General features: G+C 47.0%; 1 protein-coding gene across 1 annotated transcript; it reads right to left on the bottom strand.

Moving 5' to 3' along the window:
- Positions 1–240: 240 nt before the first annotated feature.
- ATP10A (ATPase phospholipid transporting 10A (putative)) lies at positions 241–88485 on the bottom strand. Its single transcript, XM_049783911.1, has 21 exons — positions 88061–88485; positions 49143–49347; positions 29636–29721; positions 27575–27681; positions 27071–27202; positions 25708–25838; positions 21470–21722; positions 20077–20282; positions 18829–19026; positions 16292–16853; positions 15235–15338; positions 14916–15042; positions 14493–14677; positions 7407–7737; positions 6529–6605; positions 4676–4801; positions 3192–3392; positions 2683–2763; positions 2500–2604; positions 1260–1447; positions 241–1165 (listed from the first exon to the last, which is right to left on the bottom strand). Exons 1-21 carry the CDS (start codon positions 88483–88485, stop codon positions 556–558), a joined length of 4440 nt encoding a protein of 1479 aa, XP_049639868.1. The 3' UTR covers positions 241–555.
- Between the last annotated feature and the right edge of the window lie 33411 nt (positions 88486–121896).

Raw genomic sequence — 121896 nt, 5'->3', positions numbered from 1 at the left:
AGGATGTGGCTGCAGGCATGGGATACCCCTTGACAGCTGGGGTGAAATGACATCATCCTTGGGACTGCATCAGTCCTGCTGTGAGATTAACCCACTTCTGTCTTTCCTGGTGGAGTAAACAAAAAAGGGAAGCAGTGGATGGGGATTTGAGGGTTCCCTGTGACCTCTCACTTGCACTTGGGGCATTCTTACTGCTCAGACATGCACATGTGAGAAAAGAAAAAGCCAGAGACCAAGAAAACCAGTCAGACTGTTTTTTAATAAAATGAGATGAAAAAATAAATGTAGACACACTTTGAGGGTTACTTTCCCTTCAAACTTTTTATACATTAAATCTGTCTTATTTTTCCCTTTTTTTCTTTTCTATAAACTCTAAGTAAAACTTTTCAAAAAATAAAATATATCTTTCTCTTTTGGTACCTTTCTCCACCCGAGCCTCAAGGATCAACAAATATACATCACTAGAAGAGAGATGCATAAATGATGCGGACGTAATAGGTATCTAGATGTGTCAAGTGGGATTTAAAAAAGCCAAACAACAAAAACAAGGTTATTTCAAATTCTGTCACTCTGGGCTGGCCTGGGAGAACTTTCTAGAAGGAGTAGGTGGTCTGACCCTACAGGGTCAGCAGGTCCTAATTCTGTAGCGCGGTGTTTGGGCTGGAATTCGCCCTCTTGCTTGTCCATTTGTGAAGGACTTTGGGGGATCTGGAGGGTATTGCCCAGCGAGAGCAAAGAAAGTAGGGAGGTGAGGCCAGGGAGCCTGAAGATGGAGAAGGCAGCAGCCGACCTGCAGAGTCTGGGCCTCTTGGCCTTGGCGAGCCCTGGATACTTGCTCTGGGTAGAGGCTCCCAGGACCTGGACCCCAAGTTCCTCTTGCAGAGGCTCATCCTGTGTGTCCTGGGTGCATGTGTCCTCGGCGCTGGGCTCCCCATTGGTCTTGGAGGACCAGGTGGGCAGATCAGGCTGAGCCTCGGGAGGCCTGGAATCCTGGGAGCCGGTTCCGGGAGCCCCCATGAGGCTCAATTCTGAGGGTTCAGTTCTTGATTCTTCTTCCAGGGGTGACTGGCCACTGGGGAGTTTCATGGGCAACTTCTTAGCTAGCTGTCGACCCCGCTGAAGTGGGGTAGGAGACAGAGTCCCCTGCAGGGCTTTGAAGAATAGTCTGGAAGGAACAGGTGGGAGGGAGATTGTGAGCGACGGGGGCGGGGTATTTAGATTTGGTTGGGGGACAAGGGGACAGAGTCTGCAGTACCTACCTGGGCAACAGCGCTGCGACTGGGGCGAGGAGGCAAGTCAGGTAGAAGAGCGGGGTTCCCATCAGCGTCTGGATGGTCCAGTGAGGGTTGGATGGCGGATAACAGGTGGGGCAGGACGAATTGTAGATAAAAGCCACCGAGAAGAACAGGGCCACGCTGAAGATGCATGTGACCCAGTTGAGCCAGGTCTGGGAGGGTGGGGGGGGGGGGAGAGAAGGACCTTCCTGAATTGTTATTTGAAATGGAATTACCATGAGATATGGAGTTCCAAGACTGGTCATGACTGAGTTTAGTCGGAATGTCCAACACCTGTCTCTGCATTGGGGCACATTTCTTGCCACCAATGGCCCCAGTTTTCTTCCCAATATCTCCTCCCTGCCTTTATGGCAGACACTTTTGTCCCCCCCCCCCCTCAGGGATTTTTATTTCCACTTGAAATCTGGTGAGAGAGTGCCTGGCTAAAGCACTGGTCTTGCACATGGCCAATCCCTGGCACTGCATTTGGGCTCTGAAAATCTCAGGTTGACCATGGAGACCTCTACTTGACTGAGCAGCTCAGGAACCCCTATATACAGCAGTGACCAAGTAGAGTCATATCCTTAGACCCTTGGTGCTGAACGAATGACTTGTTGGCAGCTAATCACTAGTGAGGTTCTTGGGTCTCCTAAGCACAGCTTAGGAAATAGAGGACCCCCCCCCCCCGTCCCAATACTGTTAAACAGAGGGCCAGAAAAATAGTGCAAGGGTTAGGTGCTTGCCAAGTATGATGGTGTCCAGGCTCAATCCCTAGCATTTCATAAGGTCTCCAGAGCACTGCCAGGAGTGATCCCTGAGCACAGAGCCAGTAGTCAGCCCTGAGCATTGCTGGATGTGGCCTTCAAATTCACCCCATCTCTCTCCCTCACAAAAAAGGTATAATAAACAGCACCCTTGGGTCACATTGGTTTATCCTAAGAGTCAAGGGGTCTTTGGCACAGCTAAGGTGGGCAAATGCACTGGGACAGGGTAGCCAGATGGAAAAGGTGGGTACAGGGGTGGGGAGAAGGAGGGTAAGAGTAGGACTACGTGAGGTCAGTGGTACTTACCCTAGGTACTTATACTAGGGTTGGGTACTTTTCCTAGGACTCCAGGGGCCCAGTCAGCCCTTAGCATCTTGTCTCCTAGTCAGGTTAATATTGCTAGACCAGCCCCTGCAATGAAGATTGCAGTCCTGCCAGCTCCACCCACGATGGGCCCTTACCCAGGTCTTGGTTTCGATGCCAAGGTGCAGGAGGAAGGTGAAGAGTGCGATGGCCGTGATGGGAGTTCCCCAGGCAAAGAGGTCTGTGTCTGAGTCATAGTAGGCCTGAAAGACAGCAGACTCCTGGGGTGGAGGCCCCTGCCAGGGGTGGATGGGGCAAGCTGGGCCAATGGCCAAACTTACCAGGTAAGGGATGAAAAAGCAAACCAGGCTTTGAAAGGCTGCGTCCAGCATGTTCAACCAGAAAGTACAAGGTCCATATTCCTGGGACACAAAACAGCCAGAAAGAATTATGGGACACAGTGGGTCCTTCCTCAGGGCCTTTGCAGTAAGGTTCTAGCATGTGAGAGTAGAGCTTGAGTTTGGGGCAAGGAATGTGCAACATGGGGGTTCTGGAGCAGCAGGTCCCAGGCTGGAGACCCAAAGACAGAAAAATAAAACTTGTGCACTTGTGTGTTGAGTAGGCTGCCTGATCCTCCTGCATTTGGTGCCTGCATCTCTGGGTGTGTGTGTGTGTGTGTGTGTGTGTGTGTGTGTGGGAACTGGGACACCAGTGACAGGCTTTGAGGCTTTGCAGATAGGTGCCATTCCTCTGCTCCTGCCAGGTCAGCATAGGAACACCTGTCCCTAGGACACATTTTCCCGAGGGGCGCATGTGGAGAGGGGGGAGGATGTGTGACAGAAGCCCACACCTCCGTGCCCTTCCTGCTCCGGTAGAGTTGAGGCTGAGCCAGCAGCACGTGGGCTGGCACATCCTTGTCCAGCACCCCTGTGACAAGCTGTGGCAGCGATGAGAAAAGCAGGTTGAAGAAGACCAAGTACCACTGGTCGATCATGGCAGATGCGGAGAAGCCACAGAAGAACTGGAACCAAAACAGGAGACACACGAACATCTGCCATGGGAAGGAGAGAGAGAGAGACCCTGGAGCTTTCTGGGCGCCACAACGAGGAGACACATGGACAATGAGGGGGCAGATTGACAACGAGGAGACACACGAAGATTGAGGAGACACCTGGGACAATGAGTTACACGGTGGGCCACATGGATAGCAAGGGGACACATTGAGGAGACACGTGGATAGTGAGGGAACACATGGACAATGAGGAGATTCATGGACATCTATAATGGGGAAAAGAGAAGAGGGTCTGATGCTTCCTGGGTGCTGCATTCATAGTGGCAAATAAGCCCTTCCCCACCTTCTTGCCACCCCTTCATGAGTTGCCAACTTAAGCACATTAAGTTCACAAAAGGCAGCAAAGTCATTTGAGGCTATAGAGCTAATGACTTGAAGGAAGGGACTGGAGGCCCCCTTTCCAGCTGGACTTACATCTCTCTGTACCCCACTGGAGGGGAGGCTCTAGGGGTATAGCCATGTACAAGGGTCCACACTAAAGTGGTGAGAGAAGGGGAGGACAGGAGGGGGCCAGGCGGCTCAGTCATTGGGATTCATGCTGGCACCTGGCTAGTCAGGCCTGAGTCTGTAAATTTGCTAGAAGACACCTGAAGAACAGGTGAGGAGGTGAGCTAGAACATGGACGAGAAGTGTATTTGTGGTTGTTCAGTGAAACTGATTTGTTATTTTTAAAAAATTAAAATCATCTTATGTATATTAAAATTTATATATATATACATAAAATATATGTCTATGTTTTAAGGGGGTGGCTTCCAAGTGAGCTCAAAAGACCCAGGGACTCTGCTTGTAGTTCTTCTTGTTTTATGTTTTGCTTTTGAACCGCACCTGGTAGAGCTCAGAATTTTCTCCTGGCTCTGTGCTCAGGAATCACTCATGGTGGCTCCGGAGACCATAAGGGATTGAGCCTGGCAAAGCCAAGCCTTACCTGCTGTGCTTTTTACTCTAGCCTCTCTGCTTACAATTCCTGGTCTAGTTTCATATTTCCTAAGGTGTGATATTTCTCTGGCTTTGTAATTCTGGCCATCTGGGACACCTTGGTGGTGCTGGGGACTGCCAGGATTATCCTTGAAAATGCTTAGGAGACCAGGTGGTTCTGGGAATTGAACTTGAGCCCATGGGTTGGACTTCTGGGACTAGAGCATTAGGAGCCTAATTCCCCCAAGGCCGGGAAGGGACAGTAGACTATGGGATAGTCAAGGGCAGGGGGTGGTTGCAGTGAATGTCCACCCTGGCCATTTGAGCTGGGGTTATCAGACACCTACTGTGTTTTTGTAGAAAAAGTACAGCACCATGTTAGCAAGGCGGGAGTAGCACCAGTGACCGTGAACAATGAGTAGTCTCTCAAGATACCGGAATCTTGGCAAAGCAAAATCACTGGCCATCACTGCCTTAGGAAGAAGAGGGGCTCAAGTTATTGGTGGTCCCAATGGACTGACCCATTATCCCCAAATACAGGGTGAAACTGGCAGCCCAATATCCAGCATAAGTAAGCAGGAATGAGAGGCCAGGTCTAAATTTCAACAGCTTCCAACATCACTGCCTTTGATAAATCCAAGCTCAGCACTCACATGGGTTGGGAAACACATTTCACTACTACTAGACCTTTTCATTCCCGATGAAGATGGAAATGGACTTCTGTGATAATTCCAAATAAACAATAATCAGGAACTGCCAATGATTGTTCAGCCTGAGCTACAAAATGTAACCACAGGTTGCATTTGGGGTGTTCTTGAGAAGGCTGTACCCTTGCTCTGGAACTGTAGAAAGTTCCCCAAATGTCCTGGGATATGGAGGGAAGGGCACTTGCCTTGCAGATAGCCAATCCTGATTCAATCACTGGAATTCCATATGTGCCCCCCAGAGCCTTTCTAGGAATGATCCCAGAGTGCAGTCATAAACAAAGCCCTAAAAAAAGCCATCTATGGCTCCCCAGACCAACCAAACAAAATATATTTGTGTCCTTGAGACCATCTTGATGTTATTTTACAAACATCATGTTCAGGAATTTTGAATTCATGTTTTCTTCAGGTGTACCCACTAGATACCCTATAAAACAATATATTTGACCTTGGCCCAGACTTTTGGACACTGAGTCTCCTGGTGGAATAAATCCAGGTTTTTCCAACTTTTGGCTTTTTGCTCACATCAGCATGAATTCCTTAATACTAACGCTTATTACAATTATGATTATTTATATAGGTTTAAAACATGTAACTATTCAGATTTTTGAGTCCATAAAAGGTAAGACTTCCCTTAATTTTCAGACTATGCTGAACCTCAGGTGGGCACTTTATAAAAAGGGTAGACCAGATGGCCCACAAAGGAGCTTCTTTGGGAACTCAGGATTTCCTGATTGCTAGCTCTGCACAATTAGCACATGTTTGTGCTCAATAAATAATTACCGGTGGAATGTGCCAATGACTGAATGATGGTCAACACCTCAGGTTTTCTTTTTTTGTGAAAAAAAAAATAAGAGAATGGCATAGATTATTTTATTAAGTTTCTAAGGTTAAAAAAGTCATTATTCCAAGTTCACCAAATGTTGGAAGCTGTTGCACCAATCTAAAGGAAATACTTTTTTTATTTTTTTTATTTTTTTTATTTTGGAGGACATATCTGGCAGTGTTCAGAGGGAGGAAGTTTGGGGGACCACGCAGCATTGGGATTAATCTTGGAGTCTCCCACTTGCGAAGCCTACATTTTAGTCCTCTGAGCCAGCTCTCTGGTCCAAGGAATATACTTTAGAGTTAGCAGTGTTTGGGTCCCAGACTGTGACTCACGAGAAGGGCAGAGATCAACTTGCCTGTGAGTCAAGAAGGCTGTCTTCTATTTCTACAGAGACTCTGGGTTTCCCAGCGCTGCAGTCAAGGCACTTTTCCAAATGGTATAAAAAATCATTCGGTAAATTCCAAAAATGCCCTCTAAGGAATCTGAGTCACAGCCAGAGATGGTAGCAATGGCCCTGGACTCACCATGGCGCCAGAAAAACTTAGAAGCAGATCCAGGCAAATGTTGCATCCAACCCTTTGCAAGTCAGACCCACAGGAAAGGATGATGGGAGGACTGAGAGTCATCTACACCCCCTCCCCACAGGATAGCCCTTTGGGTCTTTTACCTGCATGCCCTCCTGGCCTGAGATACCCACACCCACGTCTGCCATCTGGATCATGCTGACGTCATTGGCACCATCCCCTAGAAAGGAAGGAAAAAAGGACCCTGTGAATTGAGATGCACAGACTCACACCAGCTCCGGGAGCTTCATGGGATTCCTTATCCAGGGAGACAGAGTCTGAATAAGGGTCAAGAAAAATAATAATCTCTATCTTCCCCCTTTTCTGTCCTCCTCATAGTCCTGTCTCTGTTTTGGTTACACTTGGTGGCTTTCCACTCTTAACTTTAATTGTTTTTTTTTTTTGTTATTGTTTGTTTTGTTTTAAAAATTTTTTTTATTTTGGTTTGGGGGTCATATTCAGTGGTGCTTAGGAGTTACTTCTGGCTCTGAACTCAGAAATTACTCTTGACAGTGATTGGGGCACCATAAGGATGCTAGGGTCTATAAATGGCCTTCCCTCTCTGCTATCGCTCTAGTGCCCTTGACCTCACATTTCTTACTTCCCAATCAAAAACCAAAACAAATAAAACACTTCAGGAGATGCTGGAGACTGAATCTGGGTTGACTCAATGGCTGACTCTCTTAACTTTAATTGTTGTTTTGTGTTTCAGACCATCCCTGTGGTGCTCAAGAACTACTCCAAACTGTGCTCAGAGGTTAACACTGGTAACGCTTGAGGACCTTAATGAGAAATCAAGATGGACCCTGCCAAGTCTTAACTACTGCACTATCTTTCAGGCTTTCCAGCCTGCTGAAGCTTTATTTGGGCTTTGCCTATTTTCTGGTTCAGATAGATGAAGTCCTCAGAAGTGGGGCTGAAGAGGTAGAAAATAAAGGGTTTGTGCAGAGGAAGGGAGTGGGGGTGGGGTCTGAGCACTTGCCTATGGCCAAGGTCATGGCCTTGAGCTTGCTTCGGACCAGCTTTACCACCATGCTCTTCTGTAAGGGCGTGGAGCGGCAGCAGAGCACTGAGCGGCACTGCTTGGCTAGGAAGAGAAATTTATCCTCGAGGTTTTTCTCGAGAGCGAAGGCCAGACATTTTCCATCGATGACTAGGCAGGGCCCGTGGCTGAAGACAGGGGTGGCAGTAGTCAGCGGGTACTTGGAGGAGAAGGCCACGCTCAGGCTGCTAGGAGTCTTGCATGGGGAGACATTGGGAGCCCTGGACTCCATGTATTGTAAACACTGATTCAGCAGGGCTGAGCATGCCTCCTGGAATGAAGGGGGACAGCAGGTATACAGGAAGTTTAGGAGTTTTCATTGCACTTCCCATCCCTGCCAAAACTGGAGTCCTTAAAAGCTCCTCTAACTCTATAACTGCAGTAAGCATGGCGTGAGCCTGGGGGAAGATAAGCAAGAAAATCTTTAAAAGTATGGAGGAAGATGTCAAACTAGCAGGTGCTGGAGAAACCGTCCCAGGTGTCCAGTGCTGGCTTTTTGCACAGAGGCTCAGGCTGGATTCTTGGCACTGTGAGATGCCCTCAGACACTGCTGGAAGTGACTCTGAGTACTGAGCCAGGAGTAGCCACCCAGATGAGGCCCAAGTACCCCTCAAATAGCTAATTAGCAAACAATAGTACAGACAAAAGAACGAAGCCCTGCAGTTCAAATAACCTCAGTGAACAGAGTAACAAAAGGTATAATTACTACAAGAAGCTTCTGTCCTGCAGGAACAGATGGACTTCAATGAATCCACTTCCGGGAGTGGGCATTACATGCACCGGCATACGAAAAAATATGAAGAAATGAGACTACACAATGAATGTATGGGGAAACATGTTCTGGTATACATATTACAACTTTTTTTAAAATTTTTTTGCCTTTTTTTGGGCCACACCCGATGACGCTCAGGGATTACTCCTGGCTATGTGCTAGAAATTGCTCCAGGCTTGGGGGACCATATGGGATGCTGGGGATTGAACTGTAGTTGGTCCTGGGTCAGCCCCGTGCAAGGCACAAACCCTACCTCTGCGCCACCGCTCCAGCCCCAGCATGTTGCAATTTTTTTTTAAAATAATATTTTATTTAAAAAGACGTAGATTTTTTTTCCTTTGGCTTTGGATCACACCTGGCAGCGCTCAGGGGTTCCTCCTGGCTCTACACTCAGAAATCGCTCCTGCGGGCTGGCAAGGTGGTGCTAGAGGTAAGGTGTCTGCCTTGCAAGCGCTAGCCAAGGAAGGACCGCACTTCGATTCCCCGGCATCCCATATGGTCCCCACAAGCCAGGGGCAATTTCTGAGTGCTTAGCCAAGAGTAACCCCTGAGCATCAAACGTGTGTGGCCCAAACAAACAAACAAAAGAAAGAAATAGCTCCTGGCAGGCTCGGGGGACCATATGGGATGCCAGGATTTGAACCACCGTCCTTCTGCATGCAAGGTAAATGCGCTGCCTCCATGCTATCTCTCCAGCCCCAGCATGTTACAACTTTAATCTCCAAGCTAGGAATATTTAAGGGGTAAAAGGCCAGTCACACATATGAGAAGAATTCTTACATTTTGTTTCTTTGAGAAAGTACAGAAACTTATGAGTGTACATTGTTTGATGTTTAAAACAATACACAGTTTTTAATCTTAAAATAGAATATAGTTCAGTTAGGAGCCCAGAGGATAAAAGGAAGGTAAACTTTTACATTTCAAAATAGTTCCTCTCAGGCCTGGCCCTAGGTGTCATACTGATGTAAATTAAGGGATTAGCAAGAAGCCAGGTTTCCTATAACAAATTTCCTATACCCAAGGGAAGAGGTTTCTAACTTAGGGGCTAAAACCAACTTCCTAAGGTCTGGTTATGAAAGAAATAAAACTTATATGAAAGGAGTATACAATTTATACCTAGGTAAAATTCAATAACCCAATGCTATCCTGACCAAACCTTTTTGAAGTGTAGATTTATTAGCAGGTATTCAAAGTATTAGGGAAGTCCTTGAAGCGAAGTAATTCTTTCTGTTACAAACTGCTATGATGTTCAAAGACAAGAAGAGAAGAAATTGTTTTTTTGATGCTGAGTATTCCAGGTAAGATAAATTTAACCAGGGCTATATTGCCTTAAAAATCCTTATGTTAGGATGAGAAAGGTTTTACTATATACACAACAGAAGGGAGTGTATATATATATATATATATATATATATATATATATATATATATATATATATATATATATATATATATATATAAGTACACACACACATATATGTTTGTAGTAAAGGAAGCAGAATGTCAGTTTCATTAACAGAACATCTTATTTAATTATCCACACTGAGAAGGAAGACAGTGGGCCTATTGATGAGAGATCTCTCAGGAATCTTCCAGTCATCCACACCTGGGGGAAAAGACTTCTTAGTGGGCCTACTGGTAATATTTCCTCAGGAATTTTTGACCAGCTACTCATGCTAAGGGTATGAACATCTTAGAGGGTCTTCTGACTGACTTCCTCTAGAAATATTAAGATTCCCATTATGCTAATGCTTTTACATATAATAATTAAAAACATGAGGTTGGAGTGATAGCACAGTGAGTAGGGTATTTGCCAGGCATGTAGCCAACCTGGGTTTGATCCCCTTTATTCCATAGGGTCCCTAAGTCCTGCCCACTCAAGAGTGATTCCTGAGTGCAGAATGAGTGCAGGCGTGGTCCAAAAACCAGAAAGAAAAATATTAAAAATAGACCCCCAACACAGAAAGACAGACCTGAATCTAACCCTATCACTAATTACATGAAATATAAATGATCTGAATTTTCCAAAGAAAAGAGATATTCAGGAAGTTATTCGTTTTTCTGCCTTTCTCCTATCTCTATAAGAGAAACAACCTTCTTTTATTTTTTTCTGAAAATACTGCCTGTATGGATAAAATGTGGACTCTACAAAATAAACTAAATCCAGTTCACTCAAATGTGTGCTATAGATAGATTAAAAGGCAGGGAGTGGAAAAAATGTCAGGGTGAAATAAGTGGAAATACTTTGTTGGGCCAGAAAGAATATAATTCAGGCTTAGCCTGAAATTAACTCTCAACTTGCTATTGCCATTAAGTATCTAAAAAGAGCCAGAGATCAGTACATAAAGCAGGCTGTGTTTACATACAACTTGATTTACAGAAAAAGCTGATGGGATGGAAGTAGCTCTGGGCTAGTTTGTTGAGTCCTTTCATGCAAGACATGAACCAAAATGTCTATCATCCAATAGACCCACTGCTTAATATGGTGACTGAACTAATGTTCCTCTTATGTCTCTCTAAGCGATCGTCACAATAAATACTGCCCAGGCCTTTAGCATCTTGCTTTTGACATATTTATAGGAATGAAAATGCTAGAAGTGGTATGTCCCATGATCATAATGGAAAATAAAAGGAAAGAGAATAAAACACAAAAAGAAAGAGGAATGGAACATCTCTAAACACTTGGAAATGGAATCAATTTCAAGGCTTTAGAGGAAGCTCCGGTAGTCAAATGGTGGGGTCTGCATAAAGAAGGACAAGTAAGTCAAGAGAACTGAGAGACTCACATCAAGATCACCCTCCGATTTTCAGATGACATCTGGCACCTTCTGGGTGGTATGGTCGGAGACCCAAATGACTTTCAACAAAGGACTCCAGTGTTAGACTTTCAAGTGCTCAAATTGGCCTTGGAGGACTGTAGTACAAATTTTGCATGCTGGAGGCTTGGGTTCAACCACATGGTCCACCAAGCAATTCTGAGAGTTGCCTTTCAAATAGAACCAGGAGTAGCTTCCCATGAACTGTTGAGTGTGCTCCTCCCCCAAACTAAACTTGACAGAACCCTTATCCCTTATATACAATTCGACACAAAATGAATTGTGTCCAAATAGAAATAATGTGAGGGCAGAGAAGTGTGTTCCCCGATGTGTGTTCTATTGTGACAACGAGAGCTGGAAATGGTCACCCTGGATAAGAACTGAATTCTGGAAGGAGGGACAGTGATAGGCAGGATACCCCTTCAGTAACAGGATTACAAACCACAGTGTCTAACAGAAACAAAAAAAAAGAAAGAAAGGAAGAGGGGGAGTCAGGCTAGGGGAACAGAAAGATAATGAACGTGGTGAAAGAGTGGGTGTTGGACATTCTATGCCCCAAACTCAACTATTAACAACTATTTGGGGGGAATCACACTCAACTGTGCTCAGAGATTACTCCTGGCTCTGTGTTCGACTTGTGGGGACTCTACTGGATGCAGGGATTGAACTCTTATCAGCTATGTTCAAGGCCTCTCTGATGCCCCTTAGCAACTATTGAACTATCACACAGTGTTTTACTTAAAAAAAAAAAACAAGATTGATAGACCACTGGCAAAACTAACAAAGAAAGAGAGAGAGAGAAACTTGATAACTCGTATTAGGAATGAAAAAGGGGAGATCACTACTGATATGGTAGAGATCCAAAGGGTAATCAGAAACTACTTTGAGAAATTCTATGCCACTAAAAATGAAAACCTGGAAGAAATGGATAAATTTTTGGAATCTTATAATCTTCCACGGCTGAATGAAGAGGATGTAGCATATCTAAATACACCCACCACTATTGAGGAAATTAAGACAGTAATCAAATGTCTGCCCAAAAACAAAAGTCCAGGCCCAGATGGATTCACTAATGAATTCTTTCAAACCTTTCAAGAAGAACTTCTACCAATTCTGGCAAGACTCTTTCATGAAATTGAAAAAACAGGAACACTTCCAAATAGCTTTTATGAAGCCAACATAACCTTGATACCTAAACTAGACAGAGATGCTACCAAAAAAGAAAATTACAGACCAATGTCGCTGATAAATACAGATGCAAATATCCTCAACAAAATCCTGACAAATAGGATTCAATGCCTCATTAAGAAGATCATCCACTATGATCAAGTAGGCTTCATCCCAGGAATGCAAGGCTGTTTAACATCCGTAAATCTATCAACATAATACACAACATCAACAACAAGAAAAATAGAAATCACATGATCATATCAATAGACACAGAGAAAGCATTTGATAAGGTCCAACACCCATTCTTGATCAAAACTCTCAGCAAGATGGGAATGGAAGGAACCTTTCTCAATATAGTTAAGGCCATCTACCACAAGCCAGTAGCAAATATTATCCTCAATGGAAAAAAACTAAAAGCCTTCCCTCTAAATTCTGACACAAGATAAAGCTGTCCTTTCTCACCACTCCTATTCAACATAGCACTGGAAGTACTTGCTATAGCGATTAGGCAAGAAAAAGATATCAAGGGAATCCAGATAGGAAAGGAAGAAGTCAAGCTCTCATTGTTTGCAGATGACATGATACTCTACCTAGAAAACCCTAAAGTCTCTATGAAAAAGCTTCTAGAAACAATAGACTCATATAGCAAGGTGGCAGGCTACAAAATTAACACACAAAAATCAATGGCCTTTTTATACACTAATAATGATAGGGAAGAAATGGACATTAAGAGAACAATCCCATTTACATTAGTACCACACAAACTCAAATATCTTGGAATCAACTTGACTAAAAATGTGAAGGACCTATACAAAGAAAACTATAAAACTCTGCTCTAAGAAATAAGAGAGGACACGTGGAAATGGAAGCACATACCCTGCTCATGGATTGGCAGGATTAACATCATTAAAATGGCAATACTCCCCAAAGCATTGTATAAATTTAATGTGATCCCTCTAAAGATACCCATGACATTCTTCAAAAAAGTGGATCAGGCACTTTTGAAATTCATATGGAACAATGAACACCCTAGAATAGCTAAAGCAATCATTGGGAAAAAGAATATGGGAGGAATTACTTTCCCCAACTTTAAATTGTACTACAAAGCAATAGTTATCAAAACAGCATGGTATTGGAATAAAGGCAGGCCTTCAGATCAGTGGAATAGGCTTAAATACTCAGAGAATGTTCCCCCAGATATACGATCACCTAATTTTTGATAAAGGAGCAAGAAATCCAAAATGGAGTAAAGAAAGCCTCTTCAACAAGTGGTGTTGGCACAACTGGCTAGCCACTTGCAAAAATTGAACTTAGACCCCCAGCTAACATCATGTACGAAGGTTAAATTCAAATGGATGAAAGACCTCGATACCAGACCTGAAACCATAATATACATAGAACAGCACGTAGGTAAAACACTCCAGGACATTGAGACTAAAGGCATCTTCAAGGAGGAAACTGCACTCTCCAAGCAAGTGAAAGCAGAGATTAACAGATGGGAATATATTAAACTGAGAAGCTTCTGCACCTCAAAGGAAATAGCGCCCAGGATACAAGAGCCCCCCACTGAGTGGGAGAAACTATTCACCCAATACTGATCAGACAAGGGGCTAATCTCCAAAATATACAAGGCACTGACAGAAATTTACAAGAAAAAAACATCTAATCGCATCAAAAAATGGGGAGAAGAAATGGATAGACACTTTGACAAAGAAGAAATACAAATGCCAAAAGACACATGAAAAAATGCTCCACATCACTAATCATCAGGGAGATGCAAATTAAAGGAGAGATGTTAAACTCTTCACACCTTCAGGAGAAAATACAGCAGAACCTCTCTTCCTGGTTAGAGCCACACCTACATAAAGGGAATCAAGAAACTCAGATCCTCAGCGCCCAGCACACATACTGCTCAGTGGGCATCCTGGTCACTCCGGGCACCTGAATCGGATGCATCCAGGGGACTGGGGACAGTCAGGTCTGGGTGAGCCGGTTCATACCCTCAGTGCCCAAAGCTGCCTGTGATTGTCTCTCAGTGTGCCAGTGCCCTTGTGCAAAAGTCTCTGCTCCCGTTGACCCTGTGCTCTAAATTTAGGGACCCCACAAAGACACCCTCAATATCTTGCAAGCACGAAGTAGTGTTCTTGAAGATAATGGATTCAACCCCAAAAGGCAGAGGGTCCGCCCGGCACCCCAGGAGTGATCCCTGCGCAGGCCCTGAGCATCACTCTGGGGTACTTGGCAGTGCAGTGATGGGCTGGGTCGTACTTGGGACTGCGCGTCCAGAAGGAGAACCTCATCGTTGGGGCCCAGCAGCTGGCAGGCGTGGGCGATGTTCAGGGCTGTCTCCTGCTTGTCACCTGTCAGCACCCAGATCTGCAGGCCGGCCCCACGTAGCGCTGCGATGGTGTCGGGGACTCCGTCCTGCAGCCGGTCTTCGACTCCCGTGGCCCCTGGGCACATGGGCAAGAGGATGAGCATGGAGCCTCGACTGTGCCCCGAGCCACAGGGGTCCCCCATTTCTCTGGAATCTGGGGAAGGTCTGGGGGCAGCTGGGCCATAGGTCCCTTTTGTCTCAGGGTGCCCCAGACCTGTGCTCACCAACAGCTGGAAGCTGGGCCCATCCCCTCCATCCAGTCTCAGGATGCCCCCAGTCTCCCTCCATCCTGTCTGGGGGAGCCCTGCGCTCACCCAGCAGCTGCAGGCCTGTCTCCAGGCGCCCAGCAGACCTTGCCAACAGCTCCTCCCGATGGTCCACTGCCGCCTCCGCATCCAGATGCCCCTTCAGCCAGCGTGAGTACTCGGCCTTGCTGAGCACCTGCGGGGCACAGGGCCTGGAGGGCACCCCTGGGATGGGGGCCTGGGGATGGGGCGCTCTGGGGTTGGGGTGACTTGGGGTGTTCTGGGGTTAGGGTGACTTGGGAGTGCAGGTGTCCTGAGGTTGGGGGGTGTGTCCTGAGTGCTCTAGGGCTGACTTTGTGGTGCCCCTGTCTCAGAATGCCCGGCTCACCCTCTTGGCAATGCAGAGTGTGCGCAGCCCGTCTCTGGCATAATGTGTGAGGTGCGCCTGTGTCCTGCCACGGATCTTCTTCTGGTGCCGTGCTCTGGAGTCCTCTAGGTTGGGCGGACACAGGTCTCATGGGGAAGAGGCAGAGGCCAGCTGGATCTGCACCCACCTCCATCTCTCTCCTCTTCCTGCCCCTCCTCCCTTCGCTCCTCCCCCTTCTTTTCTGTCCCCATTTATTGCAATAAAACTGAGTGACCAAACATTTTTTGTTTTGGGTTGGGTAACACCAGGCTGTGTTCCAGGCTTACTCCCAGCTCTGTGCTCAGGGGTTATTGCTGTCAGGGCTCAGGGTCTCGATGCTGGAGATTGAACCTGACACAATAGCTCACCAAGCAAATCCCCTTCTCCTATCTCTCCGGCCTCCTGGACTCTTTTCTTTTTTTCTTTTGGGCCATACCCAGTGGTGCTAAGGTGCTACTCCTGACCCTGGGATCAGAAATCACTCCGGGCAGGCTGGGGGGACCATATAGGCTGCCGGGATTCCAACCACCATCCCTCTGCATGCAAGGCTAACGCCCTACCTCCATGCTATCTCTCCAGCACCCCCGAATCTATTTTTAAAGTGTGGACTTGAAATAGGAAATAAGATACACATGCTCTTGTAAATAAATAACAGAACTAAGTTCTGATCATCAAGTATTATTTTCAAAACTATCCATTATGCACATAGTTGCAGCTTACTAGAAACTAAGGAGAGTTAGAGAATAAGAAACGTTTGACATTTTCATGAACAACTATTTCACTCCCAGCGGGGAGAGCATCTGTCTTGCAAGTGGTGAACAGGATTGTGATTCCCAGCACCCCATTTGGTCTCCCAAGCACCTCTAGGAGTGATCCTTGAGCACAGAGCCAGGAGTAAGTCCTGAGCACCGTGGGGATAGACCCCCAAAGAAACGAACAAGGAATCCCAAATTGAAAATCTGAGACTGGGGGTGAAGGCACAGAATCTGCTCCTTGAATTGAGGGTGCTCTGAGAACCCAGGGGGAGGCGTTGGGGTACCTGTAGAGCAGGGCAGCAGGAGGTCCATGATCACCGAGTCGGCACCCTTGGTGTAGACATTGATCTCCTGGGTGAGCGGGTGTCGCACCACCACTGACATCCTCTTGCGGATGGAGTCGAAGTCGAGCGTGTGCAGGAGCTCGAAGGTGAGGCGGCCCAGCTGCGGTAGCTCCACAAACAGCTGGTCCTGGCGGCGGCCCACCAGCGTGCAGCGGTAGGCACGGGCGGCATAGACGAGCGCGGCCTCGTCAGGGCTCTCTGCCTCGTAGCGCAGCTGGTGCTCGCAAGTGGACTCGGTGTCCAGCACTTGTGGCGGCAGTTGCCAGTGCTCGGGCCCACTGCTACTGCTGGTGTAGCTGTCGATGGTGGTGGCACTGGGTGGGTCCAGCAGCTGCCCTTCATTGTGGAGGGAGCTCAGGAGGGTGGCCCCTGGCTTGTGGTCGGCCTTCTGGGTGTTCAGGCTGCAGGAGCTGGCACCCAGTGTGAGGCGGCTGGGAGACAGGCGGCGGAGGAAATCCTCCAGCATCTTCACCCGTGACCTCAGCTCAAATTTCACCCCCATCTGCAAGAGGAGTAGACAGAGACTGGTGAAGAAGACTGGAGGGACCGGGTGACCCCAAGTCTGCAAGGATGTGTTGACCCCATCAGCCAGTGAGGGTCAATGTCCCTCCTCCTGATGTGTGCAGGACCGAGGGCATTCCCCCAGCTGCTGACCAGGAAAGAACAGGTCCCAGGCTGATGGCCAGAGATACCGTATTCCAATCCTCTAGTGTTTGAAGAGAAGAGGAACTGGAATACATGCAGGATGGCAGGGCCAGGGATAGGAAAAATACAAAAGAAGGTCAGTCAGGGGGAAGTGAGGTGTCAGGGAGAAGTCAGATGAACATTGGGGCTTGGGGGTGTCTAGGGAGCAACACAATAGGTGACATGGCCTCAAGGTCAACAGGCATCTCAACTCCAGCTCTCTGGGACGGAGTCAAGCCTGAGAGTCACCACTGATCATGGGGGAGATGCTGCCTCTTTTAGTGCTGCCTTTCCCCATCGGTGGTGCGGTGGTGTGTATGACGCTTTCGCCTCAAGGAGAATCCCTGGAACACGGTACCATCTGCCAGGGGGTCTGGGAGCAGCATCGAAGTGAGTTCCAACACCCAGAATGCGATTCCCATTGCACACTTGGACATGGCTCCCCAGCAGGTGACAGAGCAGAGCTGAAAGTTTGTGGGATCCTGCCTGCCCCCATAGAGGTGTGAATCTTCTTGGCCATGCCACTTCATTTCTCCCATCAGTGGAACCTTCTAGAAGGTTGAGCCAGCAGACTGGGACAGGGCCTGGATGAGGGTGAGCTATGCAAGCAATAAGGACTATGACTCAAGGCCAGCCCAAGGTTACTCTGATTTTCCTTGGCTGTGTTGGACGCCCAGATTCGGCTGGCACCCCTCAACCCTGCCTGACCAGGTGGAGGATTTCTCAGGAGGATCTGGATCCTAGAGGATCCCTTTGTGCATCAACCCTGCTTTCTCCAGAGACCACCTATCATGCAAGTCCATGGGAAAATGATCCCTGGTATTGGGGAACTGTTGCTGAATCCCCCTCTAACACTGTTCCTGAACCTCCTGGCAGACAGAAACCTGTAGAGCAACTGTTCCAGGGGACTCCATAAAGCAACTCGTCTGGGGATTCTCCTTGAGGTGAAAGCTTTGGAGACACTGCTGCAGAGATGGGGAAGGACAGTGCAGAGTTGCCTGATTAATGGTTACTCTCAAGCTTGACTTGAGGCCATCCCTCCTCCCGCACAGAGAGCTCTGGTTAAGAGAGATCATCTATCAACCTTCCAAGCCACTTTTACTGCCCACTGTGTTGCTCCTGAGACATTCCTAAGCCCCAATATTTACGCTTATCTTCTCCCTGGCACCTCACTTCCAATGCTTCTGCTGTGTACCTGGCCCTATCCCCTGCACATATCTCAGTTCTTCTTTCCCTATATATAAGCAATGTTGGCATGGAATAAAGGGTCTCTGATCATTAGCCTGGGATTCATTCTTTCCTGATCATCATCTGGGGAGAATGTCCTCAGTCCTGAATGTACTGGGGGAATGAAAGTTGATGATCGTTGGCCAACTGGGTCAACAACTGTCACCCCATGGAGTCCCTCAGCTGGATTCTGTGTGAGACTGATGGTGCTTTAGATACTAGATACAGTTGCTGTATCCAACTCTCTGAGCCTGCAAGACCACCAGCATTGCCCTGCAGCATGGATAGGGTGCTGAGGCCGGGAAGGGGTGTGGCTGGTCTAAAGCTTTGGGGGACAGGAGGTCAGGAGGTCAGGAGTTTTGGGGAGGCTGGAGTCTCAGGGTCTATCTTGGTGGTTTAGGAGGTCCTGGTGGCTCTGCATCCCTGAAGCCCCAAGTTCAGTCACTGGACACTATGTCCTCCCACTGTGGCTCTTCAGGTCCCTGTGGGGTGGCAGCCCGGGAACATCAGACCCAAGGTTGGGGTATATTCATGGTGGTCTAAGGAGAGCTGTGGGGGCCACTTGCCTCCTTCTGTGGGGCCTGCTCTGGGGCTGTGACCATGACGGTGTTGCAGATGGTGAGTGCAATGAAGAAGTCAAAGATGTCCAACAGTTCAGGCGAGAGGTTGGCGAGTGGGTGATCGTGGTGGCGTGCCCTGGCCAGGCACCGGTCACACTCGCTCAGCTTCTCCAGAAGCTTGGGGTCAGGTGTGATGTCCTTCTCCTGGGAGGAGAGGGAGGCTCACCTCGGCCCGGGGCCTCACCGGTGGTCTCCTTGATGATTTAAGGCAAGGCTGGGTTCTGTTAGAAGCTGCAAACAGAACCTTTCCCTCACACGTCCACTAAGTCAGAATATGATGATAGATTTTATAGCTCTATCCATCCATCTACATATTTAATTATTCATCTATCTACATATATATCCATCTATCTATTCATCTGTCTTCTTATCATCTACCTATCCATCCACCTATATATTCATCTATCTACATATCTATCTATATATCTACACACCTATCTGCCTATCCATCCATTATCTACATATCTATCCTTCTATTTACTATCTATCATCCATCTATCTATCCACTGTCCATCCATCTACATACTTATCTATTATGTACCTACATATCTATCTACAAATCTAACTATCCATCCTTCTATCTACATATCTACCCATCTATTTTTCTACATGTCTATCTATAGATTGATACATGTCTATCTATTTATTGTCATATTTGTTTATATCCATCTATCTATTCAGAAATCACTCCCTGGGGAATCTTATGTGGTGCTGAGGATTGAGCCTTGGTCAGCTGGCTGCAATACAAGATTACTTTTTGAGAGGATTATTTTTATTATTTAACTAATAATTAGCTGTCTGGAACACTAGGACAGCAGGTAGGGTGCCTGCCTTGCATGTGGCCAACCTGGGTTCAATTCCTGACATTTCATATGTTCCCCAAGCACTGCCAGGAATGATTCCAAAGTGCAGAGCCAGAATTGATCCCTGAGCACTGCCAGCTGTGCCCCCCCCAAAATAGCAAAAAACCTCCCACTACAAAAACAAAATAATTAGGACCACACCCAGTAGTGCTCAGAGGTTACTCCTGGCTTGTTGCTCTGGGTCACTCCTGGGATTCCAAGCAGAGTGGATGATCAAAGAGCACTATGTGGGGTTGCTAGGAGCCAGCAGCCATCCCCAGCATGGAAGGCTTTGCATTCCAGAAAGTGGTTCTTCCCATAAGGAGAGGATGTTTGGCCGCTGGCCACTCACCATGGGGCTGCTGAAGGCTGTGTGCGACTGCACGCTGGCCCGGTGACCCTCAGCTCGAAAACCTGGGTGGCAGTGGGACCCGGTGCTGTGGCTGCGGTGCAGGGTCTGAGGGTTATCCAGGCTGCTGGGCTGTGGCAGGGAGCTGCCCCTGGGGAGAACATCCTCCTCCTCCAAGTCCATCTCCTGGTATCTGGCCAGGCGCTGGGCTGTAGGACAGGCACAGGCCATAAGGATGAGGATGCACAGCCCATCTACATCTGGGAAGGCCACACCCATGGAACAGAAAGGGGAAGCAGCAGCCAGATTCAAACCCCAGACTGGCCAGTCCCTACTAGCAGGGTCTGAGTGCCTTACATGCTGAGGGGCCCGGCAGTTGGAGCTGTTGGTTTTGTCTTTCCTCGGACACCGAGAGTGGCAGCAAGACCCAGAGAAATCTGCTTTGAGACTGCTCAGAGCCACAGGGGCTCCCAGTCTGGGTGAGGGATCCAGGGGGGTGTTGTAGGGCATCCCAGGAAGTAATGCTCCATCTTGGTCGTGGCTGGAGGGGGTGCTGCTGAGCTGGAGTGCTTACGGGGTCAGATGTGGCTTCTTCCCTGCAGCTTAGGCCAGTGTTCCTGGATCTGCCCAGCCAGCAGGTGGCCTGGGAATGACTAGCTCAGAACCTCTTCCGTGTAGACCCAGTTTGGAGGAATGTCAGTGTAGACTGGGGGAATGTTTGGGAGGTTCCACTTGCCTTGTCGACTAAGTGCTAGTGCGTGTGTTTGTGTGTGTATTTGCATGTGAGAGAAGGGGAGACCATGTGTGTCTAAGTGTTTGTGAGAGTGACAGTGTGTGTGAGAGTGTGAAAATGTGTACATGTGTGTGAGTCCAAGTCGGAGTGTAAATGGATTTATAAGTGTGTAGGTATGTGTCTGAGTCCATGACTATTTCTGAGTGTATGTATAAGCATGTGAGTTATTTGCAAATGTGTGAGTGTGTGCTTCTGAATATATTTAATTGTGTTTAATGTGCTCACTGATACACACTCAGAGGAGTGTGAGTGTGTGCATGTGTGAATGCTGAGTGCATGCACAAGTGTACGAGTGTGTGTTTGTAAGCGATTGTGTGTGAGTGTGTATGCACAAGTATTCTTTGAGTGTATCTCTGAGTGTGTATGTGTGAGCACATATACAAGTGTGCAAATGGGTGCATTTGTCAGTGTTGGCTGTATATGCACACGTGTGTCTCTGTGTGTCTGCAAACATGCACACAGAATGCAGTTTGGTTTATTCTAGGGCTTCAGCTGATCATTCTCGTTTTCTTTCCTGGCTCTGTGCTCTGGGTTTCCGGGGATGGAGCAGGGTTGGGCTGGTGCTGATCGACAACTGCCCCTGTAGCCCCACACGTGCCTCACCATTGGCATCATGAGAATATTCCACACCAGACACCGTACACCTGCGGAAGACCATCTTGTTCTCGGTCAAGGTGCCCGTTTTGTCTGAGAAGATATACTGGATCTGGCCCAAGTCCTCAGTGATGTTCAGCGCACGACACTGCAGCCGTGAGCTAGTCTCCTCATCATACAGTGCCAGGTCCTGGTTAAGGAAATACACCTGGCACACCTTGACAATCTCAATGGAGACGTACAAGGAGATGGGGATCAGAACCTGTAAGACATGAGGCACAAGGCATGAGTGCAGAGCACAGGCAGCTGGAGTCTCAAGCCATCCATGGAAGCGACCAAGGCCATGGGCAAGAATGGGGGACTATACTGTTTCTTGGAGGGTTAAAGAGCTGGGTTTACAGTCAGTATTGGAAAAGGACTAGGACACTGACAAAGAGTTTAAGTTAGGCCAGCCTACAGGATCCAGCAGAGCAGAAATCTGCTAGCAGTGCCTAGAAGTATGGTGACCTGGGGCTTGAGAGAAGCAAGTGCTTCCAGGTCACTAAGTTGGGCTTGAGAGAAGCTGGGAAAGGAAGCAGAGGAGAGAATAAGAAACACATGACAGTCAGTCTTGCAGACAAGTCACTCTGCACCTCAGGGTATCTAGAGTGGCAGAAGTTGCTGACCTACAGCGAGCTTCACCCTCTATCCCCCAAACTCCCACTACCACCCCTCTTTTCCCCAGCTGGAAGAGAATATTCACTGGGCTGATTTTATGTCAAAAGGCAGTGTCATGCTCTTGCTTGTACAGAGCAAAGGGGATAAGACTCAAAGGCTATTGACAGTTGGGATCGACCCCTGGAGTAGTGCTAGGGTCTATGCAATGGCTCCCACCTTCTTTTATCATGTTGTGCAAAGGGACTAAATGCCTTCGCAGGCTCCAAATGCCTTTTCCAAGTCTCCTCAGCATCACCCTCCCATGTCACTCGCATGGCAGGATCATGGGATGCGGGAACAGCTTTTGCATCAGGATTAAAGATTAACAAAATTAGTTCCCAACAGACAAATGTTGTATGATGCCTCTTGCATGTATAACTTTAGCAAAAATAATCATAGATTTGGAGAACAGACTAGGTTTTTGGTAGAGAGGAACAGGGATAAATGCTGAGCAAAAATGGAGGAAGGGGGTTAAAGCAATGCATTTGGGGTTCTAATTCACTGAAGATGTTACATCCAGCCTAGTGTTGACACTGAATGAGGTTCCTTTTTACATTTGGTAGATTGTGTTTGGAGCCACATCCAGCTTTTCTCAGGGCTTAATCCTGGCTTACTCCCTAGGGGCTTAGAGGACCAGATGGGATTCTGGGTATTACACCTGGGTTGGCAGTTTTCTGACCCCCGTTTTCTCTCTCCAGCTCTTAACTGTACATTTGAAACGTGAAGGGAGTAAAGTGGATATTATCTGGGAGAATTCAGTACTGTACACTTATTAGGTTATTTTTGTCCTGACACAAACATGCCATTGCCAATTGGATGGCCAAAAATTGGGTGGGAAAGATACCGAAATAAGAGTAACTGAGGAATTCCTCACAGTTTAGAACTGCTCGAGTCACAAGAAACTTCCATCAAATCTTAAATGAGCACAACAAAGAAAGAAATGAGGACATGGATGGATATGGAGTCAGTTTCACCAGGATGTGATTCAGAGATGAACGGGGTGATGCCACACACATGGCCAAGAGTGGCACCCTATGTAACACAAAGGTTTGATGGGCACACTTTCCTTTTTGGCACATCACCCACTATGGGTATATGAGGCAGCAGCAGAGATCCCCACAGAGCGAATGCTTCAACAATGCCCCAATGAGACCCAAAGATCAACTCCACATTCACAGTCCTCCAACCCTGGGCTCTGAGCTAGTGATGAGATACCATGGAGAAGAATGTGAATCTTCTGCTACACAGAGATGAGTTGGATGACCCATCACTACACATCAATGGCATCATCACCACCACCCTGTGACTACATACCCATGGCATCACTAATACTACTGCTACTTTGTCACTACACATCTATGGCCCAATGCTACTCCATCCCTGAAAAGCCATTGCATTCCTATTACAACCTCTACTCCATCCTTGCACATTCATGGGATTATGACCACCATCAGTACTTGTCCCTACGTTTCCTTCATATTATTAATACCACTGCTACTTTACATTACACATTCATGGCATTATTATTACCACTGCTACTCTATTCCTGCACATCTAGAGCATTATTACTACCACCACTACTCTTGTCACTGCCATTCATAGCATCACTATTACCACTGCTAGCTATTCTGTACCTGCATATCCATGGCATCACTACTACCACTGCTACTCCATCCCTACAGATTCATGGCATTACTACTAATACCTCTACTCTGTCACTACACACTCATGTCATTACTACTGTCATTGCTATTCTGTTTCTGCACATCCATGGCATTACTGCTACTCCCACTACTGTCCTGTCAATGCATTTCCATTGCAATTACTGTTAGTATTACCAGTACATTTTATTTTATTTTTTGTACCCCAATTCACAATACAGACCAGGCAAAGAGCCTGTGTTGAGGTGTATATGGGGTGCATTTACTGTACCAGTACATTTTTTCTTTTATTTTTTTTATAAATGTTTATTAGGTTTTTTTTGTTTTTGTTTTTGGCCCACACTCAGCGGTGCTCAGGGGATACTTCTGGCAGGCATGGGGGACCATATGGGACACCGGGACTCGAACCAACCACCTTTGGTCCTGGATCGGCTGCTTGCAAGGCAAATGCCGCTGTGCTATTTCTCTGGGCCCTGTACCAGTACATTTTAAATGCCATTACTACTAGTACCATATATCTTACTACTACTATGCTTCCATTATCAGTACTACCAGTATAATTTACTCCTATATTTGGCCATTACTGTTAGTATCACTGTTACCACCACCACCACTGCCATTACTACTAATTCTACTAGTACACGTTAACTGCCACTACAATTCGTGCTACCACTATACTTCCACTGCCATTACTACCAGTATCATTACCACTACCACCATTGATGGTGTATACCTATATGTCCACCACTATTACGACTACCACACTACCACTAGTACCACTGATACACTGCCACTATTACTTCCACCACCACCACTACAATTACCTCCTCTACCATGGCTATACGACTGCTGTTGCTGCTGCTGCTACTACTACCACCTCCTATGTTACTACTATCACCACCACTAAACAAATGATTTTATTTGAAACGTGATTTCCTGAATGGCATCTTGGAGCAGAAAACACTATACAGATTCTAGTGGGATCCAAATGAAGCTCATTTAGTTCCTGGCAAAGTGCTGAAGTTGGCTCTTAGTTCTGACATAAGCCTGGACCATGTCTGTAGTCAAGGAACATCTGAGGGGCACAAAGGAACACTGTACTATTTTCTAAAACTAATTTATCTGTAAATCCAAAATCATTTAGAAATGAAGCTTAATTTATTTGGGGCCTTTTTTTTTGGGGGGGGGGGATGTCCCCAGCAGTGTTCAGAGCTTACTCCTGGGTCTGCTCAAGAATCACTCCTGTGGAATTTGGGGGGACCATATGTGATGCTGCAGGCAAGGTTAGTACCTGACTTACTGTACTATCTCTCTGTCACCCCAATATAATTTTGTGAGAGCATAGAATAAGAAAATCAAGCAAAACAAAGCCACTAATTAAACCAACCAATAATATGCCTAACATATGTTACTGAGAGATAGTACAGATGTTAGGATTCATGCTAAGATTCATCCCTAGCTCCATGTGGTCCCTGAGCATTTTTCGATGTGGCCCTAGTGAGTCCTGGGCCCCCAATGTGTGATCCTGAAAACCCTGAACACTAGCGGGAGTCCTGGGTCATTCTTAGCACTGCAGAATCGAGTGGCACCACATCCTCGAACCCTTGCATGGAACCACGATTCTGGTTCATGGAGAATCACTAGGGAGGCCCTAGAACTCCTGTGGGCCACCTGGGAGGCCCATTTCTTCTTTCCCCCTAATCTTAAAATGAGCCAGAGCATTTTAACTTGACCATCATCCAAGAATACCCTTATACCTAACTTGAGCAGGACCCTGACATCAAGTCGCCTTTATGACATGGCAGAAGTGAGAGACAGTTTCGAGCAGGGGAGGTGGGCACCGTGAGGGTCTGTGCAGCAACAGGGCTGATGTGGCCCTGAACACAGTACCTGCAGAACAATGACCATAGTCAGAAACGAGTACACAGCAGCGGTGGCGGGGGACAGGTCACTGCCGTCTGACTTGGGGACATCAAATAAGGTTTTTTTTTCTTGATACTGTCGGATCCACAGCCAGTGCCCTGCAGTGATATTCAAAAGAGAAACAGTGATGTGAGAGAAGAGGAAGTCCAAGGTTCTTGCAAATGAACACAGAAATTTTGGGGGATGGGCTGAAGAGACACAATTGGGGTGATGAAGTGGCTTTGTCCCATCAAAACACTAGCAGGTTCCCAAAACACTAGAACCCAGACTCTCCCTGCCAGCTTCATCACGCTCAAAAGCATTGTACAATTGGAGAGTGCACCTACAAATTCAATGGGACTCAGAAAAAAAAAAAAAAAAGCTTCTATTGAAATTCTTATTGGAGCCAGGAAGACAGAACAAGAAGCTTCAAGGCCCCAAGTTTGATCCTACTACCACACAATCTTCCAACCAACATGTTCTGGTGGTCTCCATCTCTGCTGGGACCCAGTAGCTCCACAATTCCAGATCTGGGCATTCAAGAATAGGTGGGAATGGCCCCTGGGGGTCCCTGACCACCTCTGGGGAAGTCAGTCTTCCAGTTTTTTTTAAAGAGAATATTGCATTCCAATACTGGGGGTTCAGAGTTCCAACAGTATCAACCTGCTTCTGCAAGAATTACACCAAGTTCACTACAAACCCATGGGGAGAAATTTATATTTTGAAGAGTTTGGTTTTCTTTGGGGACCATCTTGAGCTGTGTGCAGGGAACCTAGAGAGCCAGGAACGGAGTCCAGACCTCCCCATGCAAAGCCTGCAATTCCGAACTTTCAGCAGTCTTGGGTTTGAGAAAGCAACTTCCTGTACAAGTCACACCAGAGAGGGTGTCTCTGCAGGCCCTGGCTGCTGACCGCTAGTCGGCCAACCAGGAGCCCTTTGAGACCTCAACACCTCATCTCACTGATGTTGGAGACTATGACAGCCTCAGCACAACTACCGCTGAGAGGGGGTCACATGGGAGCACTTCCCGGGGAACACATGCTCTCCTGGAGAGCAGCGGAGTCGAAGCACAGCCCCAGAGCTCTCCCCTTCTCAGGATTCAAATAATGCACCTCCACTTCGCCAGGGCCCCATGGGGAGTGCCCTGGCTTTTCCTGTGACTATTACAGCTCACAGCCAAATTCCTTAGGCTCATTCCAGGCACGTAGCCAATGCCACACCCCTACTGCCCAGTTCACAGGACTCCCCCAGTTTGGCCTGTGCACTCTTATGTGGGGTGCTACCCTCGGTCAAGTGGCCTCTTGACCCAGCTCAGTGGAGCTCAGTCAGAAGGCCTCAGCCCGAGACTTACCAACAGCCGAGACGAATGCCATGCAGACAAGGATGAGCACGCAGCAGAGCACATGGCGGTTCATCTGCCGCTCCAGCCGGCTGCGCTTGTAACGGGGCCCACTGCTGTTGAGCAGCGACTTGGTCTCGTGCCCTGAGGGAAGGACTGGGTCAGTGCGGCCCCATGAGGCCCCATGAGTAGCTGATTTGCTCCCGGGGCTTGGGGGGACTTCAAGGGAGAGGGCAGGGCAGCTCGAATGCAGAGGCAGAGCAAAGGCCCAAGGAGCCTTAGATAGACCATGCCCCACTGGGTTTACCTGGCTGCACCAGGCCCTGATGAGCCTACTTGTGTAGACCATGCCCACAGTACTCACCCGCATCAGAGACACCCTGATGACCCCACTGTGCAGAGCACATTGCCTGCTCTGCCCAACTGTGAAGACCATGAGGCTCACAGTGCCCACAAGTACAGACAATGATGCCCACACCGCCCATCTGCACAGACCACAATGCCCACAGTGCCCACCTGCATAGACCACGATTCCTGCGGCGCCCTCAGTATTGCGCATGGTGCAGCCTCTGAGCAGCAGGTTCTCCTTGTGCAGCGCCACCTTCTTCCCTCTGTCATCAATGCTGTGGGCAGGATGGGCTCAGTGGGTATGTGCTCAGCCTCCAGGTGAAGTGGGGCAAGGAAAGGGGGCTGTCTTCAAGAGGAAATGGCTTATCATTAGTGACTTTGCTTCTGGGTGTGGGAGAGCCTGGTGCTTTGTAGATGGGGAGGGGGAGGGGAAAACATCCCTCTCAGGAGTCTCCTTGTTCCAAGAGTGCTGGAGCCACTTCAGCTGGCAATGCCCACACTGGGGGTTTCACATTCCTGACATCCAGCCTTTGACCTTGGACCCCATCCCTCCTACATGACTTGGCTGACTCCTGCTCTCACACCCTCCTCATACTCTCTTCCGGCCCAACCTAGCCCTGAATCCACCAGGATTACCCTGACCACAGACTCGAGCTCCCAGGGGCTCCTGCTCCATCCCCTGAATTCCTGGCCAGGTTCCCCCCACCCCGGTGGCTATGTTTGTGGATGCATGTGGGGGATCTCTAGAAACAGTGCTCCTTCTTCTCTGGAACCCTGGGCCCCTTCCCAGCATCCTAGCCACCTTTCTAACTGTCAAGTAAGTCAGTGTGAAATTCTTCCTCTACTGCTCCATATATTGGTGCATCTCTATGATCCTAAAGCTGACATTAATCACTCAGTCACTCCTGCAATGAGCAACTACATGTATGGGCTGGTCTGTCAAGCACTCATCACTCCATAAAGTTTCAGGGTACTAAGTCCACTCAATTTTGCACCCATGTCAGGTAGGATGAGGGTTATCCGTAGCATACAGAGCAGTGAAGTTAGCTGTATGTGTACAGCTGATAGACCAAATGTCCAGACATGTGTGCTTTGCTTATTAAATTTGTTTAGGGGCCACAACTAGCTGTGCTCAGTGCTTATTCCTGCCTCTTCACTCAGGGCTTACTTCTAGTAGTGCTCAGATGCAGTGCCAGAGACCAAACCTGGTTGTGTGCCAAATGACTACTTTCTCCACTGTATTATCTTTTCCATTCCTGACGTTTCTTAAATTGTGGAGTCAGGGCACGAAAGAGTAACAATCATGAACAATGTGGCTGTGAAAAATATTTTAAAATTTTAAATTAATATTTATGAGCTGTGGGAGAGAGTAGGTATTAAGGCATTTGTCTCACATGCAGTAGACCCCAACTTGATCCCCAGCACTACATATGTTCCCCTAAGCACTGCCATGAGTGATATCTGAGCACAGATGGGTGGGAAGAAATCTAGCTGAGTGGATGGAAAAATGAAAGGACAGATGGCTAAAAATTATGGACAGATAAATGAATAGAGAGAAAGTTGGTGAAATGCTTTCTTTTTTTCTTTTTGGTTCTGGAGCCAAACCCAGAAGTACCCACTACTTACTCTTGGCTCTGCTCTTGCAAGGCTTGAGGAACCATATGTGGTACAGGGAAAAGAACCTGAGTCAACCATATGCAAGGCAAGAATCCTCCCTGCTGTACTATCCCTCCAACCCCCAGAGAGTTGGTGGATGGAAGGCAAAACAAATGAACAGATGGACTGAAGAATGGGTGAATGTATATATGGGTGGGTAAATATGGATAGATAGAATAGTAGACCATTGAAGTTGTATGGATGGATATCTAAAGATGGGTGAACAGTAGACATTTGAATACATGTATGAATAAAGATGAATAGATAGAATGGTAGACAGTTGAAGTTGGATAGAATGATAAAGGAGGATAGAATGGTAGACAATTTAAGTTGGTTATTAGTCCAAGAATGGTAGACAGTTGAATGAATGGATAATAAAGATGGATGATAGAATAGTTAACAGTTGAAATTGGATGGATGAATGGATGGATAAAATGGCCCATAATAAAATTGGATAAATGAAAGGGACATCTGGTAGGATGACAGACACATGCTCAAACATACACAACACAAAACACACACAGAGAATATGTCCCACACAAAGGCAAGGTCAGGTGAATGTCTGATACTCACATACACCCACGAAATCGAGTCAGGTCATTGTTTGGCTTCTCACACTCAATGACACTGGTGAATGTCAGAGGGTTGAATTTGGAGACCTGAAAATAACAGCATGTGTTCATTAGAAAAAGCAGGGGTGTGGCACCCTAAAAGACTTTTCCTGCTGCGGGCCTGATAGGGGAGTTCCATGCTCTCTGCTCAGTCACCTCTGCAGGATGCCAACCTAGCACAGTGCCAGCTGCTGCATTTACTTGCCCATGATGAATGCTGGCGACAACCACAGAAAGGAGGACAAAAGGAAGGTAACTGGTTGCTAAAATAAGAGACTAAGTGATAAAAGCAAAGAAAGCCATTCAAGATGGGAAACATTTCTTTCTTTTCTTTTTTTTTGGTTTTGGGTCACACCCAGCAGTGCTCAGGGGTTACTCCTGGCTACGTGCTCAGAAATCGCTCCTGGCAGGCTCAGGGGACCATATGGGATGCTGGGATTTGCATGCAAGGCAAATGCCTTACCTCCATGCTATCTCTCTGGCCCCAGGAAGAATTTCTTGACACAAAACAGAACCAGACAAATTTTCCCAATTGGAGAAGCCAAAATTCACTTGGATCACAGAAACTGAGGATGACTCACTTGCTTAATGGGTTTGACACATTCTTCCCAGACACCTAATAAAAAATTATTTGATTTAAGCCAGAGATACAGCATAGTGGGGGAGGACATTTGCCTAGCACATAGCTAACCCGGGTTCAATCCCCAGCATCCCATATGGTCCCCTGAAACCTTCGAGGAGCAATTTTGGAACACAGAACCAAGAGTAACTCCTGAGTGCTGTTGGGTATAGCCCAACCCTCACCCTTCCCAAAGTATTTGAACAATCTATGTAAACATAGGTTTTGAGGTATTTTTTGTTTTTTGTTTTCTTGGGGGTGCCACACCAGCAGCACTCAGGGGTTACTCCTGAATCTGCGCTCAGAAATCATTCCTGGCTCAGGGGACCATATGGGATGCCAGTGATCAAACCCGCATCTGTCCTGGGTCAGCCACGTGAAAGGCAAATGCCCTACCACTATGCTACCACTCCGGTCCCATTTTTTTAATTTCTTGACAGAATTGTTTAGGTGTGTAGAGAATCAGGAAATGGAGGAGGAGCAGGAATAAGCCTTGAGTGTGGTGAAGCCAGGAAGGGACCTTTGAGACACAAGCCTTCTACATTGGCTTTGCCCCTTCCTTTCCTCCAAGGAAAGGTCAAAACTGGAACTGTCTGGACTCAAACATTCAGGTCACCCCTAAAAAGGCACACAAGGATGAAACCTCACAGACATGTACCAGCACTACTCAATGCCACCTACAAGCCCACATATTTTCTGATCCAGAATATAGCTATAAAGGCCACAATGCCAAACCAGAGGTTGCTGTTTCCCCATGTGTTGTAGACACTAAAAGGAGAATTCACTAGCTCAGAGTTAACTCCATTCAATAAATGAAATTAAAATGCCATATAAAAGACCAAAGAGACAGTTAAAGTTCTGGATCCAATTTTCAAATTCTCGCCATTCCCCAGGCACCTTTGGGAATGATCCCGGAGCACTACTAAGTGTAGTTTCATAAACATTTTTTGGTTTGCTTTTCTTTTGGGACTGTGCTCAGGATTATTCTTGGAAGTGCTTAGGGAATCATATGAGGTGCCAGGGATTGAATCCAGGTTGGCTACGTGCAGGCCAAATGTTCTATCTGTTGTTTTATCATGTACTACCCCTCCCCAATGTTTATTTTTTTAAATAAGAGTTGGAGTGAAAGGACAGTGGGTAGGGTGCTTGTCTTGCATGGGTTCAATTCCATGACTTGGGTTTGATTCACTGACAAATCCGACTCCCTGACACCTCATATGATCCCCCAAGCTTACCAGGATTAATCCTTGAGCACAGAGCTAAGAGTAAATCCAAGGCAGAGTTGGATAAGACTCCCTCAAAACCCCAAAATGCAATAAAGATCTCATTTTAAATGGTTTTTGGAACAGGGAGGCGTGGCTCAGTGGTAGAGCATTTGCCTTGCAAGTGTGAGGCCCTAGGTTTGATTCTAAGCACTAAACAGTTCCCCAACCATTGATGAAAGTGACTCCCAAACACTTAGTTAAAAGTACCCCCTGAGCATGACTGAACACGGCCCCCAAACCAAATGTAACTAAACCACTGTGCATATAAAACAGCTCATCTTGCAACTAGAGTGATGGGCCAATGGAGAGGGTGCTTGCCTTGTATGCAGTTGACTCGGGATCCTTAGCATCCTCATATGGTCCCGTGAGCCCCTCACAGAGTGATGCATGAATGCATAGCAAGGAGTCAGTCTGGAGCACCACTGGCGGCCTAAGCAAACCCCCCGAAGTTCTTATTTATTTATTGGTTTTTGGGTCATACCAGAAGTACTCAGGAGTTAGTTCTGGCTCTGTGCTCAGAAATTACTCCTGGCCATACTTTGGAGACCATACAGGATGCTGGGGATTGAACACAGGTTGGCTGTGAGCAGTACAAATGCCCTCTCTGCTGTGCACTCCCTCCCCAACCCAGTTCATTTTTAAGTTGGGTGTCAGAAATCTTATCTGCCCTTGAACTTAAATGAGCATTTCTGAGCATCTGTAGCAAAGGGCTGGGGAATTATCTAGAAGCTTCCTGGCACTGACATGAACAGCTGGAGTTGTGGGGAAGGACACAGAAGGTCTGAGTCCCAGAACAACACAGCATTATTCTTGGCCAGCGAGGCAGGAGACTTTTAAAATACTTGGCCTCTGTTTATATTCTTTCTCTTTAAGGACAAAAAAAAAAATACCTCAACTTGCATGCCTCAGAGATGGAAACACATCTGTTTCCAGGGCTTGGGAGCTGCTTCCAGAATGTTCTATACTCATCTCGTATTTGGAGGGGCTAGGTCCTGGGTTTCGGCCTCTTCTATACCTGGGAGGAGCTGGGAAATATTTTCTTGACCTGGAGGGATTCAGCACTGTTGTCGGCCAGTGCTACCCACTATGGGCACTTCCTACCCACCACAGAACTCAAGGTTCATGTTATCAGATGTGGCCAGGGGAATATGGTTCCAGTTGCACTTGGTTCCCAGGTGATAGTGATATGTCAGTGAGATTGTTGAGATCATTCACTGCTCACAGGCCCTGGTTGTCAGAAAAGTAAGGACACAGGATGAGAAGAGCATGATGTCCACAAGCAAAGGTGAGGTCTTGAAGGAAAGCAGGCCTGTTTGTGCCTTGTTTGGACATGAGCAGATCACTGTCTAGTTGAAGGCCCTTCCAAGGCTGCCTCGTTCCATCACCCCAAGACCAGCAGTTGCCCGAGTTTCTCTTTTCAAAAGCATTTCACATCAGGAGCACACGTTTGGGATTTGTTTTTCTATTTTTTTTTTGGCCACACCCAGCAATGCTCAGAGGTTCCTCCTGACTGTGCCTAGGAATCACTCATGGCAGGCTCAGGGGACCCTATGGGATACGGAAGGTGGAACCCGAATAAGCCTCATGCAAGGCAAACATCCTACCCGCTGTGCTACTGCTCAGGCCCCCAGAACATACATTTGGGAAGAGAAGATTCTATTTCTGCTTGTTGCCTTTAACCAGCAACAGAATAAAGATCCACCCCAACACCATTCAAGAAATACATTCAGGGGTTGGAACGGTGGTGCAAGTCGGGAGAGCATCTGCCTTGCACATGCTAACCTAGGATGGGCCTCAGTTCAATCCCCTGGTGTCCCATATGGTTCTCCAAGCCAGGAGTGATTTCTGAGTGCATAGCTAGGAGTGACCCCTGAGCATCACTGGTGTGACCCAAAAATAAAAAAAATGCATTCATGTGGCCAGAGTGATGGCACAAGCAGTAGGGCATTTGCCTTGCATCCGGTTGACCCTGGGCAGACCACGGCTCTATCCCATATGGTCCCCCAAGCCAGGAGCGATTTCTGAGTGCATAGCCAGGAGTAACCCCTGAGCATTACCAGGTGCGGCCCAAAAAATCCACCAAAAAAAATAGAAAAAGAAATGCATTCATGACACCACCATCCATGCACCATCACCCACTGGATTCCCAGTGAGCTTCAAGGTCCTGCCCTGTTCTCTGCCACCCACCTGATGGCTGGGACCTCTGTTCTTGGGAAGTCAAGATCCTAGGCTGCATCTCTATTACTGCAAGTGGTTGACCAGGAGCCTAAGACAGTTCAGGCACTAGGCTGTGCCTGCATGCAGCCGACTTGGATTCAATCCCTGGCACTGAACACTGACCAGGAGCCATCCCTGAGCCAGGAGCTAATTTCCACTTTTCAGTTCAGTGCACAGTGCACTCCATCCCCATTTAGTTGGGCATGTCATACTCCTGGCCATGGCACTACAGTGCCCATATATGGCTCCTGTCCAGACAGAAGATGCAGATAGCGTATGTGTTATAGAGGTAGCACTGAGGATCCAACTTGGGGCCTCATGCTTGCAAGGCAGGTCTTTTGCTGCCATCCACCATCTTCTCTGGATTCTTGGCTCCTTCTTGCTCCCAAAGTCTCTGGTTGCTGGTCTGGGGTGGCCCTGGTTCGAGGGCAGGGTCTAGGCATGAATTCTCACAGCCAGCTGACCCCCTTCCCCTGAGTTTCACATTCATGAAAATACTCCATATCTCTATGCTTGCCATTTTCTGTATTCACACAAACAGCAGGAAAAAATAGCAACTACGTGAGTATCAATCTCAAAAGACCCAAAGAACCTTCACTCAAGTACACAACCCCTTCCATGCAGACCCTGTGAGTTGATGTGGAGTTTCTAGGGTGACCTGTACACCCTAGTAGTGTCCCTGGGGAGTGACCCTCTCTCGATGCCTTTTGCAGAGATGCTGGGGACTTGGCTACACAGAAGTGGGTTGTAATCCTAGGTTCCCAGAAGAGGCACCTAGAGACAGCTGTGTGAGGCTGACAGGAAAATGTAGACAGGTCAGCAAAGAAGCGGAAAAGCTTTTGTACTAAGCTGGGGGATGAGCTGGAAATGGAAACAGCATCAGAAACAGGAAATTCTTTCTTTCCAATACCTGCTATTTGTCTTTGAGGCAGGGACAGCTAGCCCAGCAGAAACTCAAGGGTTCTGGGGACAGGTGTCAAACTCGGTAATTCTTTTTTTTTAATATAATTTTTATTTTGATCATAGTGGCTTACATATTGTTGACAATAATATTTTAGGTACATATTTACATAAAATCAGGGGGGGTTCCCATCACCAATTTGTCCTCCCTACACCTCCGTTTTTGTCCTACCTCCTATATCCTCTTCCCTCACCCCCAGGGCTGCTAGAATATGTGGTCCCCTCTGTACCTAGCCTACTACTTAGTAGTCTTGCACCTGTTTGGTCTTGGTGCCTCCCTTATTTCCCCCTCTAACTGGGAGGCAGGGTTAGCTAGTTATGTGGTTTTGTTTGAAGAAGAGAAAAGTAATAAACTGGGGTAAAAGTCTAATACTTCGAAAATGGGCGGAATCCTTCTAGAGGCTCTCATTATCGATTTGAGAGACGAAGGAGAAAAAGAAGGTGAAACACTCCACCAGTACAAAAAGGAGTGTCAAATATCCAGTGAGGACTCCAACATTAACAATAAGCACCACAAAAAAATAAACAAATAAAAATAAAAAACCGCCATGGTCTTGAGATAAGAAACATGGCATAGCACAAAAATAAAGAGAAGAAAAGAAGAGAAAAAAATAAGTATAACTGGGGACAACAACTTCAATAACCACATCTGAACAAAGAAATCAACCAAAGATAGGTAGGTAAATAAAAAAATAATAATAATAAATGAAGATAAAAAATAACATATAAAAATAAACAATGTTTTGTGCTTTTTGCTTTTTTTTTCCCCTCCTGCCCTGGCACAATAAATATTGGGGTCATTCGAAAAGGAATTCACTTGGCCTAAGAGATATGGGGTTTCTCCATCCTTGGAGTATATTGTCATGGGATTAACTATAGACTCTGTTCAGGGTCATTTACTCTTCCGGTGGTGCTTTTGTGGTGTTTTGAAGACTTCTGGTCCATCCTGGGTGATACAATCAGACCTCTGTATCTAGAGATCTCGGTATCTGCACAGGTGCAGGGGTGAGTCTTATGATGAAGTCAGTCTTTGTGGTTCTAGAAGTTCTGTTCCCTCAGTGTCATTTTAATCCATCTTCTGTGGATGGTGGTCTTGGTCTTTGCACTGAACCTAGGATGGCACCTAGTATAACGTCTTTCTTTGTGTTTCCAGAAGCCCATTCCGTTACCATTGTCTCTGCTAGACCTTTGGAACTGGGTATCATGGTTATTGTGCAGGTTGTAGTTCAAACCCTAGACTAGGGCCTTTTTATTGGTCTCAAGATATATAGAGTCTGGTCATGGTTCTAGCAGCCAGTCATCTGTAAATCGCGATCTTGGCTTTTGGACCTACCAAAGGGTTACAAGTCTTCTGATTTTGTCTTATCGTTAGCTGGTAAGGTAGGATAACCTGCTCTTACGTCAAGTTGTTCCCATTTTCCTCGTTGTCAGGATATCATATTAGAGCTGGCCCTTGTTGGTGACCCAGCAGTATTAAGGCTGTCCCGGATGGGATTTGTTTCCTGCAGCTATTGTGAAGAACTGTGCTGTTTCTATGTCTGGGACCCAGGGTTCAAGGCTGGACGGATAGTATCTAATCACCTGAGGTCTAAGTTGATTCCACATGACATATTTTCAAGGTAGGAGATATCCCTGTATTGTAAACAACTATGAGTTCCTATCTCTAGTAGATAAGAGCTCTTTTTTTTTTAATATAATTTTTATTTTGATCATAGTGTCTTACATATTGTTGACAATAACATTTTAGGTACATATTTACATAAAATCAGGGGGGATTCCCATCCCCAAATTGTCCTCCCTACCCCTCCGTTGTTGTCCTACCTCCCATTTCCACTTCCCTCACCCCCCAGGGCGGCTAGAATATGTGGTCCCCTCTGTATCCAACCCACTACTTAGTAGTCTTGCACCTGTTTGGTCTTGATGCCTCCCTTATCTCCCCCTCTAACTGTAGGCAGGGCTAGCTAGTTCAAGTTGCGTGGTTTTGCCTGAGAAGGAGAAGATAAATAAACTGGGGTAAGAATCTAATACTCCCAAAATGGGTGGAATCCTTCTAGAGGCTCTCATCATCGATTTGGGAGATGAAGGAGAGAAAGAAGGTGAAACACTCCACCAGTACCAAAAAAAGTGTCAATTATCCAGTGAGGACTCCAGCTATATCGATAAGCACCACAAAAAAAAAAAAACAGCCGAAAAACAAAGCAAAACAGACAGACAAACAAACAAACAAAAAACAGAACAAAAACAAACAAACAAACCAAAAACACGCCATGGTCTTGAACTAAGAAACATGGCATAGCACATAACGAGGGAAAAGAAAAGAATAGAAAAAAATAAGTATAATTGGGGACGACGATTTCAATAATCACACCCAAACAGAGAAATCGACCAAAATAGATAGGTAAATAAAAATAATAATAACAATAATAAATGAAGGTAAAAGATATATATGTATATATATATACACACACACACACATATATATACATATATATAAAATACCAAGTTTTTGTGCTTTTTGTATTTTTGTTTTTTCCCCTCCTGCCCTGTCACAGTAAATATTGGGGTCATTCGAAAAGGAATTCACATGGGCTAAGAAATATGGGGTTTCTCCGTCCTTGGAGTATACTGTCATGGGATCAGCTCCAGACTTTGCTCAGGATCATTTATTCTCCTGGTGGTGTTTTTTGGTGTGTGGAAGACTTCTGTTCTGTCCAGGGTGATACACTCAGAGCTCTGTGTTTAGAGGTCTCAGTATCTGCACAGATCCTGAGGTAGGACTTATGGTGAAGTCAGTCTTTGTGGTTCTAGAGGTTCTGTTACCTCAGTGTCGTTTTAGTCCATCTTCTGTGGTTGGTGACCTTGGTCTTTGCACTGAACCTAGGATGGCACCTAGGTTAGCGTCTTTCTTTGTGCTTCCAGAAGGCCCATTCTGTTGCAGTTGTCTCTGTCAGACCTTTGGGACTGGGGATCATGCTTATTGTGCAAGTCATAGTTCAAACCCTAAACTAGGGCTTTTTTATTGGTCCCAAGATGTATACTGTCTGGTCGTGGTTCTAGTAGCCAGTCATCTGTAAGTCACGATCTTGGCTTTTGGACCTACCAAAGGGTGCCAAGTCTTCTGGTTTTGTCTTGTCGTTAGCTGGTAAGGTAGGCTAATCTGCTCTAAGGTCAAGTTGTTCACATTTTCCTCTTTGTCAGGATATCATGTTAGAGCTGGTCCTTGTTGTTGACCCCGCAAGAGCTCTTTTTTATATGTAAGATTTCCCCCCATTTTTTTTAGTGTGCCTTTGCAGGGAGAAATGGTGCTACATTATACTGTCTGTGCATTTGGGGGTGAACAGAGGGGAAAACAGAAACATGTCACATACCCAAAAAAAGATAATAAAAAATAGGAATAAAAATGTATGTGCCCACATATGTATATGTAGAACAGATATTTCAAAAAAAAATAAAAAATGAGTTAACAAAGTATTTAAAGGACCAAAGTGGTGCAAAAGACTACCTTACATTTGGGGAAAAGCAGGTAAAGAGGTGGTGTAATACAGGTCTTATGTTTATGTTGGAGGTACAGGTTTTCCCATTGTCTTTTGGGTTTTCCTTGTGGTGTATGGGTTCCCAGGCACCTTTCCATCACACCCCCTGACCTTCTTCAGATTGGCAAAAGATTTGCGGCAGGGAGGTCTTGGAAGAGTTCTTGCACTGGGGATACTTTTGGGACTAAGTCCAGTTTCAAGTAACAGTCCAGGTTAGGGGGAGTTGGTAGGGAGGGCCGCGCAGCATGAGTCTGCAGGGGAGTTGGCTGCCTTTTCTTGCAGGAGATGAGGTGTGGGTTTGACTGGGTGTCCCTTCGCTTGGGTGCTGGGTACTGGTTCGTTGGGGTAGGAGGTCAATCTTCATGCCTAATAGATTAAGGACTGAGGGTGAAGAGTTTTAATACGGTGGGAGGTCTGGATGGGATTGAGGGGTGAAGGGATAGCTGGATTTCCAAAGGGGGAAAAGGGGAAGGTATATGGAAGGGGTAGGAAGGGAGAAAAGAGAAAATACATTAGAAAGAAAGGGAGAAGAGAAAAGAAAAAAAGTAAAGAGAAGAATAGAAAAGAAAAAAATAAAAAAGAAAGTAGTGAGAGGAGAGAATAGCAAGGGAATGCTAGTTTGGTTGAATGTGTTCGATGAGTAGAGCCTTTAGTCAAACTCGGTAATTCTAAGCACCTGCTTGCTGCATAAAAACCCTTTGGGTCACTTTCCTGAACTTCAAAATTCCTAAACAGTTGTCTTGAGGCACCTAGAAATAGTCTTTCAGCTTGCCCTAGACCAGGGGTCCTTAAAGTATGGCCAGTGGGTTATGTGTGGCCCGCTGAGGACATTTTTCTGACTTTCAGGATGCTTTTGCCTTTGCTGCCTGTTCTGGTCTCATCATGGGCCCACAGTGCACAAGAGTAGAATGTGTCCGCACTCTCCGATTCCCCTCCTTCTGTCTCTGGACTTCTCCTCTCTCTGTCAGGCAGGGGGCCTCATACTACAGCCCCGTGGGCCACTATTGTTCATAGTTGTTTTTTTTTTTTAACTTCAGTCTGGCCCTCCAATGAGCTGAGGGTCAGTGAACTGGCCTGTTTAAAAAATTTGAGGACTCCTACCCTGCCTAGACCTTTCAAAGTCCTGCAGTTTATCAGGTGACCCGCAGGGGTCCAGGGTTTAGCTGCACCCTCCAGATTGTTAATTTTCAGTGTGTGTGAGTGTGTGTGTGTGTGTGTGTGTGTGTGTGTGTGTGGTGGTGGTGGTGGTGGTGGTGTGTGTGTGTGTGTGTGTGTGTGTGTGTGTATTCTCAAACAGTGCTGGGTGTTCAGAGGCCACCCTTCAGCCAACTTGATGTGGGGCTGTGGAGTTTTCGAGGACTGGGGGAGAAATGGATGCTGGGATGGAATTGGGCTGAATCCGTCTCTTTGGTCTCGGTTTCTGCATTGTTTCTGTTTTCCCTGTTTCAGCGGATCTGTCAGCATCTACCTGAGATGCAGAAGAGGGTGTCACAATGCCCCCTGACCATGTGGCCTGGTAAGGGCTCATGGGTAAAGGGGGCTTTACTGCACATGGGGAGGACAGGCAGGCAGTGGGATCCCAGGTCACCTTTCTCCCCGGGGGCTGGTGAGTTCTCATGATTTTCCCCAAGGGGTTCAGAGGCTCTGTTTAGTTCCCTTGTGTCTCCCTGGGTCCTAGGTCTAGGCTGTGCAGCTTTTGAATAGAGTGCAGGCTGCTACCCACAAAGGCTCTGTGCCCCACTGGTCCTGAAGAAAGATGCAGCTGGAAAGCAGATCTGGAACCAAGGTGCACAGCCTTGTCCTGGAGGCAGGGGGTACAGAGTCCGGAGGGAACCCACCCAGAGCCCCTGGAGTAGCCTGTGGGGCCTTAGGAGCTTTTCCATTCTTAGGGTCTCCCCATGTCTGTCCTTAGCAGCTTCCTGCCCCGGCCCAAGGTCCAAAACCTTCTCAAGGCCAGTTCACTCTGTCCCAAACAAGCACAAATCCAGCCCCTTTAAAGTGGAGGCTCAGTTGCGGGACTGTTTGGCAGAGCCATGTCCAACTGCTGATGCAGGTGGTCCTTCAGGCAGGGGTGCAGCGAATGGCTTCTTACTTTCTTTCCCCCCAAAGACACATCAATCCTGAAAGATGTGGCTTGGCTGATGTGGCAAGAGAAGACCATGGATGTCAGTTGTTCTGGTTTTTTTGTTGTTGTTGTTGGGAGGAGGAGGAGGAGGAGGAGGAGGAGGAGGAGGAGGAGACAAAGCTGGGCCATACCCCATGGTGCTCAGGGCTGACTCCTTGCTCTGTGCTGAAGGATCTCTCCTGAAGGGGATCCTATGGGGTGCTAGGTATTGGTCTGGGGTTAACAGTATGCAAGGCAATTGCCTCACTCTCTGTGCTATCTCTCTGGCTTCCGAAGAATGATTTTTAACACTTGGCCCAATTCAGAACTCCTAAGTCACATTCAAGTTGCTCTCAGAAACTTGTGGGGAGGCCAGAGGAGGTGGGTCCTCAAGGCAATCCCCGCTCTTTGAAAAAATATTTTTTCAAATATTTTGGGCCACACCTGGAGGTGTTCAGGGGTTACTCCTGGCTCTGTACTTAGGAATCACTTTTTGGGGGTCACATCTGGTGACACTAGGGATTACTCCTAGCTCTGCACTCAGAAATTGACCCTGGCAGGCTGGGGGACCATATGGGATGCCGGGATCAAACTTGGATCCGTCCTGGGTTGGCCGCATGCAAGGCAAATGTCCTACTACTATGCTATTACTCCGGCCCCAGGAATCACTACTGGTGGGCTCAGGGACCATATGGGATGTTGGGGTTGGCCTCCTAAAAGGCAAGTGCCCTACCCACTGTGCTATCACTCTGCCTCCCAACTCCCCTTTTAGAGTGGGGGGCATAAGACCCTCTAACAAGACTCAAAAGAGATTTACTGAAAACCCATGTACACATATTACAGGCATCCATACATATCCGGACACGTGTTCACAAATACAGGCTGAAAGGCAAGTACAGATATTGCTTCAAGGGCCCTGGAGAAAGCTCTGGGGTCCAGGACTTATCAGCACAGACATAAGGCTCCAAGTTTGATCCTTGGTATTCCCAGCTTCTTAGAACACTCCTGGGGTTGAAGATGATGACCCCAAGCACCACACGGTGTAAGTATCATTGCTATAGTCAACCTGAGCACTGAACTGTGCAGTCTGGTCTGTGGTTATTACCAGGAGCACTATGGGAGTCCTGAGCACTGTTGGGAAGAGTCCAACCCCCAAGTCAAGCAATAAAGGTATATTCTTTGGGGCTTGTTTCAAAAGTTAGGGACTCCCATCGGTGCTTCTTTAATGCTCTCCTGCCACAGAGATAACTTATTACTGGGTGATGAGCACAATCTGGACTGCTGTCATGATGGCTTCAGCTCAGTCGTTGGGGAGATACATTTCTGGGGTTCCCAGCAGTGGTAGCAGGGCCTGGAACTGGCAGCCGGGACCATGGTCAAGGGCAAAGGTGGTGGGTGAGCTGAGAGAGTTTCCAGAGCAGAGCATAAGCCCGGGAAACAGTGGGGAACTGGCAAAGGATGGTGGGTACAGGCGTCTTTCTGAAACAGTGTGTGTATTTCCAACAAAGCCCTGTCTGGGGAGGTCCAGCAAGCACACCTCATGGAGTCCCCACCCCACCCATTGTGCATGGGGGTCCAGAATAAAGGGGTCTGAGGGCTGATGGATGTGGCTACAGACACAAACATGAGCAGCAGGGAGGGGATTCCAGTTCCGGAGGGACCACTGTGGGGCTCCCAAGTGGAAGAGAACCCTAAGGCCATGGTGCTCTTGTCCTGCTGGGTGGGTGATCAGAGCACCCACCTCAGTCTCACATAGTTGCCAGAACCTTCCAGATTGTTCAAGAACTTGAGTTGATGATGAGTTCGTTTCAGAAAACTAGGTCTTAGGCTAAGGGAGCTGAGGTTTTCGCTCCCCCATGGGAAATCTGAAGACAAAGTGTAGGGGGCCTAGAAGCATTGTCTGGTTGTGCCCACACACACTGCAAGACGCACCTGTACCTATCCACCCACTCAGTTTACAGAAACACACACTGTTCATAGTTGCACACTTGTGCCAAGGAGCACCCTGGCTGACTGAGGTTGAAGCAGGAGGCATGGTGAAGAATTTAGAAAATGAGACAGAAGATAAAAGTTGCTTAGAGATATAGGAGAGCAGGGAGAGCATTTGCCATGCATGCAGCAGACCTGGATTGGAACCCTGGCATCCCACATGATCCCCCCAAGCACTACCAGGAGTGACTCCTGAGTGATCCCTATAGAGCTTGAGTGTAGATTCCTGAGTGTAGAGCCAGGAGTAAGCCCTGAGCACCACAAGGTGTGGCCCAAAATCAAACAAAACTAACAAATAAACAAGCAAAAATAAAAAAGAGAGAGAGAAAAAAGTTGGGCCAAGAAGCTCACAGCCTCATGGACTGAGTGCTCCAACTGTTCTTCACCTTTGATATTTATTGCTTGGAGCCAGAAATCAATTGTCTCTAGTCATCTATCGGCTAAACTGTTACATATCTAAGGGTTTCAGTCTATGGGGACAAACACCTTACTAATGGGCTTATCTCAAGGGCTATTTCTCTAGGGGGAGGAGCAAAGACAGCAGTTAGCAGACTCTTGCCTGTCATTTTCCACATGGGCCCAGGTTTTCCGTAGCAGTCTTCTGTTTTCTGGCTTTTACCCTTTCTCCTGATTCTATCTAAACCCACTGTTCCTAACACATTTGTGCAAACACTCAAAAAAACCTCTACTTATGCCCACTGGTATGTACGTCCACACACATGTAGTCACACAAACACTGATGCCACACAAAGAACATACACGCACATACGCCTCAGAAGAGCATCTGGCTGTCTAATAGACAGAAACCACACACTCCAACTTTTCCTACGGGCCCAGAAATTTCCTTCTGGTCCCACCACAGATCTTGGAGATCAGCCTCGCCACACAGTAGCCTCATGGACTGAGCCATCCTGGAGCTGCTGTTGTGGGAGCATGAACCACCTGCTGGCCACAGGACATGCCCAGCCCTCACAGGACGGATAGCCCAAGAAGAACAGGAGATTTGTTGGGAAAGCTGTGTAGAAAGAAGCTTTTTAACCTCCATTAGCAAAAACAAAAGCTCAGCTAGCACCTCACAGCTCAGTAGATCTTCACACAACAATTTCATAATTGCTGTTCTGAGATCTAATTATGTTGGAACAAACAATAATAGAAAATCATTATTTTGTACTCGATAAGGGAGAAGTGGGGGTAACTTAGGACATTGGCAAAGGGAAGTTCATACTGACAGTGGGATTCATGTTGGAACATGGAATGCCTGGAACAACTGTATTATGATTGACTTTGCCAATCGCAGTATTTAAATAAAGTTTCAGATGTGGGGGTTGTCCAAGGACAGAAGGATGGTTCAATGGGCTAAACACATACTTTGTATGTGGGAGATTCATGTTCAATCCTCAACACTGCATGATCCTTGGAGAGTGAAGCTGGGAAATGCCCCTGAACACATCAAGGTGTGGCAAAATCCAAAAGAAAAGAAAGAAATTCTTTTGTTGTTGTTGTTGTTGTTGTTGTTTTTTTGGGGGGCCACACCCAGCAACGCTCAGGGGTTACTCCTGGCTATGCGCTCAGAAGTTGCTCCTGGCTTGGGGGACCATATGGTACACGGGGGGATCGAACCGCGGTCCGTCCAAGGCTAGCGCAGGCAAGGCAGGCACCTTACCTTTAGCGCCACCGCCCGGCCCCAAGAAAGAAATTCTTAAAAAATCTTACCTAATAGAGATAGGAACACATACATTTTATATTGCGGTGGGGGCCTTAAAGCCTGAGCATTTGTCATGGTGACTTGACTTAGGCTTCAGATGATCAGACATGGGCCATTTATCCCTGAACCTAGGATCCCATTTATGGAACCAGCACAATGTTCTGCACTGGCATCAGAAATTAGACTTCTACCAGGGAAGGCCCTAATGCTGCCCTGGCACTAACTTGCTCCAGAATGGGTTCATCTGATATTGCGATGACTTAGAAACAGCAACAACTTGCTTTCAGGACAGAATTCCTTGCATTGCCCCCTAATGGTGAAATGAAACCAGGAGTTGCTCCGTGACACCCTGACTTTGACATAGGATCTGTGCAAAACCAGGATCTCTAACTACAGAACTCTGACTGCAACAACCATGATTGAGAACTTTTACTGGGACCACAAAAACTTTAGGATTAGACAACTTAATATGCCCAGAGCCTCTAGTTGGTCTTATTGCAGGATGCTTCATGGGTAGGGTCTTCCTGTTTACAGGCCAAAGGTTTTTCCTTTCTATTTTCCCCATCTTTTGCTGTGCCCACACCCCCCAATCCCTGCAAAAACAAAGAACAAAAAATACTCTCCCCACACACACCCTTTCCTTTTCTTTATAAAAAAGTTCTTATCTTTTAAATAGGGGCTCCTGCCTTTTTCATAGAACCTTGGGACACATTACTTTGTTTTACCACATATTCCCTCATTTTTCTATAAAACTAAGGAGAAAAGAAAGGTTGGGGCCAGGAGCCAAGTGGTCTTATATACATTAGTGGGGAAAAAATAAGGAGAGAACTAAATATTTAAGCTAAATCCAAAGACAATAGAATCAAGAAACCTAAACTTTAGCAATCTAAACTTGAATGGGTTTGTTATACTGGCAGGCCGGGGGCAAAGGGTAGTGGCATAGGATACACTCTGGGGCCATTGATGGAGGAAGGTTGACACTGGTAGTGGGAATGGTTCTGAGTCACTCACTGTATATCTGAAATTCAACTATGGAGGACTTTGTAGATCACTATGGTTTCAGTAAAATAAAATTAAAAAAAAGGAAAAACAGAAAAGAGAAATTCCTGTTCCAAAACAGTATGTGCATGACAGTCACAAACAACCTCGACCCTTTGCAATTGCTTATGTAATTCAACCACAAACAGACAGGAACCACATTTAGGAAGTCTGGAATTTGATTAAATTCACCCCCATTCTCCCCATTTTTTTTTGATTTTTGGGCCACACCCGTTTGACGCTCAGGGGTTACTCCTGGCTATGTGCTCAGAAATCGCCCCTGGCTTGGGGGGACCTTATGGGACGCCAGGGGATCGAACCGCGGTCCGTTCCTTGGCTAGCGCTTGTAAGGCAGACACCTTACCTCTAGCGCCACCTTCCCGGCCCCTCTCCCCATTTTTTAACAATAAAAATAAAAGTGAAAAAATGGCATGTCACGTGGTTTTATTATGATAGAGCAAAACAATCTCTTTTCATTCTATCTTTTCTAAAATAAAACACCACTATTCTCAACTGCACAAAAATGAAATAAACTGCACACAAAGAATTTTCAAGTTTCCTTGTAGATGACAAGGTCTCTTTCCTTTTTTTTTTTTTTGGTTTTTGGTTTTTGGGTCACACCCAGCAGCGCTCAGGGGTTACTCCTGGCTCTATGTTCAGAAATCACTCCTGGCAGGCTCAGGGGACCATATGGAATGCCAGAATTTGAACCACCGACCTTCTGCATGCAAGGCAAACACCTTACCTCCATGCTATCTCTCTGACCCCCAGGCAGCTGTCTTGTCTTGCCACCAAGATGACAACTCTTTCTTCCTCCTGCAATTTCACTGCAAAGGATGTAGCTAATTTAAATAAAGAATAACAACCCCAGGGGCCAGAGAGATAGCATGGAGGCAAGGCATTTGCCTTGTATGCAGAAGGTCATTGGTTCAAATCCTGGCATCCTATATGGTCCCCTGAGCCTGCCGAGGGCAATTTCTGAGTGTAGAGCTAGGAGAAACCCCTGAGCACTCTAGGGTGTGACCCAAAAACCAAACCAAACCAAAACAAAAAGAATAATAACCCCATCAAAAGGTTAAGGCAAAGGACTGAGTGATAGTACAGCAGGTATGGCGTTTGCCTTGCATGCACCTGACCCGGGTTCAATCCCAGGCATCCCATAATCCCATATGGTCCTCTAAGCCTGCCAGGAGTAATTTCTGAGTGCAGAGCCAGGAGTAGCCCCTGAACACTGCCAGGCATGTCTCCCCCGCAAAAACAAACAAGCAAACAAACAAACAAAAAAAGAAAAGTTAAAGCAAAAAAGTGCAGACTAGAAACTACCCTGCAAACCCCACTTATCTGTCTTTGTTTTTTTTTGGGGGGGGTTTTGGGCCACACTCATTTGATGCTCAGGGGTTACTCCTGGCTCTGTTCATAGAATTACTCCTGGAGGTACTTGGGGGGTCCCCTTGAGTTGCAAGGTACCAAACCTGAGCCAGCTGCATTCAAAGGGAATGCAATTTCCCATGTCACTGAACCTGATTTCTTTTGTTTGGTGTTTGGGAAACACATGGTAGTATTCTGGAACTACTCTTGGCTCTGTGCTCAGGGATCACTCCTAGGGGACCCAGGTAACCCTATTAGATGCCAGAGATTAAACCCAGGCCTGCCACATGCAAGGGAAGTGCCGTGGTCACCCTATAATCTCAGGGGCCATTGAAATCTTTATTGTAGGTAACACATGTCAACCTCTAAGCCATCTTCAGCCTTGGGTGGTTACTATAGTCTTAACCCTCTTAGCCCTCAGAATGCATGTCAACATGTCAACACCCCCCTTAGCCCTCAGAATTCATGTCAACCTCTCTTTCTGGAAGCTTCCAGTGGGTGCTTGGACGGTCACTTCCCAACCTCCATTGCCTGGCAGGATACCTGGGTCCTTCTCACAGATCAGTACCAGCAAGGATGAGAAGGGTGCTAATTCCTCTACCTGAAGCACGAGAGCTGCAGCGCAGATAGATGCACATGCGTCTATACACACGCGCACAGACATGCTAACACAGGCACAAGGCACATGCATGCACATGCCTGTATATTCACACACAGACATGCACCCAAATGCACACAGATGTACCAACATGCACACACAAACATTCGTGCACAGTACATTTGGAAATCACATACTTATAAAACACGTGCAGACGTGCAGACACTCATCTCTTTCACAAGAACACACAGACACACAGGTGACCTGGGTGCAGAGTAAGATCATTTAGTGTGCGCGGGGGCACCTGGCTGCTTGGGGGGGCATGGGTGCACCAGGAGATATTGGGTACAGGGTTACTTAGGGTGTGCACACACAATAAGATCTTTGACACAATATTCACACACGTGCAAACACGTGCGCACTCACACCCACATGCACACACTCCCACGAACACACACATACATATTTATGCACACGCATGCACACCACACCACACAGATAGACACACATGCACATAATAAAAAAGACAGAGACATGCAAACATCTACACAATGACACAAATGTGCACATGCATGTGCAAACATACATGTGCACGCATTCACCCCACATACGCACACCACATCCCTACAGACATATATACTTACACACGTGCATGCACACCCCATACACAGGCACACACACACGCTCACACACGCACACAGGCACACAAGCTCTGGCCTCCTCAGCATCCTGAGCCCACCAGGCCTTCCCCAGACCCTGGAGCCGCAGGCCTCCAACCTGAACACTAGAGGACGCAAAAGGGCCGTGCGGAGGGAGTTAGCCGCGGTTTGGGTTGGTACCAGCTTCAAGCTGGAGCGGGAAGGGGGCGGGGGTGTTGTCCCTGGTTCCGATGGGAGCTGGGATGGGTGCCTGATCCCGGGGCCCTTGTGCCATTGGTTAAAGCCTAGCAGAGCGGCTCAGGGAGCCCAAGCACAGAGTGGCTTCCCAAACCCTGACCTAGACCCAGCACCCATCTGGGCACTGCCTGGGCATTGAGGGGGGGTGCATCTCTGGACATCATCTGTGAACAAGACCAGATGTCCCAAGGGCTCACCCACTGGAGGGACACCAGTTAGAACTGTCCCTGATCCTCAAAGAAATCTCTCTTCTCCCCCTTCCTCTCCCCCTCCCTCTCACTTCCCTCTCCCTGTCTCCCTCTTACTTCTCCCCTTCCATCTCTCCATCTCTTCCCCTCTCCCTTCCTCTCTCTCGCAGCCTTTCCTCCAGCCCTCTCCCTCCTCCTCCCCCCTCTCCTATTCTCTCTCCCTTTCTAGGGACTTCAGGCCCCACAAGCCATGGCACAGTGGGAAGGTGCTGGCCTTGCTTGTAGCTGACCCAGTTCCAATCCTGGCACCTGACAGTAGGTGCCCAGAAGGACCTCTGAGCACAGAGCCAAGACAGAAGGTGAATGTGGCAGGGACGGGATTTCCACGGGGACCATCCCCAACCGGGAACTGCAAGCAGCATCTGTGGGGAACCCACTCAGACTCTCTCACACCAGGATCCAGCTCAGCCGAGGATGGAAAGCCAAGGCCAAGGCCGAGCCAGTGTCACCAGCCAGCGGGTGCTCAGGCCCTGCCAGGACTCTAGGATATGAGCAGGGAGGAGCTTCCTGTCCCCACAGTCTGGAGCCTGGGTGTGATCGCTGAGAGTCAGTCCTTTCGGCCCCACAGCTCAGGCCCATCCAGCTCCACAGGGAATTTGGGGCACAGAGCCTGGAGCTTGTCAGGGGACTTCCCCTGCAGGGGTACCTATGGTGTGCAAGGGGTCTGGGGCATGAGAATAGGGCCAGGGGAAGGATTTGGGGTTAGGGTTAGGTGACCTGAGTGCAGGGTAGGGTTATTTAGTGTGTGCAGGGGCACCTGGGTGCTTGGGGGGCCATGGGTGCACCGGAGACTATCGGGCACAGGGGCACTTAGGGTGTGCAGGGGAACCAGGAACTCGCATGTCCTTGAGACATGAAGAATATTGGGTGCTGGGCCCTTGGGGCATGCGGGGTTGGGGGGGGGCGTGCGGGGTCCTTGGGGCACTTACGGGCTGAGAGAAGCCTCGAACCACCCGGCGCCGCTTGAGGTTGCTCTCGCCGTCCAGATTGGCAGTCTCGATGTGGCACAGGCCACCCGGGTCGCTGGATGCCAGCAGCAGGATGTCGGCGGGGACCACGTCGTTGCACCGCAGGAACACAAAGTCACCCACGCAGATCTCCTTCCAGAACCGGGCCACGTAGCGCCGCTCCTCCCTGTGAGAGACCAGTCAGCCTGGGCTTTGATTTGAATTTGAATGTGGGAATCATGAAATTACTATTTGTTTCCGAGCCACACTACTCGGTGCTTAGGGTTACTCCTGGCTCTGCACTTAGCGATCACTCCTCACCCCTGGTGGGGTTCCGTGGAACCTATTGGATGAGACCTATTACTCCGGCCCCTTGATGTACCAAGTTGCTCTTAACAGCGTTCCAGTCAGTGCTCCAACATCAGCCTCATCACCAGTGTGACCTTCCCTCACCAAGGTTCCTAATTTCCTACCTACCAGTCTTTATTGCAAGGAACTTAGAAAGATGGGGGGGGGGTGGGGGAAAGTGTATGTTCAAGAGAGAACATGGGCTTCTCCAGAGACGAAAAAGTCTCAAGCAAAGAGGCAGTGACCAGTCAATGAGGCGAGGTTCAAGGGGACATAGGCTTGGAGAGCGAGTTCCCTGTCAGGCCTCTTCCCACTTTCAGGACACTAAAATATTTCATGAGCAAAAGCATATTCAGAAGGAGAGGAAGGCAGAGACATAGCCTAGGCCCTGACCCTGCATATAGTCCTGAGCCTGGAATGGCTCCTGAGCACTGCTGGGTGTGCATCCCCCAAGCCCCCTCAAAACTCAAACAAGCAAAACAGCTCAGAGAAATTCGCAAGATTTACACTATCTTTCTATCTTGCTGACTCAGTTTGAACCCAGAACATACAATCTATGAACACTACTAGGGGGTCACTCCCGAGCTCAGAGCAAGGAATAGCCCCTGAGCACAGCCAACTGGGGCCCTCCAAAACAAAATAGATACTGAGTGGAAACCTTGTTGGAGGGTTATTCTAGATCTTCTTTCTCTCATTCAAGACCAGGGTATAACATGGAATCAATATATTATATGAGTCAGTGTTTCCCAACAGGGGATGGGAAAACATCCTCAAGGCAACAGTAATGAGGTAAAATACAGTATTTTTTTCTTTGGAGGGGGGAATTGGGAATTGGGAATCTGTCCTCCACACTATGCAATGTTCTCAGCAATGTTATTTTTTTCCAGAACTACAGTAAGCTCAGGGCTTACTTCTGGCTCTTTACTCATGGATCACCTACATTTTGTTTTTGGGGGGGGGGCATACCTGGCTGTTTTGGGGGCTTATTCCTGGCTCTGCATTCAGGGGTGGAACTTGGGTCTGTTATGTGCAAGACAAGCACCTTACTCAATGGACTAGCTCTCTGGCCCCTCAAGAATCATTCTTTTAAGGTGGTTTTTTTTTTTTTGGTTTTTTTTTTTTTTTTTTTGGTTTTTCGGCCACACTCGTTTGATGCTCAGGGGTTACTCCTGGCTAAGCGCTCAGAAATTGCCCCTGGCTTGGGGGGACCATATGGGATGCTGGGGGATCGAACCGTGGTCCTTCCTTGGCTAGCGCTTGCAAGGCCACCTCACCGGACCCTTTTAAGTTTTTTTTTTAATTGTTTTTAACTTTACTAGAGCTCCATGACTTAAAAATTCTTAGCTGAGTTTTGGACATACAATGTTCCTAGATCAACCCTACCACACATATCAGCTTCCATCCAACCACCACCCAACCTCCCACCTTGAGAGGCACATTGGTTGAGGGTTGTTCTAGATGTTTCTTTCTTTCACTCAAGACCAGTAGACTCAAGTAATCCTAAAAGATGTTGATCTTTGGGGTTATTTGGCCCACACTCGGTAGTGGTCAGGGGTAACTCCTGGCTCTGTGCTCAGTAATTATTCTTGGCAGGTTGATGGAGCCTATGGAATGCTGAGAATCGAACCCGGGTCAGCCATATACAAGGCGAATGCCCTCCTCACTGTGCTATTGCTCCAGCCTCTGACAGGCACATTTTAAAACATGGTCCTTTGGGGGGGGATCTTGCCAATGTCTCCTAAACAGCTGCTGAAATGACTCTGAGGAAAACATTAGTGCTCAAAGGCAGGAGACACACCCTTCTCTTATTATCCTTGTGGCAGTCAAGCTTTATTCATCTACTGAACTGTGCTCCTCTAAGATGCAAAAAGCTCTCAGGGGTCACTCTTGACAGGACCTTGGTAAGTGCTAGGGATAGAACTTGGGTTGGCTGCATGCAAGACCAACATCCTCTCTGCTGAACTTGTTTCCAGTAATTTTACAAGGTGTTGCGGTTTGCTTGGTCATTTCCCCCATGGGCCCACACATTCCCAGATGCTCCCACTCCCCAAACCCTCTGCAGCTGCCATTCAGGCCTCCTGCATGAGGTCAAGGATTGGACGAGACTTTGAAGCAGGGAGGAGGAGGTGATCAGACATACAGGGATTGGGGACTGCATCTCTGTCCTGTCTGGGTACTGAATTCTCCCAAGTACCCACACAAGACTAGAGAGGAGCAGAGTTCTGAGTGGCCGCAGCCACCATTGTGTTCTAGGAGAGACCAGGGCATGCTAGAGGCTGCATTTCTGTGCAGGACCGGCTGGCAAGTGACAGAAGGGGAGACTCAGACTCAGCTTTCAGGATCTGTTTATAGGCTGTCAGCAACCCCATACTCATTGTTCTTCCAGGAAAAATACACTATACAGCATTTTATCACTAGTTGCACTGAGTGGAGCCTCTCTAAAATCCAAGATAACCATATTAGGGGCAACAAGAAGAAAGCAGGGGTGAGAGAGAGAAACAGAGAGAGTTAGAGAGAGAGTGAGAGTGTGAAAGACAGTGGGCAGGCACTTACTTGCCTTACACGTAGTAGATCCTGGTTCCATCTCTGCAATTGCAGAAGGTTCCCAGAGCACAGAGCCAGGAGTAAACTCTGAGCACTACTGAGTGTGATCCAAAATAGAGATAAATTAAAGCAAAAACACTTCAATCAGAGAACAAGCTGTGAGCCAGGGTTTCAAACCTCTGGAACATTCCTTCTTGGCCACAGGATGGGGTGGAGTTCAACTCCTGGTACCACCTCTGTTTGAAGGCTATTCTGGAAATATTTTCCTACAAGGAGATCACGGGCTTAAGAAATTCAAAGGAATTTCTTCAAAGGAGTTGAAAATCCGGTTTCTGCCCAGGGATCATGTTTTCCTGAGCTGCTGGAGCTCACAGTTCAGGGCTCAGAATTACTGGGTTCTACCCAACATATTGGGGGCCACACTAGTTGATGCTCAGGGATTAGTCCTGACTGTACTCAAGGATCATGCCTGGTGGAACTCCACGTACTAAAAATAGGGTTCCAGGGATCAAACCCTGGGTTAAGAAAAACTCTACCCACTCACTGCACTATGGCTGGGTTCTATCCAATATTTTGTTTTTGGAAGACCCCTAGTTCTCACCAGCATAGTACACCCCATCAAACTCCTGTGGGTGAACCTGTCTTAGTGTGAGCTGGTGTATGTACACACAGACTAACCTACAAACATGTTGGAAGCACTTATTTGAAATAGCTCTGATTTGGATGAGTAAAACCAGAAAGTCATGAGCAGCCAATCCTGGCTTCTTTGTGATTAGTCCTGGCTAGAGTGAAACCAAGAATTGACAGGGGTCTTTCCGGGCCGGAGTTGTGGATAAGACAGACTCTGCTGGGCCCCTTGAGCTCGGCAGACATTTTGGGGCTTCCCCCAGCTTGCTTCAACCTGGGAAATTTGATCTTCTCTGGCATTCATCCCCTGATGGCTTGCCGCAGCTGAGGTGAGTCTTTCCAGGCCGGAATTGTGGATAAAGCTGACTGCTGGACCCCTTAAGCTTGGCAAACATTTTGGGGCTTCCCCCAGCTTGCTTCAACCTGGGAACTTTGATCTTCTCTGGCATTCATCCCCTGACGGCTTGCCTCGGTTGAAGTGAGTCTTTCCGGGCTGGAGTTTTGGATAAAGTTGACTACTTCTCTGGCATTCATCCCCTGACGGCTTGCCTCAGCTGAGGTGAGTCTTTCTGGGCTGGATTTGTGGATAAAGCTGACTCTGCTGGCCCCCTTAAGACCACCTAAAAGGGGTCGAAGCAGAGGAGCACTCCATCTAGCCAATGAATACCGCCACAACACGTAGAAAAACCCACAGCATAAGCGTGACAATGGAGAAACTACGCAGACCAACATCAGCCATAGAGAATGAAGATGGGAACTCTGATGACCCAACAATGGCCAACCACCTAAGCAGTCTTTCAGAAATGGAGTTTAGAGAAGAAAAATGAAGGATGCTCACAGAACTCAAAGAAAGTATAGATCAGAACACTAATAAAAGTCAAGAGCATATGAAGATAGAAATCAGAAAACTCCAAACTGAAATATCAGGTCAAATAACAGGTCTGAAAAACTCAGTAGATGAATTGAAGAACATAATGGATGAGCTTTCCAACAGGTTAAAAGCAGCTGAGGATAGAATTAGTGCACTGGAAGATGTGATGCATAACAACTTTACACAGCAGAAGAGATTGGAAAAAAAGCCTTAAATCAAATGATCAGACAATGGAAAAATTACTCAAAGAATATGAGCAGATTAAAATAGAAGTCTTTGATAAGCTCAGCAGAAACAACTTTAGAATTATTGAAGTCCCAGAGACCCAAGAAGAAAATCTCCAGGAAGAATCAACAGCCAAGAACATCATCACAGAAAAACCACCCAGAGCTAAAGAAAACATGTGACCAAATCCTGCATGCCCGAAGAGTACCAGCTAAAAAAGACCTCAGAAGAAACACCCCAAGACACATCCTAGTCACAATGATGGATCCCACAGATAGAGATAGAATACTGCAAGCAGCAAGATCAAAAAGGAAAATTACATTCCAGGGAGCATCCTTGAAATTTACAGCAGACCTGTTACCAGAAACACTCAAGGCCAGAAGGCAGTGGTGGGATATAGTGACAAAACTCAATGAAATAAATGCTTTGCCAAGAATACTGCACCCAGCAAAACTCACTTTCAGGTTTGAAGGAAGTGTACATGGCTTCACAGATAAACAACAGCTCAAAAACTTTACAGACTCAAAACCAGCCTTAAAAGAAAAACTGAAAGATCTATTCTAAAGACAAGACAGAACAAAAACACACCAAACTTCTACACAAAGATGGCAATAAATCCCATGACAATTATTTCTCTCAATGTCAATGGACTAAATGCACCCATTAAGAGGCACAGAGTGGCGAAATGGATCAAAAAACTGAAGCCAACCTTCTGCTGCCTACAAGAAACACACCTGAATAGTCAGAATAAACACAGACTCAAAATCAAAGGCTGGAGGAAAATCATTCAAGCAAACAACACCCTTAAAAAAGCGGGGGTGGCCATACTAATATAAGATGACACAAACTTTATACTCAGAAAAGTTGTAAGGGACAAAGATGGATATTATGTACTAATCAAGGGATATGTACAGCAGGAAGAAATCACTCTCCTAAACATATATGCACTCAATGAGGGACCAGCATAGTATTTAATACAATTGTTGACAAATCTGAAAAAGAATATAATAATAACACAATAATTGTGGGAGACCTCAACACAGGGTTGTCAACACTTGATAGGTCAACCAAATTGAAACCCAACAAAAATATACTAGACCTGAAAAGAGAAATGGAAGAAAGAGGCCTAGTATATATATATATATATATATATATATATATATATATATATATATATATATATATATATATATATATAGGACACTCCATCCTCAGAAACCTGGATACACATTCTTTTTCAACATACACAGGTCATTCTCCAGGATAGACCACATGCTGGCACATAAAGCATACCTTCATAAAATCAAGAAGATAGAAATTTTGCAGGCTACCTTTGCTGACCACAAGGCTCTGAAGTTAGATGTGAACTACAAAGGGACACAGAAGAAAAATTTTAACACCTGGAAATTAAACAGTCTACTACTGAACAACCAGTGGGTTAGAGATGAAATCAAAGAAGAAATAAAAAATTTCCTGGAAACAAACGACAATGAAAACATAAACTATCAGAACCTATGGGATACAGCAAAAGCGGTACTGAGAGGAAAATTTATAGCTTTTCAAGCACACATCAGGAAGGAAGAAGAAGCATACATGAATAGCTTAATGATGCAGCTTATAGAATTAGGAAAAAATCAACAAAAGAAACCAAAAATAGGGAGACAGAAGGAAATAACAAAGCTGAGAGCAGAAATCAATAAAATGGAAACCCAAAAAACAAACCGAAAGATCAACGAAAGCAGAAGTTGGTTCTTTGAAAAAATAAACAAAATTGATAGACCATTGGCAAAACTCACAAAGCAAAAGAGAGAGAGAGAAACTTGATAACACGTATTAGAAATGAAAAGGGGGAGATCACTATAGATACTGCAGAGATTCAAAGGGTATTTAGAGAATACTTTGAGAAACTCTACACCACTAAATATGAGAACCTGGACGAAATGGATAAATTTCTGAACTCATATAACCTTCCACGGTTGAATAAAGAAGATGTAGCATATCTAAACACCCCCATCACTATTGAGGAAATTAAAACCGTAATAAAAAATTTGCCCAAAAACAAAAACCCAGGCCCTGATGGAGTCACGAATGAATTCTTTCAAACCTTTCAAGAGGAACTACTACCAATCCTGGCCAGGCTCTTTTATGATATCGAAAAAACAGGAACACTTCCAAATAGTTTTTATGAAGCCAACATCACCTTAATACCAAAACCAGATAGAGATGCTGCCAAAAAAGAAAATTACAGACCAATATCCCTGATGAACACAGATGCAAAGATCCTCAACAAAATCCTGGTGAACAGGATCCAGTGCCTCATTAAGAAGATCATTCACTTTGATCAATTAGGTTTCATCCCAGGAATGCAAGGCTGGTTTAACATCCGTAAATCTATCAACATAATACACAACATAAACAACAAGAAAAATAAAAATCACATGGTCATATCAATAGACACAGAGAAAGCATTTGATAAGGTTCAACACCCATTCTTGATCAAAACTCTCAGCAAGATAGGAATAAAAGGAACCTTTCTCAATATAGTTAAGGCCATCTACCACAAGCTAGTGGCAAATATTATCCTCAATGGAGAAAAACTAAAAGCCTTCTCTCTAAATTCTGGTATAAGACAAGGCTGTCCTCTATCACCACTCCTATTCAACATAGTACTGGAAGTACTTGCTATAGTGATTAGGCAAGAAAAAGATATCAAGGGAATCCAGATAGGAAAGGAAGAAGTCAAGTTCCCACTGTTTTCAGATGACATGATACTCTACTTAGAAAACCCTAAAGACTCTACCAAAAAGCTTCTAGAAATAATAGATTCATATAGCAAAGTGGCAGGCTACAAAATTAACACACAAAAATCAATGGCCTTTTTATACACTAATAATGATAGGGAAGAAATGGACATTAAGAGAACAATCCCATTTACATTAGTACCACACAAACTCAAATATCTTGGAGTCAACCTGACTAAAGATGTGAATGATCTATACAAAGAAAACCATAAAACACTGCTCCAAGAAATAAGAGAGGACACACGGAAATGGAAACACATACCCTGCTCATGGATTGGCAGGATCAACATCATTAAAATGGCAATACTTCCAAAAGCATTGTACAGATTTAACGTGATTCCTCTAAAGATACCCATGACATTCTTCAAAGAAGTGGCTCAAACACTTCTGAAATTCATTTGGAACAATAAACAGCCTCGAATAGCTAAAGCACTCCTTGGGAAAAGGAATATGGGAGGCATTACTTTCCCCAATTTTAAGCTGTATTACAAAGCAATAGCTGTAAAAACAGCATGGTATTGGAATAAAGACAGACCCTCAGATCAGTGGAATAGGCTTGAGTACTCAGAGAATGTTCCTCAGACATATAACCACCTAGTTTTTGATAAAGGAGCAAGAAATCCTAAATGGAGAAAGGAAAGCCTATTCAACAAGTGGTGTTGGCACAACTGGTTAGCCACTTGCAAAAAAGCGAACTCAGACCCCCAGCTAACACCATGTACAAAGGTAAAATCCAAATGGATTAAAGACCTTGATATCAGATCTGAAACTATAAGGTATATAGAACAATATGTAGGTGAAACACTCCAGGACATTGAGACTAAAGGCATCTTTAAGGAGGAGACAGAACTCTCCAAACCAGTGGAAGCAGAGATAAACAGATGGGACTATATTAAGCTGAGAAGCTTCTGCATCTCAAAGGAGATAGTGCCCAGAATACAAAGGCCACCCACTGAGTGGGAGAAATTATTCACCCAATACTCATCAGATAAAGGACTAATATCCAAAATTTACAAGGTACTGACAGAACTATACAAGAAAAAAACATCTAGCCCCATCAAAAAATGGGAAGAAGAAATGAACAGACACTGAAAAAGAAGAAAGGCAAAAGGCACATGAAAAGATGCTCAACATCACTAATCGTCAGGGAGATGCAAATCAAAACTACTATGAAGTACCACCTCACACCACTGAGATAGGCACACATCACAAAACAGGAAAACAAGCAGTGCTGGCAGGGATGTGGAGAGAAAGGAACTCTTTTTCACTGCTGGTGGGAATGCCGTCTAGTACACCTTTATGGAAAGTGATATGGAGATTCCTTCACAAACTGGAAATTGAGCTTCCATACGATCTAGCTATACCACTCCTAGGAATATACCCGAGAAACACAAAAATACAATACAAAAATCCCTTCCTTACACCTATATTTATTGCAGCGTTATTAACAATAGCCAGACTCTGGAAACAATCAAGATGCCCTTCAACAGATGAATGGCTAAAGAAACTGTGGTACATATACACAATGGAATACTATGCAGCCGTCAGGAGAGATGAAGTCATGAAATTTTCCTATACATGGATGTACATGGAATCTATTATGCTGAGTGAAGTAAGTCAGAGGGAGAGAGAAAGACGCAGAATGGTTTCACTCATTTATGGATTTTAAGAAAAATGAAAGACACTTTTAACAGTATCTCAGAGATAAGAGAGATGAGGGCTGGTAGGTGCAGCTCATGACATGAAGCTTATCACATAGAGTGATGAGTGCAATTGGAGAGATGACTACACTGAAAACTATCCTAACAATGTGAATGAAAGAGGGAAGTAGAAAGCCTGTCTCAAGTACAGGTGTGGGGGGGGGGGTGGAGGGAGATCTGGGAAACTGGTGGTGGGAATGTTGCACTGGTGAAGGGGGGTGTTCTTTACATGACTGTAATCATACAACTATTATCATATTTGCAATCATGGTGTTTAAATAAAGATAATTGTAAAAAAAAGAATTGACAGGGCCAGAGAGATAGCGCAGTGGTAGGGTGTTTGCCTTGCACGCTGTGGACCCAGGACAGACCTGGGTTCTATTCCCGGCACCCCATAGGGTCCCCCGAGCCAGGAGTGATTTCTGAGCACAGAACCAGAGCCCCTGAGCACTGCTGGGTTTGGCCCCCCAAAACAAAAAACGAACAGACAGAAACAAAAAGAGTTGCTGCCTCCTTCTGGGCCATGGATAATGGCGGAGCATCTGACGACTGGGTTAATGGAGTTCTGGGTTAATGGCAGTCACGTGGGAGACAGGACTTCTGGGATGTTCGTTCCCCTGATGCTGTCTGCTAAGCCCCTATGAGAAGTCAGCCCAAATACAGCATGCCAAGCGTCTGCTACAGCTAAAGCACCTCCTGGATAAGAGAGGAATGTTCTCATGAAAATTGTGTTTCTGTTACTAAGCCACAAACCCTGGCCAGAAATATTTGGATCTTTCTTGTCTTTGGAATGAGGATTTGCTCTTTCCCTCCAAGGTGGAAGGAGGTTCGAGTGCCAAGTATCTTGAAAGTGCCACAAAACACATTTAAAAAAGATTGCATGTAAAACACTTCCTTCCTGGGCCAGAATACAATTTAAAGGCAAGGGAGACACCTCTTCTTGGAGCATTAACCTGGAGCACTAACTTGGAACACTAATCTGGAGCACTAATCTGGTGCTCTGACCTAGTGCTCTAACCTGTTCTCTAACCCCATTCTCTAACCTGGTGCTCTCACCTGCACACAACCTCACTAACCCATATTTGCCAGAGTGGAGGACACTGTGGACTGATGGGGAAGTGGAGGGGGTGGTCCTCCAGAGTTACTGGGGACCCTTTCTCCTTGTGCACATAAAGATAGTAAGTTTTAGGGTAACAGCACAGCATGGGGTGTTTCTCTGAAAAGATTCCATTAAGCTTGGGGACATCTGAACCAGCCTCAGGTCTCTGAGTCAAACCCCAGAATGAAAGCTGCCTATAGAAGGACTGTCCCAGATTTAAGGGACCCACAAAAGGACCAAGAGAGAAATCAGGGCTGAATGTGGGGAGCTCCAATGTGGTAGGTCATGGCGAGAATCTGGAATCTTGGGGAGGCCTTGCTGGCCTTGGGGAGAAGAAACCCTTCTTGGAGTTTATTTTCCAAATAGAGGCTGTCAAGAGCGTGTGTGTAAGGGGCAGAGACAAGCAGAGAACTTCTCACCACTCATTAAAATATCCCCACCTACCCCCCTCCAAAAAAAAAGGAGCGTGGAGAGCATGGGGGTCCACTCACTGCACAGCCAGCCCCAGTTTGAACCTCCATAAGCACCAGTGGACCAGATGTGAATGGTGACCAGTGAGGTCCTGAGCAGGCCGCTGGCCCTGCATACCTGAGCCCAGAATCCACATTCTGGGGTCCCTGTAAGTGTCCCCATGGAGGTGCAGGCCGTGTACTGCCAGGAGGCCTCCCAAAGCACAGAGCCAGAAGTATCCCCCAAACTCTGTATGTTTAAAAACCTGAAAAGCTCTGGGACTGGAGCGAAAGCACAGCCGGGAGGGGCATTTGCCTTGCAAATGGCCAACCTGGTTTTTGATCCTCAGCACTCTATAGGGTTCCCTGATCCCTGCAAGGAGGAAGCCCTGAGCATTTCAGGGTGTGGCCTCCAAACCTAATCACCAAATAACTTGCAAGTTCTAAATATGCTATGATTAGAAGGAAATTTCTTTCCCATTCATCCATCCTGGGGCAGAGGAGACAATACAGTGGGGTGAGGTGCTTGCCGTGGGAGCTGGCCTTTGGCACCCCATGTGATCCTTCAAATCTCATCAGGAATGATCCTTAAGCAGAGTCAGGAGTGAACCCTGAGCGGGGAAACATGGTGACTACATGCCCTGTGCATGGAAGGAAGGGGGCTGCGTGAGGGGGTGATGCCAAGCCAGCCTGTGGGAGCATCTGTGTGGTAGAGTCAAATGTGGAGAGAGAGAGAGAGAGAGAGAGAGAGAGAGAGAGAGAGAGAGAGAGAGAGAGAGAGAGAGAGAGAGAGAGAGAGAGAGAGAGAGAGAATACCCCTGGGATTTCATTCTCTGCCCCTGCACTGGCCTTGCCTTTATAACAGACACATCTTCTTGCCCTTGACTCAGCAGGCCAAGGTCAGTCCCACTGCAGGCTTTGTCTCTGGGGCCTGCAGAGATCCTGGCACAGTGCCCAGCTCCTGGATGTTAAATGAGGAACAACAGGACAGAGTCAATGGAACTCAAGAACTCAGACGAACTCAGCGACGCCTGTCCTCTCCCGGACAGGAGGACAGCGTGTGAGAAGAGCAAGATCCCCAAGTCCCGTATCTGGGCGCCTGAAAGAGCCTCATGGGAGAAGGCGCTTGCCTTGCATCAGCCGACCCAGCTCGAGCCTCCAAACACTGGAGTGCAGCCCTCTGACTCCAAATCAAAGACAATTAGGATCAATTTAAGTTTAAAAAACAACAACAACAACACATATTTTTATGTCTACCTCTGCCTCCCTCCTGCTCCCTTCTGATATTTTGGCACCAATCCTGCCTGTTCATTCCTTGGGGGGACCATGGAGGGGGTGGGAAGTGGTCTTAGGATGGGGGTCCTGGGGAGGCGTCCGTAAGTGTTGACTCTGGAACAAGCTTTCCTGGGGGAGGTTGACGGAGCCAGGAGGAAGGGTAGTGCCAACGGAAGAGGATGGGAGAGGCCAGAGCAGGCCAGAGGCAGATCTGTGAGGAGAGGCATTCCAGCCATGGGGGTGGGGGGGCACTCGTGGGATTCCTCAGTGGCTTGAACTCTGAGTGCCCCCAGTGGCCATACGTGGAACTGCAGGACGCCAGTTGGGAGGGTCTAGCCCCAAATGGGCAGGGGAGGTTAGACACAGAACCAGGCTCTGTAACTCCAAGGGGGTGGGTAGAAAAGCTGACATTAGGAGCCAGAGCTGCAGCACTCTGGGCACTTGCACATGGCAGACCCGGGTACAACCCCCTATTGTCCCTCAAGCTGTGATCGCAGAGCCAGGATAAGTTCTGAGCACCAGTGCGTGTGCCTCCTCCCCTCAAAAGATGAGGCTTTAATTAGGGAAGACCCCCCCCCCCCCAATCTATGACCATGTTATGGAAGGCTCCAGTCTTCTCAGGACAATGTGTTTTCCTTTCAAGTTCTAGAGGGAAAAGAATCAAATGGAGTATCAGCCTTGAGTAAAAAAAAAAAAAATTCCTGTCCCTTTATCAAGAATTTGCATACATTTACTTTATACAAGAATGTTTTTCGGTGGGTTTGTTTCTTTGGGGGCACATCTGCCAGTGCTCTGGGTTGACTCCTGGCTCTGTGCTCAGGGGCCACTCCTGGTGGTGCTTAGGGAACCCCAGGGGTTCCTGAGGATTGAGCTCGGGTCAGCCACATGCAGGCCTTAACTGCTGTGCTCTCACTCCAGCCGATGTTGTGTTTTTCATGAAAATAACATTACATAGTCTAACTCACAGGCCGAAATCACCACCTGTGAGGCCAGAGAGATGCTGCCAAAGGCCACAGACGTGGGAAGTCAGAAGCTATACTAGTGTAAAGTGGCCACTGAGTTACTAGTCTGGCCAGCACAAAGCGATGTTGTGAGCAGTGCTGGGGAAGTCGCTCCCTCAAAGTGCCAGGTCAAACCATGGCATCAGTGCATTCAGCTCATCACTAGAGTCTAGAGATGCACTCCGAGCCAGGAGTAGCCCCCCAGAACTGCTGGGTATGCCTCCCTCAAACCTGAACTGCTGGGTATGCCTCCCTCAAACCCGAAAATACTCAGTGGCTAGAGAGACAGAGGAGAGGTCGAGAGGAAATGTGGACCTGTCTTTCACGACTTGACCTGTAGTGAAACCACATGGCTGTGAAAGTTAAAAATGCATGGGGAGGGCCCGGAGAGATAGCACAGCGGTGTTTGCCTTGCAAGCAGCCCGGTCCAGGACCAAAGGTGGTTGGTTCGAATCCCGGTGTCCCATATGGTCCCCCGTGCCTGCCAGGAGCAATTTCTGAGCAGACAGCCAGGAGTAACCCCTGAGCACCTCCGGGTGTGACCCAAAAACCAAAAAAAAAAAAAAATGCATGAGGAAAGCAGCCAATGCAAACAGTAAGGACAAGGCTCCCCCTCACACCTGTGACATGACCCACAGGACATGGCTGGAAGGATGTACTGGGACAGGCTGGGTGGGCTGGGGCTGAGCACTCCAGAGGTGCCCAGACTGCAGGGGTTCCTGGGATCAGGGGGAATGGAACAGCTGCAGCTGAGGCACCATCCAGCACATCTGCAGGTCCAGAAGGGTGCAACCATTAGCCGAGACAAGGGGATGAGGTTGCCCTGGGATCAGAGGGCACCGGCAGTCCTGGACTCCACTGTGTGCTTGGAGCTGCAGAAATCATGAACCCCCACACCTGAGTCCAATTCTTTACAATGCAGCCTCAGGCCACCCCAAAATGGGGCACAGGGAAGGGAGTCCTAGGGGGTCCAAGGGGCTAAAACCAGAGTCGGGAGGAATCAGGGTCAGGATGGTACGGGGCACCAGGAGGTGGAGATAAAGGATGGAGAGGGGCAGAAAGATGGGGGCCCCAGAGCAACACAATACTGCCTCATGGGTCTCCTGCCAACAGATGGGCTCTCAGAGCACTGAGAAAGATCTAGAAACAGTATGTGTGTGCTCATGTGTATTGTGTGCAAATATGTGTATGTGTGAATGATGTGAATGCCTATATGTGTTATCTGTATGTATAAATGTGCATGTATGTGTGTACATAAGCAGACACCCTGTGCATGTGAATTGTGTGTGTTTGTAGTGTATAGTATGTGCATATGTGTGTTGTGTGTGTTTCTGCATGTGTGGTGTGTGTATGCATGTGTGCTGTCTCCTTTTCGAGCTCAGCCAATGCAGCGAGGGAAAGGACTTGAGAAGGCTCTCGTGAGATCGAGGATGGAAAGACAAAGGGACCCGAGACACCCTACCATGGTTCCAACACACAGGGGTCTGATTAGCCCCACTCAGCACTGTGCATGAAGGGTCACGCTCTTATGACAGCTGGGGACACTGAGGCATGAAGCTGCCCTGGAACTTCTTGGTTCAGTATAGGTTTCTGGGAAGAGATGGAGCATGTGAAAGAGCAAAGACTCCAGCTGCCTGCACTGTGGGTCTATGGGCACCTCCGTTCTGCACACAGGAGGCTGTGGGGTGGGTCTCTCACAAAGACACACATTACACAAGCACACATACATACATACATGCAAACACAGAACTGGGGCTGGAGAGTAGGCTTTGAAGCAGACTCCTGCCTTCCTTCCCTGACACTTCATGGTCCCCCCAAGCACCAAAGCGAGTGAACTCTGAAACAAGAATGCATACCCCTCCTCCTCCTCCTCTACCAGGTGAGGCCCCCAAAATCAAAAATCAGAAACTCAAAAGAACAGAGATAACCACAGAGAGCTGCTCAGCATGTGGGTACTACAGACTCTAGGGCAAAAGAAACCTGAGCTGCACTTGCTTCTCTTTGCCAGGACTCTCTGTCTCCGATAGTTCCTTGGGGGTTACCAGGGCTCTCACCCTTGAAATCCCAGGCCAGAGCATATGGAACAGGCTCAGGTCTAGCTGTGTGAAGCCCAGACCTCGGCAATGGGGTGCTGTGCTAAGGACCCAGTACAAGGTCATGCTCATTTCTACTCTGGTGTGTGTACTGTGGTACGAATGACAATCACTCTGAGGAACACTGCTGTAAAAATAAATACATTTTTCTTTTGGTTCAAAGTGAGGGAAAATAACATGGACGCCCAGGCATGTTCACACGCCCTTCCAGAACATCCGCATTTGTTTCCAAGCTGTGGAGAATGCTTAGTGGGTGGTATCAAAGCCTTTCACTTATCTCCCAATGACCTGCTCCCAACACAGGGGAAATATACTCATTTTATCATACTTTATTGTTTATTTTTGGGCCACGCTGGCTTTACTTCTGGCTTTGTGCTCAGAAATAACTCCTGGCAGGCTTGGGGGACCCTGTAGATGCCGGGGATTGAACCTGGGTCGGTGTGTGCAAGGCCAATGCCTTCCCTGCTGTGCTCCAGTTCCTGCCTGTAAATCAAGTTTCTGTTGTTGCTGTTCCTGGATTTGCCTTTATTTTTCTCTGAACACAGAGAACCATGCTAGTCTCAAATTGGGGATAGTTAGATTTCCTTGTTGGGAGGAAAACCCAATTTGTGTGAGTTAGAGTTTTCATAAGATTCTAATCTAGTTCTTTCCCACAAGTGAGCCCCAAATTCTTCTTTAAAAATAGAAAGTACAGGATTCATCCTCAATAAGAAACTGGGTCAAAATGTTTTTTTTTGGGGGGGGCCACACCCGGTGACGCTCAGGGGTTACTCCTGGCTATGAGCTCAGAAGTCGCTCCTGGCTTGGGGGACCATATGGGACGCCGGGGGATCGAACCACGGTCCGTCCTAGGCTAGCACAGGCAAGGCAGGCACCTTACCTCTAGCGCCACCGCCCGGCCCCCAAAATGTATTTTTTAATTCATTTATTCATTAGGTTTGGTATCATACTTGGCTGTGTAAGGGACACTCTGGGGTGCTGGGGCTGGAACATGGTGGGTGAGACAAGTGCTGTTTCTAGAGCCCAATGGTTTGTTTTTTGTTTTTTGTTTTGATAAGTAGCAAGCATTATAGAGAGATGGGTGGGGTAATGAGGGTGGGGATGGAGACTTAAGAGGTGGGAGCTCTGAGGTCCTCAGGAGTGTCCTCAGGCCCCCGATTCAGGATGCACCTGACTCCACAACTCTCTGGGATGAGCCAGTTTTCGGCACCCCATTTTCAAGCTCACCCAGGAGAACCCCATGACTTGGACTAGTACATCTTGTAGCTCTTAAAGAACTTGAACCAACTCCATATCTTACTTATGCACTCCTGGTTCTATAGTTTGAACCAGATGGACATGGTGATTCGGCCAAAATGGACCCCAGTCACAGCAGCCTGGGGATTTCCTGAGGGTACCTGCAGGCCTTCTTAGAACCTGAGATTGGGGCCATCAGGATGGTGGATAGGCATGTCTACTATGAGGACAGAATGCAATGGATTCGATGGTTGACTTCACTGGCTACACTTTTATGTAATGGCTGTGCTATATCAGATGGCTGGGCCAGGACTACTTCCCCGGGCAGATGGGCACAGACTATCCTGTCTCTTTGTCTACAGAAAGGACAGGCATTGCCTCAAGTCTCTTTAAGCACAAGCACCCAAATAGAGGCAATAGGTGGGCTGTTGGGGGACTACCCAGGTGTGGGCTGAACATGGGATATTATTCCTGAACTTTCCTGCTGGTCCCTGGTCAGTGCATGCCTGGGAGGAGGCTCAGGCAAAAGCCAAGCTCCAAAGCAAAATAAGCATGGAGCTCAGGGAAGGTTCTGGACATACAGCATAGGGGGCTGGTGCCCGACTAGGTTCAGGCCCTTTCAAGCACTGCCAGGAGTGATTGCTGAGCACAGATGCAGAAGTAAGCCCTGAACACAGCTCTGTGTGCCCTAGCCCAAACCAAACCAAACAAAAGAACTCATAGGTGGGCACATGACTCAGGTGTCTGTGACTCCAACCTTAGTTATAAAGATCTCAGGGCTCACAGACCAACAAGGCAAATCCTCTCTTAAGTCAGGGAGAAACTCCACTACATTGGAGCTGACTCAGGGAATCCTGATTTCTAGAGCCTTTTTGGGATGGGGGTGGGCTGAGTCCCTGCCCTGCTGGAAGGCCTAGTGCTCCACTCACATCTGAGGCACCAAAGTGCCAAATCCTCCCAGTTCCATGGCACCTGGAGCACACGGCTACATCTCAACCACATAACACAGTACCAACATCTCAGTAGGAGCTCAGAAGATTAGAAGGGAATGTCACATAGAAGCCCACGAAGCTTAATGTGCAAAACCAGTAACAGAAACAGAAGGTTCAAACAGCACCAAACAGCTCAGAAACTCCTCAGACAATGACTTTAGTAACACCATCAGAAAATAGAGGCTGTAATAAGCAACATAAAATACATAATATTGTGCCTGTTACAGGTGGTGGAACTGGGAACACTGCTGGAGAGAAGGTCACTCTGATGTTGGAACACTGAATGCCAGAAACAACTGTATTATGAAAGAAATTGTAAAGCATGCCATTTCAATAGTTTCAAATACTAAAAAAATGAGAGAGAAAAATCTCTTAAGTCAAAGGGCAGTAACAACAATTCAATGGGCATTAGGGCAGATGGAGAAGTGAGCACAGGAGAAAAGCTGCTTCTCTTCTGGCCCTCTGGAAGCAAGGTCAGGCTCTAGCTTTTTCTGAGGATCTGGACAGCACTCAGGACAGGCCTTAAAGAATATTTCGATGAGCACAAAAATGTTGGCAGCTTGGAAGTGAAAATCCACAGTGCTGGATCTCTGCTAATCATCATCATCATCATCATCATCATCATCATAAAAATGCATGAGGGGAAGCAAGACAGTGGGAAACGATGCTGATAAGGACTAGAAAGAACACACGGTCACTTAGACAGGCTCAGAAGGTATGGTGGGAGGGAGGTGAGCATCGTGGGTGACACTGGTGAGTGTTCAAGGAGCCTGCGGAAAGCTGAATCATGGGGATGCTTTATTCACTCTTTTATTAGTTTTGGTTTGGGGGCCACTCTTGGAAGTGCTCAGGACTTACTCCTGGCTCAGTGCTCAAGGAGCACTACTGGCAGGGCTGAAAGAATCTATGAGCAGCTAGGAATGAAGCCCAGATAAGAGATGTGTTGTCATAGGTAAAACACTCCATGACATTGAGACTAAAGGCATCTTCAAGGAGGAAACTGCACTCTCCAAACAAGTGAAAGCATAGATTAACAGATGGAAACATATTAAGCTGAGAAGCTTCTGCACCTCGAAGGAAATAGTGCCCAGGACACAAGAGCCACCCACTGAGTGGGAGAAACTATTCACCCATACCTATCAGATAAGGGGCTAATCTCCAAAATATACAAGGCATTGACAGAACTTTACAAGGAAAAAACATCTAATCCCATCAAAAAATTGGGAGAAGAAATGGACAGAAACTTTGATAAAGAAGAAATACAAATGGCCAAAAGGCACGTGTAAAAATGCTCCACATCACTAATCATCCGGGAGATGCAAATCAAAACAACTATGAGGTACCATCTCACACCACAGAGATTGGCACACATCATAAAGAATGAGAACAAACAGTGTTGGTGGGGATGCGGAGAGAAAGGAATTCTTATCCACTGCTGGTGGGAATGCTGTCTAGTTCAACCTTTCTGGAAAGCAATATGGAGATACCTCCAAAAACTGGAAATTGAGCTCCCATAAATCCAGCTATATCGCTTCTAGGAATATACCTTAGGAACACAAAAATACAATACAAAAATCCCTTCCTTACTGTCACTACCCACAAAGGGAAACACACACCAGATGTGGCTTTTGGCTTTCCTGGTGCAGTGCCTAATTTTCCTCCCAAGAATTATCTGCCAGAAGGCCCGTTTAGAGAAGTCAATCATTGACCCTTTGCGTGGATTACTGGCTATAATTCTGACACGGCTGTGACGTTACATTTTCTCTTTTTCTTTTTTTTGATTTTTGTCTCCTTTTCTACTACAGAAATTCGGCCTTAGCTTTTCTACACTCACAAAGAAATTTTGGTACCAAAAAAGCCGGCCAAAAGCTCCCCTGCTGGCTAGTTTATTTGTGACTCTTATTTCAAGTATAACCTGGTGCCAGCAGCTTGTTTTTCTGAGTCTAGCTATATAGTAGTAAACAATTATTTCCATCCCCCCAAAAATCTATTTTCCGGCAACTACATAAACATCATAAACATCTCTCACAAAACCTGTCTCTCTCCTCCTGGTTTCTTGAAAAGCCTGTTTTCTGCTTACCCAAAAACACCTCTACTTCACTTTTTCGCCCAGCCCTCTAGCAGGGCTCTTTCTCACATACATCAGGTAGTTATTTGATGTGTTGCCCCATCTGGCTATCCTCTGCCCTTTGTTTTCCCTGAAGACACCTTGCATACCAGAGTTTGTGCTTAAAATGTCATCAACTGAACAGTAAAATTTGCCTTCCATCTCTTAGATGTGAGTCCCCATACAATGCATTTTGTGTGGTCTCATTTATTTCATATTTCATATTCATCCGCTTTGTGCTCCCACTTTCTCCCCATAAAGGTTCTTGGACCTTACGAAGGCTTTGCTTAGGGACGCAGCACGTCCGCAGCACCTTACACCTATATTCATTGCAGCACTGTTTACCATAGCAAGACTCTGGAAACAACCAAGATGCCCTTCAACAGATGAATGGCTAAAGAAACTGTGGTACATATACACAATGGAATATTATGCAGCCGTCAGGAGAGATGAAGTCATGAAATTTTCCTATACATGGATGTACATGAAATCTATTATGCTGAGTGAAATAAGTCAGAGAAAGCGAAAGACGCAGAATGGTCTCACTCATCTATGGGGTTTAAGAAAAATGAAAGACATTCTTGCAGTAATTTTCAGAGACAATTGAGAGATGATGCAGAGAAGTTACAGTCCACTTCATGAACCTCACCACAAAGAGTGATGAGTTTAGTTAGAGAAATAAGTATATTGTGAACAATCCTAACAATGAGAATGTATGAGAAAAATAGAAAGCCTGTCTAGAGTACAGGTGGGGATGGGGTGGTGAGGAGGGATATTTGGGACATTGGTGGTGGGAATGTTGCACTGGTGATGGGGGGGTGTCCTCTTATATGACTGAAACCCAACCACAATCATGTTTGTAACCAAGGTGTTTAAATAAGATATTATTTAAAATAAAAAAGAAAGAAAAAAAAGTCTTCAAATGAGGGGAAAAAAAGAGATGTATTGTATCAAAGAATGGACTGTGACTGGGAAGAATTTTGAGACATTTGAGACATTAATCAGCTAAACAAACAGCAAGAAGCTCCAGGGAGATAGTACAGTGGGGAGGGCACTTGCTTTACACACAGCTGACACGAATTTGATCTCTTGCATCCATATAGTCCCCTAAGTTCCACCAGGAGTGAGCCCTGAGTGCCGAGCCAGGAGTGAGCCCTGAGTATCATCAGGTGTGTCTCCCAAACAAAAAGCAATAAAGAAACATAGTCTGGTCGATTCCTCAAGAGTCAAAGAGAAACTGGGGATTGAGTTTGAAAAAAATTCCATAATGGAGGACTTAATGGTAATAAAAAAAATCTGGCACTAATAAAACATAATAACAACCAAAAAATCTCTGGCATATATATCATATACATTGGCCTGATTGGCCAAGAATCACCCAGATCCACTGAGCACCAGGTGGGAGAATCCCCTAACCCCAATGTGTGTGTGTGTGTGTGTGTGTGTGTGTGTGTGTGTGTGTGTGTGTGTGTGTAAATTACTCAGTGTAGTACAGGCATCCATTCCAGCAGGAGTGCTCTTTGTTGTAATTATGTATCACTGATGTCAAGTTTTTTTGTATTAGCATAAGTAACGGCTTCTTCCAGCTCAGTACTTGGGGCTCCTTTCCACAGTACTCGGGGAGGGGGAACAATACTGTGCCAGTAATTGAACCCAGAACTCAGGCATGCCCAGCCTTCTCCCCTGCCCTCACCAGCCCTAACCACGCCCCAGCACAGGGCACACACCACTGATCCTATGGGGAAATGAATGTGATCAGTGAAGTCCACCAAGTCCAATCCCAACTGTGTGTGTGGGGTGACAGTTTCTGGGATCACATTTGCTGCCCTGCCAGGATCTCATGTTCCTAGGGCAACTCTGATCCTGCTGATAAAGGTGGAGTGCAAACCCAGCATCTTGGCAGGCCAGACAAGGACTCTGGCATCTGACAGTTGGTGTCGTGGGGTCTCCAATGCTGTGTTGGGGTACTTGATGGGTGGGAGTCACCTCGTTTCTGAGCACCCAGAGATGAGAGCAATGTATATGTTCTAAAGTACTGGAGTGATTCTGGGGGAAAAAAGAAGTGGGAAGGAGCCCTCACTCTGACTGTCTTACGACTCCAGCACAGTCCAAAGCTGAGTCTTCACGGAGCCTGTGCCCTTCGATTGGCCTTTAGGGCTCAGATCCTGTGGACACATGAGGGTGCACAGATTCAGTTCCCATGAGCAAGACTAGTGGCCCCTGCTCAGGGCACGTGACTCAACTGGCAAGAACGGGGAGGAGGGGGACAGTCCACCTGAATGCCCAGCTCAATCTCGCAGCTGTGACAAGCAAGAGATGAGACAGAAACGATTGAGAAACAATTGAGATGATCCAGAGACAATCCAGAGACAATACAAAGATGGTCCAAGATAACCCAGAGACAATCAGAGATGACTCAGAGACAACCTAGAGATAATCCAGAGACAATTGAGAGAGATGCAGAGATGACCCAGAGACAATTGAGAGACAACCCAAAGAAGAGTCAGCACTGACCTGTTGATTCTTCAGGAGCAGAGGCAGAGCCCGGGACACCATTCGTATAGGCTGTCAAAGACAGTCCAGCCCAGCTCAGCCCTGCCTGTCTAGCCTTTCCCAGCCCAGCCCAGCCCTGACCAGTTCAGCCCAGTCCTACTCAGATCAGCCCAGCACAGCAAGCCAGATCCCAGATGCTCTCCAGAGCCAGCTGCATGCCCCCAGCAGTGAGAGCCTTGCATCTGCCTCACTGGCCTCAGCCGGGCCCTATGTCTCCTGCACTGTTTTCTCCAGCAGCTCCGGGCCTGAGCAGCCAGTGACAGATCAAACCATTTTCGGGGATGGGGGTAGGGGTGAATCTTTGACCTGACCCCAGGACACTCGGGCACTTTCCAAACCATTCTGCCAACCTGTGGCCGAGGACCTTGGCACCGTGGGGATATGCTCCGTGTGCGGCTCCAAGGACAGAACCAGAGTGTGCAATGACTCAGACTCTGATCTCTCTCCAGCCCCAATTTCTTGCTTTGATTTTGGGGAATTCCTCCAGCAATGCTCAGGGCTTACTCCTGGCTCAGTGCTCTGGGGCACTAGTGTGAGCAAAACCCAAATCTTTGGTTATATACAGTAACCCGATCCTGTGTAACCTTACCTACAAGACCTCCCATTTCTGGGAGGGATCTTTGGTAGATAACAAAAGGCTTTGGCCAGAAGGGAAAAGGAATTTGGATTGAGGAGGAATTAGGAGGAGGCTGGAAGAGAGAAACTGGAGGAGGAGAGATGGCTGAAAGAAGCTAAAACGCAGGTCAAGTTGAGGATAGCATGTGTAAATGGTTATGATATATGCCACACATGTTGGCCAGGGCCTGGAATAAAGATGTTATTGGGACCGGAGAGATAGCATGGAGGTAAAGCATTTGCCTTTCATGCAGAAGGTCATTGGTTCGAATCCTGGCATCCCATATGGTCCCCCAAGCCTGCCAGGAGTGATTTCTGAGCATAGAGCCAGGAGTAACCCCTGAGCACTGCCGGGTGTAACCCAAAAACCAAAACAAACAAGCAAAACAAAACAAAAGATGTTACACCCTGAAGCCTGCCTGTGAGTTTTCTTCCCACCCTACCTGAAATTGCAGACCTCTGGCTGTAGGGGGTTGGATACATGTGGTCCTGGGCTGGAGGAGAAAGGCCTCCATCACCATCCACCACCATTAAAGCCCATCCAAAGGGCTTTAATTCTACACGTACAAGGCAAGTCCTCACCCTTGGCACCACCTCTCTGCTCCTGATTTCCTGCATTTTTAAACTCACTCTCCAAAGGGTTTTTACATTTTTTTTTTACTGATTTTAAAAATCCCCCCCCCCAAATGAGGTAACATAAGCCAGAGTGATAGCACAGCTAGTAGGGCTTTTTTGCCTTGCACAAGGTCAACCTGGGTTCGGTCCCTGGCATCCCATGTGGTCCCCTGAGCCTACCGGGAGTGATTCCTTAGCACAGTGCCAGAGGTAAGCCCTGAGCACCACTGGGCATGGCCAAAAAGAAAAAAAAGGAAGAAAAATTAGGTCCCCCAAGTTTCTAACACTGATTTGGATCCAGAGGAAGTCCCTCATCTTGAGAACATCTGTGACCACAACTGTCACCAGCTGTCTGGCTACCACTGATGAGGAAAAATGTCTTTAATGTTTTTAGGTTATATATATATTTTAAACTTCTCTTTTTCAAAGACTGCCCCATTTTGGAATCCTAGCTTTCAAACAGAAACCCCTGCCAGAAGAGCAGGGAGCCTCAGAGACAAAAAAGCCTCAGGCAGCTAGCTCAAGTTAAGATAAAAGCAAGCTCTGCTCACATAGCTCCCAAGGACAGCAAGCCTGGGAGATAAAGACCAGCCTTGGGCATGTGAGATCAAGACCCGTTTATGCTTACTGTTATGTTATAGCTGCCACTTTAAGTAAGTTTTAAGTTTTATAGAATATATTCATATATGTCAATAAGTTAAGTTAGCCGTTAAGTATTCTTATATTATTGCTAATAATTATAAGCGCGGCCCGCGGGCCGTTTGCGGCCCTCCGTACAACATTTTGTGGCCCTGCCCTAGAGGAATCTTTTTTGTTTTGTTTTGTTTTAGTTGTTTGGGTCACACCCCCCAATGTTCAAGGCTTACTACTGACTTTGCACTCAAGGATCACCCCGACTTTGCCTCCTGAGGCCCCCAGGTAAAATTGAGTTTGAGACCCCTGGCCTAGAGTGATTTCAGCAGCACCAACCAGAGGAGGCTCTCGGTGCCAGAAAGCCCAACTCCCATGCTTCTGAGGCTGAGGTATGTGCCACTGTGTGCAAAGGAATCTAACAATTAGCTTCATCTGAACCTTGAGTTTTAGTGATTCCCCTTTCTTCTCTGTAACTAACAAGGCCAGGTTGTTCACTGTGACAAAGATAAGCTGACATCTGCAATATGTAACACTGGGGTTGATACGTTTTAATGACCATCTCTTTGTCCATTGAATATGTTTCTTTCTTCTGACTAAGTTATGATGTAAAAATGCATAAACTGCGCCTGCGCCTGTAAGAAATGATAACACTGTTCCTTTAAGGAATGATCTATATAAATCTTGCTCAGACAAAGCTTGAGGTCTCTGCTCTGAGATTTGTTTCAACAGAAGACCCTGACCGGTCAGAAATAAACTCACCTTTTGCTATATTGTATAGTCTCTAAGTCATTCCTCGGAACTCTCGGGACACCCTGAGGATGGGATTTTCCCCCAGACCCTAACACCACCTCTCAGCCAGGCGATGCCTTTGCTGTGGTGCTGGGAGTTAAGACTCTTTATTTTTAATTTGTGGCAGTGGGGGGCCCACCCCAGCAGTGCTCAGGGACCACCAGTGGTTTTCTTGCAGTGTCAGCCCTACGACCACCGCATCAATCACGCCACCCTGATGGTTTATTTAAGAGTGGCGCAACCTTTTGAAAGTCACATCACGCTCACACCCTCCAAGTTCTTGCTAAAAACAGGCACCTCCTGGTTTCTTCAGCCACCTGCAAGCAGCCCCAGATGGAGGGACCCAGCACCGGGGGTTGTTACACTGAGAGTCAACCTCACCTGCTTTAAATGTGAATGTGTGTGCGTGTGTCTCCCCACCAGTCTTCCACTCCTATAGTTGCTAGGAATCCTGCTGTCTTTGTGGTAACACACACACGCACACACATGCATGCATCCACACTCATAGTTCACAAAGTATTATGCATACACACGTGTGCACATGCGCACACACACCACCATACCTCTTGTCCCTGTACCCCTTAACCAACTCCTGTCTCCATCATTCTATTCCCCGAAGGCAGCAGACACTGAGTCACACACGTACGTCACCCTGACATTAGCTTGGTGCACTCCGTGGAATTTCCCAGCCAAGTGGCCACAGAGACGCAGCCTTTGGTGGCTGAGAGTGGGCCTCTCCTGAAACCCAGTTTTCCCTGTGGAAGCACCTTTGAGTGTGGGAGGTTGTTCTTCTCCCAGCTCCAGGCTATGCTGAACGGAACCTGAATGAAAGCTTCGGTGAGAAAGGAACCTTCTCCATGCTCCCGAAAAACCTGGCAAGGGGACCATGGGCATCACTGAGAAATTCTGGTTTTAGTTCAGAAAGGCCAAGTTCCCAGGGGTGGATTCCCCCACCTACATGTGAATGACCTGACCCATTTTGTCCTCACCCTTGGCAACCATCGATGCTCAAGCTATTTTTGACTTTCTCCCTCTGGGAGAAGGAAATGTGATTCCCAGTGGTTTTCATCTACGTTGCACTGGGCAGCCAGGGAAGGTCTGTGCATGCCTATCACCTGGGAAATGTCCCCCCACCATGCTGTCCCCAAAATACACTTGTAGTTCAGGGGCCAGAGACATAACACAGTGGGGAGGGCACTTGCCTTGAATGTGGCTGACTGGGTTCAGTTCCCAGCATCCCGAGCCCACAGGAGTGATCCCTCAGTGCCAGGAGTCATCTCTGAACACTGTGTGGCTCCAAGCCCCCACTCTCAAAAAACGTGATCGCTGAATACAGAGCTAAGAATAGGCCTTGAGCACTACCAGGTGTGATACCCCCCAATTTTTGTTGTTTGTTTTTGTTTGGGGACCACATCCAGTGATGGTCATGGCTGTGCACTCAAGAATTGTTCCAGGGGCTTTATGGGATGCCCAGGATCAAACTTAGGTGCCCTCCCCTCTGTACTATTGCTAGTTTCTCCTCATTTTTAAAAAGGATCAATTATCTATCTATCTTTCTCTCTTTCTCTCTTTCTTCCTTCCATCCTTTCTTTCTCTCTTTCTCTCTCTTTCTCTTCCTTCCTTCTTCCTTCCTTCCTCCTTCCTTCCTTCTTCCTTCTTTCCTTCTTTCCTTCTTTCCTTCTTTCCTTCTTTCCTTCTTTCCTTCTTTCCTTCTTTCCTTCCTTCCTTCCTTCCTTCCTTCCTTCCTTCCTTCCTTCCTTCCTTCCTTCCTTCCTTCCTTCCTTCCTTCCTTCCTTCTTTCCTCTTTCTCTCTCACTTCCTTCCTTTTCTCTCTCTTTTTCTTTCCTTTCTTTTTTTCTTTAGAGAAGGGGCCAACCCCGGCAGTGTCCAGGGCTGACTCTGAGCTCAGGAATCATTCCTGATGGTACCCAGGAACCATATGAGGTGCTAAGGACTGGATCTGGGTGGGTCACTTTTTGGCAAGTGCCTCTCCCCTGTACTATCTCTTCAGTCCTGGATCAGTACTCAGGGATCGCTCCTGGAGGTGTTTGGGGACCATATGTGATGCCAGGAACCAAACTAGGTAATTTGTTAATATTTGATTTTCAGAGTTTTTATGTCTTTTAGACACGGGGCCTGGTTGGAAATGTGATTAGCAAATATCCTCTCTTCTCCCCATATGTAAAAGCTTTATTTCTTGTCTCAGTAAGATGAAGCACACAAAAAAATGGTTCTAATTTTAATGCATTCCAATACATTCAGTTTTTGTTCTATGCATCGGGTCCAAGAACTTGTAATGTTCCAGAAATTTATTCATGTTTTCATCTAGTTTCACATTGAAATCTATGATTATTTCTCAGTGAAATTTGGGGTTTGGCTTGTTTTTGTTTGTTTGGGGCTTACACCTGGCAATGATCAGGCCTTAATCGTGGCTCCACACTCAGGGATCACTCATCACTCCTGGCAGTGCTCAAGGACCTTATGGGATGCCAGGGATTGAACCTAGGTTGGCAGAGTACAAGGCCAGCTTGGCAGTGAGCACAATTCCAAGGTCTGCCCAAACCTTTCATCCTGAGACTCGCTGCTTTCCTTTCCGAAAGGAACAAGATTCCCAAGTGGAAAATATGACAATGCAAGTCCCAGTGCCAGGAAAATGCCAGGCACGCACGAAATTAAGACAAAATTAAGACAAGGCCACTCTGGGATCAGAAGGCCAGACCAGAGAAGCAGTGAGAACAGTGACCACAGGGAAGTGCTGACCAATGGGCACAGTTGGGTGAACATGGCTCTTACGAGAAATGAGGCGATGTGGGGGCTGGACCAAAAGGACAGCGGGGAAGTGTCTGACCTTGCAGGAGGCTAATCCAGATTCCATCCCCAGCACTGTATAGAGTCCCCCCAAACCTCACCAGACTCCTGAACACCACCACCACTACTACTGCTGCTGCTGCTACAATGAAACAATGACGACACCCAGTACTTCTCTTCCTCCTCCTCCTCCTCCTCTTCTCTTTCTCTTCCTCCTCCTCCTCTTCTGCGTGATTATTATTAATTACTTATCTTTTGGCTCACAACCAGCAATGTTCAAGGTCATTCCAAAAAGTTCTGGGAACCATGAAGTCTCAGGAAAGGAACCCAGGCCCCCTTACAATGTTATACCTGGTCCCCAACTGGCTCGATGGTCCTGATTTTTTTGGTGGGGCTACGTCAGCAATGTTCAGGGTTCTCTTGGCTCTGTACTAGGGATTACTCCTGCTGGGCTCAGGGAACCCTATGGGGTTCCAGAGATTGAATCTGGGTTAGCTACATGCATGGCCAACACCCTCCCCACCATGCTCTGGCCCCAGCCTTGATCTTTCTATTCTTATTTTTGTAAGAGCTATTTGAGTAGGCAGGACTGAGTACAGAAGGGACCAGTGTCCTCCACGCCACATAGTTGAAAGGACTTGTAAATCCAGGGAATCCTCTGCTTCCTTATCCCAGCCCAGAACTTTTCAGGTGTCAGAACCATCCTGCAGAGAGCACCAGAGCTGGGGCCCAGGAGTTGCTCAGATATGCGTACAGGCCTTGCATACTCAGCTCTGCAGTCAATCCCCAATCCCAAGTCCCCTAGGTCAGTGCCACTGAGCTGCACAGTTCAGAGGCAATTTCACCTGAAGGTGCCCTGGGGCTTCTGAGCACTGCTGGGGAATCTCCTCTCTCAAAAAAGCAAAAAGCAATGGTGGGGGGAGGAGGAAAAAGTGGAAGGAAAGACTTGGCAAGGGGAATTCTCTGGGGCAGCTTTTAAATCAGCCCTGTCCAGGAGAATCTGTTCCCTAGGAAACAAGACTGAGGATGGAGAAAGCAGGCGTTAGGGCCTAGGTGGCCCTGGTTTGAGCCCTAATTCAGCATGGTCCCTTAAGCACCCTTGAGAAAGTTCCCTTGAGAGACTAAGGAGGGAATGGGAAAATTTTTCAGAGGAGGGGGAGGGGAAGGGGGAGAGAAGAGAAGGAGAGGGATGGGGAGGGGAAGGTCAGGGAGAGTAGAATTTGCTTTTTGAAGAAACACAAATAAGATGCTATTCTTTAGCCCTGCTCTCACATCACTCCCTGAAATTTTTCCTTTCCTGGCTCCCTCAGGCTGGCAAGTCTCTTTCCAGGAAGACTCAAGTGGAGCTGGGATACCCCTGGACTATCAGGGTCTATGAAAGAATGATGGGGATCCGTGCTAGCCCCCATTCTACCATCCGTGGCGACCGTGGTTGCTGCCTTGAACTATGACTGAGTCTGGGCACACATTTGGATGCGCTAACCTCCCAGCACAGTGCTCTGGGTGAGGGGGAGAGGGACTCACACTCTGTTGTTTTCATTTCCAAATACTGAGTTCCCAGATTAACTACATAACCAACATGCTTTGGTTGTTGTTGTTGTTGTTGTTGTTGTTATGGTTTTTGGGTCACACCTGGCGGCGCTCAAGGGTTACTCCTGGCTCTATGCTCAGAAATCGCTCCTGGCAGGCTTGGGGACCATATGGAAAGCCGGGATTCGAACCACTGACCTTCTGCATGCAAGGCAAACACTCTACCTCCACGCTATCTCTCCGGCCCCACATGCTCTGTTTTTAAGAAATAGAGCTGTGTCATTTGTTGGTTGATTGGTTGGTTGGTTTGTTGGTTGGTTGATTCACAACCACCAGCACTTTTGGGGCTCACTCCTGGCTCTGTGCTTAAAGGTCTCTTCTGGCAAGACTCGCTATACTCAGTGTGGTGCCAGGGATTATATCAGACACTCTCACACTCAAACACACTCACACACACTATTTAAGGAGGCACACAACCAGTGCAGGAGCCCAAAGAGACTTTAGAAAGTAGTAAGTACAAAAGTCTCTATTCCTGTGCCTTCCTTCCTGCCATGTGTTCTGTGCCTGAGCACACCCGCTCACCAGGGCAGGTCCCCAATATTCACAGAGCCCCTGGTCTGTCTTCTCAATCCCAGAAGGGCAGGAGCAAAGGCAGCTTTGTTTCCACAAGGGCTCGCAGCCCGGTTAAGGGAAGGTATTGGCCTCACATGTGGCTGCCCCTGGTTCCATCCCAGGCACCTTATGGTCTCTCAGAATCTGCTATGTGTAGCCCCTGAATTTTTAAATCAATCAATCAATAAATAAATAAATAAAAGAAACAGATATGGCCAAAGTGTTTTTTTTTTTATATGTGCTGGCTAAGCGCACTAGGGACAAGTTTTGAGGAGAGAGAATAGCCAGGCAGAACAAACTCCAAGAAGGGGTCAGGGCCACCCCATAGAGTCCTGTCCACTCCCAGGAGTGGACACATGGATTGGGTGACCAATGGTCACCAGAGGGGCTTGTTCAAACACAGATCCTCAACACCCTCAGAAGCAGCACCCTGGACTTTGTAGGAGCCTCAGGATTGATCCCTCACACCACAAGATCCCTGAGCAGAGGTGGGACCCCAAGCACCAAGCTGAAAGGAGGCCCCACCACCACTGGGCACCACTGTGAATGGCCATAATAAAGACCACTGGGCATGACCAAAATAAAGAGAGAAAAGGGACTTGCATGCTTTACAAGCAAAGGCCCCAATCTGACTCCCCAGAACCACTTGGGTATCCTAAGTGTAGAGCCCAGAGCAGACTCCAAGCACCCCAAAGGTATAAAATGAAGTAAAATGTAACCCCTTAATCCAAGTTAAAAATAAGTCTTTCCTCTCCCTCCCTTCCTTCCTTTCCTCCTCTTTCTTTCCTTCCTACCTCCCACCTTTCTTTTTCTTTCTTTTTTTCTTTCATTCTCTTTTTTTCTTTCTCTACTTCCTGCCTTCCTTCCTTTCTTTTCTTCCTTCCTTCCTTCCTCCCTTTCTTTCTTTCTTTCTCTTTTCTTCCTCTTCTTCCTTCCTCTTTCTTCCTCTTTTCTTCCTTCCTTCCTTTCTTTCCTTCTTCCTTTCTTCTCTTTTTTCTTTCTTCTTCCTTTCTTCCTCTTTCTTTCTTCTTCCTTCCTTCCTTTCTTCCTCTTCTTCCTTCCTCTTTCTTTCTCTTTTCTTCCTTCCTTCTTTCTTTTTTCTTTTCCTTTCTTTCTTTTCTTCCTGCCTTCCTTCTTTCTGCTTTCTTTCTTTCCTTCCTTCTTTCTTCCTTTCTCTTTCTTTCTCTTTTCTTTCTTCCTTCTTCCTTTCTTTCTCTTTCCTTCTTTCTTCCTCTTCTTCCTTCCTCTTTCCTTTCTTCCTTCCTTCTTCCTTCCTTTTTCTTTCTCTTTCTCTTTCCTTCCTTTGTTCTTTTTTATTCCTATTCTTTCTTCCTCTTTCTCTTTTCTTCCTTCCTTCTTCCTTTCTTTCTTTTTTCTTTCCTTTTTTCTTCTCTCTTTCTTTCTTTCCTTTTCTCTTCCTCCCTCAAACCTTCCTTTTCCCCTCCTTCCTCCTCTCTTGCTTCCTTCATTTTCCTTCATTTCCTTCTCTTCTCTTTCACTCCTCCTCTCCTTCCTCCCTCTTCCTTTACAATTTGTAAGTTACCCAGCAGTGCTCAGTGCTTACTCCTCTGCACGCAGGAATCACTCCAGAGGATGCCCCGTGGAGTCAAGAATTGAATACAGGTCAGCTGTGTGCAAGACAAGCACTCTCCCCAGTGACTAAAGTTCTCTGCTAAAGGCTCTGACCTCTTGTCCTGGAAGTCCAAGCTGGGGTGACGTTCTTAACCCCATCAACCCTCCCCTAAGCACACATACAATTCCTCAGACTGACTCATATTCGGATTACTGAGGCCACTTTCCTGTGAGAAACACAAATGTGTGAGGCTGACAACATTGCCCTGACCTCTCTAGGTTCAGCTCTGAGCACTGCATAGCAGCTGATGGTACTGCTAGTGATGGCCTCCTAGCACTCTCTGAATACCACAACAAGCCCACCAAATAATCAAAGAAACAGATAAATGCAGGTGAGGATCTAGGGGCAAGAGTTTCCGGGCCCCACTGGGGGGATATAGTTGGGGCTGCCAGCAGGGAACCAATCAGAAAGTTAAAAATAGATATGATATGCATATGATTCAGCAATTCTGCTTCTGGGAGTTGATCCAGAGGAGAGAAATAGGCGATGTCGAGAATTGAAGCCATGTGTGCTGAGCAGCCTCATGTTTAGTCAGTGTCGGTCAGGGGGGTCTGCAGTGCTCAGAAACAGAGATGCAGAGATGGAGACACAGAGGAGACCCCAGACCCTGCTGGAACCAGTATTTGCCACCCCGGACAGACAAGCATCCTGCGATTACCACCACCTGGAGGCAATGATGCCGAGGGAAAGAAGTCAGAGGGCAGAGACCCAGATGTAATGAACCAGAGAGATAGTTCAGAGGTTGATGTGTGCCTGGCACACAGCCAATATTGGCTGGATCCCTGAGACTGTATGCACAGGAGTGATCTCTGAGTGCAGAGTTAGGAGGAAGCCCTTAGCACAGCTGGGAGTTTGCCCCCACCCAGGAGAGAGACCCTTGCAAAGATACATCAAGATCTGGGAGAAAGGGCCAGATTCAGTGTTCACATCTCAACAATGACAAGAAGCTGAGATTTCCCAGGTGAGATGGTCCGGGCTGAAAATGCTGGGTCCCGGCAGGCAGATTCCCCCTTTCTGCCTGAAGGCACAGCAGTCCGAAGCTACACCCTCCACAACAGAAACCACTCTGCTCCATGACTCAGCCTCATGGTTTCAGCTCTACATAAGCAACTGCACAACACCTCCGAAATTCACAATATGGACAGTCCTATAGGGCCCAGAAAATGTGATGGGAAAGTTGTGTAGAAAGATGCCCACAACTATAACTTGTATTATTGTTTTCAGGAGTAAAAATCACAATAGAGAAGGCACCAAATGGCATCAACCAGTCCAGCAAATCCTCAAACAATGACTTCAGTAACACCTTGGGGAGATAGAACGACAATGATCATACATTTATTTTTATGGATATAATTTTTGATAATTCCAAATTATCGAAGTAAATTTGTGTGTGCCTGCTATGGGGGCAGACTTGGGGTGGGAGGATGGATGGGATAGTGGTGGAAAGAAGATCATATTAGTAGAGGGATTGGTGTTGGAACACGAGTGCCTGAAATGACTATGTTATAGGCAACTTGAAAAATCACAATATTGTAATTTTTAAAAGGATAAAAAGAAGACAGATCAGATGTGGCAGTGACAGGAAGTCAAGGCTACAGACTGGAGAGACATGAATGAAGAGGCCAAAATGTAGCAACCCGGAAGAGGGTCTCTTGGCAGTGAATCCACGAAGCTATGAAATCAAGAACTGTTTTGGGGTCAGGCAGACCGTGATCTCAGGCATATGATGCCACCTCAACACCACAGGTCAGATCCCCAGGACCCCGTGATGACTATGAAGGGGAATGGGCAGGGTCTAGTCTGTAGGGGAAGACCCCCAAATCATTGGGGGAGCCTTCTCTCCTACTTCCCTGGAGTGTTTCACAGGGGCCACACTGGCTTCACCTCTTGGAGAGGGAATATCTCTCCTTCACTTGAAGAAACTTGGTCTCACTCACTTCTCTCTGTGTCCTTAAAAAAAAACCTCTCTGTCATCTCCTTTGTCATCTCTTTCTGGGAGAAGAGACCCAGAATCTGGGATTCCCATGGAGGTGGAACTAACTTCCCTTTTCCAAGAAGAGACATCCCACCTGGGAACAGTGGTTCTCTGAAAATCTGTGGGTCAGAGGCCAGTCCCCACTCTGTGGAGGTGACATGGGGTAGAACATTAGGGTGCCATGTCCTTGGGAGGAAGCTCAACCCCCAGCTCAGAGCTACCTAAAGCACCAACAAAGGGGCCAGAGAGATATAGTACAGTGTGTAATGTGCTTCCTCTGCATACACAGACACAGGTTCAACACCTGGCACCCGATAAAGGTCCCCTGATCCCCACCAGGAATAAGGCCCCCAAGACAATGAATCCAAGTTTATTTTACTTTCTTGTCCCACCTGAATTTCTTTTTTGTTTTTGTTTTTTTGGGCCACACCCGGCGGTGCTCAGGGATTACTCCTGGCTATCTGCTCAGAAATCGCTCCTGGTAGGCACGGGGGACCATATGGGACGCCGGGATTCAAACCAACCACCTTAGGTCCTGGGTCGGCTGCTTGCAAGGGAAATGCTGCTGTGCTATCTCTTTGGACCCCCACATGAATTTCAAGACTGAACAGTAGGCCCGGAGAGATAGCACAGTGGCGTTTGCCTTGCAAGCAGCCGATCCAGGACCAAAGGTGGTTGGTTCGAATCCCGGTGTCCCATAGGGTCCCCCGTGCCTGCCAGGAGCTATTTCTGAGCAGACAGCCAGGAGTAACCCCTGAGCACGGCCAGGTGTGACCCAAAAGCAAGCAAACAAACAAACAAACAAAAAGACTGAACAGTAATGATAAATCCACAATGATGGACTTAAAATGGTGGAGAAAATGCAAAATGAGTCAGAGAATGAGAGAACCAAGAAGGAGAAAAGAATGAGATTTGAATGGGGCCAAGTTTCTATGTCCTAGGAAGTAAGTCTGTGCTCAACTGAACCTGATTTTTATTGGGGGGGGGGGCAGTCGAGGCAAATCCACCATTCTTGGGAGCTACTCCTAGTGGTGCTCAGAAGATCTCGTGGTACTGGGGGTCAAATCTGGGGATCTTCCATGCAAAAAGTGCTCTCAGTATGCTCAGCTAATAATAAGGCCCTGAATATTATTCATTTCAACTAGGATTCTATTTGAAATTTCCTGAAAAACACTAGAGAAAAAAACACAAAATAAATAACGGAAAAGAAACAATCAAGAATTAAAATTATCATTAGAGTATGTTTATTTAAAGGAAGCAGTAATAGGAGTATATGGGAACTGAATCCCATAAAAATGAATAGAAAACAAATAGCAAAGTGGCAGACATAAATGCTAGTTTCTCTGTTATTACATTAAATATCAATGAAATAAATACTGTTAAAAAAAGTCACACATTAGGGAATGCATTTTAAAAAACATATGAGTGACTCTGTGCTGCCCATGAGATACACACTTTAGATTTTAAAATACCAAGGAGGGAAGCAGAGCCATAGCACAGCAGGCTTGCCTGCACACGGTCTACTCAGGTTCAATCCCCAACATCCCATATGGTCCCTAGAGCCTGCCAAGAGTAATTTCTGAGCACAGAGCCAGGAGCAAGCCTTGAGTATCAATAGGTACCAAGAGGTACCAGAGAGATAGTTGAATGAACTGACCACTGGCCTTGTATTTAGGAGACATATTCAATCCCTTTCACCCTACATGGTCCTGAGGCCACCAGGAGTGATCCCTGAGCACAAAACCAAGAGTTATTTTTTAGCCCAGTGAGGTATGGCTTTAAAACAAAAAAGAAAAGAAAATATGCAGAAATGGCCTTTCTGAGACAGTTTTAAGAACATTGTAGAATAAATATTCTTATCTCAGTATGCAGCAGGCTTCTTTTCAGTTATTATACTTGTAGAGATTGACACAAAAATAGCAGGAGGAATATTATGCTGTGCGATTGAATAGGAGAGATTGGGGGACTCTGTTGAGTCTTTGAGTTGGACTCTTTGAGGGGTTCACCAGGGTGTTGAGAGCACAGACAAACAGGCTGTGGGCATGCTCGCAGATATGAACACATGAAATGAGGAAACCATCCAGAGTTTCTGAAAACAGTTAGCCACAGAATTCTACAAGACTCTAAAGAGACATTCAGAAAGAATTAGTGAATCAAAAGCAATCAAGCCAAGAGTTTTAAGCAGGCCAAGCCTCATTTTCCCCATCTGTGTAAAGGGGCTGTGCAGAGCCACAAGGTTGATTGGATGAGGACACAGACAGTGGAACAAACAGGCAAACCACCCTGTTAAAGAAGGTGGATCCCCAAATTCCATCCCTTGGTCCCCTGAGCTCTGCAGGAAGCTGGGGTAAGACCCCAAGCACCACTTAAGGTGGCCCCAGAACCAAATCAACAAACTGAAGGACCTGAACACCCCAATTCTCCTGTCTCTGAATCTGGAGTTGCTGCTACTGTTGCAGTAAATCTTTTTTTTTTTTTTTTTTTTTTGGTTTTTGGGTCACACCCAGCAGTGCTCAGGGGTTCCTCCTGGCTGTCTGCTCAGAAATAGCTCCTGGCAGGCACGGGGGACCATATGGGACACCGAGATTCGAACCAACCACCTTTGGTCCTGGATTGGCTGCTTGCAAGGCAAACACCGCCGTGCTATCTCTCCAGGCCCGTTGCAGTGAATCTTAAGGTCTTGGTGGTGGTGGGTTTATTGGGGGGGCTGACACCCAAGGGTGCTGGAGGCTAGTGTTTGACATTTGGAGGTTGCTCTAAGCTAGGCTTTTGGGGGTACTATGAGGCATCTCCCCTGCTTTTCTTGGTGCCCAGAAAAAGATGCTGCTGGCCAGGACAAGGTCAAGACCAGAAAGAGAGAGGAGTGAGATCAACACATGGTAAACAAAAGGGAAGCATTGTCTTCTCCCCAGAAAGACTGCTAATAAAACACAGCCCAAACCCCAGGGAAGGCAGAGGGCAGTCATAACCCCAGGGCAGCTGGGGAAAGGAGTTAAGACTCCTTTAAGTTAAGAGAGAACTCAGCTGGAAAGGCACACTAGGGTCCAAAAATACAGGTCCAAGAAGTCAGCAGAATCGCTCCTGTCTGCACCATCTAGAGCAGAGAGGAGTCACCCCAACAAGTATGCCACATCTGGACCTGCTGAAGGGGCCTCAAGATCCAGCAGCCTGGTGGGGTCTGAGCTCTACAACCCCCTACCCCAGCTCATGCTTGTAGAGGGCTGGGGAAGTGTCTTCCCAGGTCTGGGGGTTACTGTTTGGAGTTTGAAGTGATACTTAGGGACTGCTTCCATCTCAGAGTTCAGGGAAGGCTCCAAAGCAGTGCTCAAAGAACAGTGCATGACCCCTAGAATTTCACAGTCCAAGCTCAAAGATGACTTTGCAGCCAGCCAGGCCAAAGTGAGGCTCCCAGTGCTGAAAGAGGCATCTCAGAGCATGCCCCAGGACACCCTCTGGAGCCTGTGGGGAAGAGCACAAGCCAGACATGGGGAGGGAGGACTCCATCCTTGCAGCAATGTTTGGTGAGGCTCCTGGTGGCATCCAGGTCGGACCCTCCATCCTCTCTGTTCCTATCTCCAGCCTTATTCTGTCCCCCAGGGACCTTGGCATGCCCCAGCTGCCAGCCTTCCCAATGGAGATGAAGGCTGAGATCTACCCATTTGCCTCTTTCTGCTGCAGGAATGCACACACCGGTGGGCCATGCGACTTGGACAGACAGACAGCAAGTTCCAGATATTTGAAAGTCCCAGAGATGCTCAGGCCATGGCAAGTTGTGGCACTGATCCTCCTGCCCTCTCCCCTGCCTTCTTTCTCCCTCAACCCTGCAAACACCCTTCCTCTCAAACATTCTGGGCCTGAACACATGAATCTCTGATCCACCAGTTTGTGGGTCTGCCCAGATAAACAGCTCCCAGGCTCCCTGTTTTCCCTTCCCAGGAAAGCACTGGGGTTACAGGAGCTGGGAGTGTGAGGGACCCTCTCCTGAAGCATGAACCCTCACTCCCCACTCTTCCCTCTCCCCAGGGAGGGTCTCAGCTGCAGGATTCTGGGTTGAGCAGTGGACTCAGCTGAGGCTGGGTGGGGAGCAGGACTTTTCCCAGGCGGCTTGGTCAGCCCGGAGTGTGGCTCTGGGAACTCCGGGTTTCTCAGCTTGCCCCAGATAAGCTGCTGCCAGTTCTTAGATGCTCCATGTTGGGTTTTGGGTTTTGGAGGCCACCCCCGGAGGCGCTTAGGGATCACTCCTGGCTCTGTGCGCAGGACTCACTCCTGGCAGTGCTTGGGGTGGGGGCATGAGGGATGCCAGGACCCAACCACGTTTGGTTGCCGTCTCCTTCCCATCAGCTCTGCTTCCTGAGCCTGAAGAGAAGTTAGAGGTCACAGCCCCAGGAGCAAGGATCAGAGGGTGGATGTGTGCAGGAGGCAGGCAGGCACACAATGCACATTGCACACCACACCACACCACTGCACACTATACACTGCACATACCACACATTACACACCACACCACACACTGCACACCACACAACACAACACACAACACACTACATGTCCCGGACATCCATGTGATGACCCCTTCGAGCGCTGATGCTCAGAGCCAGTATAACTCCCCAGATCTCCAGGGGCGTCAGCCTGCAAAGCACCCTGAGTGCAGTTGGGAGAAGGACCCCAAAAGTGGGGTTTTGTCCTCAGCTCCTCCGGGCTGAGCCACCCACAGTGCCTATGCCTGAGAGGCAGGGGCGAGACCAGGACAAAGGATAGCGTTTTCGGTTACACTCTGGGGTGCTGAATAGAACACAGGCTCGCATAGGCAAGACACTTGCCTTGAGGCATCTTGCTGACAACTGTTCTTTTTCGTGGAAGGGAGCAGGGGCACATCCTGGGGTGCTCATAGTGCACCAAGACCCACATACAAAACATGTGCTTCAGCACCAACATCTCGCTCTCTCTCTTCCTTTCTCTCTCTCTCCCTTTCTGTCTCTCTCTCCCTTTCTGTCTCTTCCTTTCTGTCTCTCCCTTTCTCTCTCTTCCTTTCTCTCTCTCCCTCTCTCTCTCTACACACACTCATTTTTAAGAGACCTCTGAAGTGAATTTATAAAATTCGAGAACAAGCTCATGAATCCAGGAAACTCGGTCTCCGTCTGGGTCTAAACTAACCCTAAAAAGCAACAGCGAAAGAGAGCCGGACCTCTGCCCCTCAGGGCGTCAGGAACTTTCTACAAGTTGCCCCTCACTTGCTGGAGATTAGGCCAGGCTGCTGCGCCCAGCTTTGGCGCTCGAGCAAGATTCCAGCAGGGGGAGCAGGAGCCAAAGCCAGGCTGAGCTTTGGGTGGGGAATCTACAAGCGCCGGGAGAATATTCCAAAGGAGCCGCTGCTGCGCCAGGGAAGAGGGCGAGTGGGAGCGAGGAAAGGGGGGGGGGGGGGGGCACGCAAACTGGAGCCTCCAGACTAGGAAGGCTCCCTCGGCCGGCAGCGGGCAAACCGGGACTGACTGAGGTTCTGCCAGCGACTCCTGGAACTTGGTGCGCCGGCCCTGAGCGCGCCCTCCAGGGGCCAAGTTTTCAGGCACCTGGGTAGGGGCGCAGTGGCCGCCGGATTCCAGCCTTGGTTGGGTCACTCTGGTGCGGGCTCGGGTCTGGTAAATCCGAGCCAGGGGGAGCATCTACCGGACCCCGGCGGCCCCTCTCTCTGGACGCGCGGACGCAGTGGCTTTGGGGGACCAGCCCGGCCCGCGCACATCACGGTCCCCGCACACGGCGCGCGCGACTCACCTGCTGAAGACCAGGCAGCCCAGGTGGTTGATGTCCTGGTCGGAGCGGTGGCGGCTGTAGTCCTCCCACAGGTCCTTGATGGCCGTGGCCGCCAGGATGAAGAGCACCGGGGCCAGCGCCAGGCCCGGCTGGAAGGCGTTGACCGCGGGCACGAAGTTGAGCAGCGCGATGAAGACGAAGTAGACGTTGGCGAGGCGGTGGAACTGCTCGAAGAGGTTCTTGGGCAGGAAGGACAGGGCCGTGTATTTGGTGGTCTTGAGCCGGTTGTCGGCCAGGTACGCGCCGGGCCCGCCTCTCCGCGCGCCCCGTTCCGAGTCGTCCGGAGCGCCCGGGCGCGGCTGCAGGTTGGAGCGGACCGTGCGCGTCTGGGAGAGGCGCCGCCGCTGCATGGCCGGGGCTGGGGTCCGCGCAGGGCTACTCCACATGCCAGCCGCGGCCTTAGGTGATCATCGCGCGGTCTCCCCGCCTGCAGGGCAGCACGCACGGACGGGGCGGTCAGCTCCGGAGCGAGCGGACCGGCCCCCGCCCCGCGCCCTCCGGGGACCCAAGGAGCCGCCCTGGGCGTGGTCCTGGCGGGCACTGCGCGCTCTGGCCCGGGCAGGGCTCAGGGGAACCTTCCTGGGAGGAACTAGGGTCCATGTTCCCCAAATGCGCTGGAGATGGCGCTGGCGGCATTTGCGTCTTGGGGAACCACCAAGGGGCAAGGTGCAGTCCCGTCTCCTCTTGCTGGGGGGTACTTTCTTGTTCACCATTTTCTTTTCCTGTTTCCCAAAGTGGGGGTTTGGATTCTTGTCCGTGTGTTGGTTTTTTTAGAGGACCACACCCAGCACCTTCAGGGGCTGCTGCAAGTTCAGTTCTGGGGTGACCCGGACCATGGGGAAGGAAGGACCCTCGGAGGGGTTCTGCTCCCCAGAGTGGTTTGTTCCTGGAGCAGGGGTTTGCTTTTCCAGGCAGGTGTTCCTTTCTGTCTCTCTCTGCCTCCAAACCCCAAATAGCTTCAGTGCTGGGGCTTTTTAAGTATCTGGGTGGCCCAGAGAGTAGAGGGCAGTTGTGGAGGATACGGGGTGCTCCAGGGGGTTGTCTGGGAAAAGGGGGCACTCTAAGGGCTCCCCTCGTAGGTATAGGGGTGGAGAGAACAGAATAGATTGGAAACACCTGCTGGGAAGCCAAATTCCATCCTGATGCGCGCCCCCCAATATGGTCTCAACAAGGAAACAAAATAGCAGGGGCAAGGAACGCGAGAATAGGGGTCACCCTTTCCCCAGAAAGGCACCTCCATCTCTGATCAGGAAGCCGGTTTGTGAGGCTCTGGGATCTATGAAGATCCCACTCTGCCACCCCCAATAAAAAACTAATACACTCAGAACTGGAGAAGAGTTCAAGGGGCCAGAGCACACAGAGCGTCCTGAGCACTCTGAAGAGACTCTGAGCAGGCTGGGCTCTGTCCTCAAGTCTGGGAAGAGCCCACGCCTTCCGCAGGCCCTCTGCTGATCACAGTGGCCCTACAACAGGGAGGAGGACTTGCTAGCTAAGAGAGACCATGGTTGGGTGCTCGGGTGGCTCCTTCTGTTCTGGGCTCTGGGCTGAGTACAGAGCACTTGCTTTGCCTGTGTGAGTTCCAGGCCAGTGCTGGCACCACCTGGAAACAGTGATGACAAAGGTCTGGAAAGCGAGGGGCTCAAGTGCTTGCCTTGCTCACAGCTGATCTGGGTTTGATCCCCAGAACCACATATGGTCCTCCAAACCCCACCAGGAGTGATTCCTGAGCACCAAGCAGGAGTCAGTGCTGAGTATCGCTGGGTATGGTCCCCCAAACCAAATCCAGACTCACAAACACATATTGTTAAAGTCACTGGGCCACTAGCCTAACCCCATCCTGTTGCGGGGCTCCCTTCTCCCCCTTGATCCCTGCAAGTAAGTTTCTAATGCCTCCTGCTTGGTTTGAAGCACCTTCCCACTCCTGTTGGTCTGTTCCTCTCCTCCTGAATTCCAACTTACTCTGCACCCCATCTTCATAAAAAGCCAGGATGAGGTGCAGGGGACAGAACGGGTTGTAAGTAAACTCAGTGAGCAGAGCAACCCTAGAGCCCCCCAGCTGCTCCTCGGAGGCCCCATTGAGGCCAGCAGACCCCAGCAGTAGGGCATCTGGCCATTGCACTGCATTTTCAGGGGGACAAGCTGTCCCCTCATGGCTCTCAGGTCTTCCAATGCTGATGAACCCTTAGCCATGAGCAAATCTGTGGGTTCCCAAGTCCCTCCTGGGGTGGGTTTTGCCCAGCCCAGTCACCCACCCTCCTGCTTCCATACCCTGGAGCTGCTGGGCCTGCGGCCAACTCCTCCGCAGGGCACTGAGCTGAGCTGGTCCTCCCCTTCCTCCTCCTGTCTCAGAACACGCCAGCTCATCCCGCTCACATTCCATGCTGGGTTCCAAGATCTGCGAGTCACACAGCCCTGGAGCCCGGAATGTTCCCTGCTCCCCACTCCGCTCACCTCTAGAAGCCTCCTGGACACTGAGCCTCTGAGCTGTGAATGCATTTGGAGCAATTTCTAGGTTCAGCAGCTGTTTTGGGGGCTCACAGAGCAAAGCCTGGGTCATCGCTGGGCACTAAGGGGGTCAGCTTGGTTCTAGATTCTGAGGAGCAGCCAGAGAGGATAGAACCTTCCAGCTGGAGGAAACAGCATCATGTGATAAACCATCGTGCTTATACAACTGGTCTGTATATCATATATTGTACAATATACAGTTTGGCTCCAGGCTCCTGAGTAAGGGAGCAAGAATGTCTGAGACGCCACTGGTTCGCTCTCCATCAGCTGCGAAAATTAATGTGATAGGTGAGGGCTTCCTGCAGCACTTGGAGGGTGTGGTGTATGGTTTTCAGGAACCTGCTTGGCCTAGAGAACTAACTGCCTGGGAAGGATGAAATCATCACCACTGGGCCAGGCATGAGGCCTAGTACTGAAGCATGTGTCTGGCCTGTAGAGAGCACTTGAGGTTGCACCCCTGCACTTCCAAAGTTTTTTGAAAAAAACTTTCTGTTTTTGAAAAAAAGAAAATTGATTCTTCAGGCCTGAAGCATTTGTTCTCAGAGCTAAGCTCTTGCAGACTTTGCATTCAGGAAGGGGGTTTACCTCTGGGACACCATATTCCCCCCACACACACCCCCTCCCCAGTTCTCTGGCTTGGAAGTCAGTCTGTCCCCAGTAAATCAATCATGGCTTGTCATGTCAAGTGACTCAGGAGGAGATCTCAGAACAAAGAAATCATCTTATTTTGTTTGGTTTGGTTTGTTCTGATTTTGGGCCATACCTGGCAGTGCTTAGGCATTGCTCCTCTCTCTGCACTCAGGGATCACTACTGGTGGTGCTCAGGGGACCTTGTGGGATGCCAGGGATGGAATCTAGGTTGGTCCTGTGCAAGGCCAGCACCCCTCTCCACTGTGCTATCCCCTGGTATTTTCTCTTTCTTTCTTTCTTTCTTTCTTTCTTTCTTTCTTTCTTTCTTTCTTTCTTTCTTTCTTTCTTTCTTTCTTTCTTTCTTTCTTTCTTTCTTCCTTCTTTCTTTCCTTCTTTCTTTCTTTCTTCCTTCTTCTTTCCTTCTTTCTTTCTTTCTTTCTTTCTTTCTTTCTTTCTTTCTTTCTTTCTTTCTTTCTTTCTTTCTTTCTTTCTTTCTTTCTTTCTTTCTTCTTTCTTTCTTTCTTCTTCCTTCCTTCTTTCTTTCCTTCCTTCTTTCTTTCTTCCTTCCTTCTTTCTTTCTTTCTTTCTTTCTTTCTTTCTTTCTTTCTTCTTTCTTTCTTTCTTTCTTTCTTTCTTTCTTTCTTTCTTTCTTTCTTTCTTTCTTTCTTTCTTTCTTTCTTTCTTCCTTCCTTCCTTCCTTCCTTCCTTCCTTCCTTCCTTCCTTCCTTCCTTCCTTTCTTTCTTTCTTTCTTTCTTTCTTTCTTTCTTTCTTTCTTTCTTTCTTTCTTTCTTTCTTTCTTTCTTTCTTTCTTTCTTCCTCCCTCCCTCCCTCCCTTCTTTCTTTCTTCCTTCCTTCCTCCCGCCCTCCCTCCCTCCCTCCCTTCTTTCTTTCTTTCTTTCTTTCTTTCTTTCTTTCTTTTCTTTCTTTCCTTTCTTTCTTTCTTTCTTTCTTTCTTTCTTTCTTTCTTTCTTTCTTTCTTTCTTTCTTTCTTTCTCTCTCTCTCTCTTTCATTTTCACCAGGTGTCACACCTGGTGGCACTTAGGGCTTACTCCTGGCTTTGTGCTCAGAAATTGATCCTGGTACTGGGGACCATATGGGATGCCAGGATTCAAGCCACGGTTCTTTCTGGATCGGCTGCATGTCCTATCACTGTGCTTTCTCTCCAACCACTCCCCTGGCATTTTCTAAGAGAAGCCCTGGAAGTTCCCAGCAGGGTGGCCCAGGGCTGAACTCAGAGAAACCTGTCCCCCTTGATCCTTTTCTTGGTGCATGAACATCTGCAAAGGAGCAAGTTCAGGAACCTCAAACCCTGGCTGGGAAACTGGCACACAGAAGACACAGAGCCTCGGTCCTATTCCTGGTGCCACGTTGTCAGAATTTCTAGAATTTGTGGGAAATCACCCCAAGTTCTGCTGGTTGTGGTCCCAAAACCCAGACAGAGAGAAAAAATGAGTACCCAGTGGGGAGGGTCTGACGATCATGTCATTTGGAAAATGGGGACACTGGGTGCTGAGTACCATCTCAGGGACTGGGAAGGGAAAAGTGAGACCAGACCAACTGCTCAGAACCCTAGGATTAGGGTGAACTTCTGGGAAAAACAGAATTCAATGAGCTTTGGCTGATTCCATGGAAGGTCCTGTATGTACCCCCCAATATCCCAGCCTTTAGAAGAGACAGGCTTTAAGCTGGAGTGGTAGCACAGTGGGGAGGGTGCTGTCCTTGCACATAGCTGACCCAGGTTCGATCTCTGGCATCCCATATGATCCGCAAAACACCAGCAAGTGTGATCCCAACCACCCAATTTAATTAGTTCATTAGTAGAAAAAATAGAAACTCTAGGCATTGGATATACTCCAATATCAGCAAGCACAGTCCTGTATGATTCCAAATATATAATTCCAAATACATATTTTTACCTCTAAATAGATAGAAGTTGGGGAGAGAGAAAGGTAGAGGGAGAAAGGGAGAGAAATAGGGAAAGAGAGGGAAAGGAGAGGGAGATGGAGAGAGATAGAAGAGAGAGTAAGAGAAGAAAGGTGTCTGCTTTAGAGGCAGGCAGGGGGAAGGCAGAGGGAAATTGCAGACATTGGTGGTAGGAAATGATGTACCCTGGTAAAAAGGGTGGTTGACATGGGATGTCTGAGAAAACTATCATGGGCAACTTTGCAACTATGGTGTTTAAATAAAATAATTTAATTTTTAAAAATGACATTAAAAACAACCCAATAAACACAAGAGCTCTCAAGATTGACACATAGTTCGAGCTTGGTATTATACTGCTCCTAAGCACTGTTGGATGGGGCTCCAGGTCAATGATACAGAGAAAAGATCAGGCAGAGATGGGAAAGAAACTCACAGTGCAGAAGTACTCATTCTGCATGTATAAGGCCCGAATTTGCCCCTGACATTGCCAGATGTGTCCCCCTCCCCAAGAATTAAAAAACAGAAGATGAAGACTTCATTTATAAATAATGCTCATGTATGAAACATGCTTATTCAAGCCACTGGTACTGCTGCAGATGGGGCAGAGACATCTGGTCTCCCACTGAAAGGTCAACCATGCTGGGAACGAATGAATTCTGAGCTCAGACAAAGCTAATTTTGGCTGAATATGTTGGTCCTGAAGAACTAGATAAGGAACATGTTAGGGACTGTGAGCTTTGAGAGGTCACAGGTCAGTGGCTTTCCTCACCAAACGTGCTTATCACAAGAAAGCAATGCCCAGCAGGCTTTGAAATCGGATACAGTGCAAGTTATGCAAGAGGAAACATATGCTCTTGTCTGCGAGCAACTAGAAACAAAGCTTGTGCTTCCAGCAGGTGAACTGATCAAACACTGCAGGCATCTCCTTCCCATGGAATTCTCTTCTCCACAACAAAGGGAAATGAAACTCTTGATCCACACAACCCATGGTTTCCCCAGCCTTGCTGGCTGACAAGAGAATTGGGCTGAGTGGAAAAGCCAGTCTCTAAAGGTTACTGAGGATTCCATTACATTCTCAAAACATAAACTAACTGGTGGACCTTGAACGGGTCTAGTGGGTGCTGGTGGGAAGAGAAGGGAGTGGTGGTGGTGGTGGTGGGGAGGTCAGGCAGGGGGTTGGGCCAGAGATGGTTCTAAGGCTAATCATGTATTACACTGTCCTCCAAGCACTCGAGGAATGACCCTAGCCACTGCTGTTTGATGCAAAAGCCAAACAAAAGAGCTATTGTGAGTCTCAATGATGACAATCCCATAAAGCTACACAGGCAACTAAATTGCACAGATATAAGCACATACACACCCACAAAGGTTGGGGGAGAAGGAGTGATGGTGTGACCTGAATTAAAGGGGGTGAATTCTATTCATGTGAGTGACTGGTTGTGGTCTTTACTATACAGGCCATAACTTTGGAGGAAACTCAGTAGCTCTGCCTGCTTTCTTTTAGAGACATTTAAATCTAAAAACATCCTAAAATGGAAAGTTTGGAACCAGAAGCTGAGAACTCCAGGTTTGACTCCTGGCACCACTAGAAGTGAGCACGGGCCTATGAGTAGCATTGCTGGGTATGGCCCTTAAACACGAACACAACAGAAACAGATGGGAAGAGAAAGTGTGAAGGGTCAGTGTGCAGGGACGGAAAGGAGAGGAGGGAGTGAGCACAGTTGAGATTGGCTGGGCAGGAACCCTTTGTGGTCTGGATGGTGGGCTTGGGTATCTGAGGTTGGCCCCTCAGATCAGTTCCTGATCTTCCTGCTCTCCTGAATCCCTTCTTCCACTGGGCATGACAGTGGAAGTGACGGGGAAATGACATGTCACTCTAGTCCTGCTATTACACAGTGGTCACTGTTTCTCTTGTTTTGAGATCCTAGTGAGAACCCCTGGGTGGGATGCCAGGATCCCCTGCAATTAGCATTTCTGGTTGTTTCTTTGCTTGGGGGCCATGCCCAATGGCACTTCCAGAGAACTCTGGCTCTTAATGTTGCTTCAAGAATTGCTGTGTTGGGAATCAAACACAGAAGCATTTGGGCTTCAAACTTACAGGGCATCATGCCCCTACTCAGACAAAAAAAAAAAAAAGTCACTTGGCTCTAGTACCCCTAGAGTTCATAGAAAGTTGTTTGCCAATTGCAGCCCCAGCTCGTACTGTCCCCATCCCAGAACACCCCCTTCCTACCCTGTAGTGTTAAATAATTAATGATGGTGCTGGATAGAGGTGGATGGATGGATTTTTCTCTGCCATCCCAGGCCACGTGGCTCTGCAATCCCCATTCAGCTGGCGGGTCCCAGGTTTAGGTGAACGGCGGAAACAGACTCATCCAGAGACAGGCATCAGGAAGCATCAGCTTTATTCATACCCTATCCACCACATGTGTGGCCTCTATCATAACCTTTCAAGCATTCAGTTATTCTTAGCTAGCCCTGCATCTTAACTCCTTTCAGCCATCTTCCATTTGACCTCCATGCTGGCCAAAGACCAAAAGGCAAAGGGGCTAATCCCCTGGGTCAAAGGCCTTATCTACCTTTTTCAAGACCCCTCCCAGGAATGGGCAGGGTCTTGCAGATAAGGTCGTTACCTAGGGAGAAAGGGTGGGGGGTGAGGCTTCACTACCCCACTCCCCAAACCTACCACCTCACACAATGAGGCCAGAGCCTTCCCATGAAGCCATCACCCAGGTCTTGGCTAACACCTGGGTGCTCCAAGGAGAGAGAGTCACTGGATACCAGGCTGCTCCTGAGTCCTGTTCCACCAAAGGACTCAGACAATCATGACACCATGACAATCGGCTATGGGGCTTCTTAGCCTTCTAGAAGCTGATACTAGTAATTTTAGGAGTTGATTTAAGTCAGTATTTTACTTTAGTTTTCCATTTGGGGGCCCATCCTCAGGACCTCCTCCTGGCTCTGCACTCAAAAATCACTTCAGGTGGGTTCAGGGAACGTTATAGGATGAGGCAATCGAACCCAGGTTGGCCTTGTACAAGGCAAGTGCCCTCCGCACTGTGCTATGGCTCCGGCCCTCAAGCCAGTTCTTCACACTTCGAGGTCCACATTGAGCTCTGGATCCGCCTCCACATTTCAGGCTACTGGGCACCCCATACCCCTTCGCCTATATCTTGCAATATCTCCGAACTGCACTGGGAGCAGGATTCCTGGAAGTTCAGCTAAAGCGCCCAAGAGGAAGTCGCCCTGTTGCTCAACTTTCCATGTTTCTGTGGTGGATTTGACCTTTGAGTAGCTTCCTGCTGACGGTCCTCTCAAGAACAGAAGGTGAGATCTTTTGGTTGGAATCCGAGTTTGGACTTCAGGTGCACTTCAGGACAGATGCAATAGCTTGGGCTTTTTTTCATTTGCACTGCTCCCATTCTAAGCGATGCTGGTCACCAGTTCTCCCCATGACTATAGTAGAAATTTGCTGTCTGAGAGGCCCGGGAGAGCTCCTCTCTACAGGAGAGATGGGCCTTTCCTTGATTCTAAAGTTTGAATTTTTGTTTGTGAAGGAGTATCTTTTACTCCAGGTTATAAAGCCTCTTACTTTCATCCAGGTGTTGTTTCAAAGTTCTGTGTCTGAGTTGGATCTCTCTGGAAAGCAGAATCCAGCTAGATGCTCCCTAAATAGCTTTTGTTTTTTCTTTGAAAAGTTTCTTTGAAAACAGATTTCAGGGCTTCTCTTTATCAGACACTCTATTTTGATTTGTCTTTGCTTCTATTGCAGAACTTTGCATTGTGGTTTGCTGGCTTCCTGCCCTTTTACTTACTAATTCCCCACTATTTTTGTGCAAAGGAGATGATAACAAATTTAAATATCAAGTTTGGGGCCAGAGCAATAGCACAGCAGGGAAGGCTTTTGCTCTCCTGGTTTGATCTCCAGCATCCTATCCCTGAACCTGCCAGGAGTAATTTCTGAGCATTGCCAGATGTAGCCCTAAACAAAGAAACAAATCAAACTTTCCTGCCCTGCCTTTTCTTGTCCCATTTTTTGTTTTATTTTAGGGAGCTGGAGGGATAGTTTAGCAGATAGGGCGCTTGCCTTACTGGAGGGTGGCCTAAATTTGATTCATAGCACCCCACAAGAATCCCTGAACTCTGCCAGGAGTGGCCTCTAAGCGCTGTGTACCCCAAACCCTGTAGCACCCCTGAAAAGGGAAGCTTTCTCTTTCTGCAATGTCATCTACTTTACTTTCAGAACTTCAAGGATTTTTCCCACCCCTGCAAAGGGAATCTGCAATTTACTCCTCAAGCGTTAGAGGGAACATCCATAACCCTGCACTTGTCTAGGAGCAAACACTGTGCATCTATTGCACTTTATCCCCTTTCCTATTTTTGTCCTAAAATCCTAACAACAGACATTGTATTAAAGGCTGGGAACAAAGCCTTGCCCCCAGGGTTTGCTGTTCCAGGAACAGCTGTGATGGATGAGCTCAGGATCTTGGTTGTTTTTGCCGGCTTGTGCTTCATGAGAATGGGAGGGCGGTGCTGGGGGTGTCCCAGCCCTTCACTGCACCCTCTGGACACTGAACATGGATTGGTACATGGGGCAGACCAGGGAACTGCTGGAGAAAATGAAGACAACTGAAAAACGAAGAAAAGCCTAGCCATGGTCTGTATTTTTTTATTCCTTTGGGTCATCTCAAGCCGTTTCCGGAAACCTAAGGTACCCTCCAGGGTCTTCAGTCAACCAAGCTGCTGGTTCAATGTGAGGTCTTGAGTTTGACGGTGCTGAGCACTCACCAGTGACTTTGGGGTCCTCCTGGATCTCACCTGATGGTGCTCAAGGGGACCAGGTAGATCTAGAAACTAAACTGAGTCAGGTGCCAGTTAAGCCTTAGCCCAGAAAGTTCTACTATCTTCTGGCCCTGAAAGTTGCAATTTTAATTTACACACTAGCAAGGGTCAGGGAGATGAGGTGAGGAAATAAAGTGAATGTTGTGTATGAAGGAATTCTAGCCCCTGCCCTGCTAGCCTGGCAGAGATCATTCCCAGGCATGTCTATTCAGGGGCTGCTCCCAAACACTAAGTAGGAGTATCCCCTAAGCATCGCCAGGGATGAACCCAAAACATAACCAAAGTACTGCCAGGAATTCCATCTCACAGGAATTCAGATCAAAATCATAACAAAGGACTGGAGAGATAGCACAGAATGAAGCTGCTTGCCTAGCAACCACCAGCCCAGGTTCAAATACTGGCATCCCATGTGGTCCCCTGAACACTGCCAAGAGTGACTCCTGAGCACTGCTGGGCATGGCCCCAAAGCAAACCAACCAGCAAGCAAAATGATCACAATAATTTTAGGTCCCGCTTGTTCTTTAGTAGTACAGAAGCAAGAACTGCCTATTTGTGTGTTGACCTTATATTCTGCAACTTTGCTATAGTCTCTTAGTAGCTCTGGAGGGATCTAGTCTTATAAATTCTGTCGAAATTACTTGGGGTCGCTCCTGGCAGTACTTTGCTTTTATTTTGGGGTCATCCCTGGCGATGCTTAGGGGATACTCCTACTTAGAGTTTGGGAGTTACCCTTGGATGTGCGGATGCCTGGGAATGATCTCTGCCAGGCTAGCACGACAGGGGCTAGAATTCCTTCATACACAACATTCACTTTATTTCCTCACCTCATCTCACTCTTCCCTTTGTGAGCTTTTCCACATAATTAATCCTCTAGCAATCATGCCAGCTATAGACATAATTTTGTTCCTTTTTCCTATTTGCATATTGTTTTTTTAAAATGATTTTGGGGCCTCTACCTGGCTGCTAGGCACTTACTACTGGTTCTGTGTTTAGGGATCAATTCAAATGGAATTTTGGGGATCAAGCCTGGATCAGCTGCTTGCAAAGCAAGTGCCCTCCCTGCTGCCCTCTCTCTCCAGCCCTTGCATGCTAGCAGTGTACTTTCCTCATTATTATCACATTGTTGCAGCAGCTGGGACTCATGTGCTGTGGCAAAGTGTGGTGAGAGGGACCCCATGGCTGGATTCCTGGTCTGGTGGTGACAGCTTCTAGCTTCTAGCCCAGTGTTGGTGCTCACTGTTTCATGCCTTTCTTCATTAGCTGAGGCTGCTCTAGTTTAATGGCTATGGGATTTGTCCAGCACCCTTCTGCCCCTGTTGGTTTATACTTTTCTGTCTCATTAGCAGTGGAACATAGGAACTGATTTGAGCTCAGTTCTGAGATTTACTTTCTGCAGTGCTGGGAGACCATGCAATGCTCAGGCCCAAACCCATTCACCCCGTTGGCCCCAAGCTCAGTGTGACAGCGCAGCAGAGTTCTTCGGACCAAGAACAGAGAGAAACGCTGCAGTTATTTGGGCTGGGAAAACCTTCCTTGTTCAGACTGATGTTCCCCAGCAATGTCTGGGGGCATGGTACCCTTCCCCCAACTTCCTGCCTATCTCACCAGGAAAGGGAGACCCTCCCACAGCTGGGAGAGGTCTGTGGTTGGTAATTTAAGGGGTTGCCTGAAGGTAGGGGGAGACAGAAGCAGCAGGAAGGAAGACACAACAGGTAGAGAAGAGACACAGGTTGGATGCAGAGAGGCTGGTTAGCTTAGAAGCCATGTGAAATATGCACATGGCGGTTAGAGCCTTAATGAAGCTGGATATCTTCTAAAACTTCAACTGGCTGCCTGTGGGTCATTTCTTCACAGTCACCCTGATACCTACGGACCTGCCAGGCCGTAGAGGCAGCAGGAGCCAGGCTGGGCTGAGAAAGGCCTCACCATCCATCCTCCACCACGAGGACTTAATAATTAATACAACAGGGCTCATTTTTTTTTTTATTTTAGAGCTGGGGGCCAGGAAGACTACTGGGGAGAGTGGTTGGCCAAGGTGCACCTGCTGAAATGCCAGGACCCACCTCCTGAGGATTGGTTCCCTCCCCCTCACACCCTCCCCTAGTGGACCCTCCTTCTCTGCTGCTCAAAGGGCTTCATTTACTTGTGGGGGAAGGAATAGGATTGAAGAAGAGGAGCAAAATGACACCCAGTTTCTCCTGTGATTTCATGAAAATTGGGGTATGGTAGCAATAAATACATGCACCCTGGAGATAAACAGTTCTATTTTACTTCCCATATTTCAGTGAGCCTTGACTGCCACTGTTGTGCTCAAAGGAAGTCAGCCCTTTGATTCTCAGGGGCACCCTGGTGGCTGGAAACTCCTTTACCTGCTTTCCTCCTTTCTTGACCTGATAAGATCATGTATCTGGAGACTGGATTGAAGCTGACTCCAGTCTTTGACTTCCAAGGCCAAGTGGGGTGAGAGCAGAGGGAACCTCTGCCAAACCCTTGTGTCAAGGTTATCCTTTCCCTTTGAAGCTAAACATGATTCTGATCCCCACTTCAAGGATGCTCGTGCTAGATCAGAAAAGAAAATGTCTGACCTTCCACTTTCATGAGCTGATTTATCACCCACTCCAAGGCTGGCTCCAATACCCAAAGAGTGCAGAGTAATTCCCTGAGCTAACTAACCCATGAACAGTTCCATATACCACTGTGCATTCCCCCATTTCCCACCCTCCCCACAAAATTCTGAGCTCCATCCTGATTAAAATATCTCTCTGATAGTCCAGGCTGCCTTCCTCCATAAGATCTTCAAGGCGATTTGATTATAACCAAGTCCACTGCTGGTGGTCTGCGCTGCTCTGGGGAAGACCAGGGACCTGCGGACTGAGTGTGGGGAGACGTCCAGTCACAGGCTAACCCAGTGGTAGGTCAAAGGATCCAAGGAATGTGCACATCTCAGTGGAGAAAGGTAGGCAGGTTGTGGCCAAAATGTAATCACCAGTGATGATGGAACAAGGCACAGCCCCTGAACATGGCACAGCTGGGAATACCCAGCTATCATGCCTGCCCATCTTTACATTTTTAAAATGAAGGGTGGGAGCAGAGAGGTTGCTCACTTAGCTTGATCACATGCTTTGCATCAGGGAACTGCTCCCTGAAACCACAGGTCCTCCAAGCATCACCAAAATGCAAGTAAAAGTAGAATGTAGTGTTGATCTTGAGCCAGGGACAATCCCTGAGCACAGAGCCAGGAGGAAGCCCTGAACACTACTGGGTGTAGTTCTATAACAACAAAATCATAAATTAATAAAACTACATGGGGGCTAGAGAAATAGTAATGTGGAGAGAGCGCTGGCCTTGAACAAAGCTAACCTGTGCTCAATGCCCAGCATACCAACTGATCTCATATGATCACACCCTCCAGGAGTGATCCCTGAGCACTGAGCCAGGAGGAAGCCCTGAGGTATGGCCCCCAAACAAACCAAAAAGTGTCTGTGAAAACCTTTGACTGCTCCAAATTGTAAGTTTGAATTTTTCTTCTTTCTTTTTCTCTTCCTCATAAAATTCAATCTGAACAAAAGGTATTTCTTGTGTTATTGTCCTTTCTGGACAGGTTACTTTACTTCTATATTAAAGCATGTATATAAATTGATCAAAACGATAAAGGCATATGAAACTTTTATGACATAATGAGCATAATTGCATTGGAAAGAATCCTTTAATGAAATGAATGAGAATTGGTTTCTAGGTGGTTCATGCACCAATGGCTAAATATGTTTCAGCCCTGGAATGTAGCATTCAGCCCTGCATCTCTTTCCATTTCAGCTTCCATGGCTTTCTCACTGGAAGACTTGATAGAAATAGGCCATTTTTCATTTTGGCTGTGATATCCAATTCTTGACTCTCTTTGGAATTATGTGCTCTGAACTCCATCATAAACCCATCATCACAAATTATTTTAAACATTCCATTTGTTAAAAGAAAAAAAATGGGAAAATTCTCTAACTTAGGCTTTGGTACCTATTCAGCAAAGACACTTTTTTTTCTCAGTTTCTGGGAGCTCTACTAGCATAAAGCTATCTAAGGAGCATCCCTTTGAGAAGACAATTTCTCCCAGAAAGCAAGAAAAGTCTTGATCTCTCTCTGTTTATAGCCTGAATCTGTGGCCTGACTTTGAGCTCATTAGTGTGAGAGACTCCTTCTTTGGTTTCAAAGGAGAATTAGCCTTATTCTAATAGACAGAATACTGTGACATAGACCTGAATGTGGCAGTTATGTGGCCTGTTCCACGTAGGCCTGGAGGAAGCCAGTGAAACTCCTCAGGAGGAAAGGATTTGGCCTTGGGATTGGCAGTTCCTGGGTCGGAAGTCAGAGTCCATGGCTCAGCAATGAGCCTCCTTTACCTCCTGGAGGGCCCGTCCTTAATTCTTTTTTTTCTAGGGTTCAAGAAAGGTTAGGTCCTTGTAACTGTGGTGTTTAAATGAAATAATTAAATAAACAAAAAGACAAGAACAACCATTTCTGGCACAGATGTGGGGAGAAAGAGACTCGCATTCACTGCTGGTGGAAGAGTAGACTGCTCTGGCCTTTTGAAAGATGAAATGAATATTTCTCAAAAAACTAGAGATTGAGCTTCCATATGATCTAGCAATAACACTATTAGGAATATATCCCAGGAACACAAAAACACCATAAAGAAAAACTATCTGAATTCTTATGTCTATCACAGCACTAGTTACAATAGCCAGAATCTGGAAACACTCAACAGATAACAGATTAGTGGATAAAGAAATTATGGTACATGTAAACAATGAAATATTATGCATCCACTAGGAAAAATGAAATCATGAAATTTGCTTATATATGGTTGGAAATCAAGAGTATCATGCTGAGTAAAATGAGTCCAAAGGAGACAGATAAACAGAATGATCCTACTCATTTATGGGATATAAAAAATTATAAAATTGGTAATACTATTCAGAGATAATAGAGATGAGGACCAGAAGGACCAGTCCATGATAGAAAGCTTGTCACAGAAAGTTGGGGATACAGTTATGGCAGAAAAGGGAGCACTGTGACAATAAGAGTTGGAAATGCGGGGCCGGGCGGTGGCGCTGGAGGTAAGGTGCCTGCCTTACCTGCGCTAGCCTAGGAGACGGACCGCGGTTCGATCCCCCGGCGTCCCATATGGTCCCCCAAGCCAGGAGCGACTTCTGAGCGCATAGCCAGGAGTAACCCCTGAGCGTTACCGGGTGTGGCCCAAAAACCAAAAAAAAAAAAAAAAAAAGAGTTGGAAATGCTCACTCTGGATAAGAATTGGGTGCTGAAAGGAAATGAAGTGATATGCAGATACCCCTTCAGTGATTATAATAATATTGCAAACCACAGCACAGAGAGAGGGAGAAAGAGAGAGAGAAAGAGAGAGAGAAAGAGAGAGAGAGAAAGAGAGAGAGAAAGAGAGAGAGAGATCTTCCATAGAGGAAGCAGGGGAGAGTACAGGGGGAGGGAAACTGGGCGCTGGTGAAGAATATTGGAAACTGTATGACTGAAACTCAATCATGAACAACCTCATAACTGAAAAAAAAAACTGTATTACTAGCAACCTTGCAAACCAGTGTTTAAATAAAGTAATTAAAAGGATTTTTTTTTTTTAAAGAAAGGGTTTGGGGAGGTGGGTGGAGAGAGGAGAGGTAGCACAGCCAGTGAGGAGGGTGCTTGCCTTGATCACAGACAACTGGGCCCTATCTCTGGCATCCTTTAGGGTCCCCCAAGCCTGCCAGAAGTGAATACTGAATGCAGAATCAGGAGAAACCCCTGAGCACCGCAGGTGAACCCCTCCCAAATAACAAAAACCGAACAAACAAAGCTAAAGATGAAAAGCTTGTTTGATCCCAGAAGCCTAGTCTTTTAGGGGTGGTGCTGGCTGAGCCTCAGAGGCACAAGGACAATTTCTACCCTAAAGGGAGGGTTTCCTAGTAAGCTTGGACCCACTACCAGGAACCTGAGGAGCTTACCTTGGTCCTCTCACAAGGCTGCTCTGTGTTGGCTTGCAAACGCCCCTTTGGAATCATGAAGTGTGGACTCTGGGATCTGAGGATCTGAAGGATGGTAGACGGTGACTGGTAGACTATGCTTCTTTGAAAGTTCTCTAAGACTTACGTTCTCTGTGGTGTGTGTGTGTGTGTGTGTGTGTGTGTGTGTGTGTGTGTGTGTGTGTGTGTGTGTGTGTGTTGGTTCATGCAACAATTCTGTCTGCACCAATAATCTCATTGGCAGATCCTTCCAGACCAGCAAGAACTACATTTCCCAACGAGGAGCCAGGACCAGGGCTTTTGGGTCCCCGCGGGAAGTGCCCTGGTGCCTGGGGAGGACCAGCTGACTTCCAGGAGCAAAGTCCCCACTCTGGGCACAGAGCTCCTTTCGCCAAAGCCTCTGTGAATGCTAATGTTTGTCTTCAACCTCTCACTCTGAGCTGTGAACCTGTCCAAGAGAGCAAAGCAGGGTCCCAGGGCTGTGGGTCCCCAGGTCTCTGCCTCTCCCACAGCACCCCATCCTGCCCAGCAGCCCCCAGACCAGAAGGCAAAGCAAATGGGCTGAAGGCAGGGTGACCTCATAGCAGCCTTGAGACCTCCCTTCTTCCCTCCCTCCTTTCCTCCGTATCTCCCCAACCCCACCCCGTGCTGTCTGTCTGTCTGTCTGTCTCTTTCTGGGTGCCTGTGCACTGAGGGCTTCCAGGATGCTGGGGCGGGTCCCAGATGCAGGGCTGGGAGGGCATTTATCTCCTGGAGTCTAAGGAGGACTTTCCCGACACAACCTGGCTTATCCAGACAAGTGAGAAGGGCCGAGTTAGGATAGTGGTGCCATCTAGCGGCACAGCCAGGAGCAGCGGCCTCTGCACCAGATGGGCCTGGGAAACTGCCAAAAGGAGATGGGACAGCCCCTTCTCCCCTCTCTTCTCTCTCCTTCCCCTCTCATCTCTCCCCTTCCCTACACTTTCCTCCCCCTCTTCCTCTCCCCTCTCTTCCTATCTCTTTTCCCTCTTCCCTCCCCTCCCTTCCCTTTTCCCCCTCTTTACTCCCCTCCACTGCTCCCTCACTCCCCTCCCTTCTCCCCTCTACTCACCTCCACTGCTCTCCTCCCTCTCCTCACTTCCCCTCTATTACCACTCCTCTGCTTCCGTCTTTTCTCCTACAATCCCCTAACATCTACTCCACTCCCTTACCATCCTCTCCTCCCCTACCTCTTCTTTTCCTCATCGCCCTCTTCTCTCTTTCCCACTCCTCCCTTCTTCCCTTGTCCTTTCCACTCACCTCCTCTTCTCTTCTTTTGATAGAGGGCTTCACAACAGTCCTTAGGATGTTCCTGGGGTCCCACTGGTGATTTTTTAGCTCTCTGGATGATAGTTCATTGTAAGGAAAAAAGCATGTGGGGGTCCAGTGGTCACCACTGCTGTGCTGGGACACCTTAGCCTTGATGCTCTATGGACCACATGAAGCCTGCTTTGGATGCAGACTAATAAAAATGGGGGCTGGGCCAGAGAGATAGCACTGTAGTAAGGCGTTTGCCTTGCACGCGCAGGGCAGACGCATCCCATATGGTCCCCAGAGCCTGTCAGGAGTGATTTCTGAGCGCAGAGCCAGGAGTAACCCCTGCTGGGTGTGACCAAAAACCAAAAAAAATAAAATAAAATAAAATAAAAAATTCAAGAGGCATTCCTGTAATGTACATTTATCTGCAGATATGGCCCCCAAACAAACAAACAAATAAAATAAAATAAAAATGGGGGAGGAGTAAATGACATGGATATAAGATTAGCAAAATATTGATCCTTGTTGAAAGTAGAACATGTACACAGAAGAGAAATTTTAACAAAATTTTAACAAATGTTTTTTTTTAACAAATCCATCTTTTTAGGATTTTACAAAGTCACAGATGTACATTGAACAGAAAAATTGCAAGTGTAATCTGTCCTCTTGTCAGCCTTGTTGCTTTTCACTAGTCTTTATTATCACTGTAGATCATATCTGTGTAGTTGAGTTCCTATTGTCTTCCAGTAGAATCAGGTCAGAGCAAACTAGGGAGAAATTTAAGTGGAACGAAAGCTCTGGAAAGCCTGGGAGAGGGAGAGCCCAGAATGCAGGACCATCTCCATCTCAGATAAGGAAAATCTTCCTTCCTCCCATCCTAAGGTTCAGGTTCAGCAAGACACTGCTGGGTTCAATTCAATTCACAAATAAATACCAAGGCTTTAATTGCGAGGGCAGCCACAAGCAAATTCTAAACAGCTTATAGCCAAAGGGAAATCACATCCAGTTAAAGGGCCAGGAAAACACATTTGCTTAAATGGTGATGTAATTTGTAGTTGTATTTTAAGTACTGTACTGTGAAATTGAAATTAGGAGTTAAGTGCTGTGCAACCTCCCGTGGGGGACCCCCGACCCGCGGGGGTGTGGAAATGAAGGTTGCTAGTTATTCGCGGGTTTGCCCGAGCAGAACCGACCTGTAAAGAAGAACTTGAGAAGTTAGTAAGAGAAGCCCTCAAGACAACGCATGCTGTTCAAAAGGGATTTATTGTCGGGGGGAATCAGCTTTTAAGGGCTGAAATACGTCAGAGGGTGCTACAGGTTTTTCCACCAATTACAGTTACAAGCATTCATTAGCATAAGCTGGGGCAGGTAATAGGGAGGGGCAAAGAGGTAGACCTGAGCACATGTTTATACTAAAAGAGTTTATATAGAAAACACAAGATCCAAACAGAGTCCCACAAATTCCACTCAGCAAGCACAAATAAAACATCAGCTGTAATCCTAATAACCTATTGCTAACACAAAGGCATGTTGCTCTCTATATTTTTCTTTCTGGCTGGATGTATTGGGCTGCTTTGAATTACTTTAGTATTTGTCTATTTCCTTTGTTCTCAAGGCATGGGTGCCTTTGGTCACGTGGGTGACCAGATTAGGAATTACTGAGGTGTCCTATGTTCTAGGTTTCATCAACTAGGCTCCCCACAGTTCCCCATTTACTGTAATAATAAAAGAAGAGCAAAATGGGTGGAGTTGCCTGTCTTAGGTTACTTGGTGGGCTTCCAGTTCTGGACATGGCAACAAGAGACCAAATTAAAAGTTTTTGCGCGCAAAATATTAGGAATGCCATGTTTGCACCCAGACACTGGCACCAAGCTATCCCCGTCATGAGCATCTCCACAGCCAGGAGCAGAGCAAGCAGGGGCGTTTAGCCAGATACTCAAAACTCCTTAAAGCTCGGAGGTTTATCCATGGCTTCAAGTCCTTCGGGGTGCATTTAAGAGAGCCACTGATATTGGACCTATACTGAACATTAGGGCAATCTCAGTAACCGGATTCTTAACAAACTTCTGAGGTGACAGAATGCCTAGGGGCCAAAGGAAAAAGTAGCAAAAAGCCAATGAAAGGACTGAATTAGGCAGCAGCTTAGACAGCCAGGATGAGGTAGAGGACCAATTTTATATCAGGACTCATCTTAATCACACTGTCTATATCTAACTAAGCCAAGTTTATTTTTTTAAAAAGTAACATTCTGCTATAAGGATGACACAAATTTCCCCCTCCCTCAAAAAAAAATGTCAAATTTAAACCATGGCAGTTTTTCTGCACTATTACTGTTAGGGATTCAACGGTTAAGTAGTGTAAACTTCTTTTAAGTTTGTAAACATTTCTATCAACAGTTATAAGGCATTAACATATTCTAGAGTATGAACCAATGAATAAATTTCTGTGCTCACACCAATAACACCCAGGCCTCTCAATAAGGCTGGGGTGAAGGCAGTGTCTGATTTTATACTGCAGCGGGAGAGAGACACAAGGTTATATTTAAGAGGTAATAAGGCAATTTTTGATCTAACAGTCAATTTAAGCATTAAAACAACCAAAACACAGTAGTCCTAGGACTAAAGAAACAAATGTAAAACAATGGGGGAGATAAACCAGTGAAACAGGCAAAAAACGTTAAATTGGGGGCAATCATGAACTGAAAGGAGAAATCAACGACAAGAATTTGATTATAATTTTCAATAGGGGGAATCATATTGGGTACCAAAGGGCAAGGTTCAGGTCCCACCACTAGTTTTAAAGTTATGCCATGTCGTTGAGGCTTCATACCGCATCGCAGAAGGTTGGTATCGTTGGTGAAGTGAGGCAGTTCAAGGCAGTAATTTAGGACGGTGAGATGGGTGAGTAGTAGGTACCGGAGGGCATCTGGACGGAGGCGTTGACCATGACAAGGATGATCTGAGAAGAGGAGGGGGGTCCGGAGGACAGCATGGGCTGGAAGGGTGAGGAAGCAGGCAGAGTCCTGAAGAGCTCGGGGCGTGGGAGAGGTTGAGCTGACATTCACAGATGCCAGGAAGATCGCCGGATGCCCAAGGTTCTTTGTAGGTTCCAATTTTATGAGACACTGTAATCCAATTCGTGTTGGCGGTGGTTGCATAACTCCAAGATTTTTAAACAAAAAATACTTGAGTGATTGCCGCACTTGGAATGAAGTGAGAGATCACGGTGGTGTCCGGGACAAGCATAAAAGGGACAGTGAAAAAAAAAATTCTCTAAAGGTAGGCAGATCACAGCGGGGGACGCTGGCTCTCTCGTCAAGGTGGTTATCGCCAGTGTGTCCTGGGGAATGGGTGAACGGGCCAGGTTGTGGCAAAAATTGATTGGGGGTGGCTCACTCTTCCTCAGCACCCATGGCGAGGGCACAAAGGGCTACTTAAGGATGGGTCAGGGGGTGAAGTGGTGTGGGATGGGTGGGAGGGGAGTTGGCTATGTCTCCGGCACCATTGTAGAACTAAAAGTCAAAAGGGGAGGGGAAGGAACCAGGGGTGTTGTCATCGTCTTGCAAGGGAGAGTAAAGAGGAGCGAGGAGAGGGAGAGTTTTTGAGGTGCTGCGGCAAGGATTGTCAGCCAGTGGTGTCCTTGGGGGAGTGTTGTCCGAAGCGGCACCTGAAAGGGAAACAGGAGAATCCTCAGGGGCGTTACCCCTGGGAGGGTTATGGAGTTTGACCAGCCTATCTGGAAGCCAGCGCGTTTCAGAGGTGGTTGGGTTATGAACACAGACATGACCTTTGCCCCATATGAGAACAGGGTGTGGGCCAAGACATTGTCCTATATGGACATCTTTCCAAAGCACTTGCTGAAAATTCTCACGAGTGGAGGGGTGCCAGAGTCGATCAGCCGCTGAACGGCCGCTGGAATCCAAGGAGAGAAAATTGAGCACGAAGAGTGCATGATTCAAAAGCAGGTGGTGTTTGCCTTTGCGAGAGTACAAATTCTCGCTTTCTGAAGTGAGTTTAAAAAGTGTAGTTTTAAAAGTTTGATTAGCTCTTTCAACAATGCCTTGGCCTTGAGGGTTTAGGGGAATTCCTGTTTTAAGGGTGATACCAAATTTTGTACAAAAATCCTTGAATTTAGAACTAATATACCCTGGACCATTATCAGTCTTAATGACCGTAGGGACAGGAACAATAGTAAAGCAATGTAAAAGATGAGCAATGACATCCTTGGTGGCTTCTCCTGTTTGGAGAGAGGCACAAATAAAACCACTATACGTATCTACTGTAACATGAATATACTTAAGATTGCCAAAGGCAGAATAATGAGTAACATCCATTTGCCAGAGTTCTCCAGGTGTAAGGCCACGAGGATTAACTCCAGTGTGAGGTTCAGGCAAGAGGGAAAGGCAAGCTTTGCATGACTTAACAATTTCTCGAGCCTGTTCACGAATGACAGAATATTTTAACCTAAGCATTTGCGCATTAAGGTGGTGTAGCTTATGGGCTTGTTGCGCCAACTGTAAAGAGTCAGGCTGATTAAAGACAGGTACAAGATGGGTAGCCTGGTCAACTGAGTCATTGCCCTCAGCCAAAGGGCCAGGGAGGCCAGTGTGAGCTCTAATGTGGGCAACAAAAAATGGATTGGTGCTCAGCAAAAGGAGTTCTTGAATTCTAGAAAAAAGAACAGTTGCAGGGGTGGAAGGCTTTATATAAGGAACTGTTTCCAACAGGGGAAGGGAAGCTGCAATATAGCAGCTATCAGTGTACAAGTTAAAGGGCTCTGGGACAAGCTGAAAAACCCTGAGGACAGCAGCAAGCTCTACAAGCTGGGCCGAAGTATACTGGGTGGGGACCTGGTGAACAATGCCATTGACCTTGAATGCGGCCATGCTGTTAGAGCTGCCGTCTGTGAAAACTAGTGAGGCATTAGAAATAGGTTGAAATTTAGTAAGTTTAGGAAAAACTACTGGGTGAAGGCGCAAAAATTGAAGCAATTTATTAGGTGGATAATGATTATCTAGAGTTCCTGAAAAACCTGTTACAAAAATAACCCAATCTTGTTGATTTTCCATAAGCCATTGCAATTCAGGTTTCGTACAGGGAATAATCGCCTTGGTGAGTTGGCGGCCAAAAAGTTTCAGAGAGGCTGTGCAGCCTTGCATCAAAAGCCGCACCACTAGGTGGGGGTAGGTGGCTAAAACTTTATCGGGGGAGGAAGGCAAATGGATCCAGTAAAGTGGGGCGAACTGCCACAAAACAGCTGTGGGTGCAATGGCAGTAGGGCAAATAATGAGGAATGGGGGTGAGAGGGCTCATAATAAGTAATAAACTGATTTTGAATGGCGGTGTTAACAATAAGAGCTTTGGAAGCCTCAGGGGTAAGTTGGCGCGAGCTGGTGGGATTAGAATCGCCCTGAAGGATGTCAAAAAGTGACTTCAGGTCACCCGTGGAGACCTGTAGGTAAGGTCTCAGCCATGTGATGTCACCCAAGAGGCGTTGGAAATCATTAAGGGTTTTTAGGTGGTGGGTGCGAAGTTGTACTTTCTGGGTGTGAACCTGATTGGGAAGCAGTTCAAATCCAAGAAAAAGTTGGGGGGGGGTGAATTTGGACCTTGTCCTCAGAAATTTTAAATCCGCGATGTTGCAGAGCAAAAACGAGTTCTTTTGCAGTGTGTAGGACAAGTGAATCATCAGCACAAGCTAACAGAATATCATCCATAAAATGAATGATATAAACTGAGGGGTAAAGGATTCGAAACGGATCTATAATGGATGCTACATATTTTTGACAGAGCGTGGGGCTGTTAGCCATACCTTGGGGGAGGACCTTCCACTGGTATCTAGGGTTGGGGCCCACGCAATTAGTTAGAGGTACCGAAAGGGCAAAACGCTTACAGTCTTCGGGGTGCAGGGGGATGGAAAAAAAACAATCTTTAAGATCCAAAACAATTTTATAGCTTCCTTTGGGTACAGCTGAGGGGCAAGGAAGCCCAGGCTGAGTAGCCCCCATAGGCACCATGGTTTTATTAATTTCTCTAAGATCATGTAAAAGTCTCCATTTGCCTGATTTTTTTCTAATAACAAAGATAGGGGTGTTCCACGGGGAGGTGGAAGATTCTATGTGGCCAGCATTAAGTTGCTCCTGCACAAGTTGCTGAGCCGCAGCCAATTTTTCTTTGGTTAGGGGCCACTGCCCAACCCAGACAGGTTTATCATCAAGCCAAGTTATTTTATCTGCCGGGGATGCAGGAGAGGCAGTGACCTCTACTGAAAATTTTGAGCAGGGGGTGAAAAACCTAATCCAGCCCTATCTAATTTTTGCGAAGGGGTAATGGGTTGAGTGATACCTTGTAAATGTTTGCCCAGGCCTTTGGAGGGTGTGTAGCCCTGTTGTAGCATTTGCTGCAATGCAACAGGATTTTTACACTTTATAACATAAACACCCATTTGTTCCATAATGTCCCAACCCCAAAGATTAATGGGTAAGTCGGGAATAATGTAAGGACGGACAAGACCTGTGTCACCATCCTCATCCTGCCAAACTAGTTTGTTGGCACTGACAAGAACTCTTTTGACGGAGCCAGCTATACCTGAAACATTGTCAAAGGTGGAAGCAGTGGGCCAGTCAGGAGGCCAATCTAGGGGAGAAAAGAAAGTGGTGTCTGCGCCAGTGTCTAGGAGGCCTGTGAATTATTTACCTGAGATGGTAAGGGTTAAAGGCAGGCGAATGCGGCACATGGCGCGCACCCAAAAAATGTCAGAGGAGCTGGGGGAGGTAGACCCGCGACTGTGGGAGAGGGCGGGAAACTGCACATTCATAGGGAGAGGTAAGGCCTGAGCAATGCGCTGGCCAGGAACAATTTGAACTGGGTGGTAGGGGGCGACAGCCAATAGCATAATCTCTCCAGTGTAGTCATTGTCCACCAGAGAGGGTTGTACTATGAGGCCTTTCACTGTGGCAGAGGCTCTACCAATAATCATAAAAAAGGTGTTTGGAGGTGGGGGTCCAAAAATACCTGTTGGAATAATCTGAACACCGTCCTCAGGGGTTAATAACTTTGGGGCTGCCGCACTGAGGTCCAGGCTGGCACTCCCTGGGGAGGCCCTGACAAGGGAGGTTGCTGGGGGGGCAACATACCGTTTGGCACAAGCGGTTGAACCTCGGGAGCTGAAGTCTGAGAAAGTGCCGCAAACTGGGGCTGCTGTGAGAAGGCTGGCTGCAGTGGATTGTGCCGGCTGGTCCCCATGGCCGGCTGGAAGGCAATGTGTTTCGGGGCCCGAGGCCGGCCCCGAGGCCCGTTTCCCTGCACCGGTGGTAGTGGTGGTAGTGTGTTCCCTTCTAAATCAATCACTGAGCGGCAGGTTGAAACCCGATGCCTGCCGCGGTGGCAGCAGGGACAAAGAGAAGGGCGGGGATTAGTGTTACCTGCTTCTAACACCAGTGTCTGCCGCTGTGGACAGCGGGAGGCGAAATGGCCGGGAGCACCACATTGAAAGCAGGTTTTTCCTTTGTTCTGGCCTTGAAAGGCAACAAGGGCTTTGGCGATCTTATGAACAAAGGGGTCTGCCTCGCGGCAGAGGTTTATCATATCATGCAAGGATTTTCCTTTCAGGTTGTTCCTAAGTATACTTTTACAGGTATCATTAGCATTCTCAAAGGCTAGTTGTCTTACCAGAGTACTATCAGCGTCTGTGGTGGTGACGCCCAGGACACACTCTACAGCCTCTGAAAGGCGGGCAATAAAAGAATTGTATGGTTCATCTGGGCCCTGCACTATCTGAGAGAGCAGGGCAGTAGAGGTACCAGCCCAGGGAAGGGACTTCCAAGCTCGTAGGGCAGCGAGAGCCGTGTTTGCAAGCAAGCTTCTAGGGAGTTTACACTGTTCTTTGAGGATGTGATATGGGGGTATTCCTGATATGCGGGCATAAAGGTCATCATTTCCTGCAGCAATACCCTGACATCTTAATAGGAAATCAGCTTCCCATGAAACATAAACATCATTTTTCAAAGCAGTTCTAACAATATCTCACCACTTGGCTGGCAGAACAGCGCTGCCGCCACCGATGGATTCAAGGCAAGACAAGGTATATGGAGCATGCAGGCCATAGGAGGTGACTGCCGTAAAAAGTTCTTTGAGGTTGGGGCCGGGCGGTGGCGCTAGAGGTAAGGTGCCTGCCTTGCCTGCGCTAGCCTTGGACGGACCGAGGTTCGATCCCCGGCATCCCATATGGTCCCCCAAGCCAGGAGCAACTTCTGAGTGCATAGCCAGGAGTAACCCCTGAGCGTTACCGGGTGTGGCCAAAAAAAAAAAAAAAAAGTTCTTTGAGGTCTTTTCTGTCGAGGGCCTTGTATTGCCGCAGTTGCCGGCAAATAGGGACTTCAGGGATGTCAGGGGGTTCTTCTTGATCGGGACTATGGTCCAGGGAGCCATTGTCGGGCTGGGCTGGGTGTTGGGGGGCTCTGGCAGCTGGAATTGGAGCTGCTGAAGTGGCAGCAGCAGCAGCTGCGGCTGCTTCTTGCCTGGCCTGCGCCCTCATGTGGGGTCTGCCGAAGGGTAAAGAGGGGAGTTCACCCTCCTCCTCCCAGTCCTCCCCGTCAGGGCCATGGATGGGGAACAAAAAATGTGGAGATGATGGATATGTAGCTTGAAGCTGGGCAATTTGCTGTCTGAGCTGTTGAATCTCTATAAAGGATTATCGGGTTCTGGAAGAGGCACTTTAATGGGCGCGGGCAAATTATACAGGGGAGGCTGTGAGGGGAGAGAGGTTGCATGCCCATGGTAGGCAGCAGTTTCTTCCTCCAACTCGGTTTCTTCCTCCAGGTCCAGCTTTTCCTCAGGGGGCTCTGAGGCTGCTGCCCGCAGAGAGGGATAAAGAGATTTTTGCATAAGAGGAGAAGGTTCCTCAGGGGGAGAAAGGGAATCAATATGCAAAAATGAACTGGAGCGGGAACATTGTCTGGAGACGTGCTCCAAATGTTCCTGGGCATCTTTCACAATTTGCAAGCTCTTAGGGTCAAAAGCAGATTTTACTATGATGCTTTTGAGGAGATCCCAATATTGTTGTATAATCTCTTTCTCTGACTCACTGCCATGTGTGCTAAAATGATTAGTGAGTTCTGCCCTGACTAGATCCCAAGTACTGGAAACTATTTTTGGGCAAGTAATAGCAAACCAAGGACAAATATTATTAACAAACATTAAAAATTTCAACAAATCTTTCTCTTCAATTACTATATTTCTACTTCTAAGTACTTCTTGTATACCTTTAATAAATTTTGCTCCTTTGCTCAGGCTGGTCCCCATTTTTACTCTGGGACTGTAATGGGATGGCGGTTTTCACCTAGGCATTAGACTAACTAAATTACATTGCTTTGATTTACTTTACCTGACGTAATTTAGCTCCGGGACTCATCGCACTTTGCCACCCGGTCGGTATTCTGTAACTCGAGCTTCCACGTGGGGCGCCACTCTGCAACCTCCCGTGGGGGACCCCTGACCCGCGGGGGTGTGGAAATGAAGGTTGCTAGTTATTCACGGGTTTGCCCGAGCAGAACCGACCTGTAAAGAAGAACTTGAGAAGTTAGTAAGAGAAGCCCTCAAGACAACACATGCTGTTCAAAAGGGATTTATTGTCGGGGGGAATCAGCTTTTAAGGGCTGAAATACGTCAGAGGGTGTTACAGGTTTTTCCACCAATTACAGTTACAAGCATTCATTAGCATAAGCTGGGGCAGGTAATAGGGAGGGGCAAAGAGGTAGACCTGAGCACATGTTTATACTAAAAGAGTTTATATAGAAAACACAAGATCCAAACAGAGTCCCACAAATTCCACTCAGCAAGCACAAATAAAACATCAGCTGTAATCCTAATAACCTATTGCTAACACAAAGGCAAGTTGCTCTATATATTTTTCTTTCTGGCTGGATGTATTGGGCTGCTTTGAATTACTTTAGTATTTGTCTATTTCCTTTGTTCTCGAGGCATGGGTGCCTTTGGTCACGTGGGTGACCAGATTAGGAATTACTGAGGTGTCCTATGTTCTAGGTTTCATCAGCTAGGCTCCCCACAGTGCTGTGAAATGGGCTGTGTTCAAGGACTTTGGCCAGTCATTTGATGTTCCCTAGGATATTCAGAGCATGAGACAGAGAGACATACACACACACACACACACACACACACACACACACACACACACACAAAGAGACAGACACACAGAGAGAGAAAGAGACAGAGAGAGCAGAGAGAGGAGAAAGGTGGAGAGAAGAGGAAGAGAATATGTGAGAAAGGGTAAAGGAGGAGAAGAAAAGAGATAGTAAAGAGATGGAGAAGGGAAGAGGAAAAAATAGGGAAAGAAAGAAAGGAGAATGAAAGCAGAAGATGAGAGAAGAGAGATGGGGAAGATGAAGGAAGGGAGAATGGGAGAACACAAAACATGTATTTTGTTGGGATTAAAGTTGAAATGGCCAAATGCCTTTCAAAAGGGTGTTGTTGTTGTGGGGTGTGTGTGTGACAGAGACAGAGAGAGAGAGAGAGAGGAAGAGAGAGAGGAGAGGAGAGGAGAGTTTCTATCACTGGGAAGGAGTCTGTGCATTTATTTCTAGACATAATAGATGAAATATGCAAGATGGTTCATCCAGCATCCGACTGAGTGTAAATGAGGCAAAGTTTCCAGTGACTTGGTACACTTGAGTTTCTTTGATGAAAAGAATAGAAAAAAGGCTTGATAGTAGTATAGTTAGGTAAGCTCATTGCTTGAAATACCAACTTTGCCAGAAGCAAGGTGAAGGTGTTCAAGTTTAAAATGTATTATACGTATATACTAATTTGTTTTGTAACTGATGTAAAACTTGCTTCATTCACCTAGGGCTAATTATAATCATGACAAGTCAGGCCTTAAGCCTGAGCAAGGAACACAGATAAACAGACAGAACCAAGAAAATACTGGTCCTGTTTTTCTTCGATTCTTATCTATTAGATATATTAAGTCCTGGTAAAAGCACTTTTTGTACAACTGTGTTTATCTATGCTATATATTAAAATTGACACTAAGGTCAGACGATTATCTCATATGTCATTTAAGTCTGTTATATTGCCTACATAGGAATGCAGAGGGAATGGGAGACAGATGTCTGTGAAAGTGTTATGGCCCACGAGACCGAGACCCCAAACCCCGAGGTGCTGCACGACAAAGAGGCAGAGGCAGTGGTCCAAGACAGCAAGATTTTTATTCAAGCTAGCCTGGGTCTGAGACCAAAAAGGGCTGTCTAGAGCCCCGAGTTCAGGGCAGAGCCAGTTTTTATACTTTTCAGATCATTCCAATACATCTTATCAGTTACACAAAAGGTGATAAATTCTAATTTACACCATACAGTCTCTTTTCCTGAGCCCAGTGAAGTTTGTGCGGAGATTGATTGATAGCCTGGCTATTGATAGCCAGGGCCTCGAGGGGGTCGGAGGTGCTAGCAAATTGCAGGGTTCCTGGGGCCTAGAGGTGCCTGGGCGGTGAATCCTAGATGGGGACGGGAAATTTCTCTTAACCCTTTCAAAAGTTAGAAAGAACTAGTGTTTCACATGTCAGGTAAAGCTTGTTACATTGTCTTTGAATCATTTAATGTTTGCTGCATGGAATGCTGGATGGAATATCTCTGAAATGTATAAAAGAGGAAAGCAATGAGCATTCAGGGTCCACAGTTCTGAGCTTCATCAGGAAATTGTCGGACCCCTGGTGCCCAGGCAAAAATATTAATAAATAAAATTCCCGATGTAACATGGGGGGGCAACTTTCTAGTAAAAACTCAGGCTCAATCTCAAACCTAACCTAGAGTGATAATATTCCAAATACTACTGATGACAGCCTAGAGAGATCTGCATCTCCCAGGCATGATACTAACACCAGCACCTCAGATAATGAACTAGTTAATATCTCTTCAGTCTCAGAGTCTGAAATTTTTCTTCTGCTGAATAGAATAAGGTTATATCCCAGAAGATACAGGCCTCATGAGCTTCCATCATACCAAGGGCTAAAAATAAATTCTCTTGGACATTTAAAAAAGGCTTGTGCTGTCTATGGACCAACTTCTCCACACTATGCTCAATATCTATCTGGTTGGAGTAAGAATGCACTTTGGGTCCCACAAGATTTCCAATATGTCTGAGCCACTCACAACATCTATAATGAAGAATGTAATACAGTGATAAGGCCAAGGCCAAACTAGGCCCATCTGATAGGAGACTGTCCAGGATCTGAATTACTTTGAATATGTTGATAAGGAAAGGTGAAGCTAGACAGTAGGCTACCTTACCTTGTACTATCTTAACCCATGTGCAAGAACTACCATTGGGTGCATGGGGGCGGGGGAAGCAATGCAAATTAGGAATTCAAAGGCAATTTTATGAAAAGTTTCCAGGGGGTTATGGAATCTTTTGCCTAATTTATTGGGAAATTAATGATTGGAAAACTATCTGATGTGACCCAGCAGCAGGTAAAAGAGAAGGAAATTCAAAAATATTTAATAAGGCAGCTGGTCCTCAAAAACGCAAATGAGAACTGCCTATCAATTCTATGTCCTATCAGAGAGAGGGAAGATGTGATGGACTATATAAAAGTATGCTGAAATATAGGTTCCATTTTACATCAGGCACATGTAAATGCTCTTCAGGTCTACTCAGTTCAGGTTATCAGTGCAGAGAGTATAGAGCCCCACGCAAACATATATTTTCGAGGCTAACACCTGTACCTTATCCCAGTATGTGGCAGGGTTTTGTGTATGTAAACATTTTATGGGATTATTATGTTACTGACCCTACCCTGATCGATGATTGTGCCCTACCCTAGGATGTGACCTGGCATTCTGCCCCCACCCTAGGGTGGTACATGATTTTGCTTCCACCATTGGGTGGTATTTGATCCCACCATTGGGTGGTACCTGATTCTGGGGGATAAAACAAGGGTCTGTGGAAGGCGAGAGGCTTTTTGGCTGAAACTGAGGCTGAGACTTTGGACTTCAGTCTTGTCCACCAAATAAAGCTAATATTTTCACAAGCCTGACTGTCTGCAAGCTGTTTACCCGCCGTTTCACCTCAGAACCGTCAGCTGGACAGGGTGGCAGACTCGAGCTCCGAGCTGGAGGGGAAAGACCTCATCTTCCATACCTTCATCAGTCAACCTCTTCAGGGGCTGACTTGCAACAGCAGGGGAAACCATTGGGCAAGAGATGGCCACTCCATTGGGGTTTGGAGAAGAGGACAATGCCATATCTTACAAACCAGAAGCAGATGCTGTAATTGTGGCAAATTTGGCAACTATTTCTGGATTGTAGGACCCTCCCTGGCCCTGCCCTCTGAAGACCCCCATGTGGACCTTGTCCAAAATGCAATGGAGGAGATAGTTGGGCAAGAGATTGCCCCAACAACCAACAGGTATTGGGAAATTGACCAGGGAGCTAAACCTAAATCCCACAAAATCAGATGCCCAACTCATGCAAGCCTACAACCTACCACCACAGGAAGTGTTGCTGCCTTGGCTATCCCCTGCCCTGACACCATCACAATAACACCAACTCAAGGTTCTTACAAATGAAAATCTGGATTAAAGGGACCAATACTGCCAGGCACTATAGACCTACTCTGAGGAGGAAGCAGTCTAACTACTAAAGGAATCAGTTTGCATGTGGGAATAATAGATTCAGATTACACAGGGGAGATCACAATTATTATCACAATATTGACAGTATTGACATTTTAAAAAGGAGAGCACATTGCCTAAATCTTGCTTCTTCCATTTATTATGCTTGGCCACTCCACTCGCCCAAGGATTGGAGGTTTTGGTAGCACTAACCATCTAGCAGGCTAGTTGCATTTACTTATACTCTTATAAAAACATGCATCCACTATTAACTCTAGAGGTAGATGGAAAAGAATTTAAAGGAATTATTGGCACAGATGCCAAAGTTTCCATCATTTCTCTTCCCAATACTGACCCTGTAGTTGGGCCCTGCAGGAGATACCTTATGGCATGTAAGGAGTAGGCACTTAGTCTTCTTCCTCTGTCTGATCGAGTGCTATATGGCTAAAAAGCATTGTCCCTGAAGGGAATATAGTTATATTTCAGCCTTATGTAGCTTCCTTGCTCCTTTCTTTATGGGGTTGAGATCTACGTGAACAATAGAGTGCTGAGTTCATGATTCCTACTCCAGGCATTTCTCTAGCCTATAATTTAGAGGACATGCATTATTAAATTGGTAGTACAGCACCAGGGAAACTTAAAACCAGGGGTTGAAGAAATGACCTTAGTCCATGTCACTGTGACTTCTACTCTTCCTGGCTGAGCTGACCTAGGCTTGTGCCATTCTGAAAAACTCTTATCTGAAGAACCCCAAGAACCTGGATCTTTGGCTGGAGTATGTGCTGCAGGAGCACCAAGCCAACTTAAAGAATATTGCCAACATGGTCATGGCCAAGGCACCAACACACTCATGGCCAAAGTACTGCAGGAGTGCCCCAGCTTGGGTGTCCTATAGTCTGAAGCCATTCTCCTGGAGGTCTGGTTTAAATGATATTAAATAGCCTTTCTTTTTGTTGTATGCCTCTCATAACATGTTATTTTTACTGTTCCTAAACAAAGCTTCCTTTTCTTTTCTGGTCCCTCAGCAACAGAGTGCCAAACCTCTGCCCTCATTAGAAGTATAAGAATTGCTGCTTGCAACCATCTCACCACCTGCTTACATTGACTTATTTGACTGGAGTTCTGGCTCGAGGACCTGGTTCTTTTGATCTACATACAGAGGACCATTGACTTCCTGACTGCCCTGCATCAATAGATTAAGTTATCAGCTGACATCTTTCGAAACTGACTTACCTGAAATTTGGTCATCAGTATAGAACAATACTTGCATACCTTTTTTTATTCTTACTCCCCCAAATCTGTGAATCAATATTTAATTCAGAAAGTTTTGAAATTCTTGACTTCCTAAATACTTGACTTTATATATTCTTGACTTCCTAAATACTTGACTTTATATATTCTTGACTTCATACATGCTTGACTTCTTATGTGCTTGACTTTGTATATGCTTGATTGCATACATGCTTGACTTTTAAATTCCCATCTTACACAGAAGCAGCTCACTTAGATCATGTCTGGAAACAGATGTGGGCAGGTAGACAGTTCAATAAACCTTCTCTGACACTCCACACTGGCTGGGACCCAAGTCCCAACTCCCTAATGATTAAACTATGTATGGCCCACAGGCCACATGTGGCCTGTTGGGTATATTTATCTGACCTGCCAGGCACTTTTGCTGCTGCTGTTTTTTGTTTTTATTTTAAAGTAAGATATTTTAAAACATAGATGTCTTGGACTTATCAGAGTTTTCCATTTTCTATTTCTATTTATAATCTATGGTGAAGATATTCTCTATTTTAAAATTTCTTTTGATAATTTATTTTTTCTTTCATTTTTTTATTTTTGAGCCACACCTGGCGATTCTCAGTGTTTACTCCTGGCTATGTGCTCAGAAATCGCTCCTGGCTTGAGGGACCATATGGAACACCGGGAATCAAAACATGGTCTGTCCTGGGTCAGCCATGTGCAAGTCAAGCGCCCTACTGCTACGCCATGCTCCAGCTGTCTTTTTGTTCTCTTTTGCTTATTTATTCCTCTCCAAATCTCTTTTGCTAACTTTCTGAATGAATCTTTTTCTCTGGGGCCAGAGTGGTTGTGCAAGCGGTAGGGCATCTGCCTTGCATGCTCTAACCTAGGACGGACCTTGATTCAATCCCCTGGCATCCCATATGGTCTCCCAAGCCAGGAGCAATTTCTGAGTGCATATCCAGGAGCAACCCCTGAGTATCTCTGGGTGTGGCCCAAAAATAAAAAAATTTTTTTTCTCTATACAATAAATCTTTTTTCCTCAATTTCCTTCTCTTACATTTCTTTGTTTCATTTCTTTCACTTTCATTCATTTTTCATTTCTTTCTCCATTCAATTTTCTCTTTTCAATTTTCACCTTTTTACTTACATCTTTTTCTTCTTAAAGTCTTTATAAATCCAGGGTTCAATTGAATTCACCTATTTAGGGCACCAGCCGTAAAGGCCACAAAGCTGCAAGGCTGCAAAGGCTGGGGGACCTGGCTTTCAGGTGGGGTGTCTATGTGTGGGGTGTGTGTGTGTGTGTGTGCATGTGTGTGGTGGCCACCTCTATGTTTGTATTGTACATAATTTCTATGCTGTATGTAGTCCTTTGCCCTGTTATATATAACTCTTCCTTTTCTCCTCCTCCCCTGCTTATAACTTTACAAATAATTTTCTATCCTTTCACTCACTTGCCCCTGACTTGTTATTTCTCACTTTTTAACCCTTTTTAAATTGTTTTTTTTTTGGGGGGGGGCTTACCCAGTGACACTCAAGGGTTACTCCTGGCTATGCGCTCAGAAATCGTTCCTGGCTTGGGGGACGATATGGGATGCCAGGGGATCGAGCTGCAGTCCGTCCTAGGCTAGCACAGGCAAGGCAGACGCCTTACTGCTCTGCACCACTGCTCTGGTCCCCCTATTTAACCTTTTTTTACCCTTAGTTCTTAACTTCCTAGGAACCAGAACAA

Source organism: Suncus etruscus, chromosome 11 (genome assembly GCF_024139225.1).
Source record: "Suncus etruscus isolate mSunEtr1 chromosome 11, mSunEtr1.pri.cur, whole genome shotgun sequence".
NCBI classification, from domain to species: domain Eukaryota; kingdom Metazoa; phylum Chordata; class Mammalia; order Eulipotyphla; family Soricidae; genus Suncus; species Suncus etruscus.
The sequence above is the reverse complement of the archived record's forward strand: the minus strand, read 5'-3'. Positions and strand labels throughout refer to the sequence as shown.

Bases quoted from the DNA above. Each gene is read 5' to 3' on its own strand.
- ATP10A (XM_049783911.1), bottom strand. From the start codon at position 88,485: ATGTGGAGTAGCCCTGCGCGGACCCCAGCCCCGGCCATGCAGCGGCGG. The intron at 7,738-14,492 runs GTACGACCCAGC...CCTTCATTCCAG, and splicing joins TTCTGGACGCGCAGTCCCAA to GAGGCATGCTCAGCCCTGCT. The intron at 2,605-2,682 runs GTAAGTTTGGCC...GCTGTCTTTCAG, and splicing joins GCTTTTTCATCCCTTACCTG to GCCTACTATGACTCAGACAC.